A 144,179-nucleotide genomic window follows, 5' to 3' on the forward strand; every position below is an offset into this window, starting at 1 on the left:
ATATGCATGTGAAGTGTTAAACTTAGAGAGATACTATAATTGGTACTTGAGTATTTTGTGGCATGTACAATGAATAGGTGGTTGCTTGCTACATTTGCAGAGTGGAATAATTGAAAAATTTAACGGATGTGCAGAGTGCAATGTATTGGGACATGCAACCATAGATGAGGGTCATCATTGCATGTGTATATACACTTAAAACTTCCTCCATGTATAGTGTTTCTCCACCATTGTTTGTGGGCAATTGCCATGCACATATGGCAGTTAGTTTAAGAGAATATTGTATGGACATTGAACAATGATGTGGATGATTGTGGGGCTCTAGGCAGATACCACATTATTGTTTTTTGGTGTTTATTGTATGTAAAATATGTGCTTTTTGGTTTAGTATTTTGTGCCATTAAAAAAGGCTCTAGATTAAATTTCAAAAAGCTCACAAAAATTGTTTTAATTGCAAAAGCTCAAAAATCAAACGCTCACTAAAAAAACACACTGTGCATGTACTATCAGCGGTGTACACGAACCACAAACACTATTTGTTGTGCATCATATAATGACCACTACTACTGCAAATAGATCAAAATGTGGTGATAATTTATGGTATGTGGATTTGGGTGCATTGAACAACATGACAAGCCATGGTGAATGGTTTAAAGACGTGCAAATTTGGACAATCTTGGTTACCTTGAGACCTTGGGGTTGATACAATGCATCCTATTGTGTATACATAGAATGTGTTGTTGTCTTTGAAAGATGTCAAGCTAATGTACTTGGTTTGGATGTATTGCATTTTTATGTATTACATATCACCAACATTACAAAGGACTTAGTGTCTGCTGGGAAAATAATTGAGCAAGGTTTGCAGATCAGGTTAATTTTTATGGTCTATATATAGAAGAATACAAGAAGAATGGAAGGCTCGTTGTTCAAGGTACATGTTCACTCTTAATGTAGATGTAAAAAAAGATGGTATGTTTGCACAAGCATCAAGATCTGTTGTAGACATTATGAATATTTGACATAATATTATTGGACATACTAATGTGAAAAGACTAAAAATTATGAAAAGTTAAGAGCTCGTGATTGATAGGTTTTGCAATGTTTGATATGGATGAAATGAATACATTTTGTGAGGTTTGTCAGTTTGCAACTTTGCAAGGCATCATTTCCTCGTGACAAGCATGCATGAAAAAATGTGTTGGAGATAGTGAATTCCTACGTCTGGGGTCCGACAAAGAAGACAACATCTATGGGTTGATGTTGATTTTATGTTATCTTCATTGATAACCATACAGGGAGGGTGTGTGTATATTTTATGAAGGAGAAATGTGAAATGTTAACTCACTTATAGAATTTCAAGGTATGGCTAAATAATAGACCTGATACTTTGTACAATACTCGAGGTCCGATATAGGGGGAGAGTACTTATCTAATGAGTATAGCAATTTTTTTATGAAGCATGGAATTTAGAGGTGATTTTTACACAGATACACTATACGAAAAAATGATTTACATTGCAAAAGTTGCAAGGGCAATGATGAATGAGAAAAATATGTCATTGTTATTGGGCTAAGGTAGTTTATACAACTGCATACATTATGAACAAGAAACCTAGTATTATTGTACAGAACATGACACTTGAGGAGAAGTTTACTGTTAGGAACTTGATGGCATACCTCAAAGTGTTTGGAAGCATTGGTTATGCGTATGTGTTGGATGATTTGAAACTAGGCCCAAATACTAAAAAACGTGTCTTCATAAGTTATTACTTTGAGAAGAAAGAGTATAAAGTGAGGGTGAGTAGGGATGTTTTTTTGAAAGAGTTGAGGAGCTTGTATGTTGATGTAAAACATCATTTTGGAGCTGATGTAAATGAGAACGCGATTGCAAAAAATACATGTGCGTAGTTGCATGAGAGAGTAAGTCTTGAAAATTTCCTTGGTACACTATACAAGCTTGGTCCATGATGCTAGATTGAAGGTTAAAGTGGACGGACTACCTTGCCAAGGTAATTGTCAAAATTTGTGCCGATAAATATTTTCTATGTAATTTTTATAATGTGGCACTTTGTAAAGTCAAAAGGATCTTTAGGAGTTTCATTTTATAGCTGCATTGCCAAGTTATGAGTCTAGATAATTTATTTGTAATTAAATATAGATCTAGAATCCTTGGGCACCCATGCATTTCTGTAATGCCTATGGTGGATATACCAACAAGGCATTCATTATAGTGAGAGTTTCATAACAATTAAATGCAAATAGATTAGGGAGAATGTACTCAATAAAAATAGAAATGCTTGATTGATTATAATGATAGAGAAAATTACATGCTCAAACTGAAAGGTGGCATTTAATGCTAGAAAGTGATGTTCATCACATATGAGAAAAGGGTCAAAAACCATGTTGCTATTGTGAATAGCATGTGACTGTAAAGCAACATATGATTAGGGAAATCTTTGTAGTGGAATGCATACATGCATATATGGTGCATAGTTGGTATGTTTGGCTTTAGGGACAGGTCTCATATAGAGTGTAAGCTAAATGGATTACCCCAACAAACGCCCCCATAAGTTGAAGCTTACATGAAGGAGCATGGATTTTGATCACGGAGTCTAACATGGGTTACATCGGCATGTAATTACATGGGGCTCATAAATATGGAATCTGATGCAAGATAGGGTAGGTCTTACTTCCAAACTTTGGGTTTGGGGCAGTGTCTAAAACCCATTACAATACATCTCATAGTGTTGACATCCTCTTCTTCTTCTTCTTCTTCTTTTTCTTCTTGTTCCACAATGTGTACTCTACCTTTGTAATCTCTAGGTTTCTTAGTTCCTAGCATTATATTCTAAGAAACACGGGTGGGTGCATGCCCCTTCTTTTTTCAATGAGGGCACACCTCTGTGAACATAGTGCTTGTATACATGCAAGCATAGATGCAATAGATTCATACAAACTGAAAAATACTTGTGCAAATGCATGGAGTTGGTGTTACAAGGGCCTTTGCTAATCTTGGGATTAAATAGCTCATATCTATCAAAGCGTTTTTTTGTGCAAATGAATCCTCAATGGAATTTACAAAATTTTGACCGCATGTGAAGTCACTCTTCACAATGGTTGAATATCTTGAAGCTCAAGCCATAGTGGGATGTATACTTGCCCATAATGGTACATGGTTGGTATGATTGGATTTAGGGGTTGGTCACGTAGCGAGTGCAAGCTAAACAGCTTACCCCAACAATTGCCAAATCAAACCTTAAGTGCAAAGGGTCGCTTGAAAATGTGAACGTCACTTTTGGAGCTAATAGAGAAGAGAGGGCTTGGCTAAGGAGTTCTCCTCATTCCTCTTCTTATTTTTCACTAAATATTTTCATGAATATTGGTATGATTGTGTGTGTGTTTTGTGTAGCCAAAGCATAAGCATGCATGCTTGCTTGTCTCTGCATCTTGGGGACTCACTTCCAACCATGTTACATGTGTAGAGTAGAGTAGAGAAAATGCATTGTTCCCTAAGCATTTCCTGAACCTCTTTCTTTATTTGATGTGTGTGTTCTTGTAGAAGTAAACGATGTGTATAGGAGCAGTAGCAAATAGCACACATATTTCCATTTATGCATATTGAGCTACCTTTGTTGTGGCTCTATTATTTTGTATGTCCACAATCGTGTCTGCAAGCATAATCTTAAACATACCTTGATTGCAAGATTTGTATAATCTCAAAATAGAAGGTAGGATTGAAGACATGACATGATATTCTTTCACTCTTTATCTCAACATGCATAAATGGAGATATGTGTGCTCTTCGCTATTGCTCCTATACACATCCCCTAGCTTGTATCCCCTACTACATGCCATTAGCTACAACCTACTGCCCCACAAAGGATTCCTATAGAGAGGAATCGTAGACGGGATGAGGCTGCCCATAAGAAGTCAAAGTGCGGTGATGGGAATCACTTTTATGGTCTGCTTGCAAGTGCATATCAACCATATCAACCTAGCATGAAGAAAGCATCTTTGTGATAAGATTCTACTTAATCAATCCCCAAGGATTCATACTAATCTACCTAGACAATATAGCACACTGCTTTGGGAGATCTTCCATATCCACAAAAAAATGATGTTGTCATAGATCCAAAGAAGCTTGCCTTCATACACTATCCAAGCACACTATCGTGATAGTTACACAAAGTGGTGATAATTAAGCACACTATCGTGATAGTTACACAAAGTGGTGATAATTAAGCATAGTAATCATATGAATGAAGTATCTTTGCATGCTTTAATAATGGAGTGCTGAGAGTAGCACTGGATATGCCAGAATGCTTGGACTACCTTTGTTGTGGCTCTATTATTTTGTGTGTCCACAATATGTCTACAAGCATAAGCTTAAACATACCTTGATCACAAGATTTGTATAATCTCAAAATAGAAGGTAGAAGTGAAGACATGGCATGGTATTCCTTCACTCTTGATCTCAACCTATGACTCTCAACATGTATAAATGGAAATATGTGTGCTATTTGCTACTGCTCCTATACACATGCCCTAGCTTGTATCCCCTAATACATGCCATCAGCTACAACCCACTGCCCCACAAAGGATTCCTATAGAGAGGAATCGTATACGGGATGAGGCTGCCCATAAGAAGTCAAAGCACGGTGATGGGAATCAGTTCTATGGTCTGCATGCAAGTGCATATCAACCATATCAACCTAGCATGAAGAAAGTATCTTTGTGATAAAATTCTACTTAATCAATCCCCAAGGATTCATACTAATCTACCTAGGCAATAGAGCAAACTGCTTTGGGAGATCTTCCATATCCACAAAAAAATGCTGTTGTCATAGACCCAAAGAAGCTTGCCTTCATACACTATCCAAAAACATTATCGTGATAGTTACACACAGTGGTGATAGTTAAGCATAGAAATAATTAATGAAGTGTCTTTGCATGCTTTAATAATGGAGTGTTGAGAGTAGCACCGGAGATCTCTAGAATGCTTGGACTACCTTTGTTTTCTCTCTATGATTTTTTGTGTTGACAATCGTGTCTGCAAGAATAATCTTAAACATACCTTGATTGCAAGGTCTTCCTTCACTCTTCATCTCAACCTATCACTCTCAACATGCATAAATTGAAATATGTGTGCTATTTGCTAATACTCCTATACACATCCCCTAGCTTGTATCCCCTACTACATGCCATCAGCTACAACCTACTGCCCCACAAAGGATTCCTAAAGAGAGGAATTGTAGACGGGATGAGGCTTCTCATAAGAAGTCAAAGCATAGTGATGGGAATCACTTCTATGGCCTGCATGCAAGTGCAAATCGACCGTATCAACCTAGCATGAAGAAAGTATCTTTGTTGATAACATTCTACTTAATCAATCCCCAAGGATTCATACTAATCTACCTAGACAATATAGCACACTGCTTTGGGAGATCTTCCATATCCACAAAAAAATTATGTTGTCATAGACCCAAAGAAGCTTGCCTTCATACACTATCCAAGCACACTATCGTGATAGTTAAGCATATAGTAATAATCAATGAAGTGTCTTTGCATGCTTTAATAATAAAGTGTTGAGAGTGGCACTAGAGATCGCTAGAATTCTTGGACTACCTTTGTTGTGGCTCTATTATTTTGTGTGTCCACAACCGTGTCATCAAGCATAAGCCTAAACATTCCTTGATCGCAAGATTTTTATAATCTTAAAATAAAAGGTAGAAGTGAAGACATGGCATGGTCTTCCTTCACTCTTCATCTCAACCTATCACTCTCAACATGCATAAATGGAAATATGTGTGCTATTTGCTATTGATCCTATACACATCGCCTAGCTTGTATCCCCTACTACATGCCATCAACTACAACCTATTGCCGCACAAAGGATTCCTATAGAGAGGAATCGTAGACGCGATGAGGTTGCCCATAAGAAGTCAAAATGTAGTGATGGAAATCACTTCTATGGCCTGCATGCAAGTGCATATCGACTTTATCAACCTAGCATGAAGAAAGTATCTTTGTGATAAGATTCTACTTAATCAATCCTGAAGGATTCATACTAATCTACCTAGACAATAGAGGACACTGCTTTGGGAGATCTTTCATAGCCACAAAAAAATGATGTTGTCATAGACCCAAAGAAGCTTGCCTTCATACACTATCCAAGCACACTATCGTGATATCTACACACAGTGGTGATAGTTAAGCATAGTAATAATGAATGAAGTGTCTTTGCATGCTTAAATAATGAAGTGTTGAGAGTAGCACTGGAGATTGCTAAAATGCTTGGACTACCTCTGTTATGGCTCTATTATTTTGTGTGTCCACAATCATGTCTGCAAGCATAATCTTGAACATACCTTGATGGAAAGATTTGTATAATCTCAAAATAGAAGGTAGAAGTGAAGACATGGCATGGTATTCCTTCACTCTTCATCTCAGCCTATGACTCCAACATGCATAAATGTAAATATGTGTGCTATTTGCTACTGCTCCTATACACATCCCCTAGCTTGTATCCCCTACTACATGCCATCAGCTACAACCTATTGCTCTACAAGGATTCCTATAGAGAGGAATCGTAGACGGGATGAGGTTGCCCATAAGAAGTCAAAGCCTAGTGATGGGAATCACTTCTATGGCCTGCATGCAACTACATATTGACTGTATCAACCTAGCATGAAAAAAGTATCTTTGTGATAAGATTCTACTTAATCAATCCCCAAGGATTTATACTAATCAACCAAGACAATATAGCACACTGCTTTGGGAGATCTTCCATATCCACAAAAAATGATGTCTTAGACCCTTAGTCATCACAGAGTATGGTAGTTAGCACTGCTAAATAGCATGCCTGGTGTGCTAGTTAGAATACCCACCTAGTACTCTAATTAGCATACCTAGTATGCTAATCGATACATAACAGCCCATTTTGGTCACAAAAGAATCTTATAGCACAAAAGTTGGTTCTTAACATCTCAAATGAAAGAACAATTAGCATTCTAGCGATCTCCAATGCTACTCTCAACACTCCATTATTAAAGCATGCAAAGACACTTCATTCATTATTACTATGCTTAACTATCACCGCTATGTGTAACTATCACGATAGTGTGCTTGGAGAGTATGAAGGCAAGCTTCTTTGGGTCTATGAAAACATAATTTTTTTGTGGATATGGAAGATCTTCCAAAGCAGTGTGCTATATTGTCCTGGTAGATTAATATAAATCCTTGGGGATTGATTAAGTAGAATCTTATCATAAAGATACTTTCTTCATGCTAGGTTGATACGGTCAATATGGACTTGCATGCAAGCCATAGAAGTGATTCCCACCACCGCGCTTTGACGTCTTATGGGTAACCTCATCCCGTCTACGATTCCTCTCTATAGAAATCCTTTGTGGGGCAGTAGGTTGCAGCTGATGGCATGTAGTAGGGGATACAAGTTAGGGGATGTGTATAGGAGAAGTAGAAAATAGCACACATATTTTCATTTATGCATGTTGAGAGTCATAGGTTGAGATGAAGAGTGAAGGAAGACCATTCCATGTCTTTACTTCTACCTTCTATTTTGAGATTATACAAATCTTGCAATCAAGGTATGTTTAAGCTTATGCTTTATGATGGGATCCCAATATCAATGTCCAAAATTGTTCTTTCATTTGAGATGTTAAGAACCAACTTTTGTGCTATAAGATTCTTTTGTGACCAAAATGGGTTGTTATGTACCGATTAGCATACTGGGTATGCTAATTAGAGTACTAGGTGGGTATGCTAACTAGCACACCAGGCATGTTATTTAGCAGTGCTAACTACCATACTCTGTGATGACTAAGGGTCTAAGATAGTTAGCATACACTTCTGTAAGCTAGCCAACATAAAAGTATGCTAGTAAGCATACCCAGTATTCTTTTCAACATACCTCGTATGCTAGTTAGCATACAATATGCTAGTTTGAAAACCTTATATTTTGTGCTTTCTTAGGGTCTGAGTAAGCTAGTTAGCATACTACGTATGCTAGATAGCATACATAATATGCTTATTTGCGCACAACTATGGCATACACTTGAGTAAGCTAGCCAACATAAAAAGAGTGCTAGTTAGCATACCCTGTATTCTTATTAGCACACCTGGTATGCTAGTTAGCATACAGTATGCTAGTTTGAAAACATTAGATTTTGTGCTAGTAAGAATACCGAGTACGCTAGTTATCATACCCAATATTCTTATTATCATACCTGGCATGCTAGTTGGCATATAATATGCTAGTTTTCAAACCTTATATTATGTGTTTTCTTGGGGTCTGAGGAAGTCACAACAAGTAGGCTATTTAGCATACCTATTGTTTAGCATACCCAATATAGCATACCTAGTATTCTTATTAGCATACCTGGTATGCTAGTTTCCAAACCTTATATTCTGTGCTTGCTTAGGGTCTGAGGAAGCTAACTAGCACAGTAGGTATGCTATTAGCATACCTGCTATTTAGCATACCCAATATAGCATACCTGGTATTCTTATTAGCATACCTAGTATGCTAGTTAGCATATAGTATGCTAGTTTGAAAACCTTATATTTTATTCTATAAGAATATTGAGTATGCTAGTTAGCATGCCCAATATTCTCATTAGCATACATGGTATGCTAGTTTGCAAGCCTTATATTATGCTCGCTTAGGGTCTGAGGAAGCTAACTAGCATAGCAGGAATGCTATTTAGCATACCCAATATGCTAATTATATGCTAATTAGCATACATGGTATGGTAGTTAGAATATATTATGATATTATGCCAACATAAAAAGTATGCTAGTTAGAATACCCAGTATTCTAATTAGCATAATTGGTATTCTAGTTAGCATACAATATGATAGTTTGCAAACCTTAAATTTTGTGATGGCTTACGGTCTGAGTAAGCTAGTTGGCATACCCAATATGCTAATTAGCACAACTTGAGAATACACTTGAGTAAGGCTGGTTTACTAAATGTAACTGTGAAGATAGTTTTGACAAGCTATTTAGCATACCCAATATGCTAATTATATGCTAATTACCATACCATGTATGGTAATTAGCATACCTAGTATGGTAGTTAGCATACAACTTGTATTATTCCAACATAAATAGTATGCTAGTTAGCATACCTAGTATATCTAATTAGCATACCCGGTATGCTAGTTTGGAAATCTTATATTTTGTACTAGCTTAGGGTATGAGTAAGCTAGTTGACATACCCAATATGCTAATTAGCACAACTAGAGCATACACTTGAGTAAGGCTTGTTTTCTAAACATAACTATGAAGATAGTTGTGGCAAGCGTGCAAGGAAGTTATCATGATTGGTAACGACAAACACCATAGCCATATACGCACACAAGAGACACAGATGTGAGATAATTTCAATTCCTACAACAAAAAGTTCATTGAAAATCCTTATGTTACAACTTAAAAACTAAAGGGCGTGCTATTATAGATTGCTTCATGGCTTTCTAGGGTGATTGTGTACAATTGCTTTCTCTTTGGGATGTGTTGCATAGGTATTTTGATACATCATACTAGATGTGAAAGTAGGTGGATGATGGGATGATGGTGGTCTAGCTTGAATGTCTATGCATCCAGTTGCTTGTAATACAATCCTTGCACAACGTACGAGCCTCTGTCAATTACATTTCTCCATTCATCGATGTACCCCTTCTCCACCTTCTTGCTTGCTGCAACACACTGTGTCATTACTAAAGTTTTGTAGCTCCTTGCATGCAATTGTATGCATTATTTGATGCCCAATATGTGAGCAATGGTTGCTTGTGCACAACTCTATGTATGTTTTTCCAACTTAATTGGATGCAGCCAATGGTTCAAATGCTATCCCCCATCACACATAAATGAGAAAGAAAGATTATATAATGAACAAGGGAGACTTGTAATAGAACCCTCGATCATCCGCATGCACCACATGGATGATCAAGGGGCTCCGAGTCCCCTTTTTTCATCATCTTGTGAGAGATATACGCCTGCAATGACTTGATTACTACCTCAAGTTCCAAGGTGAGAGATGTATATACACCTGCAATAACTTAATGACTGCCTCAAGTTATTTGTTTTTGGGTGAAAGCATATACACACGTGTCTGAAAATGATGTTTGGGACATTGCTAGGTAGTAGTGCTTGTTTAGCGCATGTTAAAAACCCAAGACATTGTCCATTTTCAAATTAGAATGTCCATAAACAATTATTATCCATTGAAATGAGGCCTTTTTTTCGATTACTAGAGTCGTGGGGTCGTGGAGGGTCTCTCTCTCTCTCTCTCTCTCTCTCTCTCTCTCTCTCTCTCTCTCTCTCTCTCTCTCTCTCTCTCTCTCTCTCTCTCTCATACACACACATCTTCATAGAACTTTCTGCCCTCCTATCTTTTTTTTTCCCTTCTCCTCCCATCTTCATAGAACTATGGAGAACCAAACAAAAATATTTTTTACTAGCCCCAATGTTGGATATGCAAACAACGTATTATTCAATGATGGTAAGTAAATTTCCAAATACTTACGATACAAGCATTTATGACATTTAAGTGATTTCAAGTAATTAATGTTTGATGTATGTTTGCAGTCTCAAGAGAAACTTGAAAAAGGAGCCATTACAGGTGATGAATCACAACTCCCAAGATTCATCTCTTTCTATGATCAGGAAATATGAGGAGAAAGAAACAAAAAACAGAGGGAGCAAAAATATTTGCAAGGTGAGCGAGACATCATGCCCTCCATGATGAGGAGAAAAAAAAAATCTCCTCCGAGATTGTGATATCTTTCAAGAGAGGACTGAAGTTTTGGTAGAGAATGAAAGGGGAAATCTGGAATCTAGTTGTTGAACATCCTGTTGTTCAAGAAACCCATGATCATTCTTCAATGGAGAAGGTTGTTGTACATAGCTCAATCGTCTCTAATGTCTGTAACACATTAGCTACCATCAAGCAACCAGGTTCTAATGAGGATTTGTTTTTGAAGATTGCAGCATTGTAGATGATGTTGAATTCACAGGATAACATGCCTATTGAAAAAATCTCAAGGGTCTTTAAAGTCGGTCGTCGCCCCTTGTACAAGGCAAAATCACGGATGAAGCCTGATATCAATGGTGGATTGTTCTTGTTGGATGCATGTCTCAAGCAACACCGTCATAGCACTATCACAGACAAACTTAAGGAATTGGTGTACACAATTTTTGAGAGAGGAGACTCACGTTTCCCCCAACAAGAAGGATGTTTGTCGGAAGAGAATGGGGAGGAAAGCTACATAAAACACCATGTGAATCTTTTGATGATCCTTAGGTGATCAAGCCAATTGAATTTTGGTCTATGCTAGTTAGTATTCCTAGTATGCCCATTATCATATTAGGTATGCAAGCTAACACACTTTTATGGTAGTGATCAATGAAAAGATGCTCACTAGCATATTGAGTATGCTTGTTAACATCCCTGGTATGCTATAGCATTTTGGGTATGCTGGTCAAACAATCTACACTAGTTAGCATAATAGGTATGCTAGTGAGCATATTGGGTATGCAAGCTAACACGCTTTGTATGGTAATGATCATTCAAAGATGCTCACTAGCATATTGGGTGTGCTAGTTAGCATTCTGTGTATGCTGATTGAAACACTGTCTATGCTAGCGAGCATATTTGGTTATTCTAGTTAGCATACCCAATACAATCCCAATATGCTAACTAGCATACCATGTATGCTAGTTAGCATATTGGGTATGCAAGCTAACACACTTTGTATACCAGTGATCATTCAAAGATTCTCACTAGCATACTGGGTATGCTAGTTAGCATACCCAACATGCTCATAAGTACATTGGGTAAGCAAGATAACACACTTAGTATGCTAGTGATAATTCAAAGATTCTCACTAGAATATTGAGTATGCTTGTTAACATACCTAATATGCTAGTTAGGATTCTAAGTTTGCTGGTGAGAACATTTTCTATGCTACTTCGCATACCCGGTATGCTAGTTAGCATATTGGGTATGAAACCTAACACACTTTGTAATCATTCAAAGATGCTAACTAGCATACTTGGGTATGCTTGTTAACATACCTAGTATCTAGTTAGCATTCTGGGTATGCTGATCGGAACACTGTCTATGCTAATTAGCATACTTAGTATGCTAATTAGAACACCTAGTATGCTAGTTAGCATATTGAGTATGCAAGCTAACAGACTTTGTGTTGGGTATGCTTGTTAACATACCTGGTATGATAGTTAGCATTCTGTATGCTAATCGGAACAATGTCTATGCTAGTTAACATATGGATATGTTAGTTAGCATACCAATACATACCCTTTATGCTAACTATCATACCTTGCATGCTAGTTAGCATATTGGGTATGCAAGCTAACACACTTTGTATGCTAGTGATCATTCAAAAATGCTAGTTAGCATACTGGGTTACTTATTAACATATCCTGTATGCTAGCTAGCATTTTGGGTATGGTGGTCATCACATTGTCTATGCTAGTTAGCATATTGGGTATGCAGGCTAACACATCTTGTATATTGGAGCTAGCATTCTGGAGCATAAGTGACCATTTATAGATATTGTAGGTTGAGTTGTTTTACAGGTTCAAAGAGAAGAATTTAGATTACAAGATTGCATGAAAATATATTAGATGTTGAAGCCATTCTTTGTAGGCGATTGAAGGATAGATACACATGTTGTTGCAAATACCATGTGCAAATTTCCTTATTAAAGGATGCATTGAACCACATGCGCTCTCGTGCTTTTGGGCTGCATGAAGCAAGTTGCAATTGTGTATGCAATTCTTGTGAAACCGGTGACAACAGTGGCATGGGCAAGGCGTCACATCTCACGTTCAAAGGTGTCACACAATTGTGGGAGTCAATTCTCTGTCCAAAGCAACCAGATGCAAGTTTCCATAGAAGGGAATGTCTGATGGGAGATTGTAAGATATGTGGAGTGAAGAGATGAAATTATGCTGCTTGGAGATAGCAAAGCCAGAGAGTAGTACTATGAAAGTATTTGCATATATAGAAGCAAAAACAAGCATGGAAACAATAAAAAAAGAAAAGATCTTTTGTGTAAAAGAAATGCAGTGATGGGAGTTCCTTCAACTCTTGAAGACCAAGTTGAAGATATTTATCACTCATATATAGCTTGATGGCAAGCACAACAATTCAAGGATTGTCTACTTAGGTTTTCGGATGACATGGTTGTTTCAGTTGTTGATTTTGTAGAGAATATGCCTTCAAGGAGAAAAAGTAGATTCAGTCAATGCATTGGCACTCTATAGGTAACCATTTTTGTACACATAACGTACTACCGCATGGAAGGGGAGGTAGTCAAAACAATCCACTTCTTCATATCAGATGACAAGGTGCATGAAACATTGTTTGTGCAACATTGCTTTATGCTACACCGTGATTGGTTACAACAAGAGGATGTGACTCCCAAACAACACCGGGTGTGGTCTGATGGTGCGGCCTCGCAGTTCAAGGGAGCCAGGCCTTCTATTTTTTTTGCAAGATATGGTGGATTGACAGGGATTGGGATGAGTTGGTTCTTCTTTGGATCAAGGCATGGCAAGGGAGATCATGATGATGAAGCCTAATGGAGCTATTCTAAAGTGTGCAACAGATATGGTTTCTTATTGCCAAGCAAACTTGTCAAAGGGAGCACCACCTGCATCATATCGTGCAAAAGATAGAGAATGTTCCCATGTGTTCTGGGAGGTCAAATTAGGAAAATGAATGAGGAAGTCAAGTGAAATTGTGCCACTTCTAAAGAAACTCGCTCTTTGCATGTCTTTCATGGTCATAACTTGCAGGATTCAAACTGCCCTTGCAACCATACCATTGGCATGGTTTTGTGATTCATGCATGCACTCAAGTTTAGAATCGCTGCATAAACATACCTCATGTGAAACCTTGGGAGTATCACCTTTGATGCCATTACCTGATGAGGTTGAGGCTGTTGAGCTGCAATATGTGACAATAAAAAACGCGATAGATTTGTATGTTTTATGTACACGGTGGACACATGTCTTGGACGTGGAATTATGGTGGTTGTGACTTGATTATGCGATTTGGTATGTGGTATGATATGCATATCATATTGCTACTTAGAATCTAGTTTGGTTTTGGGTTTCTTGAGTTCATTTGCTAAGTTACTTTGAGGCTATGGTAGTATTTGTTTGGTATTCTTCAAAATATGATGTTCAATCCAATTAATTAGAAATTGTGTTTTTTTTCAAAGTTATATTTCAAACTAATAAGAGATGTGCATGAGCATACATTCCCACAAGTATACATGCTACATTTATAGTTTGGTGATTGAAGAAATGCATAATCTAATATAGATTTTTCTCATGCCACACTAATATTTGAAGATATTGTAATACGAGCGTTAAAAAGCTAAAAAATAATGCTTCAATGCAAAGCTCGCAAACGAAAGCTTGCAAATATAAAATCCCCGTACATGCATATTTTTTTTGCTTCCTCATGGGCATTCATTCTCTCTCTCTCTCTCTCTCTCTCTCTCTCTCTCTCTCTCTCTCTCTCTCTCTCTCTCTCTCTCTCTCTCTCCTCCACTTTCTCACAGTTTTCCACTCTTGTTTTGGTCATTGTACGATTTCTCATTAAGTCAAGGAAGGCTCTACCTTCCCGTCAGTAGAAGGAACCTTGAGCACACACTGATCACTCATCCTGAGCATACATCATCATTCTCTTCCATTGCACATTACATTTGAAGCCAAATCATTGGTGGGATATGTACTAGTCAATGCCACGGCCCACTACCACATTGAAACAGTTAAAAAGAGGATTTTTGCAATTAGCGTCTTTTGCACTCTAGATTAGATTGATTAATTTTCTATTAAATCCCATTTAATTATACCTCAAAATCGAAAACCCGTTCCGGTTATGTGTTGTGTACTCAAAGCCATTTGTAGACATCAAAATGAAATGGTGAAGATCTAGGTTTTACACTTCCATAAATCCTTTACTTCCTTTCCTTGCATTAGTGATTCCTTTCAACTTGAATGATGGTTCCTTTTATGTTTCCATGAATGAAGAGGGGGAATGAGAGAGTGCACTAGAGATGTGTAGAACATCCCCTACCATTTTCTATAAATCCTTTCAACGAAATTTTCCTCATCCTCTTTGACTCCCCTACCTTGAAAATTTCCTCCACCACATGTATTTTGCCTTTGATTTTCAAACATTTTCTAATTGCTATGATTCTAGTTTCCACAACCATGGCCATCTCTTTGACCTACATCACATCCTCTACCTCTACCTCTATATCTATTATTTTAGAAGTTTTAACCACACATTGTGAATTTTACGAGTTCTCTTCTCTCTCACAATCAGCAAGGACACAAGGTCTATAAATCTCGTAATGTTTCCAAGTATGACTAGAAGTCTAGAATAGCTAGTATATCATCAATTACGATACCATTATATGCAAGGGACTCACATTCTTAATCATCAAAACATAGTCTTTCATTTGGTAGACCCATTTTTTTCACAATGTTGAGCTATATCTTCAACTCCAGCTTCATTGCCTTATTGTTGGTCACATCGTTTGAGAATAAATTCTTCCATTGTCTTCATAAGGGAATTCACATCCTGTATTTCCTAATCATGGTATTCCCATTTTGATAAATAATGAATACATAGCCTTCAATGCTCTCTGCTTCCAATCTTTAAAAGATTTCATATGTTAAGTAGAATTCTCCTTAGGCAATGCTGGTGTATCTTTGCATTCACCTTCAATGTACTTCCAATAACCTTTACCCATTAAGAAATTGTCCATTCTAAACTTCAAAGCATGGAAGTTGGTCTTGTCTAGCTTCTCACCGATAATAGTGTTGATCCATCATTGTTAAAAATGCTTGCAAGAAAGGAAAAGCTACATAAAACTTGCAACTAACCAAAAATAGCATGTATTTGTCACAACATGTGACCACATTTGCATAAATATGCCCGATAACTATTTCACATTACTATGCAGTACCAAGCAACGACATTAGAAAATCCCATGAGCTTCACAAAAGAGTATTTTATAGATTGGATGGTATGGAAATATGATCCTATGAGGTTCTATACTACCCAGGAGTTATCGAATCGTTTTGGTCTTTTGATCGTGACATCTTTCTCAAATCCCTAATGGACATATTTCCAAGGGTTGAAGTTGAAAAACTAGTTGCTTAGCTCATTTGTCCCTATATAATCTACAATGGTCTAAGATCCCTATGCTTTTGAAAATGCCCAAGTTAGTCAAACCTCTCACACAATCAATTCACACCAATTGAATGGTAAATGGGATGTGCTTTATCATTGTCTGTAGAAAAGAATATAGTAAACCACACCACCCCCCCCCCCAACACACACACACACACACACACACACACACACACACACACACACACACACACACACACAAAAACACAAAATACCACCCAAAAATGGTTCCTTTTGGTTGATTCTTCATAAAGCATTTGGCAACAACCAAGTCGTGACTATGGAGATAGGAAGATATAGGCAATGGCAAGTGCTCTTGGTGCCACTCCGTCATGACTATGGAGATAGGCAGATATATGCAATGGCAAATGCTCTCGGTGCCACTCCTCTTATGAAGATATTACATTTTCTTGTTATGCGATGATAAGCTTGAAATTTTACACAAACATTGACTTTGCCATGTGGCCCTATTCAACAAGCTTAATCCAACAATTCACAATTGCTCCCAACAAGCTTGATCCAATGGTCTACAATTGCACCCAAACAGTCTATTGAGGCCCACTTGTCAATGGACATAGCAAGGAAAAGCTTGGTGTCTCGTTATGTATGATTCCTATGTGATGGTCTCATAATAAAATCCCATGAACTTCACAAAAGAGAATTTTATAGATGGATGGATGTATAGAATTACGATCCTATGAGGTTCTATACTTCCCAAGAGTTATCGATTGTTTGGGCCTATCTAATTGTGACATCTTTCTCAAAACCCTACTAGACATATTTCCAAAGGGTGAAGTTGAAAAACTAGTTGTTTAGGTCATTTGCCCCTACATAATCTACAATGGTCTAAGGTATGCTTCTGAAAACGCCCAAGTTAGTCAAACCTCTCTCACAAAAGGAACCAAAAAATGTTCCTTGTGGTTGATTCTTCATAAAGCATTTGGATTACAGCTAAGGCCTTGACTGTGGAGATAGGCAAATACAAGCAATGACGAGTGCTCTCACTGCCACTCCTCTCATGAAGATAGTTGTTTCTGTTATGAATGAAAAGCTTGAAATTTCATCCAAGCATTGACTTTGCCATGTAGCCTTATTCAAAAAACTTAATTCAATTGTCCACAATTGCTCCCAACAAGCTTGATCCAATGGTCTACAGTCTACTAAGGCCTTGCACAATCAACTATTGATGTTGCACGCTCTGCTTGTTATCAAATGAGCTTTGTGTGTTATATGACTATAGTAGAGATGACCAAGCTCCCTTCTTGTGTTGCACTATAATCCACTAGTTTTACAGCTTGCAAAGCAGCCCAAAATCGTAGTGATAAAATACGCAATTGAAGTGCTGCTATTTATTTATTTTTTTCGAGAAAAAGATCCTTCTATTGATTCTACCAAATATGGAAACATGCTGAGGTCTCATACTTGCAAAGCCTCAAAAAATGCACACAACTCTTGAGCTTGAAGAACTGGTGCACCAAAATTCAAATAAAGGGTTCAAATGGCCTTCAATTGCCAGCCGAACACAAGTTTAATGTAGGCTCCAATATTTTTTAATTTGTGCAAAAAAACACAGCTAAATGCTAAGCAAAAGTCCTGTGAAAATAAGAACTTTTCTCTCGATTGATAATAGAGGCCGAGAAGGTTAACAGTTCCGATTTTGAACAATGCATCACTCCGTTGCAAGAATTTGTACACACATACAACTCATGGTAAGTAATGGCTAAGAGGAGAGCTTGCAATTTTGGGTGCAATGGTAGATGAATAATAAAATAATTGAATGAGAATATAATCAACTTGAGCAGCAGCTATTATGACCCTGTCATGAGACCCCTTGTAAAACAATGGGCATAAAAAGTTCGGATCCTCCACAGCTCTGGTCTTGATAACGCGTGCCTTATTTGCAAAAACCCGATTTGCATTGGCATAGCAATACAGATGTTAAGAAAGGACTCATTGAAGAGCAACTTTAGTTCTGGTGGTCAAAAATCTTCCTATTTGCACGACCTTCCTTTACAAACAATTGAGTTTTGGTTGAAATGCAAAGAATGTACAGGCCAGTGCATGTCAAATAAACCTGGTCTACAATTTTGCATGCTACACCTGTACATACAAGGGGCTTAAATTGAGCCTTCGTTCGCTTTAAATTGAGTTTTTCTGTTGACAGCCAGATCTACAAACATTCATTCGCTTTGGAATGTGTATATTTGCTCTCTTCAAAAGTTCAGTGGAGGCTTTGCTTGCAGCATTTAGGACTTCTGCCTACAGAGGAAGTCAAAGAAGAAAATAAGAAATCATGCAACAACAGTAAAGCTGAAGGATAGCTATATTGAAGATAGCAATAACCTCATCGACCGTTAATATTTTCTGCGAGCGCATGATCCATCGGCCATCACACATGACAGAATCGATATTTTCGGTCCTCATACAATAGACTAAACTTGCAATCCTGTAAAATTCCAAATCCAGGGATAAAAATGTGAGTGCACGAGAGAGAGAGAGAGAGAGAGAGAGAGAGAGAGAGAGAGAGAGAGAGAGAGAGAGAGAGAGAGAGAGAGATGAAATGAAATGTTATATTGACGTCTTCAAAAGGCCAAAGTGACCTATGAGACCAGAAAGTTACAATGTGGTGGATCTGATACAAAGTCAGAGTAACAAGATGACAAAATGAGAGAGAGAGAGAGAGAGAGAGAGAGAGAGAGAGAAGAGAGAGAGATGAAATGAGAAATGAAATGTTATATTAACGTCTTCAAAAGCAAGAATGACCTATGAGACCAAACTGATACAAAAGTGGTGAATCTGTTACAATGTCTGGGTACCTTAGTACTAAATTACTAAGTGAAAATAAATGTGAAAAATAAATACAAAGTATTAAATAAACTTCTTATGAGCATTCTAGGTGTCTGGCTAGAATGCTTCTAATCCTTTGTTGTAGTCTCCTCCGGTGAAGTGTGCTTCTGCATCTTGGTCGTGGTCGTCTTGATTTCCTAAGCTCAATCGCTCTGTCATTTATTAGGGTGCCTTTGGTATGAATGTGGGTACTCCTTTGTGCTGGCTGCTGGCCTCTTGCTTCTCCTCCACTCCTGCTTCTCTCGATCCGAAGAAATCTGTGATCTTCCTATGAGGCTGTAGTGCTTTTGTCTTCTCATTAGATTATCCTGTGCCGATGTAGTTCCAGTAGGTACAAGCCTAAGCATCTTTGATCTTGGTATTGCATGATTCTATCTAGAGGTCCAAAGCCTTCTTTAAATAGGCAATGGAAACGCCCACGTATCTCATAGTATACTGTGCAGTGGCAAATGTAGTGCAATTCAGATAGCTGTAGGAAGTTTCCTTTGTAGTCAACCATCTTCGTGCCCAATTCTTGTGTAGGGTCTACCCATGTCCTCTTAGTATCCAACTGTATAAAGATCCTGTCGGATGATTTTATTAATCTCCGTTCGTGTAATTGCCATGATGAGCCTCAAGAGAGTATTGGAAGTGGGGTAATCTTCCATACTGAACCCGTGTCTCTGAAACCACCCACGAGGACAGTTTGCGCATACCAACATGATGTATCCCCTTTCATTGCTAATTGTCGAGAGGATTCGAGGGCCAATCTAGTATATCGGCAATTATTTGTATCCCACAAACCATGTATAAAGGACACTAATTTGGGAAGAGCTTCAATTTCTATCGGAGGGGCACCTAGTTCCGCTCGGGAAATCGCGTGTGGTACGGAGGCCTTGGCTGTAATCATTCGGGAAATCATAGATACCAAAGGTCTCTCCATTGACTTCCAATTATCCTGATCCACAGATGGTCCCCAAATCTGGACCCCATAAAGCATAGCCGAAGCCACCACAGTATCAAAGAGCCATAGTTTTGTTCGTGGTTCCTGAAACTGCACTTGTGAACACATCCTCTCCAACCCTCCCAAGGCCGCAGAAGCTCTGGATAATCTCGCATCCGTTGCTTTCTTAAGAGTAAACTTCGGTCCTGCAAATACCACACCAAGGTATGTGTATGCGTCTGTGTACTCTACTACTGTATCTTGGCCATATGCAAATGTAGATGCCGATCTCCTAACCCACTGCGGTGTGGTGTTAAACACCATAACTTTGGTTTTACCCAAGTTTACCGACAGTCCACTGTCCTTCGCGAATTTATGTAATGCATCTAGCTGCCTCTGCATTCCATCTGGTGATTCTGCTACCAATACAATATCATCTGCATACAATAAAAAAGGGATCCATGACCCTGCAAGTTGAGCACCTCTGTCACCCTCTCTATCGATGTAATCTGATACCTCATCTATGTACATACCAAATAAAGTAGGGGACAGTGGGCATCCCTGCTTTACTTCAACGGTGGAATGAACAATGTCGGAATCCCCTTCTGGAGTACGTACATAACCAGTTACTGACCCTATAAGGCCATGATCCCCCAAATAATCTCTTTGGGACCCCTAACTCTTGCATCCTGCGCATCAATCTGGCCCTTGGTACTGTATCAAAAGCTTTCCGAAAATCCATAAAGCAACAATACATCCTTCTCCCGTTTGCTCTTCCTTCCTCAATAATGGCTCTGAGCGTAAGAATATGATCTAAAGTGGAATAACCCCTTCTGAATCCAGCTTGTCCTGTTGCCCTTATGCCCTCATTCTCTGCCCATCTACTCAAGTTCTGTTCAAGAATGGATGCGTACAGTCGGGTCAATGTGTGACCCACCATAATGGTACGGTAGTTCCCGGGTATCATAGGATCCCCTGACTTGAAAATAGGTACGATAGTAGATAATTTCCAAGATTCAGGTAATCCTTCACACATAACCCGATTAAACAACGAGCAAGGACTTTTGAAAGTAGATCCCTGGCATGGATCAGATGTTCTGCTACTAAACCCTCATGATCATATTCTCTTCTTGTCTTCATCTTATCAATGTCTTTTTCCACCATTTCGACAGTAAAGAAAGTACTAGTAGCAGGCGTGGCTCTAGCGGATCTGGTAATGGAGGCTGTCTAGATACCGTATAGAATGATGTTACATATTGGTCCCAAATCTCAGGAGAAGTAATTGTCGAAGGTGATGAGTGCTCGTGAAATAAACGCCAGGCCTCATGTGAGTCCTGACTCAAGAAGAGCTGATATAAATCCTTCTCCATTTTGGCTAAAAATGCCCTTTTCTTGCGACGTACTATACGTCGAAGAGCAATCCGAGACTGCTTATATGTGATGATCCCAAGTGTAAGCTCTTTCTGGACCTGGGTTCTCGTCTCTCTGCATTCCTCATCATACCAACTGTTTTGAGGCATGTTCCCAGATCCCCTCTTCTGATCAGGTTGAGTATGTGGGTATGCCTCTTGTGCTGCTCCATGTAGTATCTGTGTTAACTGAGAAGTAATCTCCTCTACAGTATATACTGGCTCGACTGCCCACATCCTATTATAGATCTTTTCCACGTAGACTGAATCAGTTTCTGGCGTGAAAGTATATCTTGTGTGTGTCTTCTTCCTTTGTACTTGAGAGGCATTGTATTGGAAGGAGATTGATAAGGTCAAGAGAGCATGATCCATTGCAATCCCAACCGGTCTGGGTCCCACCTTAAAGTCCTCGATACTAGAAATAAAGCTTGGTGAAGTCATGACATAATCCACTGTACTGGCCCCATGCCTGTGCGGGAAGCATGTAAAATCCCCCAGATAACGGAAAATTCTCTAGACCATTAAGTATGGCCAAACCATGTATAGTTGCCATCTCCATGAGATGTCTCCCATATTCAGTGTGTTCTTTATCCTGTGAGTTTCTAGTAAGCCCCCTCTGTGATAAATCCACTTCTCTGAGCATTTCCTCAGAAGTATCATAGAATACTGCTTGAGAGTTGGCCGTTCTGGCATTAAAGTCTCCTAAGAGAACGATGTCTCCATCTCTAGAGAACTCCCATATGTCATTATTCAATATGGAGAAAGGGGACTGTCCTTTAGGTGAGGAGTAGACTAAGGTACTTGGAGGGAAGTAGCATATAGCGATATATAGAAATCTACCTGTCTCGGCTCTCACTCTCACCCACATATACCTTGCTTGCTCATCTTTCCTGATAATCTGTAGTAGTGGTTTCAGCCTCCTCTTTAAATAAGACTGCTACTCCTCCTGAACCCCGGCTACCCCATAGAGATCTCTTGTCTGGTTGACCAGCTGTTTCCCATAAATAACCATTCACATGTGGCATACGCTGTCCCGGTATCTGGTGTGTCTCTGAGTAGAAAACTATGTCTCTGTCCCTAAAGTTGTCTTCAAAGGCACCTACATCTAGCCTATATGATCGATTACAATTCCACGCCGCTATCCGGAGCGTCGCCCCATAGGTCTCGCCCCAGAGAGAGAGAGAGAGAGAGAGAGAGAGAGAGAGAGAGAGAGAGAGAGAGAGAGAGAGAGAGAAATGAAATGAAATGTTATATTAACGTCTTCAAAAGGCCAGAGTGACCTATGAGACCAAACTGATACAAAAGTGGTGAGTCTGTTACAATGTTTGAAAAGTGTGAAAATGTGAAAATAAATGCGAAAAAACTAAATAGAAAGTATTAGATAAACTTCTTAGGAGCATTCTGGGTGTCTGGCTAGAATCCTTTGTTGTAGTCTCCTCCGGTGAAGTGTGCTTCTGCATCTCGGTCGCGGTCGTCTCGATTTCCTAAGCTCAATCGCCCTGTCAATGAGGGTGCCTTTGGTATGAATGTGGGTACTCCTTTGTGCTCGCTGCTGGCCTCTCGCTTCTCCTTCCATTCATGCTTCTCTCGATCCGAAGAAATCTGTGATCTGGCTCTGAGGCTGTAGTGCTCTTTGTCTTCTCATTAGATTATCCCTGTGCCGATGTAGTTCCAGTAGGTATAGGCCTAAGCACCTTTGATCTTGGTATTGCATGACTCTATCTAGAGGTCCACAGCCTTCTTTAAACAGGCAATGGAAACGCCCACGTATCTCATAGTATACGGTGCAGTGCCATATGTAGTGTAATTCTGTCTCCGGCTCCATTCCGCATAACTTGCAAATTCTGCTCTCAGGTGGGATTCCCCTAAATCTGCCAAATTCAATTTCCAACTGGTGTGAGGATGTACGAATCTGACCAATAGCACATCTCAAACCATGAGACAGGTGGGTATCCATGTAGCTCGGGCGAATCACAAAGCCATCTTCAGATAGCTGTACGAAGTTTTCTTTGTAGTCGGCCATCTTCGTGCCCAATTCTTGTGTAGGGTCTACCCATGTCCTCTTAGTGTCCAACTGTATAAGATCCTGACGGATGATTTTATTAATCTCCGTTCGTGTGATTGCGAGTGATGGAGCCTCAAGAGAGTATTGGAAGGGGGGTAATCTTTCCATACTGAACCCGTGTCTCTGAAAACCACGAGGACAGTTGCGCATACCAGCATGATGTATCTCCTTTCATTGCTAATTGTCGAGAGGATTCGAGGGCCAATCTAGTATATCGGCAATTATTTGTATCCCATAAACCATGTATAAAGGACACTGATCTGGTAAGAGCTTCAATTTCTATTGGAGGGGCAGCTAGTTCCGCTCGGCTAATCGCGTGTGGTACGGAGGCCTTGGCTCTAATCATTCGGGAAATCATAGATACCAAAGGTCTCTCCATTGACTTCCAATTATCTTGATCCACAGATGGTCCCCAAATCTGGACCCCATATAGCATAGCCGAAGCCACCACAGTATCAAAGAGCCATAGTTTTGTTCGTGGTTCATGAAACTGCACTTGTGAACACATCCTCTCCAACCCTCCCAAGGCCGCAGAGGCTCTGGACAATCTAGCATCCACTGCTTTCTTAAGAGTAAACTTTGGTTCTGTAAATACCACACCAAGGTATGTGTATGCATCTGTGTACTCTAATGTATCCTGGCCATATGCAAATGTAGGTGCTGATCTCCTAACCCACTGCGGTGTGGTGTTAAACACCATAACTTTGGTTTTACCCAAATTTACCGACAGTCCGCTGTCCTCCGCGAATTTATGTAATGCATCTAACTGCCTCTGCATTCCATCTGGTGATTCTGCTATCAATACAATATCATCTGCATACAACAACAAAGGGATCCATGACCCTGCAAGTTGAGCACCTCTGTCACCCTCTCTATCGATGTAATCTGATACCTCATCTATATAGATACCAAATAAAGTAGGGGATAGTGGGCATCCCTGCTTTACTCCAACGGTGGAATGAACAATGTCGGAATCCCCTTGTGGAGTACGTACATAACCAGTTACCGACCCGTATAAGGCCATGATCCCCCAGATAATCTCTTTGGGGACCCCTAACTCTTGCATTCTGAGCAGCAATCTGGCCCTTGGTACTGTATCAAAAGCTTTCCAAAAATCCACAAAGCAACAATACATCCTTCTCCCGCTTGCTCTTCCTTCCTCAATAATGGCTCTGAGCGTAAGAATGTGATCTAAAGTGGAATAACTCCTCCTAAATCCAGCTTGTCCTGTTGCCCTTATGCCCTCATTCTCTTCCCAACTACTCAATTTTTGTTCCAGAATGGATGCGTACAATCGGGTCAATGTGTGACCCACCATAATGGTACGGTAGTTCCCGGGTATCATAGGATCCCCTGACTTGAAAATAGGTACGATAGTAGATAATTTCCAAGATTCCTTCACACATGACCCAATTAAACAGACGAGCAAGGACTTCTGAAAGTAGATCCCTTGCATGGATCAGATGTTCTGCTACTAAACCCTCATGATCATATTCTCTTCTTGTCTTCATCTTATCAATGTCTTTTTCCACCATTTCGACAGTAAAGAAAGTAGTAGTAGCAGGGCGTGGCTCTAGCGGATCTGGTAATGGAGGCTGTCTAGATACCGTATAGAATGATGTTACATATTGGCCCCAAATCTCAGGAGAAGTAATTGTCGAAGGGGATGAGTGCTCGTGAAATAAACGCCAGGCCTCATGTGAGTCCTGACTCAAGAAGAGCCGATATAAATCCTTCTCCATTTTGGCTAAAAATGCCCTTTTCTTGCGACGTACTATACGTCGAAGAGCAATCCGAGACTGCTTATATGTGATGATCCCAAGTGTAAGCTCTTTCTGGACCTGGGTTCTCGTCTCTCTGCATTCCTCGTCGTACCAACTGTTTTGAGGCATGTTCCCAGATCCTCTCTTTTGATTAGGCTGAGTATGTGGGTATGCCTCTTGTGCTGCTCCATGTAGTATCTCTGTTAGCTGAGAGGTAATCTCCTCTACAGTATATATTGGCTCGGCTGCCCACATCCTATTATAGATTTGTTCCACATAGACTGAATCAGTCTCTGGCGTGAAAGTATATCTTGTGTGTGTCTTCTTCCTTTGGACTTGAGAGGCATTGTATTGGAAGGAGATTGATAAGGTCAAGAGAGCATGATCCACTGCAATCCCAAGCAGTCTGGGTCCCACCTTAAAGTCCTCGATACTAGAAATAAAGCTTGGTGAAGTCATGACATAATCCATTGTACTGGCCCCATGCCTGTGCGGGAAGCATGTGAATCCCCCAGATAAAGGGAAATTCTCTAGACCATTAAGTATGGCCAAACCATGTGTAGTTGCCATCTCCATGAGATGTCTCCCATATTCAGTGTGTTCTTTATCCTGTGAATTTCTAGTAAGCCCCTCCTGTGATAAATCCACTTCTCTGAGCATTTCCTCAGAAGTATCATAGAATACTGCTTGAGAGTTGGCCGTTCTGGCATTAAAGTCTCCTAAGAGAACGATGTCTCCATCTCTAGAGAACTCCCATATGTCATTATTCAATATGGAGAAAGGGGACTGTCCTTTAGGTGAGGAGTAGACTGATGTACTTGGAGGGAAGTAGCATATAGCGATATATAGAAATCTACCTGTCTCGGCTCTCATTCTCACCCACATATACCTTGCTTGTTCATCTTTCCTGATAATCTGTAGTAGTGGTCTCAGCTCCTCTTTAAATAAGACTGCTACTCCTGAACCCCGGCTACCTCGTAGAGATCTCTTGTCTGGTCGACCAGCTGTTTCCCATAAATACCCCTTCACATGTGGCATAAGTTGTCCCGGTATCTAGTGTTTCTCTGAGTAGAAAACTATGTCTCTGTCCCTAAAGTTGTCTTCAAAGGCACCTACATCTAGCCTATATGATCCATTACAATTCCACGCCGCTATCCGGAGCGTCGCCCCATAGGTGTCGCACCGTCATGATGAGCGCTTTTCCAGAACCACTACTTTCCCTCCTCTATAAAAGGCGATTTTCCCCTTTTCTCTTGCTGCCCTGATCTCTGGCATCAACTCTTGCATGTGTGCCACTTGTGCCAATGTAAGGTCATCTCCCAGGAAAATACCGGTTTTCTTAAGAGTTGGCCTCTTCTTTAGAAATTCTTTCCTTATTTCTATAGAGAGAGAGAGAGAGAGAGATGAAATGAAATACTATATTAAACGTCTTCAGAAGGCCAAAATGACCTATGAGACCAAACTGATACAATCCTTGTGGATCTAATCCAATGTCTGGGTACAAAAATAAAATCAAGTAAAGTGAAAGACTAAAACTAGAAGACTCAAATCATCAGCCTGAAAATCATCATCATCATCATCCATGCTCGAGGATGCCCGGTATTGGGCGTTGTCTGAGAAAGTATTGCATCAGTTGCTGAAGAGCTTCGTCAATGTCCACCTCTGTAAATAATCGTATTGGGCGTCTCCCATGTCGTACTAGAATAGTCATGATTCTTTGGTGGAGCCTTCGTCAATGTCATGGTCGCCCCTGTAAACGTGGGCGTCTAGCTCTCCCTAGCTCAGTGGCTTTGTACCTCTGGTAGAAGTGGGATCTGAAGTCTGCTGCGAAGCATGCTCATCTGGCTGCCGAGTCCCTGCTCTAAAGAAGTCAGTGATCTCCCTCTATGAATGTCTCCCACTACCTGGTCTCCTCAAGAGACTTTCCCTGTGTCTGCGCAGCTCTAGCAAAAACAACCCGAGGCATCTCTGATTCTGATATCTCATGACTCTAGCCAGCGGTCCAAAGCCCTCTCTGAATAGACAGTGAAAGCGGCCTCGTATCTCGTAGTATACCGGACAATGACAAATGTGACGTAACTCTGTCTCTGGCTCCATATGACATAACTGGCATATCTTGGCTTATGCTAGTACTCTCCTAAATTTGCCAGTCTCAATCTCTAGCTGATGCGATGATGTGCACACCTGACCAATAGCACATCGTATCCCATAGGATAAATGAGTGTCCATAGGCCGGTCTGATCACACATCCATCTCCTGTTAGTTGGAGGAGATGCTCTCTATAGAAAGCCATCTTCGTGCCCAACTCTTGTACCGGCTATATCCATGTGTTTCTGGTATCTAGTTGAATCAAATCCTCACGTATAAGTCTAGTGGTCACCATCTGTGTGAGAGATAGGGAGGGTGCATCCAAGGAGTACTGGAATGGAGGCAGCCTATCCATGCTGAAGCTGTGTGACTGAAACCATGATGTCATCTGCCCATACCAACATGCTGTACAATAGCACGTGGTACTAAAGCCTTGGCTCTAATGAGCCGCGAGATCATAGAGACCAGAGGCTTCTCCATGTCCCCCATCCATCACTGCGGCCTGTCCTCCCGTGATGATCCAGTGAAGGTCCCCAAATCTCAGCTCCATAAAGCAATGCAGAAGCCACCAGAGTGTCAAAGAGCCAGAGCTTCGTCCGAGGCTCCTGAAACTAAACCTGTGAACACATCCTTTCCAATCTACCCAATGCTGCATGGGCTCTGGTCAATCTAGTCTTTGCTGCCCTCCCCAATGAAAATGTTGGCCCACTAAAAACCACCCCAAGGTAAGTGTAAGCATCTGTATACTCCACCTTCTCCTGGCCGTATGTGAAGGCGGGTGCTGACCTCCTAATCCACTGTGGGGTGGTATTAAATACCATGACCTTGGTTTTACCAAGGTTGACGGACAAACCACTTTCTTGGGCAAACCTATGCAAAGCATCCAAGTGACGTTGCATCCCCTCCGGAGTCGGAGATCAACACAATATCATCAACACATAACAATAGTGGAATCGATGTCCCTGCCAGCTGTGCACCTCTATCACCATCTCTCTCAATGTAGTCAGAAACCTCATCTACATACATACCAAATAGAGTATGAGAGAGCGGGCAGCCTTGCTTCACCCCAATAGTGGAGTAAACCGGTGTGGATAGACCCTCTGGGGTGCATACAAGCCCCACTACTGACTTGTATAATGCCATGACCCCCCAAATGAGCTCTTTGGGTACTCCCATCTGCTGTAATCTGCGCGTCAATCTAGCTCTGTGCACTGTGTCAAATGCTTTGCGGAAATCCACAAAGCTACAATAGATCCGTCTCCCACGCGCTCTGCCCTCTTCAATGATGGCTCTGAGTGTCAAGATATGGTCAAGAGTAGAAAAACCCCTCCTGAAACCTGCCTGCCCGGTTGCGCGTATCCCCTCCCTCTCTGCCCATCTACTCAGCAAGAATAGATGCGTACAACCGTGCCAATGTGTGTCCAATCATGATAGTGCGATAGTTCCTAGGCTCCATAGGGTCTCCCGACTTGAAGATAGATACAATAGTAGATAGGCTCCAAGTATCACGCAAGCCCTCACACATGGCACGGTTAAACATAACTGCTAGAAGCTCTGCTAGTAAATCTCTGGCATGTGTGAAATGCTCAACCACTAAGCCATCATGATCATATGCTCTCCCAGTCCTCATCCTGTCAATGGCCTTCCTCACCATCTCAGTGGTGAAAAAAGCACATGTGTGTGGGCATGGATCGGGGGGGGTTTGGGAAGGGGAGGCTGCTCAGGAACTGTGTACAAAGATGATGCATACTGGCCCCAAGCCTCTATAGAAGTGATGGTAGCGGGGGGGGTGCTCATGAAAGAGCCTCCATGCCTCATGTGAGTCCTGACTCAAGAATAGCTCGTATAGATCCTGCTCTAAGCGAGCCAAAAAAGCCCTCTTCTTCCGCCGCACTAGGCGTCGGAAGTCAATCTGTGACTGCCTGTGAGTGATCTCCCCCAAAAGCACCTCCTTCTAAAGTCTAGCTCTAGTGTCCCGGCATTCCTCATCATACCAGCTATTCTGGGGCATGCTTCTCGAACGGCATCTCTGCTCAGGCTGGGTATGTGGGTATGCCTCTTCTGCTGCATCATGTAGTGTCTGTGTCAGTATAGTAGTAAGCTCCTCTAGAGGTCGCCCTGGCTCCTTGTGCACAGGCGTGTGTAGATCCCATCTATGTATACAGAGTCCGTCTCCCGCGTAAAGGTGTAACGAGTAGGGGCTGCTGCCCGTCGCCTGTGTGTTACACTAAACTGAAGAGAAATGGTCAGCGACACAAGAGCATGATCCACTGCCACACCAACAGGTCTGGGTCCAACCGTGAGGTCCTGGATACTAGAGATGAGGCTCGTCGGCTGTGCCATGACATAATCCACTGTGCTGGCTCCATGTCTCTGTGGAAAGCATGTAAAACCCTCGGCAGCGAGAAATCTCTGTAGGCCATTCAAGATGGCCAATCCATGTGCAGTCCCCATGTCTATCAAGTGTCGTCCATACTCAGTATGTTCTCCATCCTGTGATAGTTTGGATAGGCCCGTCTCTGCAACATCCAACTCTCTCAGCATCTCCTCTAAAGTATCATAAAATACTGTCTGATGATGGGCAATCCTAGCATTGAAATCCCCTAGAATGATGATGTCACCATCTCTAGAGAACTCCCATATGTCATCATCCAGAATAGAGAAGGGGGACTGTCCTCTGGGTGGTGCATAAACTGACGTACTCGGGGGAAAGTAACAAATAGCAATGTAAAGATATCTGCCTGTCTCTGCTCTCAATCTCACCCACATGTACCTAGCTTGCTCATCCCTGGGGACTATATGTATCAATGGCTGCAACTCCTCCCTGAATAACACTGCCACTCCTCCTGAGCCCCACCCTCTGTGCTCTGATCGTGTCTCCTGTCTACAGGCTGTCTCCCATCTATATCCACTAATGTGAGGCATAGATTGCCCCGGTGCCTGATGTGTCTCAGAGTAGAAGAGGATGTCTCTTCCCGTAAAACTATCCTCAAAGTCACCCACATCAAGGCGCATAGATCCATTACAATTCTAGGTGGCAACTTTCAGTGTGGTCCCATAGGTCTCGCACCGTCGTGTGGAGCGCCACTCTATAATCACCACCCGGCCATCTCTGTAGAAGGCCGTCTTTCCCTTCTCCCTTGCCGCTTGAATCTCTAGCATTACCTCTCTCATATGCGCAAGCTGTGTGAGAGTAAGGTCATCTCCAAGGAATATGCCCGTTTTCTTTAGTGTAGGGCCCTTCTTGAAGAAGTCCTTTGCCTCCATGGATGGGAAACGGATGATTAAAGATCTCCCTTTTGAAGTCTCCCCATTGCCTTGTGTCTTCTTCCCTACCCTCCATGCCTTTGTATGAGTAGCCTCACTACCCATCATGCGGAGAAGTTCTTCAACTTCCCCTTCCATATCATCTCGGTCTTTTAGACCGGTTACTCTTATATGCAAGGCTCTAGTTTTCCTTCGCTGCTCTTCTTCTAGAGTCATGTTGATGATTGTAGGAGTGGGGACGGATGTGGTTTCTTTCCCTTTCCCTTTCTTAGTGACTTCTATCCATTTCTCGGCCTCAACCGCCTTCTTCTGTGTCTTCGTGATCACATCCATCCACAAAGACGTCTTTACCACCTTCTGTTTCTCCTCCTCTGTGATCATCCGTACCTGCTCCTTGATGACCTTGATCTCGTCTATCACCAAGGCCTGAAATTCCCCTTCTTCCAGTCCACTGCTTACTCTATCCGCAAGCTCTCGCTTGAGGGCTGTGACCTCTTCTCTAAGTGCTTGTGAATCCGCCTTAAATGCTTGTAGCTCTGCGTGCAAGTCCTCTTTCTCCTTCTTCCATTGCGCGCCTTCATTGAGAAACATTTGAAGAAGGTTGGCCTTCTCTTTCTACCATCCCTCCGTCTCTGCTTTCCATTCTTTCATCTCCCTCTCCATTTGTGTTATCTGCTTGTTTGTAAGCGCAAAAGTTGCCTTCGTATGGGGCTTACATACTGGCGAAATGATCATGGCCTCCACTGGCGAAGCGCTCATGGCCTCCACTGGCGAAGCGCTCATGGCCTCCATTGGCGATGCGGATATAGCTCGATGCTCTGGCTCGGGTGAGTCCATGCGGATAGGGCACACTAGAAACCAATCCAAAAACAAGGATAGGTGAGCGAGGGTATATCCTCCTCAGCTCGGCGAGCCCACCACGGCTTACAATACAAAATGGTGAGGGATTGGAGCACGCTGGCTCACCCAACTACTACATACAAAGATGTGGGTTCGTGGCCCACTCGAAGAATCAGCATAACCTCCAAAACAGCTCGACGCTCTGGCTCGGCAAAGTTTAGACGGAAAAAACAAAATACCACAAAACAAACCCGATGCGGGTGTGTACATCAACTAAGCCCACTGCGGGCGTTAGCTACCAAGGCAGCTCAAATGAAGGCCTTGCGCACCCCGCTGTTCTGTGATGATCCGTGTGACCTTCCAAACATTATAAAAACATAAACCTGTGCAGTGGCAGAGAAATGCACGCGCCCCCCCCTCGAAACCCTAACACACAGGCAAAATTGCCCTGCGTGCTACCTCTTGCTGCCCTGCGCGCCTTGCACTTGCTGCGTTACCTGCAGAGAGAGAGAATCTCCCTACGCGCTGCCTCTTGATGCCCGAAACCCTAACACACAGGTAGAATTGCCCTGTGTGCTACCTCTTGCTGAGAGAGAGAGAGAGAGAGAGAGAGAGAGAGAGAGAGAGAGAGAGAGAGAGAAATGAAATGAAATGTTATATTAACGTCTTCAAAAGGCCAAAGTGACCTATGAGACCAGAAAGTTACAATGCCGTGTATCTGATACAAAGTCAGATTAACAAAATAAATTAAACTAGGATAACAAAATATAAATACTGCGGAATCCTAAACTAAGCTGATACGTGTGAAAGGTGAAAGGCGTGAAATGTGTGAACTAAGCAGGACAATGTGTAGACAATATGGGAGGGAATTAGAGATCCATCTTCATAGAGATTCATCTTCATCTGCACTCTGGACGACGAAAAAGTATGGCTCGAATCCTTTGTTGTAGCCTTCGAAACTATGGAGCTCCTCTTCTCCATCGGGGTCGTCTAGATCTCCCTAGCTCCAATGCTCGGTCTATGAGAATTCCAGTAGTGCGGGCAGACCTCTCCACGGTTGGCTGCTCCTCTGTTTGTTCTTCTGGATGTACAATATCTAGTGTAAAGAAATCTGTGATCTGTCTCTGGGGTTGTCTCTCTTCAGCTCTCCTCAGTAAAATTTCTCTATGCCTGTGTAACTCAAGTAGATATAGCCCAAGACATCTCTGATCCTCATAACTCATGACCCTAGATAGAGGCCCAAAACCTTCTCTGAATAGACAATGAAAACGGCCTCGTATCTCATAGTACACTGTGCAATGACATATGTAATGTACCTCTGTCTTTGGCTCTAGATGGCATAAGCGGCATATCCTGCTATCTGCTGGTGTCCCTCTGAATTTGTCAGTCTCAATCTCGAGCTGATGTGAGGACGTGCGTATCTGGCCAATGGCACAACGCAAACCATGAGAAAGATGTGTGTCCATATAGCTAGGTCGAATCACAAACCCATCCCCCGTGAGGTGGAGAAGATGCTCTCTATAGAAAGCCATCTTTGTGCCTAACTCCTGTATCGGCTCTATCCATGTCCTCCTCGTGTTCAGTTGGATCAGATCCTGACGAATGAGTATTAATTTCTACCCGCGTCAGAGACTTGAAGGGTGCCTGTAGAGAGTATTGAAAAGGAGGCAACCTGTCCATGGTGAAACCATGTGTCTGAAACCATGATGCCATCTGTGCATACCAGCATGATGTATCCCCATTAAGAGCTAATTGTCTGGAGGACTCTAGAGCCACCCTGGCATATCTGTCTCTGGTAGTATCCCACAGACTGTGTACAAAGGAGACTGATCTGGTAAGCGCCTCAATCTCCATAGGGGGGGGCAGCTAATTCCGCTCCAATGATATCATGCGGTACGGAAGCCTTGGCTCTAATCAGCCGAGAGATCATAGATACCAGGGGCTTCTCCATACGCCTCCAACCATCCTGGCCTACAGAAGGTCCCCAAACCTGCACCCCATATAACATAGTAGAGGCAACCAAAGTATCAAAGAGCCATAACTTTGTCCTAGGTTCCTGGAACTGAACCTGCGAACACATCCTCTCCATTCCTCCCAGAGCCGCACCAGCTCTAGTTAGTCTAGTCTCTGCGCCCCAGTAAAGACTACCCCCAGGTAAGTGTATGCATCTGTATACTCCACAGTCTCCTGACCATATTTGAAAGTAGGTATTGATCTCTTGACCCATTGCGGTGTGGTGTTAAACACCATAACCTTGGTTTTACCTAGGTTTACACACAATCCACTAACCTCTGCAAAACTCTGTAGTGCATCCAAATGTCGTTGCATACCTACTGGTGAGTCAGATATCAGCACAATATCATCAGCATATAGCAACAATGGGATCCACGTCCCCGCCAGCTGGGCACCCCTGTCACCCTTTCTGTCAATGTAATCAGACACCTCATCAACATACATACCAAATAGAGTAGGAGATAGTGGGCAGCCTTGTTTCACTCCAATAGTAGAGTGAACTAAATCAGATACCCCTTCCGGAGTGCGTACATGTCCCATCACTGATCTGTACAAAGCCATAATCCCCCAAATCACCTCTATGGGCACCCCCATCTCCTTTAGTCTGCGCATCAATCAAGCTCTTGGTACCATATCAAATGCTTTGCGAAAATCCACAAAGCTACAATAGATCCGTCGCCCATGTGCTCTGCCCTCCTCAATGATGGCCCTGAGTGTTAGAATATGATCAAGAGTGGAGAAACCCCTCCTGAAGCCGGCCTGACCCTTTGCTCGTACACCCTCGCCCTCTGCCCAATTACTCAAGTGTTGCTCCAGAATAGATGCATACAACCGTGCCAATGTGTGTCCAACCATAATAGTGCGGTAGTTTCCAAGCTCTGTAGGGTCACCAACCTTGAAGATGGGCACATATTAGACAACCTCCAAGTCTCAGGTAATCCCTCACACATGGCACGATTGAACAACACTGCGAGAACCTCCATCAGCATATCCCTGGCATGTATAAAGTGCTCCGCTACTAGACCGTCATGATCATATGCCTTCCCGCTCCTCATCCTATTGATGGCCCTTTGTACCATGATCCATCTTAGATGTAAAGAAAGTGCTCGTGGCTGGGCAAGGCTTGGTAGGGTCTCGAAGGGGCTCCTGTCCAGGGACTGTATATAATGATGTCGCATATTGGCCCCACACATCATGTGAAGTAATCACTGGGGGAGGGGAGTGCTCATGGAAGAGTCGCCATGCCTCTCTTGAGTCCCTACTCAAGAACATATGATATAAGTCTCGCTCCATCTGAGCTAGGTAAGCTTGCTTCTTCTGTCGCACAAGGCTTCGGAAAGCAATCCGAGACTGTCTGTAAGTGATGACTCCTAACAGAAGATCCCTCTGAAGCTGGGCTCTCATCTCTCTGCACTCCTCATCATACCAACTATTCTGGGGCATGCTCCCAGAATGTCGTCTCTTGCCCGGCTGAGTGTGTGGGTATGCCACTGATGCAGCCCCATGCAGTGTCTCAGTCAGTAGAGTGGTGCACTCCTCCACTGAGAGGCCTGTACCATTTGTGCCAGTTGTGCCTTCCAATAGACGGTCCCAGAGAGAGAGAGAGAGAGAGAGAGAGAGAGAGAGAGAGAGAGAGAGAGAGAGATGAAATGAAATGTTATATTAACGTCTTCAAAAGGCCAAAGTGACCTATGAGACCAGAAAGTTACAATGTGGTGGATCTGAACAAAGTCAGAGTAACAAAATGACAAAATGAAGAGAGAGAGAGAGAGAGAGAGAGAGAGAGAGAGAGATGAAATGAAATGAAATGATATATTAACGTCTACAAAAGGCCAAAATGACCTATGAGACCAACTGATTACAATGATGTGAGAGAGAGAGAGAGAGAGAGAGAGAGAGAGAGAGAGAGAGAGAGAGAGAGCTAACTCTGCAGCTGAAAACCAAGATGAATGGCTACCCACCCTAGGCACATATATAGTAAAGTAGGTGTAGGTAGAACCAAAAATACAGATGTTGGCGAAAAACGTTAAAACTCCATGAAAATGGGTAAAACAGGGATAACCCAAATCTCAACCCAAAATGACCGGCTGGACCAAACTGAAGTGTTTGGCCATACATCCTATATGCAATGTAGTGGGTGGTTAGCCCAAGAAAACCATAAGCCATACAACAATGCCAGGAACCATGAAGCAACGAGGGATGAAACCCTAGCAAAAAGACGCTGAATAATTCCCACACTGCTAAGAAAATGATTGCATGCAACTAACACTTACGGGTCATGTATAGGCATCATGGTCCATGTGTTCGGATTTACGACCACCAAATCTGCCTGCAGCATCAAAATGAGCATTTAAAACAAGACCCTCATTTATCCTTAAAACAAGTCGAGGAGACATCACTTTTAAACCAAAAGCATGACATAAAGTCTAGCTACAGAAACTACATGAGCTTTAGTGGAACAGGCTCCACGTGTACCTTCTTTCCTACTTCCAAGGAGCCTATATTTTTCTCTTGAAGAACAGCTTTAGCTCCATAAGTAGTGGCCATTTTCAAGACACATTCAGCCGGTAAAGCACTTGGATCTGTGGCCCCCTTGGTAAATGCTACTTTGCCTTTGTGAATAAGGGAGGCAAGATACATCTCATCCACTGCAAACAATGAGATTATGAGCACAAAAAATGAACACCAAGAGTAAAAAGAACTCTCAGTAACTAAAGAATCAATCAAAAGCATTTAAATGTGCTTAGCATAAAACCTTGTGTGTAACGGTCACTTTTTTGCAGCCGTTTGTTTATAAGGTTTTCATCAGGAAGTGGATTTTACCCGGGCCAAGCTTACCAAGTCCCCCATGTGTAATGTCCAACAAATAAAATTATGCATGTCCACACTGCACCAAGCCTGATGGGAGAAATGGTTCTAAAAGTTGGCATTGATGGGATTTTCATGCTTAACACATGGTGCTAGATGTTTTGTATGCTAGTCCTCTTGGAAGCAATAGGAGAACATATCTGTTTTTCTCCTTTTTTATAAAAACCAAACTGATGCTAGTTGGCAAGACTACAGATATTTCTTTTCATGCTCATTTCTCCGGAATCACTCAATCATATGAGGCATAAGTTTATCCACTCTCTTGTTCCAAATACATAAGTGGTAAATGAATTCGTTTTTGGCTATAATTAATGACTACACAATCCAAATTTCATGTCACGGCCACGTCAAGAGTCTCTAGAAGTTTTTTTATCTATACCCATGTTGATTTTTATTTTTATTTTTTAAGTTGCACATCTCAGATCTACATTGTTTTCATATGTGCCTCATCTTCACATTAGACTAGATTCCGTGCCACCCATAGCGCTCCGACTATCTCAATGCAAAACTGGAACCTCTCTTGTGATGCAGAAGTCTCCCAATAGACCAGCAAGCCAAATGGTTTCTTTGCTAACCTCTGACATTGCAACATACTCAGCTACTATGATGGCCATAGATGTGTATAAAGAACCATAGTGTTCTGAGGAAGAAGATGATGATGATTGTAGTTGAGCATAGAAGTAGGGTTGGGCAGTAAGTTGTGAAGAAAAGTGACAACCCCTCTTGAGAGCCTCGAAGTGTGTTAATTCGCTTTCAGTGTGTGGCTCTCTGTCCGACATCTTCCTCACCATGGTCTTAACTCTGTTCACAAACTCCTTAAATATCCCACTTCTTGTTACAAGTTTGGAAACTGCCACCTGGCAAACATGCTTTGGTCAACTCTTCATAATGAATATTGTTTGACTGGATTGACCAAAAATCCTGGCCTTTTCTGCCCTAGCAGTGTTATCATCCAATTACCTCCAACACCAACCACTGAACTGGCATAATAGTCTTGCCTCTAGGTGAATTTCCATGCAACATTCACCATCTAGATCAATTCTTATTTTTCTAATCTGAATATCATCATAATCATTAACATTAATTATATGTGTCCTTCTTTTGATATGATAATATTGAGTATAAAAGATGTAACTTAAATACTCCAGAGCAATAAACTAGTAAGATTTTTCCGTCGTAAAAATTCCGTTGGTAATCTACTCCATATGCTGTTGTCCACACTAGACGTCTTTTGTCCCAGCTTTGACTGATATAGTAACAGCAGATCTCCTTTCTAGAATTTCCTCTCTTGATTTTCTGACCATGTTTCCTCCATAGTGCTCAGCAATCTGTTGCTCCAGACTGACTTCTTGCTTATTTATTCTGGTGTTGATTAAGCTTCTAGTCTCTTTCTGAGATTACCAATCAAGTCCAAATCATACTCTACTACTATTGTGAGACTAGGGATCCTAATGGTATAAGAGCTATTGTCCCATATGCCATCTAGAATGGAGTGACCCTAGTGTTGACTTGTATGTTGTTTGCAGCCTACGAAGCTGTCTGTACATTCAGATCCCAAGAATGTGGCTCCTTCCAAATGTCAAAATAGTTTTCAATATTTTGTTACTAATTTCTACCTTAACTAATAAACGGTTCACTCATAGCAGCTAAAATACGCGTATTTTATTTAGATTACGGGATGTCCCGTTTCAAGACGTACAAGACATTCTCTATTCTAGCGTTTTTTTTATGCTCAAAATGTATTCTATTCTAACGTCTTTTGCTAGTTGATCAAGTGTATTTTAGAGCTTCATGGTGCTTGTTTATGTATGCTATGGTTAAATATTGAAGAGTCATTGAGGAGGTGCATGAACGCACTTCATTTGTCCTTATAAAAGTACCATATCTTTTAAAAAATTGACATATTTTATTTTTATAGGTATAATACGCGTATTGTACTTTGATATTAAACGTCCCGTCCCATAAATCACTTCCTATGCTAAAATTAGTGCCTTAATCAAAAACTATTTCCTATGGCCAGCCAAATCTGCAAATGATATTTTCATGTATTAATCAGGCAGCAGATTTTGTTGCGTTAATTGGGCAAAGCTCGAGCTTTAACCCACTTACTCACATAACATGTTGCCACAACTCAGACAGGTTTTGTCAAGGAGCGCAGTATCCTTGACAACATCTTTACTTTTTGGGAGGCTTTTGCCCTAGCGCGGCTCCGAGGTGAGGATTTGGTGATTCTCCTTCTCGATTTTGAGAAGGCCTACGACAGAGTTGATTGGGACTTTCTGGAGGGCACTCTACGCAGGATGGGCTTCTCAGATGCTTGGATCAAAGGGGTGTCAGCTTTATACAGACGGGCACACAGTCATGTACTTTTGTCAGGAGGTAGAGGTGATCGTTTCATGCTCACACGTTCGGTCAGACAGGGCTGCTCTCTTGCCCGATTCCTCTTTTTGTTCTATGCTGAGGCGATGAGCAAGTTTTTGGTGTCGCAACAGGTTGGTCTACGGGGCCTAGCACTCCCTATTCGAGAGATGAGCTACTGGACACTGAGTTTGTTGACGACTCAGCCTTGTACTTGAATGGCCAGTGAGGCCAACCTTCACAACTGTGAGCAAGCTCTTGCGACCTTCTGTTGTGCATTTGGCGCACTGATCAACTGGAGAAAGACAGTGTCTTTCTCGGTTGGTAGTGCTCCTGTACCCGATTGGATGCCAGGTGAGGGTTTCACATGGATTCCCCTAGGGACTACAGTTCGGTACTTGGGTTGTCAGGTTGGTTTGGACTTGTCTCCCGAGCAGCAGATTGCTCCCCTCCTCCTGTCTATCAGGAGGAAGCTGTTACATTGGAGTTCCGCACGACTTTCTTTGGCTGGCAGAGTTGTAGTGGCCAACCAGGTGTTATTGGCTACTATGTGGTACATCACTTCTTGCTGGATCTTCTCGATTTCTTGTATCAGCCACGTAGAGAGGCTGATCAAGAACTTCCTTTGGTCAGGGCGTGACACTCAGACAGCCCGGACCAAAGTGGCTTGGCAGGTCATCACTCTTCCTTGTTCACAGGGAGGGCTTGGGATCATAACCCAGCACAGTAGAGCAGAGCCCAGGGAAGTTCATCGTCCGAGGACTTCTTCCAGGTGAGGAGTCCTGGAAGGAGTTCTTGCTACAGTGGCTTCGTGCTAGGGTGCCTCAGGCAAGAGGCCCCTGGCAACCTTCGACCAGATGGATCTTCACAGAGATACGCAGAGTTGGTTTGAGCAGGGGACTGGAGGACCGCTTCGCTGTGGGTTTGCTTCGATCTTGTGAGCACTTGCTGCAAGGCTTGGAGCAGCGGCAGGCTACTTGCACGGAGGAGTGCCTACGACAGCCCCTTGTTTGGAATCCCATGGTTAGCACTCAAAGAGGCTACTTGGTTGGTAGTCGGCCTCATGTTTCCTGGGGTCCCATGGCAGCGGGTCCAGCACGCTCCTTAGGTGACTGGTTACAGTTTTCAGGCTTGTCAGAGGAGCTGCAGGGCTTTCAGTTACAGGGCATGAGAGGGGTGCAGAGCATGTGCCAGGACATCTCAGAGGCAGTACCAGCTGAGTGGCTCACACCTCTCGAGTCAGCAGCGCCCAGATGGATGGGAGCCTTCACGCGACAGGAGGTTCTCATCTCAGTTCAGGCTTGCTCAGAGATTGTTCCCTCCCTGTTTTCGAGTTACAGGGTGAGGGACGCTTACAGCGAGTTGCAGTAGAGGCCCCGCAGATGGCAGAGTGCTGTTTTCAGAGGATCGGAGTGGTGGGCATCTGTGGGAGGACTTGTGTCACCGATCCTGACCCAGCTGCACTTGAGACTGCACTTGAGACTGGACATTGGAGACTGTGGGCTTGGGAGTGCTCTCCACTGGCACGAGTACAGTGGGATCCTGGAGAGTGTCTTTGGAGGGACCCTTTCTCTTCTGCAGACCACCCAGGTGTCCCTTTCTTTCAGTACACTGTTCGACTAGGACGTCACATACTGGCAGCACAAAGAGAGGCTCGTCCTGCTGCAGCACCTCATTGGCAGGAGGAGGGTCTCACAGCTGAGTTCTTGGCAGCTTTTTGGGAGAGGTTGTGGGACTCCAGACAGCCGAGGCGAGTCACTTTGTTTCAGTGGCTGGTCGCACACAGAGCTACAACAGTTGGGAGCTGGTTTGTGCATAGTGGTCTCTCGGTTGCATACGTAGCTTGTGACCATCTAGTGGAGAGTCAGCATCACTGTCTTTGGGACTGCCCATTGGCACAGCAGGTGTGGCTTCGTGGTCTTCGGTTGATGCCTGCTCTCTCCACGGCTCAACAGTACACTTGGAGGGCAGCTGCTTGGTCCACACTCACGCGCCCGGCACTTCAGTTTGAGCTATCTTCCACCAGCAGGATGATAGTGATGCAAGGGGGACGACCTACACTCCAGCCTGCCATAGAGCTTGCTCCATAGGAGTGGTGCAGTGAGACAGAAGAGTGTTGGGAGCTCATCAGTGGCCTGACACTCTAGTTCATCTAGCGGGCCCGTTCCTTCCGCATCTTTGAGGCTCGCCCTATACCACCAGCAGAGACTGTTTGCGATCTTTGGTTAGAGCTGATCCACACTCTCAGAGGACAGCTTGAGAGACTTCAGGGCAGCTCCGACTGCATGAGGGAGCGCAGAGAGGCCTTCCTTCGACTTTCACGGCCTGGGCCTTTTTTCACCATGGTCCAGGGTGTACTCAGATGGCACTACTGTCCACCCGTGTGGCTTTTCCCCCCTCCCATTTCTTGATTTAGCCTCATTGTACATATGCTGTTTTTTCATTGGGAGAGTCTCCCCATCATGGTTGTTGTAGCCCTCTCTCGAAGAGGTGGTTGTAGCCCTATGGGCAGTTTCATTAACTAATAGAAGGATCTTTTTCTCGGGAAAAAAAAACATGTTGCCACAACAATATACTTTTCTTTCTAGGAGTTAATCTTTTTAAGGGATCCCATGATCCCATGAAGTCCAGCCCTCATTTCATAAACACCTTCAGAGGCCGAATAGTGGTTAAAGGGGTCATTTCTGAAGCAGTAGGATGTCCCATACACTAACAATTTCATACTCATATGGTAAATTTATCAAAATTTCATACTTGTATGATATTGAGCATATGATACGTATATGATATGATCAAACATACTTACCAGCAAGCTGCCCAAAACACTATCAATGTCTAATGTTGAACAATAGCCAAAGTGGTGTGCAAGTTTTTGAAGTAAGGAGTATCAAGTTTTCGAGCTGCAAAAACCAGAAAATTGTCACATGTTGCATGTTCTTTTTGGTCCGGTAAGTTATGGCACGCATGGAATTCTTGGGGATCTGATCCTTAATTTTTCGACACTTCCATAACTGCATGTGTTTGTCATATGGCTGGCGCACGACAAAACTATGAAATATATTGCAACGTTTGCAAATCATTGGACATTGCCCATCATTTGTTGCCACCAAACTCCTACTTGCAGATTTAATTACTACTTAAAAATGTCCTCCAGCCTCATCAGCATGAGCTTCTCTGATTAAATGAATCTCACATTGGCTGGTAGACTCACAAAGGATGATGTGGCACTCCTGAATAGACGGCTAAGGGCTGACATGGAGATCTATACGACAGATTGCAGACGTAGCAGTATAGTAAACTGTACTACAGACAGGCTGCAGACCTTACAACACTGTATGGATAACGCTGATGTGGCAAATATTTTTACATTGATACTTTATGGAAAACATTCCAATCTCCACATGGGTTTCTTTATCCACAAGCCGTCCGTCTTTACTGAAAAGATGTTTTTCATGATAGCTTTTAAGTTCTTGCTTTTAGCAACAAGACCTATAAAAGTGAGGCCACTGCCAATTTGCCAGATGTATCCAGATTTTGAAATCGCTATCTTCAAAGTTCAAACAGAGAGGGCAGTTTTACTGTCTTTATTCTTTCTCAATATAATGAAGAAATACTGCACTGTTAGTGGCCAATGCATCTCGGGGATGGACTCCACCTCCCTTCTCTCTGCAAGTGTTCTTTTGTGTGGGTTGCGTTTCAAGTACGTGCTGTCATCTACCACCTATTTTTGAGGTGCCAAGTCTTAATAGTAACAAAGTACGTGCTGGGTTGCATTTCAAGTACGTGCTGTCATCCACCGCCAGCCAGTCTCGATGGTAACAAAGCCCAATCGATTCTTCTTCTGTGGATAATCCAATCCAGAACCTACAACAGATTTGCAATACGGAGACAATTAATGAACCCAATCAGGAAGAGTACAATCAAGAAGTCACTCTAGGAGAGGAAGTGAAAGAAGCAGGTGAAGAGCACAAAGGTAGGACACACTTCTAATGACCCCGATAGTGACAATGAAAGGAAAGCTGAAGTTGACAGTCTTTTGGATCACTTTCTCAAGTATTCAAAGGATCCGAAGAAGAAAATCATGAAGATAGACGAAACACCCCTTCAATCATCCTAGAATAGGCATTTCTAGTGTGTCATTCTGTCACGAATTGGATAATGTAACAAACTGTTGACGTGGCAAAACCCTAAAGAATGGAGCCAACTTACATATGCCGGCTGAGGGGCCTAAACCCTAAGAAGAACAAGTAGCAGAAGAAGAAGAAGTCCTATTAACTTCTGGGGACCCTGTCCGATGGGGCTCCAAGTGACATAAAGGATTAAAATAAAGCAGGATCCGGACACACGCCAGAACTGATGACGTGGCAGTTTTTCGAAAATTCCGCTGACATGATGACGTGGCAGGCTGTACGGATTTCCGTAAATTGTGCTGGCAGCTTTTGGCATTGCTTTTTGGACTAGAAGCTTTTGAGTTTTGAAGGCTTTTCACTGTAATTGCTTTTCAGGCCAAGGGCCTTTAAATATGAGGCTAGGGCTCATTCTCTGGCATGCTTCTTGGCGAAGGTGCAGAGTCTAGAGTACCGGCTTGTACTGTGTTGATGCAATATAAAGAAATACCGAAAGGGGCGCCAAGGTTTGGGGCCAATACTCTCTGGGGTGGAATTCCGCCACTCCGTGTCGTGTGTCGTCTCTCTCTTTCAGTTCAGTTGTTATTGAAGTGTTAAAAGTATGTTCAGTCTGTTCTTTTCTATTGGCACGTGGTGACCATCTTGTGACAGATAACGTGGCATAATGGCCAGAGCACCAATGAGCAGACACGCAAACAAAAGTGATGATGTGGCAATTCTATATGGACCGATCCCGGGATGCTGATGTGGCAAGCACTTCATTAAACTATGCCCCACTTCACCACACCCAAAGCAATTTCCCTCCTTGTAGTATTCCGCCTTTTGCTCGACAAACATCTAAAGGGTTGTGGCTTTCTTTTTCTGAACAAGCTTCTTGGCTTTCTTCTTCCCTTTTGAAGAGTCTTTCTCTATAGCCTTGGACATTGGCCCGTCGGTAGCATAAGCCAAGGATCCTAACAACATTGAGAAACTATTCAGAGCATGATCCATAAGCTGCTGAATATTGAAAGATTTTTATATCGTTGAATTTTCTTTAGGTAGACCACAACAGTATCTTTCCATTTGTTCCTTTGAAGACACCTTCCAGAAAGAAGCTACCGGTAGGAAACTATCCCAAAATCTCTTGTTATAAGTGGTCAGAGTGTCTTGCTCTTTCATCTGAAGGTGGTTCCATGCCATCAAGACATCAGTTTCATACTCAACAGTCAACCAAATAGATGAGGACCACCTTTTGAACTTGACCCAATTACAATGCGCTTTTCGTGTAGTAGTGAAAGCATCAACCAACACGTTTGTGCATTTCCTTTGAGGTGGGAGCCACTTCACAAACCTTGGAAGCTTCTGTAAAGTCGACTATTGAAAAGGCAATGTCAAACTGTTGGATAAAGGATAAAGCTCGATGGTTGTGGCCGTAAAAGGTATGAAACTTGATGTTTTGGCCACCAATCGTCAGAACTATCCAAGGATTTGTCATCTTGATTCGAGCAATCATGAGAACTATCCGAGGATCTGTCATTTGAACTCGAGCTGGAACTAGAACTAGAGTCATCCTCAAAGTGAACAGGGCGACGATGTTTTTGTTTAGATCCATACTCTGCAAACACTGTGAAAGTGGGTTGTCAACCCAAATATCCCACTGAAGACTTGGGCTTCCGTCCTTTTTGTCAATGTTTTCGACGTCGTTACAGGCTTGGACACTCCAAGCAAGAAATCAAAGGCAACACATGAACAAAATCTGCAAATAATTGAACTTGGCTAGAGAGAGGGAGAAATGAAATGAAATGAAATGTTATATTAAACGTCTTCAAAAGGCCAAAATGACCTATGAGACCAAACTGATACAGTCCTTGTGGATCTAATCCAATGTCTGCGTACAAAAATATAATGAAGTAAGTGAGACTAAAACTAAAAGACTCAAATCGTCAGCCTGAAAATCATCATCATCATCATCCATGCCCGAGGATGCCCGGCATCGGGCGTTGTCGGAGAAAGTATTGCATCGGTCGTTGAAGAGCTTCGTCAATGTCCGCCTCTGTAAATAATCGTATTAGGCATCTCCCATGTCGTGCTAGAATAGTCCTGATTCTCTCGTGGAGCCTCCCTCGATGTCGTGGTCGCCCCCATAAACGTGGGCGTCTAGCTCTCCTGAGCTCAATGGCTTTGTCCACTAATATACCTCTGGTAGAAGTGGGCTCTGAAGTCTGCTGCGAAGCACGCTCATCCGGCTGCTGAGTCCCTGCTCTAAAGAAGTCAATGATCTCCCTCTCTGAATGTCTCCCACTACCTAGTCTCCTCAAGAGACTCTCCCTGTGTCTGTGTAGCTCTAGCAAAAACAATCCGAGTCATCTCTGATCCTGATATCTCATGACTCTAGCCAATGGTCCAAAGCCCTCTCTGAATAAACGGTGAAAGCAGCCTCATATCTCGTAGTATACCGGACAATGACAAATGTGATGTAACTCTATCTCTTGCTCTATATGACATAACTGTCATATCTTGGCTTCTGCTAGTACTCTCCTAAATCTGTAAGTCTCAATCTCTAGGTGATGCGATGATGTGCACATCTGACCAATAGCACATCGTATCCCATAAAATAAATGAGTGTCGATATAGGCCGGTCTGATCACATATCCATCCTCTGTTAGTTGGAGGAGATGCTCTCTATAGAAAGCCATCCTCATGCCCAACTATTGTACCGAAGAGAAAAAGGAGAGTCAACTCAGCACGGCGGAGTTCCGAGCCAAGATGCACTGGCCTCAAAGACTGGCACCCCTTTCAGTATTTATTTATTATTGCTTTGCAAAGGTAAACTCCCGAGGACGCAACTCCCTCAGAGGCTTTCCTTCCATATGCTCTCTAAGGAGTGGCCCTCTAGGCACTCTTAAACTTACAAGGGATCCCCAAAAGCATCAGTTCTAAAAGCAGGCAGTCCCACAGACAATGTCGTTGACTCTTCATAGATGGGCACAGGCTACACATGCTGCCGAAAAGTCGTTGTGTACCAACCAACTCCCAACTGCTATAGTCCTGTGCGCTACTAGCCCCTAGAACATAGTAACTCTCCTCGGTTGTCTGTTGTCCCACAACTGCTCCCAAAAACTAGTCAAGAACTCAGTTGTGAGACCCTTCTCCTACCATTAAAGTGTTGCAGCTCTGCGAGCCTCTCTATGTGCTGTCAGAATGTGTCGTCTTAAACGCCTTGTGTACTGGAAGAAAGGAACCCATGGGTGATCGGTTGAAGTGAAGGGATCCCGCCAGAACCACTCTCCTGGGTCCCTCTGTACTCGTACCAGAGACAGCTCTCCCAAGCCCAAAGCCGCTAGTGTCTTGACTCAAGATCTGCTGGGTTAGGATCAATGACACAAGTCCTCCCACATATGCCCACAACTCTAATCCTCTGCAAACAGCATTCTGCAACTTGTGGTGCCCCATCCAGAACTCTTGATGCACCTAGATCACTGAGCAATCATCTCATCCTTCAAGAACTCTTAATGCTCTCACAAAAGTATCCAGTCATCTCATCCAGATAAAAATCTTGATACACTAGAATCACATTCAGATCTCATTCACTTAGCCATCACTTCCATATCTCGTTGATCTCTAACAGATATCTAGATGCACTAAGTTCAAGTCATTCATCAGACAAAATGCTGCAAACATTTCATCTTTCTCTACATGTCTCTAACAATACACACATGAAAGAGCACATGTCATCAGTTCAATCAAGTAAATTTTCAATTTAATGTAAATATTTTCATAAAGTCATTCTGCAAAATATTGTCAGCATGTCAGTATCCCTAAAATCTCAAAGAGAAATTAGTGACTTTATTCAATCTCGGTAATTTGTGACGAAGGCGTAGAGTGGCTCCCCTTTTGTGCAGTCCGCATTGCATCAGATTCAACCTGTTGATGCGTAGGTAACTTTTGGCATAGACACTACTAATAATCCAAAAACTTCAAGACACAACTCAAAACTGAAGAGAATTTGCGATGTTCTCCTCCCCCATCCACTTTGCATCGAGAGCCAAAAAGTGACCTTGACCAAATTATCCGGTAGACTTAGCTTACCTTTTTTTTCTTTCCTTGTGCCCTGTGACCTCTTGGAGCCCCGCTGGCCTCCCCTCTCCACCGGCACCTCAACCTGAATCGTCGAATTTCTTTGATGAACCATTAGCTCATTCCCTTGCTTCTTCGGAATTTCTGATAAACTAACATCCGGTTTCCTTGGTTCTTTCTATTCCTTGGAAGACTCTTGCTCCGTTAAGGCGGACACTGGGTTGTTCTTAGGATAGCTCAATGAGATGGCATGCATACCAAAACCTTGCTTGGCATGTCACAGGAGTCTCTGAATGGAGTCAGACTTATTTGCAAACAATACCGTCAATTCTCTTTTGGTAAACCACAGCAAACCGCTCAATCTGGTCCTTCAAAGTGATCCTCCCAAAGAAGGACACTTGCAAATAGATATCCCAAAAGCTCTGGCAATAGTCATCCAAAGTGTCTTCCTTATTCATTCCAGATGATGCCAAGCCGTGATGACATCTTCTTCATATTCTTTTGTTATCCAGGCAGAAGTGAAAACTTTGTTGAATTTAACCCACTTCTTAGGTGATTCTTTGTGCAACAACAAAGTAGACCACCATGTCTGTGCATTTTCTTTTAAGTAAGATGTCGCCCTTCGACCTTGGAGCGTTCCGAGAAACGACCTTTCGAGAAGGCGATATCAAAGTGCTGTATGAATTCAAGGGCTTGATGGGTGTCCTGGTAGCCTGAAAATGTGTCAAACTTGACTGATTGACCTGTAACAGACTTGGACACCCCAAGTCTAACTTCTGTCACGACACGGGAGAGATTAACTTAACACACTTCACAATTTAATTGATTTGACACAGCCTGGCGTAATTCCATGCCAAGAGAGATTGGCCCCAAAGCCTTTCGGTATTTCTTTTTGTATTAATCTTTGAGCAAAGTACAACTCCCGTAGGGGACGTTTGCTCTCAGACTCTGCGTCCAAATGCTCTAAGAAGTGAGGACCCTAAGAGTCCTTTTATTCTTAGAAGGGATGCCAAAAGCAGTTAAAATCAAAAGCAAAGTATTCCCAAAAGCAACTTGGTCCAAAAACTACAAAAAGCAATCAGCGCAGTCGTAACTGTCAGCACAAAAAGCGGAATTCCGTACTGTTTTGCCACGTCAGTAGTCAAAGCGAATTCCGTACAGTCTGCCACATCAGCAGTCAACGCGTACCACAGGGGTCCGTACTGTTCTACCACGTCATCATCTACCCGTGTGTGTGTGTCCGAATAGAACTGCCACATCATCAATTTGTGACATACCCCTCCTCTTGAAAGAATTGTAATCGCCATTCATTACGCCTGCGAAACAGACAGAGGCCATAAACCATTTCAGCAAATACTGACTCTAAGTACCGACGCACTAGAGACGACACGTCTAGTACTCGTACAAAGACGACAGTCACATCATTGCACATAACATCACAAGACATCACATGACAAATCAATCACAGAAAATTCATTCCATATCTCAAACCATGACTGCCAGCAACGTATTTAGTAACCGCATCTAGATCCATCCCAGACCTCATTGATGTCGGATTGACTAATCCTTATTGCAATCAATATAGGGATTTTTAAGACCGAAATGTTGCAGTCATTTCGTCTTTCAGTTCCTACACTCAAGCAAGTCACATGAGAGAGTACAAATCATTCATGTTCAATTTCGAAAATTCCATTGCAATACTTTTCCAGGGGCGGATGGTAATGGGTAAAGGCTGTAGTAATCCTTGTGCCTTATGCCTATCGAACTTGACCTTTTGGCATACTAAACAACTACGAACAAAGTCGTCCACATCCTTCTTGAGTCTCGGCAAAAAAAAAAAACCCTTGCAAGGTGGTATCGATGCCGCTGTGACCTGTAAACGGTGGACAGTGGCACTCTGTCAAGACCTTTTTCCTCAAATGCTGTGTGACACACAACAACATTTTCTTCATTAAGTAGCCATCCCGTATGGAATACCTTGGAACTATCTCCATCAAGATACATTTGAAACACTAAAAGAAGAGAGATTGAAAATTATATTTTGAATATTTTAGAATTAGAAAAACCCTCTTTGGTTATATGTGATGTAAACAAATGAGATGTGTTTTATATGAGATGGGAAGAGTTGTGATGTATGAATATTGAAAGTTGAGAATGCCCCATTCTGTATCCGAGTAAAAACATTGGTAAAGTCCGGATCTGTGGCGTACTGGTCAACCATATTCTTGAAGCTTCTGCGTCGAATCGCAAAAATAGCCAAGACGAGGGGCCATAAGCAATCACATGGCCTTCTTGCATCAAGACCGCTCCCAGACTACAACCACAAGCGTCACAAAAAACTTCGAATGGCTTTTGCAAGTCTGGCAAAGCCAACACTGGTCCGGTAGTCAATTTTTCCTGAAGTGTCGGAAAAGCAATCACCTCTGTTGGTCCCCACAAGAAAGGGACTCCTTTCTGAGTCAATAAGTGCAAAGGCGAAGCTATATCTGCAAACTTCCGAATGAACCGCCGGTAGTAAGAGCACAAGCCCAAAAACTTAAATGCTTCGAAATTCATGAACATTCTTCAAGTCAGGCCCATCGCGGATAGTCTCAATTTTGGCGGGGTCCAGCTGTACTCCCGCTGCTGAGATGATGTGTCCCAAGAAATGTATCTCCGGCAAGAAAAACTCGCTCTTTTTGGCATTAATAACTAATCTATGATCGCACAATGCCTGAAAGACCTGTAGCAGATGGTGTCGGTGCTCTGCTTCATTCTTGGAGAAAACTATAATGTTATCAAAGAAAGTGCCGACAAAAGATCGATGCTCTCGGAAAATCCTATCCATCATTTGGTTGAAAGTTGCTGGAACATTTGTAAGTCAAAAGGGCATCACCAAAAAGCCATCTAAACCAAAGCTTGTCCGAAAGGCTGCCTTGTAGACATCTCTCGGAGCGATTCTGATATGATGATATCCGCTTTTCAAATCAATCCTGCTGAAACAAGAGGATCCCTGAAGTTTATCAAGAACATCATCGATCCTTGGAATCGGGAATATGTCCTTGATGGTGATTTTATTGAGAGATCTATAGTCAATGCAAATTCTCCAAGATCCCTCTTTCTTTAGTACTAGTAAAACCGGAGAACAGTAAGGTGAAGTACTAGGCTAGATGAGACCCTTTTCAAGAAGGTCTTTCACTTGGTTCATGATTTCTTCATTCTGGGCTCGGCTAACACGGTAAGGTGGCTGACTCGGTGGTGTAGTTCCAGGGATCACATCAATAGTGTGGTCCTCAGGACGAGATGGAGATTGTTGTTAGTCAACATGTGTGTGTAGAAATTCTTGTCGTTCTTTGTCCAATTCAGACATGTTCTTTCATTGTTCATCATTCAATTCTTTCAAATAGATCGAGTAAACAAAAAGACTGGATTTCATTAATTTTGAAATGGCCGAAGCTGACAATAGGGACGGACTCGCCCTTCAATTTTACATCAAGTGCAATTTTCCTGCCCTTCTCATTGGTCAAAGTCGCTTTTTAGGCCCGATAATCAACCACGAGTTGTTCTTATGGTACCAAGGGATTCCTAGGAGGACGTCACACCCTTCCAAAGGCATGATGTAAAAGTCCTCATGACCTAAATATCCTTGGCAATGCAAACAAAGTTTGCCAATGACAAGTGTAATGGCTACATCCCGTCCGAGTGCTATTATGCCCATAGTTACCCGGAACGCGGAACGGGAACGGCGACGGGATTCCCACGGAACGGGGAACGGCTAGGGGTCCGGAACGGGAGGTATAAAAAACACCCAAATATTGCATTTTTTAGCTCCTTGTGTTTAAATACAAGGAGTATTAGAGTGCTTTGACTCTAATACTCACAAAAAACTTGTTTTGAAGACCATTCAACCTTGCTATGACTAGATGATGAGAGAGAGAGAGAGAGAGAGAGAGAGAGAGAGATTTGAGAGAGTGGGAGGGAGAGGAAGAGAGCTTGAAGGCTTGGAGCCTTGAGCCTTGAGAGAGTGAGCCTTGAGAGGGAGACATCTTGAGAGTGTGAGAGGGAGAGAGCTTGAGCCTTGAGGATTAGCTTGTGGAGAGAAAGGGGGAGGAGGCTGCATTTTATGAGTCCTTGAGGCCTTGCACACTCCAAAAAGAAGCCCAAACATTTACTTTAATTTTTTCAATTTTTGCCAGATTTGTTTGTAACTGTTGGCCGTTCCAGGGGCGTTCCGGAACGTTCCGGAACGGCCGTTCCGGTTTGCACTGGCCACCCGGAACGTCTGACGTTCCGGGACGTTTCGGAACGTTTGGGAAAGGAACTGCCCCCTGGAATGCCGGAACGGGGGCTAGGGGGTGTTCCCCGATAACTCTGATTATGCCTCCGCCAATGGCTCCATCCTGTCGGGCGTAATCTTGAGTCGAGCCGCCAATTCACGTAAAATCAAGTTGGCCTTGGCTCCTCCATCAAAGAAAATGAGGGCTTCCTGATCTTTTACTTTGCCCCATGCACGACAAAGTTCCGTACTTTCATCCATCTGACTTGGGTCGCTTCCAATGCAATCCAGTACCAGTCCTGCTTTCATCTTGCCTTTTCTGCCACGTTCTTCCGCTGCTCTAGAATTCTCAAGCCTTTCTCAGTTTGTCCTCGTTGTGCCTTTTTGGGGCACTTTGCGGAGATGTGCCCTTGTTCCCCGCAACCAAAACACTTCCCCTCTTTGAGATAGTCGGCTCTTTGTTCCGCAGTCAAACGGGATCGTGCATCCTTCTTTTTCTGGGAGTTCTACTTCTTTCTATTGTCGTCTGTTGAGGTCTGTCCGGTCCTTTGAGTCAAAACTTCATCAGTGGGAATGTATCGAGAATCCCCGCTTAGCATATCCCATCAGTTGTTGTATGGACTCGAACTTTTGCGCCAAGGCAATAATCTCGGATCTCTGTAGAAAGTCCGCAGCAAAACCGCTCAATCTGTTATTTGAAAGTGACCTTCTTAAACAAAGAGGTCGGTAGAAAAGAATCCAAAACCTTTCATCACAATATGCGTCCAAAGTGTCACCCTTGGTCATCCGAAGATAGTTCCAAGCGGTTCTCACATCTCGTTCATACTCCTAGGTCAACCAAGAAGAAATAAAGAGCCGTTTGAACTTCAACCACTTGGTTGGGGCTTCTTTCCTCAGAAGTAGAGTGGACCACCATGTTCGTGCATTTCCCTTCAAAAATGATGCTGCCCTCTTGATCTTGGAGTGCTCTAAATAGACGAAATCATATTGGTTGGCTCTATAAAAGTGTTCTTTTTTGCATAAAACATGTGATTGTCGGAGTTGGAACTGTCGGAGGATGAATCCTCCGTAGAACTATCAGAAACTGGTCGGAATCTGATCTTCTTTGCCCTTTTCTTGTTCTTTCCAAAATTTTGTTTCTTGCTTCACTTCTTGCCCTTTCTGTCCTCCTCGCTCGAGTCGGAAGAGGAAGAGCCAGAAGAACTGTCAGAAGAAGAGGAAGAAGAACTGGGTATTTCTACGAGACGCACACACTTCTTCTGTTTTCGTGTAGTTGCAAAAGAAGATTGACGGCCCAAGTAACCGGGGTAGTCAATCCCCTTGTTGCGCTTCTTCAATTGCTTCTTTGATGGCTTCTTCGTGTCTAGAAGCTGATTGATTCTGGTCCGAACAACATCATGGAGTTCTTCTTCAGTGAACATCCTCGGACTGGGAGGTTTCTTGATTGCCGGTTTGATTGGTGTCTCAATGGCTTTTTGCCAATGAGTATGCAATTTATCCATCGGGTGCCGGGTCAAAAATTTTGCATACTGGGGATCCTTGGCAAACTGAAGCATTTGCTTTGCGCACTCGTCAACCTGTTGTTGACGTGCGAGGGCCGAGGTAGCCCATACTCATTCTGCGTTGATCAGCTTGAATTTCCCGTACTGCCTCCCGCTTCAGAGGTGGCAGACGGAATCGTCTGATTCTTTTTGGAATCCATAGGTGCCGCGAGAAGAAGGATCGGATTTCCCGGTAGAAGAGAAATCGGCCGTGCTCTGATACCACTGTAACAGACTTGGACACCCTAAGTCTAAATTCTGTCGCGACACGAGAGAGATTCACTTAACACATTTCACAATTTAATTGATTTGACACGGCCCGACGTAGTTCCGTGCCAAGAGAGATTGGCCCCAAAGAATGGCGCCCTTTCGGTATTTCTTTTTGTATTAATCTTTGAGCAAAGTACAACTCCCGTAGGGGACATCCGCTTTTAGACTCTGTGTTTAGATGCTCTGAGAAGTGAGGCCCCTAAGGGTCCTTTTATTCTTACAAGGGATGCTAGAAGCAGAACCCAAAAGCAATTAAGATCAAAAGCAAAGTATTCCCAAAAGCAGCTTGGTCCAGAAACTGCAAAAAGCAGTCAACACAGTTTACGACAATTCTGTACAGCTATCAACGCAAAAAGCGGAATTCCATACTGGTCTGCCACATCAACAATCAGCACGTCCGTACAGTCTACCATGTCAGCAGTCAGCGCGTCCGTACAGTTCTGCCACGTCAGCAGTCAACGCGAATCACGAGGGTCCGTACTGTTCTACCACGTCATCATTTATCTGTGTGTGTCCAGGTAAAACTGCCACCTCAACAATTTGTGACATGACCTCACAGCTTGGACTGTTTGGTCTTCTTGTTCCTTTTCTCATTGCTTGAACTATCAGAAGAGGACAAGATCTCCTCCTTTGAACTGCTAAATGGCTCCTTGTGCCTTCTAGACTTTTGTAAAAGTCTATTTTTCTTGCTTTTTCTTAGCTTCTTCTGTCACAGGCTGGACACTCCAAGCGAGAAATCAACCACACAAACAAAAACTGCAAATAATTGAATTGAACTTGAGTAGCGAGAGAGAAGAGTTGACACGACACCACAGAGTTCCACGCCAAGACGCACCAGCCCCAAAGGCTCGCGCTCCTTTCGGTATTTCTTTATTATTGCTCTTCGCAAAGTATAGCTCCTGAGGATCCAACTCTCTCCAAAACTCTGCGTCCAGATGCTCTATAGAAGAGTGGCCTTGGCACTTATAAACGTACAAGGGATGCCCAAAAGCAAAGCCCCAAAAGCATCAAATCCAAGAGCCCTTATACCCAAAAGCATCTACTCCAAAGGCAAAACTGGCAAAATATGCCAGCGCATTTTTTGGAAATCCGTACAGCCCTGCCACGTCAACATTTAGCTGCCACGTCAACACTATCAACACGTTTTATGAAAATCAGTCCCCAATGTCAAGCTCTTGATAGTTTTGGGTTAGGCCCCTCGATCGGTGCTCATAGGTTCTTTAAGTTGGTAGGGGTTAGGATTTTTAATCCCTAACCCCCCTTAGGACCCTCGGCCAATCTTCTGGGTTCAATTCCTCTTGTCCACTAGGCCATGGCAAGCCACATCATCACTGTGTGACATTTCCCCCTCTTGAAAGAATTGTTATCGCCCTTGATTATGCCTACAAAGCAGCCAAAGGACAGTGACTTTCTTTAGTAGACACTGAATGTATGTACCCATGCACTAAACTCCACCAAAACCAACACATCAGTCATTGATCAATCACATTTCTCTCAAGGGTCTCGGATACAAATCTTGATCATTGTAACCATTTAGCAATCACATCCGTTGATCTTTTCACAGATGTCTTGATCTACTAAATCTTGTTACTATCAGATTCGTATCCTTGCTTTCACATTTCAATCAAGCAAACCATACACATAACCATTCTTACAAGACAGTACATGCACATAGCATGCAGTTCACAAAATCACACACTTGGTTCACACTGAACACCGTGTTTCAATCATTCAATCTAGCCATCTCATCCCGTCCAAACTCTTGATGCATTTAGATCACTATGCAACCATCTCATCCTTCCGGAACTCTTGATGCACTCACAACAGTATGCAATCATCTCATCCAAATAGAAATCTTGATGCACTAGAATCTCATTCAGTTCTCATTCACTTAGTCATCACATCCAGATCTAGCTGATCTCTAACAGATGTCTAGGTGCACTAAGTTCAAACCATTCATCAAACAAAATGTTGCAAATATTTTATCTCTCTACATGTCTCTAACAATACACACATGAAAGAGCATATGTCTTCAGTTCAATCAAGGAAATTTCCAATACAATGCACATATTTTCATGAAGTCATTCCGCAAAATACTGTCAGCCTATCAGTATCCCTCAAATCTCAAAAAGAAATTAGTGACATTATTCAATCTAGACAATCTGTGACAAAGTAGTGGAGTGGCTGCTCTCTTGTGCATACCAAATTCAACCTGTTTGATAACTTTTGGCATATACATTGCTAATTGCTTCAAGGTATAGCTCACACTGAAGAGAATTTGTGATGTTCTCCTCCTCTATCCACTTTGCATCGAGGGCCAAAAAGTACCCTTGACCAAATTATCCTGTGAACCTAGCTTACCCTTATGTTCTTTTCTTGTGCCCTGTGACCTGTTGGTAGCCCAGCTCGCCTCCCTTGTCCACTCGCACCTCAATCTGAATCATTGGAATTTTTTTATGAACCATCAGATGATTCCTTTGCTTCGTCGGAACCCTCGGATGCACTATTATCTGATTCCCTTACTTCTCCGGAATCCTCTGATGAATTTTCATCCCGTTTCCTTGATTCTTTCTCTTCATTGGAAGACTCTTTCCCTGTTGAGGTAGTAGATGAGGGCTCCATATTCATAAGTAGTTAATACTACGCGTGCAATGAGCCTTCCAAGCATCAATTGGCGTTGTGTATAGACATGGTGGTCTACTCTGTTGTTACACAGAGAAGCACCTGAGAAGTGGGTAAAATTCAAGAGAATTTTCACTTCTGCGTGGATAACGGAAGAATAAGAAGAAGATGTCATCATGGCTTCGCATCATTTGAGAATGATTAAGAAAGACACTTTGGATGACTACTGCCAAAGATTTTGGGATACCTATTTGCCAGTGTCCTTGTTTGGAGGGTCACTTTGTAGGACTAGATTGAGCGGTTTTGTTGTGGTTTGCCAAAAGAGATTCGGCGATATTGTCTGCAACAGAAGTCGGACTCCATTCAGAGACTTATGGGACATGTCAAGCAAGGTTTTGGTATGCTTGCCGGCTCATTGGCGTATCTTACGGACAAGCGAGTGTCCATTGACAATCTAGTGCAATTTTGTTGGACCTACTCCATACTTTGTGGCTGTTGGACTGCATCTCCTGACTTTGCCAGGGCAGCTTGGCAGCACAACATTCAATTTCTAAGGTCATGTGGACAAACATCTATAATCAATATTAGTACAAGGCACTGCTCACCTCCAGGATGGTTCATAATGAACTCTTATCAGCTGCCTTGAAGAGGGGATGCATCGTGTGTTGTATAAATCTCAGATTTGTACTATCTTGTAGTCCAGGCCATTCAAGCAACCAATGGAAATGGGATTCACTAATAAAAGAATCCACTTTTGTGGCCCAAACAAGAGAAAAGCCTTGCATGCACAAGAAGATATCACTAAATGTGTTTCCCTGCATTTGCACATAAAAATTTAAGATAGAACATACCCAAACTCATTCTGTTGTTTGAAGGGGCACCATCAGTCCCTATCGAAACACACACACCTGCAGTCAGCATTTCCTGAATAGGAGCAAAGCCAAGCATCCTCAAATTTGATGCTGGACAATGCGACACCTTTACAGAAGCTTTGGCCATGAGATCAACCTGTGGCATACAATGTTGCAGAAAACAAGATAAGTATAGACTGCATGTACCTACCACAAACAAAGAGCAAAAGCCACCCAGGTAACAGCAGCGGGAAGAGGGGTACCTCATTAGGGTTTACCCATACAGAATGCGCTGCAAGTAGGTTGCTATCTAAGAGCCCAATTTTGCTTAGATATGTTACCGTTCCATGCTCAATATTTCTAGTCTCTGATACATGCTTATTCTCAAAAGCGATTTCCGCCACATGCTGCAGGACAAGGCATGCATTGTTCAGTCAGGAAAGTCTAAAAGAGTCCTACCATATGTTAAAAAATAATCTCTATTTTCATTTAAATGACAACACACTGCACATACTATCTGTCTAATCCTGTTTTAGCACATACGTGCAATGAGCTTTGAGAACTTGCAGGTTTTGCATCTATGACTGACAGTAAAATAATTTTTTTCTTATATGGTACACGGGTTTCATCTTGATTTCTTCTCAAAATAATTAAAATTGCCTTCAATCAGATTTAGAAATGAAGTGTGCAAAGTTGGGTGTGTACATTTTGTCCTGTAGAGAAGGATAGGCTTGGGCAAAGGTAATGGCTTTAATGTAAAGCGCAGTTCTTTTGCATAAACGAGACAAAGAAGTAGCACTTTAGACACAATTACGACAATGGTTACCATTTAGAAACAAGCTGCAGCCTACCATATGAATTCCTGTGCCACACTTGTCCGCTAGTTCCTTTGTCTTTAACAATAAATCATCTGTTGCATTGAGTATCTGTCTCAAGCCAAACCACACATGTATGCGGCCTCCAGCTGAACCATGAAATTTACTGAATAACTCCTCTTGAACCTGCAGCAGGCAATAGCTCGAATACTTACAAAGGAGAGTTCTAGATGGATAAAATGCTTGTAAGTGGGCAACTCTATCAAGATGCTCATTACTCTTTGCCTGAGCATGCACAAGCAATCGTTGTTCTTTTGTAAAAACCCACCCATCGGGCTACATCAATCACAGACAGACTCTCCCAAGATAGAACCAGAATACACAATGTCTACGTGCAAAAATGGGAGGAGGAGTGGGCCAAAGTGGCCTATACTGCTAGCGGAGGCCATGCTCCATGGAAAAGAAGGCCCCTGGCCACTAGAGGCTAACAAAGGCCTGGTGCCATCTCCCAGGCCACAGCCCGATGCAAGCACATCAACTTCGTGAAACACCCATTAGCGCATACAAGGGATGTTGAGAGTATTAACATTTTTCTCCTGTGATTATTTGTGACTGATACATGCAAAATGTAGAACACACCTTTAAACAAGAATCTGTTGTCTCAGAGTCCCAGGATACAGGCAAACCTTCGCCAGTGTCCATGGTAGAACGAGCAAGGCAAGCACGTATCCCTAAGCGTTCAACGGCAGAAACCATTCCTTCTACATGTTGACCACCAGCTTCTGCAAAGCAAGTTACCTGACAAAGGTATGAACAATCAACTATGAAGGTTGACAAGAACACACCATGCATTTAAGCCCATTGCACGTACGCAAGGGTTTGCACATACACCCAAACTGTACAAGCATGCAAGTAAGATGCATTAAAAGTCAGTATTATTTCTTTTTCCCAAGGCTACGCTCACCAAACAAATCAACATGTAACATTTTTTTCTACAGATGGCCCCAAGGACAAAAAGGTGAGTTGAGGTTGTTCAAGCTTACATGCAACATAAACCTTAATCTAAAGCTGTAAGGCAGGGACCATACAGTACGCGGAATCCAAAGATAATTTAACACCACCAATGTGAGTTTCATTTAAAAACAAAAGATATAAGCCTTTATTGACAACAAAATTACAATCAAAGAATAGGATATTACCCCCGAATGTATAAGTTCGATTCCACATAGAAGAGTTGATAAATACGAGTCCTCCACACTCATGTGGGACTCAAAAGGCCATATACGTTCATGTAGCCATGTTAACAAGTCAACATCATCTGCAATCCCTCTTGCCAGCTGTTGTGAAGTATGCACATGTGTATTGATTAGCCCTGATAGACAAAGATTTCTCTCTCTCTCTCTCTCTCTCTCTCTCTCTCTCTCTCTCTCTCTCTCTCTCTCTCTCTCTCTCTCTCTCAACTCAAGCTCCCTCATCTGCTCGTCTGCTTGCTGCCCTGCCTACCTGCGCGCTCGTCTGCCCGTACGCTGGTCTGCTCTCTGCCAAGCCTGACGATAAGGCGACGTCTTACTTGGTGGACACCCTCAACGTCATCGCCAACCGGCTACACAAGCTGGAGAAAGAGGTCTAAGGGTTGACCAAGGAGAAGGAAGCATGGAAGAAGGAGAAGGAGAAGTGGGAGGAGAAGAGAGAGAAGGAGAAAGAGGAATGGAATCAAGAAAAGGAAGAGCTAAAGGAGCAAATCAAACTCCTTCGTGCTTCTATCGCATCCCTCACCCCCGAAGGAGAGATTAAAGCAGAAGCCAAGGAAGCCCTCAAGGAGGAGATCACCAAAGCTCTCACGGCGAGCATAGAAGACAAATTGCAGGTCACAAAGGAAGGATGGGTCGTAGTCAAGAAGAATATCAAAAAAGAGGCTAGAGCAGAAGCATAAATAGATGAGGTGCTCATCATACACACAACCATTGAGGAAGAGACGATGTGACAAGCCCGCCGCCTCAATGTACGAGTGACGGGCATCAAAGAAGAGGAGGGGTCCACACCCGAGAGCAATGGGAAAGCAAGCTCGGTACAAGGAAGATGAGGAGCTACCCTTCTCCAAAGCTTGGAGAGCCGGCAAAGACCTACAGAAAAGAGCCTTTATAGTGCAAATAGTGTGTCGTGCTCTCTACAATGGGTGCTCCTCTGTGCAATGTGCGTGACAATCTCACTCAAAACAGATTGAAACAGGAAACAATAGACAACAAGACAACAACTGAGCTCACAGTGACACCACAACAGCAAACCACAACCAATGACTCGACTATCTCAAAGAACTATTACAGACTCTGGCGTGGCAGCACACTCAGCTCCAGCCCAAGACTCTCAGGTACAATGGGGTGTCGAGGCTCAAATGTGCAGGGATGGTGAAGACGTGCTGTGTGTACAGACTCTATGCTCTCGACCACGACGCTGGACCAGATGTAAAAAGAAGATCCTCAATGACCAAAACGCTACTACTCATATGTACAACCATAAAGAGCCACCAACGGCTCATAAATGTCAGCCATCTAAGTCTATCCCGAAACTGAGTGGTGGTGACCTGGCCACGATATCCACTAAACCACCGTCCGTATCCTGCCACGTGTCACTGTCCAGCCCAGAGAGTCCGTCCAGTGTGAACCAGACCAGACCACCTATACTGACTGTATGTCCTGTGAAAGTGATACTATAGCCCTGCTACAGGTTGCCCGCCACGAAACCACTCACCGTCTCGGTGAGAGAACCGCTGAAACTGCTAAAAGACTGAACTGCAATAAGAAATGACTACTGTGCTGTCATGGTGAAAAGACTGTCAATCATCACCCAGAGAAAGAGTAGTCGCTATAACTGCACTCGAAGGATCGGTCTCCGGAGGTGGAGCCATCAAATCAATGGTGGAACTTCGTTGTAGGGAAAATGCTGAGCTGGTAGAGGCTGCTGGGCTCTATTGTCCATAACCTGGCCACCTGTGAAAGGAGCCGCCAGCTGCTGCACGACAGAGGGTAACACCTGTCCGGAAGTGAACTGAGGACGACGAGTGACACAGCCATGGCGGTGTGCACCAACACCGTCGCAGCAAGGAACGCTATGCATGTGGGACGATGAAGACTAAAACCCAAGATGGTACTGTGGACTGTAGTATTGAACTGGAGGCTGAGGCTGTGTGTATAGTCCCATAAACTGCTGAGAAGGACCTGCAGTTTGCAATGGTAAACCCTCCGCCTGAGCCTGAGCCGCGTGAGCCTGAGCCTGAGCCTGAGCCTGAGCCTGAGCCTGCCTATCTCCATGTAGAAGCATTTCCCAATACATTTGTACCTGTGCCCGAAGGTCTTCAATGATGTCTGACTTTATCTTCAAAGCTTGTTGTAGCGCGCAAATCGTAGCATCCCGATCCCAGATGGCAATTTCAGCCACCTTCAGAGATCCCGCCATAGTTGCGTATATGGCAGATGGCGATGGTGCTTGGCAGCTAACTGTTCGGCTCCAAGCTCTATGGTGGCGATAGCATTCCTGGAGTCTTGTAATACTTTCTCCGAAAGGTGTAACAGAGAAGTAGAGTCGGCCACCCCTAATGATGATACTGGAGGAGTCCCAAGTGGCACAGGTGGCTCGCTATGAGGAGGTACTACTGGTCGAGTAGGAGCTGAAGTAGGAGCTGAGATGGGATCTGAGATGGTAGTTGCACGTGGAGTCAAATGCGTATGGGTGAATATTGGGGAAGAAGGTAGAGGAATCTCCAAGGGAGAAGCCGCCGATTTGTCATGAAACTCGGGAGTCGACACTAGTGGCGTACAGAGAGGGGTGGAAGACAGAGACCGCCGCGGAAGATGTGTTACTTTAGTCTGTTGGCTCTCCTGTCACAAAGTGATGACGTGGCGGACATCAAAAACCCTAATTTCTTCCAAAAACCCTAAAATTCCTGCAAACCCTAAATTTTGCCAAAAATCCTAATTTCTGGAAATCGCGGAGGCTGAAATTTTTATTTTTATTTTTTTTGGAAAATGATGAGCGACGCAAATTTCGCTTTTTCTCTACTTAAATGAGAAAGAGAGAGAGAATGCTTTTGCTTTCATGTTTTGACTCTCTGTGAGAGAGAGAGAGCAATTGCTTTTGATTTTGAAGCTTTTGGGGCTCTGCTTTTGGGCATCCCTTGTAACCTTTAAATTAGTGGTGAGGGCCTCACTTCTCAGAGCATCTGGACGCAGAGTCCTGAGAGTGAAACCCTAACCGCTCTCTTGTACTTTGATAATTGATTAATATAAAAAGAAATACCGAAAGAGGCGCCGGTCTTTGGGGCCAATATCTCTAGGCACGGAACTCCGCCGGGCCAGTGCAAATCTATTGTGATCTGTGAATTGTTTTGAAGTGGTTATTTGGTGCTGTCGCGGTTGATTCTTGACTTGGAGTGTCCAAGTCTGTTACAGTGGTATCAGAGCACAGCCGATTTCTCCTCTACGGGAAATCCGATCCCCGAATTTTTTTCCGCGGCACCTATGGCCTCAGGCAATGATCAGTCGACTCCCTCTGCATCTGGAGATGCGGGCTGGGATCACAACGAAGATTCAGGCAGAGAGTATGGCCCGCCTTGGCCTACTTAGGCGAAGCGGCGAGAGATAGAGCGTCGCCAGTTGATCGGCGATGCAATAAAGATGATACTCAATTTTGCCAAGGATCCGAAGATGGCAAAATATATGAACCAGACCTCTTTGGAAGAGGTACAGACGGAGTGGCAGAGAACCACAACACCACTCCCGAAACCCGCTCTCAAGAAACCTTCTGCCTCCAAGAAATATACGGAGAAGGAACTGGAGAACGTGGTTGATGCACGGATTGCTCAGCTTTTTGACATGCAAAAGAAAGCCAAAAAGCACGGCAAAAAGCAGAAGAAAGGCACTGACTTCCCCGGATATTTGGGTCGTCGGTTGACATTTGACAAGGCAAAGAAACGGAAGAAGCGTGTTCGATTTGAAGGAGTACCCAGTTCTTCTTCTTCTTCTTCTGACAGTTCTTCTAGCTCCTCGGATTAGAGCGAAGAAGACAGAAAAGGTAAAAAGCGAAGCAAGAAGCAAAGCTTCGGAACGGGCAAGAAAAAGGCAAAGAAGGCTACATTCGCCCAGAGACTGACAGTTCTACTGAGGACTCGTCTACAGACAGCTCAGATTCCGATGACGGAAAGTTTTATGCGAACAAGAAGAATTTTTTACAAAGCCAACCAGTATGACTTTCTCGAAGATAAAAGCAAGAAAGTCCGAGAGTTTAAGGAAGGTGGCCACTCGATCAAGTTTGATACTTTTCAGGATACTCAGATGCTTCGAAGGCTTTGTCTTTTATACAGCAGTTTGACATCGCTTTCGCGGGAGGACGCTATTCAGAGCACTCCAAGATTCGGAGAGCTGCCTCTTACTTTAAGGGGAATGCTCGTACTTGGTGGTCCACGCTTTTATTAAGCAAGACTGTGCCAGTTACATGGCTGAAATTCAAGAGGCTTTTTATTTCTTCTTGGTTGACTCAAGAGTTTGAGCGAGATATACGAGCTGCTTGGAACCATCTCCGGATGACCAAGAGCGATACAGTGAATTCTTATTGTGAAAGATTCTGGAGCTCTTTTCTACCCGCCTCTTCATTCAAGAAGATCTCGTTCAGAGAACAGATTGAGCGGTTTACCTTGGGTCTACCTATAGAGATCCGAAATCACTGCTTGGAACAGAAGTCAGCTTCTATTCAGGAGTTGATGAGTCATGCGAAGCGGGGCTTTGCCATTCACTCTTGCAGTCTGACCTACCCCACAGATGAGGCCATGACACAACGAGCCGAACAGACTTCTGGGAATGAAAGTAGAATGAAAAAGAGCAACCCAGAGAAAAAAAGGATGCACTACCCAAGCTTACTCCTGAGGAGAGAGCTCGCTTCATCAGAGAGGGGAAGTGCTTTGGATGCGGGGAACATGGACATATTTCCGCAAAGTGCCTTGATAAGGCACAGAAAGAACAGAATGATAAAGACGACGACAGGTCTGAGAGTTCGAGAGCAGCTGAGGAATGTGGCAGAAAAGGCAGATAGAAAAGCAGAACTGGTACCACATGGCGTGGGACCTGCACCGAATCTAATGAATGAAAGTACAAACTTTGGCGCTTTCGGGGCAAAGTGAAGGATCAGGAAGCTCTTTTGAAGGAGCCAAGGCCAACTTCTTTTCACTTGGAATTGGCGGCTCGATTTGAAACTACGCCCGACAGACTGACGCCACAGGCGGAGGTAGTTCGACTGGCACCCGGATGGGATGTTGCCATTACACCGAGCATTGGCAAACTTTGTTTGCAATGACAGGGGTGTTCAGGGCACGCGAGTGACGTTCTACTCGGGATCCCTTGGTACCACAAGAACTACGCCGTGGTTGACTACCGGGCCGAGAAAGCGACTTTGATAAATGAAGGGCTTAGAGATTGTACTTGAAGAACTTCAGTTTTCTTACTCATTCTTTTGGGAGAACTGAACAATGGATAAAAGTTGAATATGTTTTGACCTGAAGAAAAGAACGCCAAGATTTTTTTCTCCACGCTCATGCCGATTGCTTTTGAGAGGGCCTGAAGATCATACCATTGATCTGATATCTGGAAGCACGCCACCGAATCGGCCACCTTATCGTGTGAGCCGAGTACAGAATGAAAAGATTATGAACTCAGTGAAAGACCTCTTGGAAAAGGGTCTTGTCCAGCCTAGTACTTCACCGTATTGCTCTCCAGTGTTGTTGGTTTTGAAGAAAGACGGATCTTGGAGAATGTGCATCGATTATAGCACTCTCAACGAAATCACCATCAAGAACAGATTTCCGATTCGTAGGATTGATGATATACTCGACAAGTTACAGGGATCCTCGTGCTTTAGCAGGATTGACTTGAAGAGTGGATATCATCAGATCAGGATCGCGCCAGGAGATGTCTACAAGACAGCTTTTCGGACGACTTTTGGGTTATTTGAGTTTTTGGTGATGCCTTTTGGCTTAACCATTGCTCCTGCGACATTTAACCGGATGATGGATAGGACTTTTCAAGAGTACAGGCTATTTGTTGGCACTTTCTTTGACGACATCATTGTTTTCTCCAAGAATGAGGCAGAACACAGAGATCATCTGCTTCAAGTCTTTCAGGCATGACGAGATCACACATTAGTGATTAATGCTAAGAAAAGTGAATTTTTTCTACCATGGATACACTTTTTGGGACACATTGTGTCAGCAGCACAGCAGGAGTGCAACTGGACCCGGCCAAGATAGAGACTATCCGTCATTGGCCCGATTTGAGGAATGTCCATGAAGTTAGAAGCTTCTTGGGACTGTGTTCGTACTACAGGCGGTTCATACGAAAGTTTGCAGAGGTTGCTTCCCCTTTGCATACCTTGACACAGAAAGGAGTACCTTTTTCGTGGGGACCCACAGAGGTGACTGCCTTTCGGACATTGAAAGAGAAATTGACTACGGGACCAGATTTGACTTTGCCGGACTTGCAGAAGTCATTTGAAGTATTTTGTGATGCTTGTGGTCGTAGTCTGGGTGCGGTCTTGATGCAAGAAGGCCATGTCATAGCTTACGAGAGTCGTTTGTTCTCTAGGCCAGAGATGACAGCACAGATTTATGAGAAAGAGCTTTTGGCGGTTATCCATGCTCTTACTCAGTGGCGGCATTACCTACTCGAAGCGGATTTTACTGTCTTTACAGACCATCAGAGTTTGCGCTACTTCTTGTCACAGAAGCAGCTTTCGGAAAAGCAGATGCGGTGGGTGAACATCTTGTCACAGTTCCACTTCGAGATTGTCCATGTGCAGGGACAGAAGAATGTGGTGGCAGATGCTTTGTCTCGGAAACCGTTGGTTCTGGCTATTTCTGCGATACATCATAGGAGCTTCGAGGATATGTTCGATCAATGTGTCACAGATACAGATTTTGCAGATATTTTCACACGGATACGGGATGGGGAGACAGTAGCTGGATACTCCCTTCGGGAAAGCTACTTGATGAAAAAGACTATGTTGTGCGTTACACAGCCGTTGAGGGAAAAGGTTATGACTGATTGCCACTGTCCACCTTTTACGGGTCACCGTGGCATTGCTACCACCATGAAAGGGGTAGAGAGAGATTTCTTTTGGCGGAGACTGAAGAAGGATGTGGAAGAGGTTGTGCGCAGTTGCTTGGTATGCCAGAAGGTCAAGTTTGACAGGCATAAGGCACAGGGATTGTTACAGCCTTTACCCATACCCACCCGCCCCTGGGAAAATATTGAAATGGATTTCATTTTTTTTTCTCTCCAGAGAATACAAAATGATCACGATGATTTTCCGATTACATGGCACGCCTGAGACGATTGTCTCCGACAGAGACCCCAGATTTATGAGTTTGTTTTGGAAGGCAATTTGGGAGAACATTGGCACGCGGTTGCAGTTCTCGTCATCGTTCCACTTGCAGACTGACGGGCAATCTGAGATTGCCAATTCAGTGATTTTAGATTTATTGAAGTCTTGTATCTCGCATCAGAAGATTCAATGGGAAAAGAACTTACCTTTGGTGGAATTTGCCTACAATAACACGATACACTCTTCGACGGGGAAGACGCCACGTGAGATTGTTGAAACTGCTGCGAAGGTTCCATCCTTCCTGAGCACGAAAGATTAGATATTGGAAGCGGATGAATATTCGTGAGACTTGGATACGGCTTTTGTCAAGGTTCGCGAGACTTTGCAGAAGTCTCAAGAACGACAGAAAAAGGCAACGGATCGCCATCGTCGCGACTGGAAACTGAAGGAGGATGATTGGGTGCTCTTACTTTTGAGAAGGCACGCCTAAGAAAGAAAAAGGGAAAGGAGAGGCTTTTTCCAAAGCTTAGTATGTGATACTACGGACCTTTCCAGATTACTGACAAGATAAATGATGTCTCCTTCCAATTGAAACTGCCAGATACTTGGAGGATTCACAATGCATTGCATGTGAGTCTCTTGAAACTTGTTAAGGGTGATGTGCCTGATGATGGGGAGCCTGATGAGCAACCCAAAGTGGAAGAAAACGAGGAGATCCTTGTTCCTGAACAGATTTTGGCACATAATGATACAAAGAAAGGTAAAGTCCGAAGGCGGTTCTTGGTTTAGTTCAAGAACTTTCCTGCATTTGATGCGAAGTGGATGGAGGAGGAGGACCTAGCAGATACTCCTCAGATTGTGAAACTTTACCTCGATGTTTTGGTTTAGCATAGTCTACTCCAAACGGAACCCAGAATTCAGCTTGGCCGGAGATCTGGTGCAGTGGGATGCACAAGAGGGGAGTCACTCCACTCCTTTGTCAACAGATGCCTCGATTTTGATACTAAAGTCACTGATGTCTCTTTGAGCTTCAGGGATACTGAGAGCTCACAATATTCTGCTGGATGACTTTATGAAATGGAATTCCTGATAATGATACTGATTTGTTCTTGACTTCTTGTGAGTGCAGGAACTGATGCCGAAATGACTGCAGCATTTTGGTCTGATTGATCTCGAATAGACATGGTTGCAATAGGGGTTAGTCAATCGGACATCGTTGAGGTCCCGATTGGACCTAGATGTGATTGCTAGCTACATTGCCGATAAATCATGGTCTAAGATCCGAATGAATGTTGAATGTCATGTGATGTCCTGTGATGTCTGGTGATGTCCTGTGATGTCGTGTGATGTGACTGTCGATTTTGTACATGTGCTAGATGTGTGTTCCTAGTACGTAGGTACTAACAATCAGTGTCTGCTAAGACGGTTTATGGCTTTTGTCGGTTTTGCAGGCGTAATCACGGTCGATTACAATGCTTTCAAGAGGGGGGTATGTCACAAAGTGATGACGTGGCGGACATCAGAAACCCTAATTTCTTCCAGAAACCCTAAAATTCCTACAAACCCTAAATTTTGCCAGAAACCCTAATTTTCGAAAATAGCGGAGGCTGATTTTATTTTTATTTTTTTGGAAAATGATGAGCGACGCAAATTTCGCTTTTTCTCTACTTAAATGAGAAAGAGAGAGAGAATGCTTTTGCTTTCATGTTTTGACTCTCTGTGAGAGAGAGAGAGCAATTGCTTTTGATTTTGAAGCTTTTGGGGCTCTGCTTTTGGGCATCCCTTGTAACCTTTAAATTAGTGGTGAGGGCCTCACTTCTCAGAGCATCTGGACGCAGAGTCCTGAGAGTGAAACCCTAACCGCTCTCTTGTACTTTGATAATTGATTAATATAAAAAGAAATACCGAAAGGGGCGCCAGTCTTTGGGGCCAATATCTCTAGGCACGGAACTCCGCCGGGCCAGTGCAAATCTATTGTGATCTATGAATTGTTTTGAAGTGGTTATTTGGTGCTGTCGCGGTTGATTCTTGACTTGGAGTGTCCAAGTCTGTTACATCTCCGATATTGGCAAAGAGATTAGAGACTCTGCAGTATCTTTGCCACCTTTGCTTTTATCTTCTTTTTCTTGTGGATTGTAGGATCAGCATGAATGTTTAGTGATTTCCTTTTCCCATGCACACTTCGTGTATCATCATCTACTTCGTTTGGTGTAACATGTATACTTACAACCCACGCCAAGAGAGGGGCTACAAAGCATTTGAAGCTGAGTTGCACAGATCTCACCTGGGTCCGATACCTTTTGGCCAGAGACTGTAAAGATGAAAAAAGGATCTGGTGAAATCCCCAGGGTTGGGCATGGAGCAAACAGTAAAGACCGTCCCAATGAGATAAGGTAGTGGGCAGTTCACATTTCCCTTTATCTTCTTTGGCATCTCTAGCTAGAAAGTAGTATCTAATCTTTCATAATTCAGGTGATTTGTACTGAGCATTTCCTCGCATGACTGAATTGTGGCCTCCTTAGAAATCAGAGAGAAGGTTCGAGTGGCAGGCTTCAAAGCTGGAAAGGTTGTCATACCCATGGCATGGCCTAACCTTGTAGCAATGAGTTTATGACCCCTGACCTTGGGAAAGTTCTTCAGAAGATCATGAATCATCTCTATAGGAACAGTGGTTGGGAGATCTTCGGCCAATGCTGTGAGACCCATAGTCTTTAGTTGGTCCTTGGAGAGGATTTGGCTGAAAGACGGTCGAGGCGGTTGTAGATAAACAGCCAAGGAGAATGGTGTGCGACTTTTAGATGTAGCCGGCCTACTGATTTCCTGATGGATGATTTCCTGATTGCGTTTCTTTTTACCTGCTGTTTTCAAGTTTGTTTCTTTTGATGCATTCGATTCAGAGACAGCTTCGGAATCCAACTCCGAAGTTGGGGATGCTTTGTAACTTTCATCGCTGGCATCACTGGAAGTGAAGTCATCCACATCTTGGCTTCTTTTTACCTGCTGTTTTCAAGTTTGTTTCTTCTGATGCATTCGATTCAGAGACAGCTTCGGAATCTAACTCCGAAGTTGGGGATGCTTTGTAACTTTCATCGCTGGCATCACTGGAAGTGAAGTCATCCACATCTTGGCTGTTAGTTTCCGTACTGTATCCTCCTCTTCAGCAGAACTCAGTTGTAACTTTCATCGCTGGCAACACTGGAAGTGAAGTCATCCACATCTTGGCTGTTAGTTTCCGTACCGTATCCTCCTCTTCAGTAGAACTCAGTTGCGGAGGTGGTGGCTTCTTGACTGCTTCTTTGGAGGGTTTGCTGGTACCTGCCATGATAATTGCAAATCTTCTTGACACTAAATGATGTTGTGCACACCCTGTCCAGAGAGAATGTGCTAATTCTGTGATAACTCTTCACTTACTGAATATTGTTATCGCGATTACTGTATACTGTTTTTTATTAAAATTTGAATTGTTGAAAGAAGGTGAAGAGGGAGGCCAAGCTGTCGAATTGGATAGCGCGGCGACAGATTCTCGCTATCACGGCTGCTTGGAAGCAAAGCTTACCCTCTTTAAAAACTTCGAGTAGATTTTTGACGAACCCAAGACGGCGCGGCGACCTGGTGAGGAAACCCGGGTACGAATTGGAAACTGCTGAATTGGGAAGGTGTAGGCGAATTTGGAAAGAGGGGAAAGCAGGCCGAATAGGGATTGGGGAGAATTTGCAGAAGGCAGGGCGAATAGGAAGGGAGGGACGAATTTGAAAGGGAGGGGGGAATTGGGAGGGAGGGCAAATATGAGAGGAATTTGCAACAGACAAGGCGAATAGGGAGGGAGAGGCGAATTTGAGAGGATGGGCGAATTGGGAGGGAGGGGGGAATTGGGAGGGAGGTCGAATTTAAATTGGGAGGGGGGCGAGTTGGGAAAAGAGGGGAGGGACGAATTGGAGAGGGGAGGGGGCAAATTTGGGAGGGGAAAGGGGGCGATTATGGAAAGGGGGGAGGGGCGAGTTGGGGCGAGAAGGGGGGGGGATTGGGGAGAGAGGGGACGAATTGGGAGAGGAGAGGGGGGGTGAATTTGGTAGAGAGGGGATGGACCGAATTGGGAGAGGGAGAGGGGGGCGAATTTGGGGTTAGAGGGGAGGGGGACGAATTGGGAGGGGAGGGTTGGGACGAATTGGGAGAGGAGAGAGGGGTCCGAATAGGGAGAGGGAGAGGGGGACGAATTGGAAGAGGGGGAAAGGGGGCGAATTGGGGAGGGAGTTAGGGGGACGAATTGGGAGAGGGGATATTGGGATGAATTGGGAGAAGGGAATAGGGACGAACTGGGAGAGGGGAGGAGGGGGACGAATCGGATGAGGACGAATGGGGACGGAGGGGGCGAGTTGGGATAAAGGGGAGAAAGCTGGGCGAATTGGGAAGAGGGGGGCTGGCCATAAAACATTTGCTGGCCCATTCCTGGAGCTCCAGGATGATACATGGGAGGTGGGCTTGCAGTCACAGGAGGACTTTGAACTTTGAACTGCCTTTGCAGCATCATCTACGCTCTCAAAATTCACAAAACCGAAGCACTTTGATTTGCCATCAGCATCCCTCATAATAACCGCACTGCTAATGGGACCAAAGGTTTCAAAGACGCTTCTAAATGCTTCATCTGGCATAGACTCTGCAATATTCTTCACATAGACATTATTGAATTTTGAGCCTGAGCTCGCCAAGTCTCTTTCCTATTTTCTAAGAAAAGGGCCCACATAAACTGGTTTGTCATTGATTAACATTCCATTCACTTTCTCAATCGCCATCTGGGCGGATTCCACTTGTTCAAACTGAACAAAACTACGACCCTTGGAGACTCCAGCCTCATCCAAAGCCACTCGACAAGATAAGATTGGACCAAAAATGGAGAAAGTGTCATGCAAAGCCTTGTTGTCAATGTCCTTATCTAGATTCTTAATGAATATATTAGCGGCTCCACTGTTGCAAATGCTTGGATCGCGATGTGAATTCAAGGTAGCATCTTCTTGCTCAAACTACTAGCTGTAACCACGAATGCGATGGCCATAATTGTGAGAGTTTAAAGCAGCCTGTTGATGGGCATGACAATTGATATTTTGCTGGACATCTAGAGTAGAGGTAGTCTAGGTGATACACTTGCAGGTGTGGTTCTTCTTCTGGAGGATAAGAGTCTGTTAGTTGGAGGGGAGGGGGACGAATTGGAATGAGACTGCAACTATAGCTCCGTGAAGTAAGTAGAGGTGAAGTTTGTCTTAAAGACAGCCGAGGATGTGCTTGGAAAGCACCAATGCCAAGGCACCCGATTTGGGCTTTAGAGAGTAGAGATGGGAAGGGTTTACAATAGAGACAAACAACTCCCAATAGAGACAGACAACTCCATGCTACAGAGAGAAGCGTGCAAACTTAAAGAAAATATAGAGAAAGAGTGATTGGAGTGTAAGAAGGTCAAGACAATACACAATTACCGAGATTGAGTGGAGAAAGGATACCTTGGGAGGAAAGGTGGAAACTTCTACAGACATAGCAGAGACTGAGAGTATTGCAGAGACTGAGACAGTAACAAGAACCCCCGTTCTGGTGGAAAGGTATGGGGAGGAGAGAGATGGGATATAGAACCTACAGATGGCGGAATAGTTGCAACCTGTTTACTGAGAGGAGTAATAGCACTTGATTCTGGAGCCATTTACCAGAGGCAATGGAACACTGTCCAAAGTTACTAACTGGATTGCTCCTTGTGGCAAAATTTCCTGTACCCTGAATGGCCCTTGCCAGGCTGGAACCAGCTTTTTAGCTTTTTTCAGATACTTAGCTTGATAAAGTAGCACTAGTGCTCCTTGCGTTATTTGCGGCTTTCGGAGATGGCGATCATGCCATGCTTTGCGACGAAGCTGCTCTGCTTCCAGAGGTAGAGAAGCCAAACTTCGGCTTTCATCCAAAAGGTAAAGACGAGAGACAGATGCCGACCCCAAATCTCCATTGGCACGCAGACTACCCACTCGCAGAGATCTTGAGTTGAATTCAAAGCGTGCTATCGCTTCCAAACTGAAAGCTAATTGAAATGGGGTGTGATTGGTTGTGGCTTTGAAAGAAGTTCGGTATGCCCAAAGGGTGCCGTGGATAGCTTGAGCCCAAGTCGCAGGATGGAGATGCCATGCTTTTCACAGAAGTGCTATTAGAACCTTATTAGTGCTCTCTGCCTACCCATTTGCGCTAGGGTAATAGGAACAAGATTTTCAGTGAAAAATCTTGTAGTTGGCAAGCAAGGTTGAAATCGTTTCATTCACAAAGTGACTACCCCTATCACTGGTGATTTCCAGGGGACACCCAAACCTGCACAAAATATTTTCGTAGAGAAACTTGGCTACAGTAGTGCCAGTGCAATCCGTTGTTGCTAGTACCTCTGCCCACTTTGTTGCATAATCTGTAGCCACTAGTAGATGCTTCCGATTGCCTGGTTGGGCGGAGGGAGTAATTGGACCCACAAAATCAATGCCCCTCTCTCAAAGGGTTGCCATGCCATAGAGACCTGCAAAGAACGGTTTGACTGCTTACTTGGTTTAGGGCCACAGCGCTGACACACATCACATACTTTTACATAGGCGATTGCATCCCGAAAAATATAGGGCCACCATCAGCCACACTGGAGAATCTTCTGGGCAGTAATATGACCAGGGTAATGGCCACCAGTGGGACCACTGTGGGCATCCTCCAAAATATACTCCACTTCATGAGGGGAGACACACCGCCTCAGAACACCATCCTGTCCTGACTTGTATAGCTGGGCCCCAATCAGAGTGAATGGCCTAGACTTCAACAACAGTCGTCTCTTTTGTAGTGGAGAAGCGTTCGCTAGGTACACACCAGTAGAGAGCAGATGCAAAACATCGCCGTACCATTCCGGAGTGGTATCCACCTTAAAGAGACTGCTATCTAGAAAGTCGTCTGCAACCCCCGTTGCTTCTTCACCCCTGTGAATGCGAGAGAGGTGGTCGGCAAGGACATAATGTTTTCCGGGCCTGAGTACCTCTTCGAAATCAAATTCTTGAAATAAGAGTAGCCATCGCCATACTCGACTTGCAACTTGCGGCTTGTTGAGCAGATAGCGTAGGGCATGGTGATCAGTAATAACTGTGAAGTGGACCCCTAATAAATAATGCCGAAATTTTTGCAGAGCATACACAATAGCTAAACCTTCCCTTTCTGTGGTGCTATAGTTGCGTTCTGCCTTGGTGAGTAGGCGACTTGCATAGTGAACAGGGCGATCCAGGTTGTACTCCTTACTAGGCTGAGTCAGCACAACACCCACTGCCAGTTGACTGGCATCAGTATGCACATGAAAAGGGAGAGACCAATCGGGAGCTACTAGGATAGGCGCTGCAATGAGGCGTTTTTTGAGGTATGCAAAAGCTTCAGCCTCTGCATTTAACCATTGAAAGGGAACACTAGCACTGGTTAGGCGGGTTAGGGGTTGAGCCACCTGTGCATACATGTGTATAAACCTGCGATGATAGCTTGTGTGGCCTACAAAGCTCTACACCCCTTTTGGGTTGATGGGAGGTGGTAACTTTAAAATTGCCACGATCTTCTCAGGGTCAAGCACTAAACCTTTAGCAGACACCACATGGCCTAGAAGTGTGCCCTCAGTGACCAAAAAATGACATTTGTTAGGATTTAGCTTTAGGCGTGCCTCTCTGCACTTGAGGAAGACAGCAGAGAGCTAAGCGAGGTGTTCCTCTAGATTTTCCACTGGGGTTGAACATTGAGCACCTGAGAAGGTCGAAAAATCGTCCATGAAGATGCGAAGATGATCCGTAAGTAGAGGACAAAAGATGAGATATACCGCCCGATTGAAAGAAGGTGGAGCGTTTTTCAGTGTAGATAAAATACACCAGGGAGTCACAAAGGCCGTTTTAAGCTGATCACCTGGATGGATGCCCAACTAATTGTATCCACTGAACCCATCCATGAAACTGTACAATACATGCCCTGCTACATCTTCGAGCACACGTTCAGTGAAAGGTGTGGGAAAACCATCTGGGATAGTTACCTTGTTCAGAGCGCGGTAATCTACGCACACCCGGATTTTATTGGACTGCTTCTTAGGCGCTATCACCATGGGTGATAACCACTCAGAGTGCTCCACAGGTACAATGATCCCTGCCTCTTGTATTTTTTCGAGCTCTAACTTGACAGCCTCTGCATACTTGGGGTTGAGCTTGTAAGTTCGGCCTCTGACAGGCTTAGCCCCTTCAACCAGAGGAATAGTGTGGAGACCCAATTCTAGTGGGATCCCTTCCAAATCCTTGTAGGACCAAGCAAAAACATCCTTAAAAGAGTGTATAAAAGAAACTACCTGATCAAGTAATGCGGGATGCTCCCATAACCAAGCTGCTAAGAGGACGTGCTGAGGGTTGTCAGGGTCGCCGAGGTTGACTTTTTTGACGGGGTCAGGAGGTGTAACTATGGAGGGTACTTCAGAAGTTGAGAAGTGAGCTGCCTCTTGGAGCTTCGAGACATCATGTGCTGGTGTTTGATTGATTGGAAACTGCGCATACTCTTCTTGTAACCATCCTGGTGGAAGCTCCTCGAAGGGCTTCAGACACAGACATAACAGAGTGCTTTTGAGGGGGCGGGGCGTCCGACCTAGGAGATGTTAGAGGAAGGGGGAAATCATTGGTGAATTCATGCAGAGGAGATTTCTTCCCCCTTCGGTGATGTGTAATAGGTTCCCCGAGGCCGACGGATTCCATCAGAGGAACATTTGAATCATGAGAATGAGGAACTAATGCACTTACTTCTTCGACTAGTACACTGTCTGTTGTAGGACTACTGTCTGCTATATGACTTGGGACATTGGTGTCCGCCTGAGGAGCTGGGAGAGAGAGTGTTACCGGTACAGGTGAGTTTTGAATAGAGACCACATAGCATGGCATCGAGGTGGTAGCTTCCAACCACTGCAGCAGGTCTTCGTCAAACCTGTCATGTGGGATGGGCTGCTCAGGGTCGGGGTTGGACTGTACTGACAATGAGCTGCGATGAACCATTGGATCCATCCCTCCTTCAAGCCGAATTGGTTGCATGGGGGAGCCAGGAGTATGTATCCACATGGCGTCGTTTCCCCAATCATGAAGTGCCTTAGTATGCCGCAACCATGGTCTACCAATAAGCAAAGGAAATCCTCCCTCCACCTGAGGAAGACTCACCACCACAAAATCCAAGCTAAATGTGAAGTCTTGTACCGTCAGAGGCACCTTCTCTACTATGCCCACAGGGTAGACAGTCCTCTGGTCCGCCAATGTAACAGTGAATGGAGCAAGGCGGGTACGCTGCAGACCTAAGACCAACATGGTAAATTTGGGCATCAGATTGATCCCAGATCCACCATCCACGATTACGCCTGAGAATTTATGCTTAAGAGTAGACACAGTGAGACGAGGAATTTTGTAGTCGGTGAGGAGAGCAGCTGGATAAGAAATCATGTAGGACTCCAAGGGCTGCACAGGTAGGTGCCTGCCACTAGGCCCTACACCAGGGTACAGAGATTGGATGATGGACAGGGTGTCACTTCTAAAATTTGTATCAAGTCGAAGCATGTCGTACAGTGATACTTGCTGAAAGGTGTTTTTCAAGATAGACTCTGCTGTAGGCTTCTCTCTTTTGATTAAATCTTGCTCCGGTATCTTAATCTTTTGCAAGTCTTGTACTGCTTCCATGAAAGCAACATCAATATCTAATAGAAGAGAGGTAGGTTGGCTCTCGGCACTACCTACTGGTTTGTCAGCTACTAAGGGAGTTTGACTCATTTGTGGGATTGGAGATGAAAAAATTGGACCGCCAGGGAGGTTGAGACCAAGAGCAGCTCTTTGTGCCCATGTGAGCACACCAGCCGGCTCTTCCACTTGCTTCCTTTCATCTCGAGAGGCAACTACAAGAGTGGAAGGCGGGGCCTGTGGAATGGTGCTTACTGTGATGAGGTTAAGCTTTGGGAATGTAAACTCTTGCTGGTTCTGGCTTGTGCTTGCAGATGTGGATGCTCCTTGTTTTGGGCAGTCCTTACTATAGTGATCCTTAGCTTTAGGGCAATGTCGGCAAGGAGGGGACCCTTCTGGTAACGGACATTTGCTCTGATAGTGTGTCCATACTCCCCGCACCTGTAGCACAAAATTGGCCTATTTGAGGGGCAAGGTGGTCTCGGCCCTTGCTGCATGGGCCGGATGCTGACGTGTAGAAGCTTTGGGGAACTAAAGGAGTACTAGCATGATAAAAGCTGGGGCATGCAAAGTTGTTGTGCATACCTTGCATAGGAGGTGTTGTCAGCAGAGATGGCATCGGGTTCTGATGGCTATAGGGTGACACTATGTTTGATGCAAGTGCTAGCCCTTGTTGGAGAGGACCTAGACTTTGTTGTATCTGCCATAATCCCTTGATATAGTAGCAATCCTTGTCTTCATGCCCAAACTTCTCACAGAAGTGGCAAGAAGCCCGAAGGGGACAATCCTGTGGAGGATGTCCTGGAGAGCGATACGAGCTGCACCATACCATAGCCTTAGCCTCCTGTTGAGACCGAAGCTCTTCTAGCTCTCTCTTGATTTGATCCAAAGCCTCAAGATGCGGGGGTTTCTCCTGGCGAAGAGAGATTGATTTCTCCTCTTGAAGAGCGCGTTGTAGTTTTAGGGCTTCAAGTTCTCTACATAAAGAATTCAATGGATCAACAGGACTTTCCGAAAACACAGAGGGGGTCTCTATGTGAGGGGAGTTGTTGAACAGCTTCCTAGCCCCCTCTATCCTAGTAGCAGCTACGATGAATTCCTCTAGAGTGGCGTCGGGTCGGAGACTCTCTCTGAGTTTTTGCTGAGAAGTTTTGGGAAGCGCCTTCTCCACTCACTTCTTAACCATGAATTCACCAGGTTGCTCGGGAAGCTTGGCAACCAGAGACTTGGTTTTAGTCATAAGCTCTACAAAAGTCTCCTCTGGCTGGAGCACCATGTTGGCCAACTCATCCAACACCTTCTCCTGGTAGTCACCTGGCCTGAAAGCTGCACAGAACTGTTGTCTTAAGGCTGCCCAGGTTGCAAAATGGTTCTCTGCAAACTGGCTGTACCATTTGTCTGCTAAGCCATCCAAGGTGGATGGAAAGAGTACCAAATAAGCATCTTCCCTGTTAAGACCTCGACCCCTACAGAGAGATACACACGTCCTTGCATGGTCGTCAACATCTTCTGAAGAGAGTCCTTTGAAGGTAGGGAACTTGATGTTTACCTTGGCCAAAACACTAGCCAACGCCTCCATGGCCCCTTGCTGAGTCTGTTGATCAATAGCCTGCTGTAGCAGAATAGGAGAGAGCTTTACTGGAGAAGGTGATCTGGAAGGTGTGGAACCGGATTGACGAATGGGTGATGTTGTTGATGGACTTCTACTAGGTACCAAGGGTCGTCTTCTGTTGAAGTACTTCAGAGGGCTCAGTAGTGCGCTTTGACGCTCGACTGACTGCCTTGTATGTGTCATGCAGTGACCACCAATCCAACCAAGCTTTGGGCAAGAAAACTTGTAACTGGTTGAAGACAGGTCTAGACTCTACTAGACCTAGGCTGGACCAGGGACGAGGAGGGACTAGACCAGGGACGAGGACTGATTGGCCAGGCTAGAGAGACCTGACCAATTGGACCAGGGCGAGAGAGGACTAGACCAATTGGACCAGGGGGAGAGAGGACCAGACCAACAGGCTACGCAATGCAAGGCAAAGTAGGCGAAGCTAGATAAACCCAACTAGCTTCAAAATTCGTACCTCACAGAGAGTGAGACTTCAGTTGAGCTCCCACCGTGCCAAAACGAGAGCACCTGTAGCGCAGAGTGTGTCGTGCTCTCTACAGTGGGTGCTCCTCTGTGCAATGTGCGTGACAATCTCACTCAAAACAAACTGAAACAGGAAACAATAGACAACAAGACAACAACTGAGCTCACAGTGACACCACAACAGCAGACCACAACAAATGACTCGACTATCTCAAAGAACTGACATAGACTCTGGCGTGGCAGCACACTCAGCTCCAGCCCAGGACTCTCAGGTACAATGGGGTGTCGAGGCTCAAATGTGTAGGGATGGTGAAGACGTGCTGTGTACAGACACAATGCTCTCGACCATGACGTTGGACCAGATGTAAAAAGAAGATCCTCAATGACCAAAACGCTACTACTCATATGTGCAACCATAAAGAGCCGCCAACGGCTCATAAATGTCAGCCATCTAAGTCTATCCCAAAACTGAGTGGTGGTGACCTGGCCACGATGTCCACTAGACCACCGTCCGTATCCTGCCATGTGTCACTGTCCAACCCAAAGAGTTCGTCCAGTGTGAACCAGACCAGATCAACTGTACTAACTGTATGTCCTGTGAAAATGACACTGTAGCCCAGCTACAGCCTTCATCCCCAATTCCCCTCCAAGGAGTTCCGAACCTCATTCATCAGAAAGAGGGCCATCTTGAGAGGGCTAGAAGGCCCACCTATCTACCTTGACGACGACCTCACAAAGATGCAACAAGACTACCGCCATGCATGCATGCCTAGAGTCAAAAAAGCTCGCAAACAAGGGAAGAAGGCGGGATACCAAGATGGTAGGGTCATCATCGATGGCAAGACCAGGACTCGCGGCCTATGAGACACATGAGGAGATCCACATTGCGGTTTGAAACTACAACGGGGATCTATGGACACACTTAGAGAGACTTGAGGAGGTGATGAGAGGACAGGACCTCATTCTCCTAGTGGAGACACATGGAGCCCAAAGCGGAGTCTACCGAGGATCCATGGCTTTCAGTGGGAGTCCTCACATCAAGGGAGTACTCACTAGCACACTACACGAGGGTCGGGTGGGGAAGCTATATCTTCAGACAAGGACTCCAGAGCAGGATATGGATTGTTGCACGGGACCCGCCGGCCCACTACCTTTGCATTCTCTTTGAACTATCATGGGAGAGGATCATTTACATTGCCCCCCGTCATGCTCCAGATTTGCTACTACAAAAACGGAGAGGCATGGGGAGGACAAACCATCCCCATACGCATGCCGATCAGAAGAGATCATAAAGTTCTCTACATTGGGGGAAGTTTTCCTTATGGGAGACTTCAATGCCAGGACATGTGATCAGTGTGAGACATACGACATAGAGGAGCCGGTGGCATTGCGCGCCACACAGGAGGAGACTACCATGAGAGATTCAACAGACACGACCCGCATCACAGAGTACAGCCACCATTTGCTCAGATAAGGCTCTCAGCACCGTCTCGTTATTTATAACGGGATGGCCCAATGGCCCACTTAAGAAGGGCTGGCATGTATACCACATGGAGTTACATGGGGAGTATTGTGGATTGCATCAACCTACTTAGCTCTTTCACCATCCCGCCCATCACTATCCGAGCCGATCACACCTACCTTGCACTCTCCCTCACTGGAAACACCACACCCACGACACGCCCCTCACACCCCACGATTCATTTCACACATGAGCAGAGGTTGGTTTGTGTGGATTAGAGCTCCCTATTAGAGGAGTTGCTGGACGCTGAGTTTGCTGACGACTCACACATGTACTTGAAGGGCCTGGAGCCCAATCTGCACAAGTGTAAGCAGGCTCTTGAGGTGTTTTGTTGTGCATCGGAACACTGATTAACTGGAGGAAGACAGTGGCTTTCTGGGTGGGCAATGCTCCTACGCCCAATTGGTCGCCTAGAAGAAGAAGAAGAAGAAGAAGAGAGTTTTAACGTCGTAGGAAACTATCCCAAGGGACCTTGAAGATCTAGCCGATGAGGAGAGTTGAACTCAAGACCTGTTATTCAAGAGGGAAATTGTCACAAACTGGTGATGTGGGTGGCATGCTCGAACACGTAGGCAACAGGGTACAGTCCCGGAAAAAGCAGAGACAGTGACACATGGCAGTTGTACGGCAGGTCCGCTTTTTGCGCTACCTGCTGACGTGGCAAAGCGTACGGAAACTTTCTTTAATGCTGGCTGATTTTTACTGGCTAAATTGAGAAGCTTTTGGGGCTCTGCTTTTGGGCATCCCTTGTAACTTATAAATAAGTGGGTAGAGCCCTCACAACTCAGAGCATCCGAACGCAGAGTCTGAGAGTGAGAACACTCCCGCTCTCTTGCACTTTGAGCACAGATTAATACAAAAAGAAATACCGAAAGGGGGGCCAGTCTTTGGGGCCAATATCTCTAAGCACGGAACTCCGCCGGGCCATGTCCAATCAAGTATGAATTGTGAACTGTTTCATTAGATACGCATAGCCCCTGAGGATGTGCATAAAATTGCCTTTCGCACAACCTCTGGACTTTATGAATTTTTGATAATGCCTTTCGGCTTGACCAATGCTCCTGCCACATTCAATCAAATGATGGATCGAATTTTCAGCCCACACTGAGCTTTTACAGGAATGTTCTTTGATGACATACTGGTCTTTTCGAAGATTGAGGAGGAACATTGGAAGCACTTGGACATAGTGTTTCAAGAATTGCAAAAGCATGAGTTGCATGTGAATGCAAAGAAAAGTGAGTTCTTTCTCACTGAGATATACTATCTTGGCCATATAGTCTCACACAACCACGAGAGTATGGATCTTTGCGGGAGGTCTACAAGATTGGCCAACTCCCACTACGGTACATGATGTACGTAGCGTTTTGGGATTATGTTCCAATTATCGGAGGTTTATCTGAGGCTTTGCTCGAGTAGCAGGACCACTCCATGACCTAACAAGGAAGAAGATCCCTTTCAAATGGGGATCGAGACAAGTGCCTTTGAACAGTTAAAGTATCTATTAATCCATGGACCTATTTTGATAGTGCCAGACTTGAGGAAACCATTCAAGGTTCACTGTGATGCTTCAAGTGATTGCATCAGCGCAGTGCTTAACCAAGAAGGCCATGCAGTGGCTTTTAAAAGTAGACGGCTTCAGGATGCAGGATTGCATGCCTCGATCTACGAGAAGGAACTTATGGCTGTGATTCACGCCTTGTCTACCTGGAAACATTATCTTCTAGAAGCGGATTTTGTGATCAAAACCAATCACCATAGTTTGCGGTATTTCCTTACGCAACGGAAATTATCTGAAAAGCAGATGAGATGGGCTAATTTTTTGTCCATGTTCAATTCCAGATCCTTCATATGGTTTGGAGTAAGAATGTGGCTGCAGACGCATTGTCTAGACGGCCTAGGGTGAATGCAGTTACTTCTGTATATCAACAAGAACTGGAATTTCCAGATTTGACCCCGACTTCTCCTCCATTTGAAGCAAGTTACAGAACGGAGAGAATGAAGATCCCTATTCCATTCGGGATGGTTACCTCTATCACCACCAAGCAATTAGCGTGGCGGTGCCATTGAGGAAGAAAATCATGGAAGAAGCACATGCTTTGCCCTATGCAGGTCATCAGGGAATTCTCGCTACGACTTTAGCATTGGAAAGGTATTTCTTTGGCCACGCCTTAGAGCAGACATTGATCAGTATGTCAGGGAATGTTTGGTTTGCCAAAAGGTAAAGTACGATCAGCATAAGATGTTTGGGTTACTCCAACCTTTGGCTACACCTGATCAACCTTGGAAGAGTACTGCCATCGATTTTTTTATGGATCTCCCAAAGACTCAGACTAGAAATGATGAGATCTGGACCATTGTGAACAAATTTAGCAAGCAAGCTCACTTTATTCCAATCAAGAAAACGATCAAAGCAGATCATATGGCTAGGATTTTTCTAGCACAGATCTTTAAGCATCATGGGATGCCCAAGTCTATTGTGAGTGATCGAGATTCTCACATGACAAGAAACTTTTGGCGTGCCTTGTTTGATAACCTTGGCATAAAGTTAAATTTTTCTTCTGCATATCATCCTCAAACGGATGGCAAAGTGAGTTCGCTAATTCCACAGTATTGGATATGTTGAACTCTTATGTGTCAAAAAGACAGTCTGACTGGGAGTAGTATTTACCCCTTGTCGAGTACGCATATAACAATACCGTACATTCATCTACTGGGAAAGCACCTTTTGAGATTCGTTATGGTAAGCCTTTGCTTCCACCGATCCTTGTCACTAAGGATAAGATTTTTGCAGCAGATGAGTTTGTCCGAGATTTGGACACGGCCTACGAGTAAGTTAAGAGAGCAATTTTACGCTCTCAGGAATACATAAGGCAGCTGGAGACAAGCACAGAAGGAATCTGGACTTATCAATCAGTCAATTAGTCTTACTCAAGTTTAAAAAGGCAAAACTAAAGAAACAAGCGACTCATAAAGGGAAAGTGGTAAAACTTTCTAATCGTTATTATTGGCCGGCTAAGATAATTGACCAAGTGAACGATGTGACGTTCCAATTAGACTGACCATCTAATTGGAAGATCCACAATGCTTTCCATGTTAGTTTACTCCGGCCATATGTGGGACCGCCTCCAAGTCAGCCTATTGCTGAGGAACCTCCTGAGGTTGAGGAAACGGAAGAAATACTCCAACCAGAGCAGATCATTCATTATCATGAGTGGCCACTCAAGTCCAGGAAGATTACACAGAAGTATTTGGTAAAGTTCAAGAAGTATTCTACTCTGGACGCTCAGTGAATGACCGAGCAAGGAATTAGCATCTAATCCCAAAATTCTAGAAGGATATGTACAAGCACTACAGTTGAGGACAACTGTTTAGTAGCCAGAGGGATGTTGCTAAATGGACTTTTTTTTTTTATAGTAATTTCTTTTTATTGAAATTAGGATAATTAAATGTGTGCACTTGACTGTAAGGTTAGGAACTGTAGATCTACTGGAATTATTAAAAGCCATCAGGAAGGGACAACCCTGATGTGTCATATGATAGGTGACATTAAACATCGGAAAGGGGTTGTACCGTTAGTTCGGTAGGAGAGACCGGGAAACGGATATTCCAGATGCGTCACGTGATTGGTGATGGGAGCATCGGAAAGGGAATATTCCTTTGGTATGGTAGGAAACCCGAAAGGGAAAAAGGAATACGCTTAAAGACGCAAGCACAAGAATAAAGATGGGTTCTGAGAAGCTTTTTCTAAAAAAGCGGAATAGTTTTAAATATTTTCTATGAAGAGCAAATGCTTTCCCATGAGGAATCTGTGTTTGCATTGCATCTGTGCCTGAGAACTGGGGACACCTGGAATGTGATTGTATAGCATCAATTTTCAGCTCACTCAGTTTTATTGAGTTTTGTCTAGGTTCACATTTTTAAAAAAAAGAAGTGATCGGCCGCCCACTCAATAAGTGAGCAGCCCTCTTAAATTAAAGCAAGGCTTAATAAATAAAAAGAACTAGCGCTGGCTGGCTGGCTGAAAATAAGGCAGCGATCTCCCTCTCTCTGCCCTCGCTAATTCACCCGCCAACCCTCCCCTATCTCTAGTGCTTCCACCTGCCCCTATTCCAGAAGGCTCCGCATCGGCTGGCTACTCCTGCCGGGTGCGGGAGCCTATAAAATCAGCCCACACTCTCACAAAATGATGACGTGGCAACCCTGTCTGGACACACACACACACCGTAACCCTGCGGCAAAAATTCCACGTGACAGCAGTACACACCCCCGCAAACGCGCTGGCAGGCTAACGTGGCAAACTATACAGAATCCCGCTTTTTGCGCTGGCTGATGACATGGCAGCCTGTACGGATTTTTGCGATTTGCGCTGGTGCTTTTTTTGGCAGTTTGTGAGGGCTAGTTGCTTTTGGGGCACTTTGTTTTGAGTTTATGGCTTTTGGGGCTCTGCTTCCGGCATCCCTTCTAAGAATAAAAAGGGCCAAGGGCCTCACTCTAAGAGTATCTGGACGCAGAGTCCGAGAGCAGAGGACCCCTCGGGAGTTGTCTTGCTCAATTGTTAATATAATAAGAAATACCAAAAGGGGCGCCAGTTTTTGGGGCCAGTACCTTTGGGCACGGGACTACGCCGGGCAATGTCGACTCTTTATTTAAAGTGTGATAAAGTTGTGAAGTATTTTAAGTGATTCTTTGCTCTGTCGTGCAAAATTTCCGACTTGGGGTGTCCAAGTCTGTGACACACACCCTCTCTCAATCTACCAGAAAGCACCAACGCTAGCAGGAGGAGGCACTTCCGGCGGGAGTCTACAAGTGATCGAGAGGCGCGGATACTTGGAGTTCACCTTCTTGCACTCAGAGTAAGAGGTACCGATTGTGAATACGTGATACGAGTTGTTGTTTCGTGTTTGTGCTTTTGCAGGTACTCCATCACGAAGGAGGAGCAAAGAAGGCCTCTACAAATGCTCAGAGATTCCAAGAACAGAATAGGGAACGGTCTGTAGAGCTTCACGCTCTAGGAACAAACGGAAACATAATTGAGAGCTCCAAGATTGAGTGTTGTAGCGCGGATAGTGTGCCATGCTCTTCTCACTCAAAACAAAATGAAAACAAAGGAAACAATAGATAACAGCTGATCAACACAGAGACATAGCAACAGCAACAGACCAGAACATATGAACTCGGCTATCTCAAAGAACCGATACAGACTCAGTCTCTGGCGTGGCAGCACACTCAGCTCCAGCCCAAAACTCACAAGTACAATGGAGGTGTCGAGGCTAAGATGTGCAGGGATAGTGCAGACGTGCTGTGTGTAAATACTCGCTCCACTAGACGACGACGCTGGACCATATATGAAGAAGATGATCACTATAACCCAATAGCTACTACTCAAGTCCCACCATAAAGAGCCACCAACGGCTCATAAATGTAATCCATCTAAGTCTATCTCCAAACTGAGTGGTGGTGGTGACCTGGCCACAATGCCCACTAGAACCACCGTCGTATTGCTGCGACGTGCTTCCCAGCCTAGAGAGTCCGTCCAGTGTCAAACAGACCAGACCAACTGTACTAACTGTGTCCTGTGAAAGTGACATTGTAGCCTGCTATAGGTTGCCCGCCACAAGACCGCTCACCGTCTCGGTGAGAGGAAATACTGAAAAAAATGTGAAAGAAAACCACTAGGTACCGCATCTGTACGTCTTTCTTGAAGCAGGTGCTAGGCCCAACCATGACCTTACATGCCTCAAAAGTGGAGTTAAAAACACTGCGCTGCTTGCAAACGCCTTAAGCCTTTGAGTAGGCAGGAACCCAGTATAATTGCATGGTCCAAGAATCCCAAATTGAAAACAGAAGGAGGCTCCACATCAAAGAGATATGCTCGGTTTGGATCCGGCGCATCTTTATCCTCCATAACCATAGTGAGAGGAAAATGACCTGGTCCATGCTTGCAGATGAAGTTGCTCGAAAAGAGGGATGACTAGAGGCTCGAGTAATACCGCAAATAAGGTTAAGCTCCATCGAGATGACAGAACGAAAAGCATTTACAGCAACGGGATGGCAACCAGGTGAATGCTTGAAAGCCACAAGGAAACAACCAAAATGCTCCTGAAGTGCAGGGGAGTCGATTGAGGAATAGGAGGGGATTGGTATGATGATGCAGCTTGCTAAGGGGCTGATCAGCGGGGTGGGGAAAGAACTAGCTGAGGCTGAGGCTGAGGCTGGGAGGGGTGGGGAGGGCTGGATAGGGGTGAGGGGGCTAGATAGGGGCGAGGGGGAGAGACTGGGTGGGTAGGGGCGAGGGGAGGCTAGATAGGGGCGAGGGTGGAAGGGGGTGGGTAGGGGCGAGGGGGTGGATAGGGAAGAGGGGGAAGTGGGTAGGGGCGAGGCGTGAGTAGGGAGACTAGGGGCGAGGGCAAGGGAGGGGGTGGGTGGCGAGGGGTGGAAGGGGGTGGGTAGGGGCGAGGGAAGGGAGGGGGTGGGTAGGGGCGAGGGGTGAGTAGGGAGACTAGGGGGGAGGGGGGAAAGGGTAGGGGTGAGGGGTGGGTAGGGGGGCGAGGGGGTGTGAGGGGGGCGAGGAGGAGGGACTAGGGGCGAGGGTGAGTGGGCATGGGCAAGGGGGTGTAGGGGGGGGGCGAGTGAGTGTGAGGGGGAGGGTAGGGTGTAGGGGATAGGGGGTAGATGGAGGTGAGAGGGTGTGAGGGGGTGGCAGATAGCAAATATCTATTCATCTCCAATGCAAGGTATAGCCGGAAGAATTCGTGTTCCATTGTATATGAATTCCATGGTCCACTGGTTGAAAGAGGAGATGCTACAGAGCGCAGCAATTGATGGAGAGCATGAGGAGGTACCATGAGCAAGGAATTCATCAAGCAGGATGGGCTTTATGAAGGAAGATTACTAGACACAGAGGAGAGCTTTGTTCTGGTCAGAGAAGCAGACACCACTGGGGCTAATGTCGGGGGGGGGGGGGGGGGGTGTGAACTCTTGTAGAGGTGATTTCTTCCCGCTTTTATGATTCTTCATAGGCTCACCAAATTCAAAGGCTTCCACTAAGGGCGCATCAGGAGTAGCTTCTGTGACCTTCAACCTTTGAGCTGGCTCAGGTGGCTCATTAGGTTTAGTTATTGTGGAAACATTGGAAGAGGGTGTACCTTCAGGCAAAGAGTGAATCGAGACTCCAAAACAGGGCATAGATTTGGTAGCATCCAACCACTCTAACAGATCATCATCTGACCAGTCAGGTAGAGTAGGCTGTTCCAATTCAAGGCTGGTTGCTAGGGACAAAGAACTATGTTGCACTACGGGATCCATGCCTCCTCCTAGGCGAATTGGTTGCATCGGGGAGCCAGGAGTATGTATCCACATGGCATCGTTTCCCCAATCATGAAGTGCTTTAGTGTGTCGCAGCCATGGTCTACCGATGAGCAAGGGAAATCCGCCCTCAACCTATGGAAGACGAATCACAATAAAATCCAAACTAAAAGTAAAATCTTGTACTTGCAGAGGCACCTTTTCCACTATGCCCACAGCGTATACTGTCCTCTGGTCGGCCAATGTTACTGTGAAGGGGGCAGGTTGAGTAGGCTGCAGGCCTAAAGCCATCATAGTGAACTCAAGCATCATATTGATGCCCGATCCACCATCCACAATTACTCCTGAAAATTGTTGCCCCAGGACAGACACTGTCAGGCGAGGGCTTCTATAATCAGTGAGGGGAGCAGCGGGATTGGATATTATATAGGACTCTGATGGTCACACTGGGAGGTGCCCGCCACTAGGACTTGCTCCGGGATAAAGTGACTGAATAACGGCAAGGGTGTCACTTCTAAAACTCGCATCTAGTCGCAGCATGTCATAGAGGGACACTTGTTGGAAGGTGTTCTTCAAGACTGTCTCTATTGTAAGCTTTTCCTGTTCTACAGGTGGTTTCTCTGGTACCTTGATCTTCTGTGGATTGGAAACTGCTTCCAAGAAAGCTTCATCAAGATCGGAGAGCAAAGATTTTGCTTCTTGCTTGCCACTGGGTGATGGCTAGTGTCACCAGCGTGTGACTACTATCTATCCTTTTTGTTGATTTCTTTCTTATTATCTATTTACTTTCACTTTTTGGAAACACCCCTCGGGAAATCTAACTGCCCTGCATTGCATAGCTAGTGTGGAACTGTCCAGAGGGAGTCCAGGCCTGAGGGCAAGAGAGCACTAAGGTTGGACAAGGACTATGGTTAGCCAAGTGGGGTCATTGACTAGCCAAAGTGGAATCCTTTGCTACAGAGGCTACATTTCAGTTTTGGATGTGGCCACAGTGTACAAAGAGGGTCGGATGACCTAGAAAGATATAATGGCAGCATCTCCTAAAATTTAGGGAACTGCTATTTTGGGACCTGAAAATGTCTTCGCGTCATTACGTGCAGTTTGACATGGGGATCATTTTGTTACTCTGTGGCCAAGTCAACAGAGGCTGCAGGTGAGATATTTTTAGACCCGAGGGTCTAAAGCGGGAAAATGCACAAATGAGTGACACTTGGCACTCTGAGGCCAGTTTACTACTTATAGAGAAGGCAAAAACGTGATTTATAGCTGGGAGGCTCATTTTGCAAGTGTCTGTCACAGGTTAAGAGCTATGGAGTGCTTGCTTTCCCTCTTATGCACAGTGCGGTGCCAGGAGTGATGCCCTGCACGCTACGCACTGCCCTCTCTCTCCCCTTTGGCAGTATGTTATGCCCCTCTAGTGGGCTCTTCATTTGACCAATGTACAGTTGTGTGGGTTCATGCGCGATTGCCGAGGCAAGAGCCTCTTGCACAGGTACTGGATTAGCTAGCGGCTAATCCCCCCGCAGGTACAGGTGAATTCGGAGAGGTTTCACGCCAGAAATCTCGTCCGATTCAAAGGGCAAGTAGCCCTACAGGTGCGGGAGCTCGAGGACTTGCTAGGGATGCGACCGGCACGCGAAACGGAGCCCGAAACAGTGAATTACAGCCTGCTGTGTATTTTTGCAGGTTTAGGGTTTTGGCCCTAAACGGACCCTAATACCCCCAGGAGGTTCGGGGACGCAAGGGGACCGCTGTACAGGCGATCTGGCGCATTTTCAGGGCTGAAAACAGAGAATTCAGCGTGCTGCAGATTCTCGCCAAATTTTGCAAAGTGCCCGTATGCGTCGGGAAAGTCAGTCAATGCGTGGGAATACTGACCGTGAAAGGTTCTAGTACAGTTATGCTGCCGAAATCGGGCTGGAACAGTGGAAATTCAGCCGAGTTTGTGCGGGGCAGCTTGTAGGAACCACAGCGTTTATTCCCTCTTTTGAACAATAAAGAAATACCGAAAGGGGCGCCTAAGTTAGGGGCCAATCTGGTGTCTGTCCACTCATACAGGTGCAATCTAGCAGCCTGTATCCCTCTCCCCTTTGTTGTGTCTTGAAAGTACAGGTAAAATAGACGACTAATAATGGGTGAAAGCTAAATCAAGGTTTAAAGTAAAGTCTACCGCCCTTTTTGGATTGAACAGGCCGGTTTCATGGTTCCATCGACGGGATAAAATCACTTTTTCCCATAGAAGTGAGCCTTGGTCAGTTTTGGACTTGAACACACAGGGGATCATAGACCAGACACAGGGAATTGCAATTATGGCTGACAGACCAGATGATGTGACTGAAGAGGTTTCCTCTTCACAGGGTCAACAGACACATGAAGTGGGTGAGTCGTCAAGACCACCACAGACTGATGATGATATATTCAGGACCCAGTTGGCTACTGCTATGGCTATGTTCACACAAGTAATGCAGAACCCAAGGTTTTTAGCCTTTCTGCAACCTCCTGTTCCGTCTCAGCAAGTTGGGTCACTGGATCATATTCAAAAGCCTGTTAAGGCTCGAGCACAGGTGATTCATACCGCACAGTCAATGGAAACACCTGTACACTTGACGGAGAACATGCAGTCTCCACAACCTGTGCCTAAGGTGCAAGAATAGGTGGCTGAGATGCCAGTTTTTCAAGCTGTACCAGTTCAGCCCGCCACCTTTCAGCAGCCTATAGCTGGTTCTAATGGACAGGGAAGCAACCTACAGGCTATGCAACAGGTCTTCCCACCACCTTCAGTACACCCTGGCTATTTTGGAGGTGGATCCGTATTCCAAAGCATGGCTGGTCATGCACCTGGAAATCAGTTTTATACGCCAGGAACAGTGTTTGCGGGTGCTCAAACGATGATGCCTAACCCCATGTACAGTGTCATGGGTATGCAACCAGGGTTTCAAAGCACTCAGGGACAATTTGGGATGCCACAAGCAAATTTTGGTATGGCTGGAATTACAAATCAGCAGCCAAATATGGCATTTCCAGGTCAAGTTAATAGCGGCCAAGGAACACAGATGAACCCTAATAGTGTTCCCATGTTTCAGTCACTTCCATATGACAATTTAACGCCGCTGGAGAGGCCAACTCCGTACAAAGAAGGTGGCAAAGGTGTGTCATTCACGACCTTTACAGGGTTTGATGACAGGAAGAAGGCTCTTTCATTCCTCCAGCAGTTTGATAAGGCCTATGCAGGGGGAAACTTTACAGAGGCTTCAAAGGTCCGCAAGGCAGCCACTTTCTTGACAGGGAATGCGGGACAATGGTGGACAACTTTATTGCTTCAAGGGCAAGCTCCGTCCACATGGATTTACTTCAAGCAGATTTTTGCAGCAGCATGGTTATCTGATGATTTCGAAGCAGATGTCATGACAGAATGGCACCAGCTAAATGCTGCCACTTGCAGAAATCTGGATGATTACAATCGGAAGTTTTGGAAAGCTCTACTTCCAGTAACTTCCTATAGGTTTGTGCCATTGACAGAACAGATTGAAAAATACTGTTGTGGCCTACCTAAAGGATTGAGAAAGTACTGTACGAAGACAAAAGTCACTACTTTGACGCAGCTCATCGAGGTAGCAAACACTGGCAATGGTTTGCTCAAGGGAGAAGATTGTGAATTTAACACTGGCGTCAAGGCAGGATCAGGCAAGAAAAATTCAGCCAAGAAGCACGTTCCCAATGAGGCTCCTAAAGGGACTCAGGAGTCAGCCAACGCAGGGAAAGACAAAGCTACGGCTGAATCAGAAAAAGGACCAGCAAAGAAATGGAAAAGACGTTTTCCTCGCAAGTCAGAAGAGCAAAAGAAGGTCCTGAGGACAGAGAACAAATGCTTTATATGTGAGCAGCCTGGCCACATTGCTTACAACTGTCCTACAAAGAAAAGGCCAGCTGATTCTGAAGACAAGGAGGACAGGAAGGGAAAGAAGCCCATGGCTGGTCTAGTGCCAGATATGGTGGGCGACAAGCCAAATTCAGATGCAAGTGAGCTTTGCAGAGCATGGGGAAAGGTTAGGGATCAAACAGTGCTTATCTTCTTTGATCCAGGTGCCAAAGCCAACTTTATTTCCCCAGAATTGGCTTCAAAGTTGGGAATCAGACCTGAAGAGATGGGGTATACAGCAGAGGCAGGTTTGGCATGTCCTGGCCATACAGAGGCTGTGACACCCATCATTGGAAAGTTGCGTCTACATATCCAGTCCTATGTAGATGCTGAAGAATTTTACATCATGCCACTGGACGGATGTGATGTGTTGTTAGGTATTCCTTGGTTGTTTCGTGTACAGGGAATCATGGATGCCTACAACAAAAAGATCACTGTACAGAGCAGGGGAAAGACTCACATTCTGGATGTAAAGCTTAAAGGGGAGTCTATTCCTACTGTATCAGCTTCTGCTATTACTTCTGTAATGAAAAAGCATCTTTCTGCGTACTTGGTTTTTGCACGTGAAGTGTCAGATTGTGATGAATCAAATTTATCTGTGCTAGATAAAGAAAGGTCAATGTTTTTACAACAGTATAGTGACTGTTTTTCCGATTCATTACCGTCTCAATTACCGCCAGAGAGACCCGAGGACCATGCGATAGATTTGGTGCCAGGCTGTAGCCCACCAAATAAGCCTCCGTACAGGGTTAGTGCGGCTCAGCAGAAAGAGATAATGGGCCAAGTACAGGAGCTGTTAGAAAAAGGGCTGATTCAGCCCAGTTCATCTCCATTCTGTTCTCCAGTATTGTTGGTGCAGAAAAAAGATGGCTCATGGCGTATGTGCATCGACTACCGTGCACTGAACAAGAATACCATCAAGAATAGGTTCCCTATACCTAGAATTGATGATATTATGGACAAATTAGAAGGAGCAGCTATGTTTAGCAGGATAGATCTAAAGAGTGGGTATCATCAGATCCGCATTAGATCAGAGGATGTGCACAAGACTGCTTTTAGAACAACGTTTGGCCTTTACGAATTTTTAGTGATGCCCTTTGGTCTCACAAATGCTCCTGCTACGTTTAATAGGATGATGGACAGAATTTTCCGTCCACACCAGCAGTTTGTTGGTACGTTCTTTGATGACATGATAGTCTATTCAAAGAATGAAGAGGAGCATAGGCATCACTTGGCCATTGTGTTCAAAGAGCTACGCAGTCATAGGTTGCTCATCAATGCAAAGAAAAGTGAGTTTTTTCTGGAAGAGATTCACTTTCTGGGACACATTGTCTCAAAGGACGGTGTCAGAATGGATCCTGCAAAAGTCGAAGCGATCAAGTCATGGCCAAATTTGAAGACGGTGCATGATGTCCGAAGCTTTTTGGGACTATGCTCCTATTACAGACGGTTTATCCGAAATTTCGCTGAGATTGCTTCACCTTTACATGCTCTTCAAAAGAAGGCAGTCACCTTTAGATGGACACAGAAAGAGATTTCAGCTTTTAATCTCTTAAAGGAAAAGATGACTTCAGATCCAGTCATTGTGTTGCCAGATCTTAGGAAGTCATTTGTTGTCCAGTGTGATGCCTGCGGTAGTAGCATTGGTGCTGTGCTAATGCAAGATGGCAGGGTAGTAGCCTATGAGAGCAGAATTTTGCAAGGGCCAGAGATGACCATGCAGGTCTATGAGAAAGAGTTACTGGCTGTGATTCATGCGCTCTTAAGTTGGAAACACTACCTGCTAGGTGCAGACTTTGTTGTCCAAACGGACCATCAGACCTTGCGATACTTCTTGACACAGACAAAGTTATCTGAGAAGCATATGCGATGGGCAAATATCTTGTCCATGTTCCATTTTCAGATTGTGCATGTGGAAGGCAAGAAGAACGTTGTGGCTGATGCCTTGTCAAGAAAGCCACAAATTTCAGCTGTGTCGATTCCTTATCATCATGAACTTGATGATATGAGAGAACAGTATGCAAATGATGAAGATTTTGCAAGGGTCTTCGAGCAACTAATGGATGGACAACATCATGAACACTATCTTCTTAAAGATGGGTTCATGATGATGCATGGCAGATTGTGTGTCACAAAGCCATTGCGACGCAAAGTTATGGAAGAGAGTCATGTCCCACCGTATGCAGGGCATCGTGGTATCGATGCTACAGTGAAAGCGGTTGAGACATTCTTCTATTGGCCTACATTGAGAAGGGATGTGGATGCCTTTGTGCGAGAATGCCTAATATGCCAAAAGGTCAAGTTTGACAGGCAAAAGGCACCAGGGTTATTGCAACCACTACCTATTCCAGATAAACCATGGGAAAGTATTGCTATGGATTTTATCTTTGATCTTCCAAGAACGCAGACAGGAAATGATGGTATTTGGACCATTATTTGCAGATTCAGCAAACAGGCTCATTTTATTCCTGTCAGGAAGAAGATAAAGCCAGATCAGATGGCACGCTTGTTTATGAGCAATATTTTCAAGTATCATGGCATGCCACAGTCGATTATTAGCGACCGTGATCCACGCATGACTAGTTTGTTCTGGAGAGGCTTGTTTGAGAATATGGGCACCACGCTCAAATTCTCTTCGTCATTTCATCCTCAAACAGATGGGCAGTCAGAAGAGGCAAATTCTACTGTCCTAGATCTGCTGAAGTGCTATGTGTCAGAGCATAAAGGAAAATGGGAGCAATATTTGCCATTGGTGGAGTATGCATACAATAATACAGTGCATTCATCAACTGGCAAGGCACCTTTTGAGATAGTTGAAGGTGGCAAGAAAGTTCCTCCCATACTGCATACAAAGGACAAGATATTTGAAGCAGATAAGTATGTTCAGGACATGGATGAAATGTACAAGAAGGTCAAAGTGGCCTTAGAAAGGACTCAGGCAAAGCAAAAGAAAGCAGCTGATCGTCACCGTCGTGAAGTGGTATATTCACTTGGTGATTGGGTGCTTTTACGTTTTGAAAAGGCAAGGTTAAAGAAGATGAAGGGCAAGGAAAGACTGTTTCCAAAGCTCAGCATGCGTTACTATGGGCCTTTTCAGGTATGCGACATAATCAGTGATGTTGCATATAGGCTGAAATTGCCTGACAGTTGGAAGATTCACAATGCGTTTCATGTGAGTCTTCTCAGACCCTATGTGGGTGATGTGCCAGAAGATATGCCAGCTGAAGATCAGCCGGAAGTCGAGGAACTTGACGAGATCTTGGTCCCTGAACAGATTTTGGCACACAAAGAAAGGAAAGTGAAAGGCAAGGTTGCCAGGCGTTACTTGGTAAAGTTCAGAAACTATCCACCAATGGATGCTAAGTGGATGGAAGAAGGTGAACTTGCAGAGTCACCAACTGTGTTATCACTTTACCTGGAAGCCTTCGATTTGCAACCTACCTTGACCCCTTGAGTTTCAAAGCTACATGGATTGTCAGTGTGACAATGGCTTCTGAAACAAATGATGTACATGGTATTTAAAGTGAGCTCAAATGAAATACCTGTTACATGAATGTTAGAGCTGTACAGATTGTCAGTTTGGCAATTGCTCTTATGGAATGTCCAAAAGTTTGGTTAGTGCTATAGAAGTGAGTATTTCTTGTCAGTCTGTCAAGGATACAGTGATTGCTTCTATTAAAGAGTACATGTGTAACTGCATTCTTAAACTGTCGGTTTGGGTATGCTCGAAAGTGTTACGGGATCCAACGTGTACTATAAGACAGTGGCAAAATGTGCAGCTACCATTTTGTCATTGGAAAGTTAGTGACTCAACGCAATGGCAGAGTGCGAAGCTACCACTATGTCATTGGGACAGGGTTCACACGCAGGCAATACATGAGTCGACGAGGTGTTGAATACACCAGGGTTGACAATGAGCATGTATGTGTCGTATATGTGTCGACATGTGTTGAATACATCAGTGTTGACAGTAAGCATGGACGACATAGATGCAAACGAGGACGTTTGAGATTTCAAGAGGGGGGTATGTCACCAGCGTGTGACTACTATCTATCCTTTTTGTTGATTTCTTTCTTATTATCTATTTACTTTCACTTTTTGGAAACACCCCTCGGGAAATCTAACTGCCCTGCATTGCATAGCTAGTGTGGAACTGTCCAGAGGGAGTCCAGGCCTGAGGGCAAGAGAGCACTAAGGTTGGACAAGGACTATGGTTAGCCAAGTGGGGTCATTGACTAGCCAAAGTGGAATCCTTTGCTACAGAGGCTACATTTCAGTTTTGGATGTGGCCACAGTGTACAAAGAGGGTCGGATGACCTAGAAAGATATAATGGCAGCATCTCCTAAAATTTAGGGAACTGCTATTTTGGGACCTGAAAATGTCTTCGCGTCATTACGTGCAGTTTGACATGGGGATCATTTTGTTACTCTGTGGCCAAGTCAACAGAGGCTGCAGGTGAGATATTTTTAGACCCGAGGGTCTAAAGCGGGAAAATGCACAAATGAGTGACACTTGGCACTCTGAGGCCAGTTTACTACTTATAGAGAAGGCAAAAACGTGATTTATAGCTGGGAGGCTCATTTTGCAAGTGTCTGTCACAGGTTAAGAGCTATGGAGTGCTTGCTTTCCCTCTTATGCACAGTGCGGTGCCAGGAGTGATGCCCTGCACGCTACGCACTGCCCTCTCTCTCCCCTTTGGCAGTATGTTATGCCCCTCTAGTGGGCTCTTCATTTGACCAATGTACAGTTGTGTGGGTTCATGCGCGATTGCCGAGGCAAGAGCCTCTTGCACAGGTACTGGATTAGCTAGCGGCTAATCCCCCCGCAGGTACAGGTGAATTCGGAGAGGTTTCACGCCAGAAATCTCGTCCGATTCAAAGGGCAAGTAGCCCTACAGGTGCGGGAGCTCGAGGACTTGCTAGGGATGCGACCGGCACGCGAAACGGAGCCCGAAACAGTGAATTACAGCCTGCTGTGTATTTTTGCAGGTTTAGGGTTTTGGCCCTAAACGGACCCTAATACCCCCAGGAGGTTCGGGGACGCAAGGGGACCGCTGTACAGGCGATCTGGCGCATTTTCAGGGCTGAAAACAGAGAATTCAGCGTGCTGCAGATTCTCGCCAGGTTTTGCAAAGTGCCCGTATGCGTCGGGAAAGTCAGTCAATGCGTGGGAATACTGACCGTGAAAGGTTCTAGTACAGTTATGCTGCCGAAATCGGGCTGGAACAGTGGAAATTCAGCCGAGTTTGTGCGGGGCAGCTTGTAGGAACCACAGCGTTTATTCCCTCTTTTGAACAATAAAGAAATACCGAAAGGGGCGCCTAAGTTAGGGGCCAATCTGGTGTCTGTCCACTCATACAGGTGCAATCTAGCAGCCTGTATCCCTCTCCCCTTTGTTGTGTCTTGAAAGTACAGGTAAAATAGACGACTAATAATGGGTGAAAGCTAAATCAAGGTTTAAAGTAAAGTCTACCGCCCTTTTTGGATTGAACAGGCCGGTTTCAGCTAGTCAGCAACTGAAGACAAGGTATCCACTGTTGGAAGAATGTGTGGGGGAGTTAACGTGTTGGAATACTAAGACCAAGAACAGCTCTCTGGGCCCGAGTGAGGACACCCGATGGCTCCTCTACCAACTGCAGCTTATTCTGAGGGGTAGCCACGTGGGTAGAAGGGGGCGGCTGAGGAACGGTGCTAACTGTTATCAGATTGAGCTTGAGAAAGGTGAACTCATTTTGGCTTTGACTTGGGTACACAGCCGTGGATGCACGAAGTTTAGGACAATCTTTACTGTAGTGATCCTTCGTTTCAGGGCAATGACGGCAGGGAGGGGACCCTTCTGGCAGAGAGCATTTGCTTTGGTAATGACCATATTCCCCGCATCTGTAGCACAAAATGGACCGATTCAATGGGCGATTCGAAAGGCGAGGTGGTCCTTGCTCCTGGTGCATGGAGTTGGAGGTGGAGGCGTAGAAGTTTTGAGATGATGAGGGAGCATGGGTATGATAAAAGCTCTGAGATACTTTGCATACCTTGCATAGGAGGGGCTGTCAACAAAGGTGGCATATGGTGTGGATGGCCACAAGGAGAAACCATGTTGGATGCATGTGCTCGCCCTTGCTGAAGAGTAGGACCAAGACTTTATTGTATTTGTCGCAATCCCTTGAGGTAGTAGCAATCCTTGTCTTCATGCCCAGATTTTTCGCCGAAATGGTAATAAGCACGAAGGGGACAGTCCTGTGGAGGGTTACCTGGAGAGCGACACAAACTGCACCATAACATAGCCTTAGTCTCCTGCTGAGACCTAAGCTCTTCTAGCTCTCTCTTGATTTGATCCAAAGCGTCGTGATGTGGGGGCTTCTCCTGTCTGAGAGAGATTGATTTCTCCTCTTGAAGAGCTCGCTGTAAATTTAGGGCTTCCACTTCCGTGCGTAAAGAAGTTAACGGATCAAAAGGACTTTCCGAAAACACTGGGGGGGGGTCTCTACCTGAGGGGAGTTGGTGAATAGCTTCCTAGCTCCCTCTATCCTAGTAGCAGCCGCGACAAACTCCTCGAGAGTGGCGTCAGGGCGGAGACTCTTTGAGTTTTTGCTGGGAAGTTTTGGGAAGAGCCTTCTCCACCCACTTCTTAACCATAAATTCCCCTGGTTGCTGAGGAAGCTTGGCAACCAGAGACTTGGTTTTAGTCATGAGTTCTGCAAAAGTCTCCTCTGGCTGGAGCACCATGTTGGCCAACTCATCCAAAACCTTTCTTGATAGTCACTTTGCCTGAATGCTGCACAATATTGTTGTCGTAAAGCTGCCCAAGTTGCAAAATGGTTCTCTGCAAACTGATTGTACCACTTGTCTGGTAAGCCATCCAATGTTGATGGAAACAGCACCAAATAAGCATCTTCTCTATTAAGACCACGCCTCTACAGAGAGATACAAACCTACGTGCATGGTCGCCTGCATCTTCTGAGGAGAGTCTCTTGAAAGTAGGAAACTTGATGTTTACCTTGGCCAAAACACTGGTCAACGCCTCCATGGCCTCTTGCTCAAGAGCCGGTTGCTCAATAGCCTGCTGTAACAAAATAGGAGAGAGCTTTACTGGGGAAGGTGACCTGGAAGATGTGGAGCCGGATGGAGGAATGGGTGATTCCGTATATGGAGGTATGGGTGATGAGGTTGGTGGACTTCTACTAGGTACCAAGGGTCGTCTTCTGTTGTAGTACTTCAGAGGACTCAGTAGCGCGCTTTGACGCTCTAATGACCGCCTTGTATGTGTCATGCAGCGATCACAAACCCAACCAAGCTTTGGGCAAGAAGACCTTACACTGGCTGAACACAGTCTAGATTCTACTAGACCAGGGCAAATGACTAGACCACCAGGCTGGACCAGGGACGAGGAAGGACTAGACCAAGGACGAGGAAGGCCTAGACCAGGACGAGAGCTGGTTGGACCAGGGCGAGAGAGAACCAGACCAGCACCTGCACAGTGCAAGGCAAATTAGGCGAAGCTAGGTGAAAACCAGCTAGCTTCCTCGATTTGCACCTCAACAGAGAGTGAGACTTCAGTTGAGGTCCCACCGGGCATGCCAAAAATGAGAGCATATATAGCATAGATAGTGTGTTGTGCCCTCTACAGTGGGTGCTCCTCAGTGCAATGTGCGTGATATCTCACTCAAAACAGAATGAAAACAAAGGAAACAATAGATAACAGTTGATCAACACAGAGACACAGCAATAGCAACAGACCAAAATATATGAACTCGACTATCTCAAAGAACCGATACAGACTCAGACTCTGGTGTGGCAGGCCGCCGCAGCACACTCAGCTCCAGCCCAGAACTCACAGGTACAATGGAGGTGTTGAGGCTCAGATGTGCAAGGATAGTGCAGACATGTTGTGTAAATACTCACTCCTCTAGACGACGACATTGGACCATATATGAAGAAGATGATCTCTATAACCCAACAGCTACTACTCATGTCCCACCATAAAGAGCCACCAACGGCTCATAAATGTCAGCCATCTAAGTCTATCTCCAAACTGAGTGGTGGTGGTGACCTGGCCATGATTTCCACTAGAACCACCGTCGTATCGCTGCGACGTGTCGCTGCCCAGCCCAGAGAGTCCGTCCAATGTGAACCAGACCAGACCAACTGTACTAACTGTGTGTCCTGTGAAAGTGACATTGTAGCCTGCTACAAGTGCAACCCAAATTCCGAGGGTGGTGACCCAATGGGATTGCCCGCCAATAAGGCAGCATACAAGATTCTCGAACCTAAAAGACTCAACACCGAGACGACCCCTGATTGAAACCATAAACTTTCCCTGCTACTCAAGAAATACAGACCCTTGCAATGGCTATTCTATCAAAGAAATAGCAGCCCAAGAGAATTTTTGCACCTAAAAGGCTCAACACCGAGACGACCCCCGATTGAAACCGTTGCGGCTACAAAACTTTCCCTGCTACTCAAGAAATACAGACCCTTGCAATGACTATTCTATCAAAAAAATAGCAGCCCAAGAGAATTTTTGCACCTGCATATGAAATGGAGACCAAGGATATCTTCTCTAAAGCACAACCTAAATAACAACAAACAAAATGGAACATTTCAAAATCACAATGCCAATTAATTTTCCCCAATACAAGGAGGGGTCTGAGCTTCCCTGAACCCATTCTCGAAAGAATTGGATAGAGTCCTGGCATTTTATCTCTCTTGCATCCCTTGCCTTATGGCCTCTCCATCACCCCCACGATCTGATCCCTCTCCTGGCCTTTTAGGCAGCCCTCACGCTCCCTTTGCCACCCATCACCCGGCTAATGGAGGTGCCCTTGCTTCTCATCATCATCCATCCCATTTCAGCACCATCTTCCAGCTGCAATTTCTGGTCTTTGCAGCACAGATCACAGCAAGTTCTGGATCTACATCGTTGCTGCTCATACCTGCAAATCCTCAGCATAGGCGCCCCATCTACCCCATTTGTCCCTACGTTTTTGCAGCCAACAATTAGCTATCATTCTTTCTCATATCGAGTGTGTGAATCAGCCCGAGATCTACCCTTAAGTGGCCATTGGCAGGCCACATCAAGTTGGATGTAAGAAATGTAGAACAAAATAGGATCTTGTAGCAAGGAGAGTAGAGGGAGAGACGACGCAAAGTAGATAAGTGGATCAAAATTTAGATTGGCATTATTGCAAAGTGATGGCATCATCACCCATGTGCTCTCAAGGTAGAACTTAGATGGTGATATGAACAATTTGAGTTATTAGGCAGGAATACAAGGGCTGGTTATCCTTCAATATGGATGCCATGGTTCATGGAGATGGCCTCCTTATATAGATGTAAAGGAGCCTCCATGGGCTGCTCTCTCGTGAGAGACAGCTGTCCATGTGCCCATGTGTAGCCGTCCATGTGTAGACAAGTCCACTTAGAAATCGGCCACCAGCCCTTGAATACCACTCACCGGCCATTGATTATCGGCCGCCAACCGGCCATTTTCCAATCACTTCCCGGCCGCTATCCAGCCAAGTTATTCCGGCGAAAAGGAGTATTCCAACCGGTTTTCACTTTTCCGCGGCGAATGCTTTTTCTCACGCATGATGGCTTTTGAATTTGTTGTGTATCATCCACAATCACAAATAAAGACCTCCTCAGCGTGTAAGCTAGAATCCACCAAATGTATGTGCATATTGGCTTCTCCTCACCACCTTGGTAACATTTCCATTGAGAAAAGATAAGCATTTAGTAGATTATCATCTATCCCTTTTGGTGCTTCACCGAATGTAACCGGAGAAAGGTGATCGGTTCTAATATGTGTGGTACCATTCTTTGCCACTATAGTGAAGTCAAATTCCAACAACATTATAAACCATCTCACTATTCTTTCAGTATTACATGGTTTGTTTACTAAATAGAACAGGTCATGGTGGTCTACAAAGAATGTAAACTTGTTGGCCAATAGATAATGCCAAAATTTTTGAAGAGCATGTATCATTCCCAACCCGCTCAGTGGTAGTGTAATTTTTCTCTCCAATATTCAGCTATCTACTATCATAACAGATTGGGAAATCCATAGTTCCTCAACATATTGAGCTAAAACACAACCAATGGCAAAGTTAGTCGCATCTACATGCACGTGAAAAATCTTATTCCAATCTAGTGTCTTAGTATCAGTGTTGATACCATGAAGTATCATCTGTTGTACACTCTATCTATGTAATGGAGAGCAAATACCATTCCAAAATTGGAATGTGGGACCCAATATATGCTCCATTCACACGCGCACGGGCACACACAAGTATGCATCAATACCAGTTTTGCAAGCTGAGTTTCAATCATGGCCCTAGAGAAGGCAAACTCAGCCAAACTAGAGCCTGCCCCTCTGCCTTCTTCAACCAATGATACACTTACGAAAAAAGGTTGAAAGTTCTGGAAAAGGAATAAGAGCTAGAACCTTGATAGAGCATTAGCATTTGCAACCATAACACAAAAAAGATGCTTATTATCAAAAGTGCATCACAATCTTGATTAAAAAGAAAGCAGGTAGAAGGGCCATGTACTTGTGGCTATGCAAATATGATCATAAAGTGTCATCATGAGTCACGGCAAGCATAAAAAATGTCTTTCTTCGACTAATTAGTGAGCATAGAAACCTAAAGGAACAAAGACAACGACAACTTATAGGGCAGCTTATGGACATACAATAACTGAAGCATATCACCCAGCTTACCGAAGGGGCTACCAAGAATTCTGGTTAGGAGCTCAGTTTCATTATTACATATACAAAACAGTCAGAAGCTTCAAATTTGAAGCACAAAGACAAGCTGCACCTCCCCTTTCCTTACAAAGAAAAAACATTAAAAGGGCCAGGTCCCCTGTCCCTAGACGGCAGGGAAGAGTCAATCAAGAAATTGTCTCCGACACTACTGAGTGGCCTTTCCAGCTCTTCCTCATGTACTGCAGTTTACAGAAAATCATAAATCCATCCAGCGCACCGTAATAGCAACATTTAAAGATCACCTATTAGAAGAACCAGTTGATCATGCTTTTCTCAATTATAACACAGACAAATAGTTGGCAAAATCAAATCATAAAATTGAGATGAACAGCAAAATATGCACAGCATAGTTTACAGCAAATGCAAACTTCATTCATTATTATAAATTATAATTTACAATTTGTTAGTGAGGAGTCGAAAGCCAATTATTAGTGAAGATATGAAGTCTATATCCATTTGCCCAAATGACCACTCTAAAGATCTATGGTAGATGGTACCAATTCAGACTCCAATTAGAAGCTCGTGAAATAAGCAACGGACCTGCATCATTAGCTGGCATAGGATGAAGTACAAGGTAATACAGCGTGAAATGTCAGGCAACATTAATCTAATTACAAGCCAATAGGATCATGAATAGGAAGCGAAAGACGGGCCCCATTTTCCGGCAAAAGATCGATCATTCATCAACATTAAGGAATTGATCTTATTGAGCAAATGTGTGACCAACAGCTATCAAATAGCCAATGGACGAGCAGGGTGTAAAATTAAAGCAAGAGAGACCATCAACGTGGACCGGACCGCAGACATGCAGGGAAAAACAATGTATTGCAGCAGGGCTATGACTCTAACCTTCCTTTTTTTTTCAAAATACTGTATTTAAATGAGCATTCACGAAAGGCACAGCAGAGAGGAATACCTGGGATGATCCAATGGCCAGAGAGGTCAAGGATCTCATGAGCTTGCTTGGAGAAGGAGGGCAGGATGAGGCTCGAAGGGCCCAAAGCCTTGATTCGGTCGTCCTCTACGTAGATAGCTCCATCGCTGTAGACGTGCAAATCTGGGTCCATGGTTACTACCCAGGCGCCATGCAACAGCTTGCTCGTCCCCATTGGAGTATACACTTCTCTTGTCTTCTCTTCCCCTTCTTCTCTCCGGCATTCCTCCCGTCCTCCACGCTTATTTAGCTCGCCAAGCTCTGCATGCTTAGACGTCACCTTGAGTATTTTTTTAATCACAGGACTATGCAGTAGACAGTTGTACACTAAAATGCATATATCGTCGGGGTTCAAGCTTGCTTTTGATTGTACTAATACGGATAGTGAAGAGTCTATTCATATGGACAGTGAAGAGTCTGCACATGCAAGCAGTGCCAGCAGTGTCAGAAAAAACCCGGGGTCTAGTGTATTTTAGCAGGCTGAAATTATAAAATCCTGGTTAGATTTTGAGCTTGCCTTTAAGAAAATCGGCAAATTTACACAAGTTTTAGTGTAATCACCGACAAAAGCTTCAAATTTTGACATGAAAACCGGGAGAATTTCAAGTTTCCCCTTATTTTGATCGGTTAGGAAAAGTGTATTTTAAGCACTACCTTTGACTTGGTGTGTAGAGAGAGAGAGAGAGAGAGAGAGAGAGAGGAGAGGAGAGAAGCTTTTACGTCGTAGGAACACTTCCAACAAACCTATAAGACCTATCCAACGGAGCTTGAGTACTCAAGACCTTCTACTCAAGAGGGAGCTAGGATAACCAATCTACCACACTTGAGTGATAGAAAGTCCCCTCTCCCCCCCTTGCCCCCCAGTTGCGTGCGCGCGCGCACACACACACATAAGTCTCAAAGACTATACCTTAACAAATCTCAAGGGTACTCCATTTTACACCAGTTGAAACTCCCTCAATATACACCCTCCCTTTTTGTCGAAAGGCAATTCCAATAAGCTAAGAGTAGGGTCACACCAAGGGCGAGGGGCGCTATTAGGAGAGAGCTTTGTCTAATAGGAGAAACACTATGCATAGATACTGGTTTTGGCACTTACTCTTGCTAAGTCCCTTCAATCAAGCATGAGCTTAAACTACCCTAAGGAGAACCATACTTTAGAGGAGCCTCAACATAAGTGCATAAGAGCTCAGCTTTGCAATTTGACAATATATGTTTTCATTTATGGAATCACTTAAGAGGATTTCCTTCTCTAAAAGCAATTGAAAGGTAAATTTTCCAATTATGCACTGGACCAATACATGAAGACCCACATGCATGCCCAAAAAAAGGCCCAACCTTACCTTGGATTTGGCTTCATTATGCTTGAAATAGAATTTGTCAACTTACTTTGATTGAACAGTAGCATAAGTTTTGTTCAAAAAATGTGCTAATTGACTAGTAAATAAGAAGCTTTTCATCTCCCATTGAAAATCTCCAAAGAATCATGTAAGGTCTAAAAAGTGTAGATCTTGTGAAAATGGTATCTTGGTTTTTTGGAAGTATCTTGAGAAAGCAGGTACTTCCTTTAAAGTCACTTTGAAAAATGTGCCCACCTATCTTTGGTTTTGCATGTGGCTTCTTTAGATGACTTTTATTGATAACCAAAAAGCCCCCCCCCCCCCCCCCCCCCCCCCTTGTGGCAAGCCACCCACAAAAACACCCAATAGTGAAATGTGCATGCATAACTTAAGGTAGGTGTGTATAGGGCCAATTGATGGCCCAAAAGTCTTTTATAGTTTCCACTCAATGTGAAAAGGGATTAGAAGTAGCAACAAAACCACCTCAACAAGCATTGAACACCACTACTTAATTTGAAATACAATAGCCTAGATCTCTACAATCCACCTTAATTTGAATAATAATACTTAGAATCTCTGCAAACCAATCAAATTAATGTCAAAGCTCCATGTTTGTGCACATTCTTTAAACGCCATGGCCGCAAATTCCCCATTTCAAGCACCAGATTGGAAACCAGTGTTCGGGAGAAAATATCTCAGCTTAATATCATGTCGCTTTTAGTTTCAAAAAAGCCAGTTGAGGGCAAGGGGAAAGGTAGAAATTCCGCCCCAAAATAGAGAAAAATAGTGTAAAAACCCGTAAAATAACCTAATTTTCTAAAAGTTTGTCTTGGAAAATTCAAGGAAAGGAATTTTGTATGTCTGGAAAAATGACTTTTCCGCGAACACTGATGGAAACAAGCCCTTCTTTTTTACTTGGTCCAAGTTAGGGTTTTCTTGGAATGAGGGAATGAAAGACAATCATTGACTTAACTTGAAAACATGGAAACATTATAAGGAGATGGGTTCCACTTGTACTACCTAATTGTCACTTTGTGGGGAAAAGATAAAAGCTTAGTGGATTTGGAATCTGAAATCTTGGAATCCTTGCAAGATTTCCAACATAGATTAGATTAAAGTGTAGGGATCCATACTTGTGATTCCTAAGGTACTTACGTAACGTCATCAAAGAAAAATCGATGTAGTGAATAGTGATTGAAAACTTCAAGGCATGAAAAATTATCCTTTTAATGTGACAATGGTAGTTAACTTTTGCTCATTGATTTCATGTAATCAAATTGACATTTTGCAATAAGTGCCGGAAAAAATCATTTTTCCAAACATACAAAATTCCTTTCCTTGATTTTGTCAAGAGGAAATTTTAGAAAACTAGGTCATTTTTTCAGGTTTTTACACTAATTTTCTCTACGTTGGTGCGGAATTTTTCCTTTTCCCTTGCCCTCAACTGAAGACGGCATGTTAAGCTGAGACACATTTTTCCCAAACACTGTTTGCAATGTTGTGGACATGACATTTTATCATCAAATGAAGTTGCCTTGCCCTACAAAGGAAGGCCTAGTCTAGGGAAGTACTCTTGGGTACTTCATTCTTCGGACACATTTGTGCATCAAAAGTAAACATAGACGCATGTACATCATGCGATTGCGTGCGAGAAGGCCTAATTGTTGGTGTTTAATAGGAAAAAAATTGAACTATTAAGATTTCATTTGGTGGTATAGAAAGGGTTTTAACTCATTGCTTGTGCAATATTTTAGGGATCCATGTGAGTTTCTAATGTTATAGAAGGCCAGTGAACGTTGATCTATATTAACTAGCTCACATTTCTCTTTTGCATAGAAATTTATTGTGATATAGAATTTAACATTTAACAAACTCTTTACTTTAAAATAATAAAATCGTTTCTTTTAACTTTTCCCCTTTTTGTTCAGGTTTTTGGCCTACATAAGGCCTTAGTAAAGGATGGAACTTTTTGGGATCGATTGTGGACAAATGGATAAAGCTTTTCAATAAGTGCTAGATGGCTTCTTTCTTCTATTTTCTTTTGTAAGAGAGCATCAATGATCCACACCAATCTATCTCACTCCCTTGTAGAAGGCCACACTAAGAGAGTTGAAATTTTTTGGCCTACTATTAAAAAAAAAAAAAAGGCTTAATTGAAGAATAGAGCATTAGGGAGTGCATTTACAAAAGTATTGACCCATTGAAATCTTCCTTAATACTTTAGTTTGTGAAAGAGTCCTTTAATTTAAGGACCTCATAGAAGTTCATTACATCAAATTGTTTTATTTTATTGTTTAATATGTTTATTAAACCTAACTTTTTTTACGAATGTATTTTTTTTGGCTTGCTAAAGGTCTTAGTATCCATATGGGTGAAGATCGTTCAATTTTAGTTGTTAAACAAGTATCCTCAAGAAGCTTTAAAAGTCTTGAAGAAAAAACGTCATGTCCTTTTCAATGCTATTTCTCAATTCTTTTGCTGAAAAAAGCTTTAGAGGAGAAAAGAATAAAGAGTGTATTCATAAAAGTTTGAACCATAATATGAAGTATTGATTCAATATTTTTTAAATATTTTAATTTATAGAGAATTCTTTTTTTTTAGATTTCACAAAGATTCATTTCATTAAATTATCTTTTTTTTTCAAAACTCATTATTATGAGTAGTTTATATTATTATAACCAAACAATTTACAACTTCCTGCCATGCTCATGCCAACTTCAAGTGGCCCTAGTACATCGGTTTATTGGGGACCCACCCCATGACAAGAGATGAGCCCACACCTTTATCCAAACAAATAGTCATTTCATTAAATTGTCTTATTATTTTCTATGGTTATTGAATCTATCTTTTTTTGCCCAAGAAGGCCATAGTAGAGTGGTAGAGAAAACGTGCAATTCTTCTTTTCACCTCTCACCATCCAATGGTTACCATCACGAGAAAACGTGCAATTCTTCATTTCCCCTTTCACCATCCAATGGTTAGCATCACATTACCTTTGAGTGTTGACATTTCAAGACATTTTAAAAACAAGTTGAAGTCTTCATGAGGGCCTTCCAAAGGCAAAAAAGTGACTATTGAGGGGTCATGAGAATTAAAAATCTATTTTAAAATGGTAAAAACTTAGCCTCTCACTTGCAATTGAAAGCAAAGCACTGATAATGTGTACTTAAACTATCAGATTCTGCTATTTTCAGCACCTGTGAAAAGCGAGGAACCATTGGATTTTTAAGAATGACACCATGGCAGCTAGCTTCAAGGACATTATCCACGAAATCAGTGAACTAATTACTGCCATGGGAAAAAAGAATAACTCGGACGAGTGGAGCCAAGCATCTCTAGCGGTCATGACCCCTTGCAACGTGTAGGGGTGCGTGGGTAATGATTCGTCGTTACTTGGCGTTGTGTAAGCCTACTGATGTCTCAAATGGCCCCTCAAGGCTCGATCTGAGCTTGAGGCTATTGTAATTATAATACAATACATCTACTCACAATTGTGAGTTTGGCAAAAAAAAAGGAGATACTCTATAATTTTTTGTTAGTCTTTTTAATAATCGAAAAAATATATTTTGATGTTTTTTAGTAAAAAATGTAGATTTGATAAGCATAGAAAATAATAAAAAAATTTAATAAAATAATTTTTTTTGAAATCCTTAAATAAAAGGATCCTTTATCAATATCCCATATCATGGGATCGAACTCCTATGTTTATTCATTTGTTCTCTAAAAGCCTTTGTCAAGCATGCTAAAAAATGAATGCACCTTTGGACTTTTGGTAATAGCATTTAAAAAGGTAGGATCTGTTTTTATTCATTCACAAGACTTTTAAACTCCATAGGGACAGCTGTCAAACAAGCAAATTTAAACAACCTTGGCCCCTTGGGTACTTCAACCTTTAGAGGCCAAAAATTCACACCATATAATTTTAAAAGTTGATTGATTGTTGACATTTCAAGTCATTTTTAAAAGAAACTAGTGTGTGACTCGCGTGTTGCTACGATAAAAAAAGCATGGCCATTGGGTCACACACATACACATATCTCTAGGTGTGTGTGCGTGTGTGTGCAAAAGTGAGCAAGATGTACTTTTAGTCCCTATAATCACTCCAAGAAGATAGTAATTCCCTCTCTCTTGTATGTTATTGTTTCTTGGTAATCCAATACAAGTATGCTTTTACTCCTAGTAGAGTAAATTCGAATTTCTCTTTGCCCCGCATATGGAAGGAGCATGGGAAGTAAGGAAGATATAGCCTATTGAGGTATGGAAGATAACCATCCTTTTACGTGAGTGGTTCTTTTTCTTCCATTTGTAAGGCTATTATCATATCCCTAATGCCTGGGTTAGAAGCATATTTAACTATCATAAAACATAGCTCATTGTAAGTTGCTATTGATATCCTATCTACCCTTGGCCATTGGGAAAGTGCATCGGCTACATGATTGTGCTTGCCAGCAATGTGAGCAAATTAGAATTTAAATTGCAAAAAGAAATTTTCCTACCTCATTTGATTGTCCGAGAGCTTGGTTTGCATCATGAATGGAGTCCGCAAGAAGTACTTCCATGTGTCTAGAGCATTTAAAATAGCTCATAGGTCCTTTTGTATATGACCAACATTCACTCATTGGAGTTGAGTCTTTGAATCTTGTATGCTATGGTATTCCCTTCTTGAAGCAAAGTTTTGCTCAAAGGCAATCATCCAGGCATTACATTGGACCTCAAATAGCTTTGAGAGATCCCATAAGTTGAGAAATAAGTTTCTCTTTAAACTTTTTAGAAATATTTTTCTCTCTTTGCGGTCCATGTATACTTAACGTTCTTTTTTGTTAAGTCATGTATTGGACCTGCTATAAGCATGGATTTTTCTTATGAAGCATCTCTAGTATGCACTCATACCCTTAGAGCTTTGCAACTCATGTAGATTCCTTGGATTAGGCCATCTTTTATTACCTCTACTTTTTGTGGATCCATAGAAATACCACCTTTAGAGATAATGTGACCTAATTATTGAATCTCTCTCGAAACTTACTAGTCCATGTTATTGCCTTTTCAAACTCCTCTTGTGGATCTTGTAAAGCTCAATAAGGAGGCTTATTAGGCAGTGAGCTTCATGGTAAAAGCTCCATTGTATGGCCATTGTTCCCTCATTGTGGAGATAGCTCACGGGTATATCATCAATAAAAACATTTTGGAATCCATTTAGGAATTTAGATAATTCTAATTCCTCTTGATTCTCGTTTTTTTTTTTAATTTAATAATATTGTTATTGGTTGAAACATTAAATTCATTTACAGACTTTCTAACAGAAATCATGTATATGAAAATATAAATTTTCATTAACTTGTGAAAGCATGCATATTTACAAGGAATAGGATACTACCCGACTCATAAACATGTATGTACATATCTCCTAGCATAGGAAAAAAAAAAGCCTTTTTCTATAAGCATCCTCTTTTGGAGTTTCCAACATAGAAACTCAAGGTGGCTTGTTGCGTGCATTTCTTTGGGGACAAGCACGATAGACATGCCTTTGTTGTCCACACTTGTAGCATTTGTTATCCTTACGATAACACTCTAGCTCTATTGCAGAGAGTTTATTCTTACCTTTATAGACTCCTTTCTCCTTAGCTTTGTTATCGGTGTTGCTAGAGTTGCCTTTGGAGGAAATTTGAGCATTATTCCTCCCTCTAGGCTCATTTTGATCCTTCACGTCCATGGATTTAGAGTTTCTCTTAACCCCTTATTGGGAATCGATTTGAGAGGCGACCATAGTATGGTGTATGACCGCCGATATGGTATTAGGCCTTTGTGAGTTAATATACTCGGCCTTCTCTTCAGAAATACCCGCACATAATTGTTGCTCTTGCTCCCCAATGTCTATCTTTTTGTAGATAGTGGAGTTGAGAAATAAATCCCAAAACTTATCTACATACTTTTGGATAGACTCGTAGGGAGAGAGTTTCAAGTTTTGCCATTCTGTGAGGACATTTTCTTGAGCGTTGCTTGCCAGAAACTGTTTTATGATGGAGGCTCTTAAAGCCTTCCATGTCTTTGGAGCTTTTCTTTGGGCTTGTAGGCTATCCCACCATTGTCGAGCGGAACTTTGGTAATGCATAGATACTTGACGCAGTTTAGAGGACTCTGTGAAGCCCTCATCACCAAAGGCCGCATCAAGTTGTTGGATGAAGGCCAAGACCTTGTCCATAGCACCAAAGGTGCCAGCATAGGCAAGGAAAGTGGTGTTCTTCCCTCCCTCTTTGAACTTCTTTAGCTTCTTGGACCTTCTCCATACCGGATAGAACTTGCGATGGCCTTTCCTCTGGGGCTCTTTGAGAGAAGAGCCGCTACCTTCATTGGAATATGAGGAAGTTGATGAAGATGGAGAAGAGGGTGACCTCTTTCTCTCCTTTTTCTTTATTTGGTACCTCTCTTCCCTTTTGTGATAACGAGGAGGAGGGCTTTGCAGTGATCTTTCCCCCTTGGGGGAAGTTGAAGATCGTTGAGGCTGCCGTCTTCTTGGAGCCATATCTTTGGAAGTATTGGAAGACTCACTTCCTTCTCCTCCTGTTGGTGAAGGCTCTAAAGTAGAGACTTTGTCTTTCTTCTTGGATGGAGGTAAGCCCGCTAGTAAACATTTAAGCGCTTCGTATGGGTTCTCCTCTTCTCTCACCGTAGAGAGCCCTCTCTTGGAAATCTCATGAAGAGACTTCTCAGGTGCTCTCTCTTTTGGGGGAGTTTGGAGAATCCCATAACTATGAAGTTGTAGGAAAACTTCGCCTTGTAGGAATGGGTTTGCCATAGCTTGTTGCAGCTTAGAAACAAGACATTTGATAAGCATGGGAGCATCATCATTAGCACTTTCATGTGCAAAATCAAAGCTATCAATGTTCATTCTACTCTCTTGATTATTGTCAGCCATGTTAACAAAATTTATGTTTATACTTAGTGTATGCTTTGGCAATACAAAACCTTGGTTGCCACTCCTCTTAGCCTTTGAAAATCGGCTCTTAAGTATCTACACCCACGGCTCAAAGTGGTTAATTATAGAGAGTAGAGGAGTAGGTCTAACATAGCAGAGTTGCCAAGGGCTAGCTCCTTTCGGACTTCTTATGGCTCAATAATGGTAAAGCCGTAGGCAAGTCTAAAAAGACTCCATTATTAAGTCCAAAGCTCCCGAGGTGTGCACCATCCCCCACATAGTGGGCTTAACAAAACCGATATTAGATCCGAGTTCCACTAACCCTATTATAATTAACAACATCAACCATTTATAGGCTACTTAAGGACCCCTCTTCTTAAGCAAGAAAAGAGAAACCAAATGCTCTGATACCAATGTAATGGGAATGGCCTATGAACTTAGAGAATAGCGGAATTAAGAGAATTAGAGTGAGCAATTTTGAGAGCATAGAGGGTGAACTTAATTGGTAGTAGCAACTCTATCATAACACTTAATTAACTAGGCATGAACAATACTTTTACAAGAGAGAGAGTGTAGAGAATATGACAACAGTTGAGGACTGGATTTATGTGGAGCCGGTCCCCCCTCCAAAAGGCATTTGTATTATAGATTCTCTCATTAAGAGAGACTTGGTACAATACAATCTTTGTGTTCCTTGAGACCTCCTTGGCAATATGAAGATGAAAGGTTCACACACCAAGCTTTTGCATAATTTCAACAATCAATCTTAGCTTGGAAACAATCAAGAATTTGTGAACATCATTAATCTTTGTGTTCCCTAAATCATTTGAGTGCATGAAGATGTATACTTTTTATGCATCAACTTGTGCTTAAAGCAATAATTAATCTACCTTGCAATACAATTAATCTACTTGCATTAAGTAATTAATCCGCTTGCAATAAACCATTAGCCTTCTTGCAATAAGCATAACATGCACTTGTAGAAAGCATTAACTATCCCAAGCCTCAATCCCAAGACCTCAAACACCTTCGAAGGTGGAGAGAGCTAGCAGGGAATGAGGGTAGGGAAAAGGAAGAAGAAACATTTCATAGGAGAAAGAAGTAGTTCCTCACTTATCATACTCTTGTTGCTAGCATACATAATAGCATAGTAATGAAGAAGGAGGAGATGGCAAGCTTAAGCATTGAAGCATAGCTCTTGGTTGGATTTGCATTCCATAGCCAAGAGAATTGGTGTAGGCTCTCAACTTCTCAAGGAGCTTGGAGAAGGAGATGGAGCTCTTGCACTTTGCATAGCACACAATGAGAGTGTTTGTGAGTGTGTGTGGGTGAGTATACCCCCTAAGCACCCCCCTAGCTTGCTTGGGTCGACCCCCCCTTGTAGCTCATGCTTGAAGCTCATTGGACCCCTCCAGGCCTAGCCAATCACAAGTAGGAGCCATTACAAGCAACATGGGTAGCCTTAAGACAAGTGTCCCCCTTTCCCCTTTGAGAGAGAGGACTTGATAAATGCAAAATCAATTAATTAAATATCCTAAATTATCATTGGACCCCTTGGGTGGCCAACCAATAGGCTTCATGCACACCATGAGGGCAACATGGGGAGGAACTTGACAAGTGTCCTTGCTGCCTCTTCAAGCTGGGGCTTCCCTTGTGTGTGTGTGTGTGTGTGTGTGTGTGTGTGTTCTCTCTCATCCCCCCCCTCGTAGGCTCGCCCCCCTCCTTGTAGGGATCTTTTTGACTTTGGATGAGCAAGCCCCTTAGTCATCAAGCATGACAAAGCACTTGAACTAGGGGGTGTTCCCACAAGCATCTCAAGGCACCTCAAGCACCTTAATCATGTAGCAAGTCAAGCACCTCAAGCATGGAGCCAGTCAAGCACCGCAAGCATCTTAATCAAGCACCTCAAGCATTTCAAGCACCTCAATCACGACAAGCACCTTAAGCAGGACAAGCACCTCGAGCTTAGGCCGGGTTCCCACCTCAAGCTCATCCCTAGCTTGCCTAAGGTCAAAGGACTTTTACACACATTATTGGAGGTCTTCAATGAAGCTAACCCTAAGGTCTTATGCTCCATTGGTTAGCCTTGCTCTTTGATAGACCATCTCTCATTTGGGCCCCTTAACCATTGGCCCCGTGTTGAGATAGATCTATAAGCACATGTCTATATCTTAACCCTTGTTCCCGTGTATTCTCCCACATTAAGTGATTAGTTTAATATGAGAAAATCATTTGGGTTGGGTAGATATTAATTTTTATGACACTGTTTGGAAAACATTTTGGGCCCTAGGGACCATGTGTTGTGATGTTTGTTCAAGGGGTGGGACCGGCATCAATGCAAGCACTTGAGGTGTGTCTGTACATGCTAAGGTTGGTCTATTGGCCATCGCGTGCTTAAATACTATGCAATCCTTAGCTTGATGACCGTACCTCCCACAGGCATTGCAATTCCCATTAGATTTTACTCTAAAAGTAGGGCATTCACCGGTACTATGTGGACCATAGCATATTGAGCACCATTGTTGCTCCCTTCTTGGATACATATGATTGTTTTGCAGAGCACGATTGTCTCTAAGACTCTCTTGAATGGTCTCGGTGAGATCTGCTAAAGTCATCTCAGATATCTTTGGCTCCTTAGCAATACGCTTTAGGGTCATTGGTTGATGCCTCGATGCTTGCGAGCTAATAGATTTAGGCTCAACACACACTCTTTCTCCTTGAATCATTAAATTATCCTCCAATTGGATGGCATTGGTGGTGACTGCTTCCCAAGTGGTGATACCTCTAATGACTAGGCCATTGTAGATATCCTCATGTCGTAATCCTCTAATGAATCTATCAAGCAATTGATTATTATTGAAACACTCAATTGGATTACAACGAGAATTCAAATGCTTCAAGAGACTAATAAAGTCTCTCATCGACTCTCCTTTCTCTCATTGGGCTTTCTGGAGTTGAGGGGCTACACCCCAAAGTACTTCCTCTGGTATGTATTCTTTCAAGGATAGTCTCCTAAGAGTAGGGTAAATCTTCTTTTCTTCCACCCTTAGGGTTCTATACCAATCCCCAACCTTTCCACTTAAGGTTACGCTTAAAGAATTACTCTTATGCAGGTCATTGTGTTCTCCTAGAAAATCAGATATTTGCTCAAACACTTCGATATGCTTTCTCACATCCTGTCTCCACTAGATTTTTGTGTGAGCTTTTCTATTTGTACTGCCTTACTTCTAGGTTCCCTATCAGGCGTGTTACGTATATTCTCAGCAATAGATCGGCTGATAGCTTGAGAAAATGTTGCCAAGTCACCTAAGTGAGTAGGCATTGTGGGTGATGTCGCTCCAGAAACTACATGTGGAGTAGGTATTGGCATTGGGCTTGGCGCATAGGAAGCCCTTGGGTTCCACGTTTGGTACGGTGTTGTGCCATGGGGTGGCCCAAAGTTCATATATGTGGCCCTATGCATAGCAGACGTCGGATGTGACATGCTAATGCTAGCTTGTATGGTCCCATGGAAATAAGAGCTTGGGTGTTGTGGTTGTGGAGCATAGGTTGTTGAAACAATGGGAGGGGTAGGGGCTACATGAGTACGAGGACCTATAGGTGTATACGATTGGTACACACTTGTAGGTACTATTACAGGCATTGAGATACCATGTAGCAGTGCTTGTGGAGCATAGGTTGTTGAAACAATGGGAGGGGTAGGGGCTACATGAGTACGAGGACCTATAGGTGTATACGATTGGTACACACTTGTAGGTACTATTACAAGCATTGAGATACCATGTAGCAGTGCTTTACTAACAAATGAGGTCCATGGCGTGTTTCTTAGCATGCCCATCATGGGGGTAGGCATGGTAGCCATGGTGTCATCAAGGGAAAGATGAGCTAGACTTGGAAAGGTAAAGCTATCACTTGTGGGCTCATATTGCACTGAGACCCCTGGCGAAACAACATATGGAGGATCCATCGGACTTACCAGGGAGTCTCCATTTGCAAGAAGGTTGGTTTTTTAGCCTTCCCTATATCCAAGAATCTCATGAGACCCGTTGAAGGCATGTGGATCCATTTCTTTTGACTTTCTAGCTCAATAACCCTATCGATAACATCACAAATTCTTTGTTGTTGATCCTCTACACTAGTAGCACCCGTTGTGGATTGTATGACATCTAACCAGCCCACATGATAGGTGTGACCTGTGTATAGGTTGGTTAGAGTCTCTGTTTGTAGTTCATACTCCCAATTCTCATTTAGAAACGCTCCATCTAGGATGCAACGTGACTCTCTATGGGTTGGCCCTTAGTGGTTGCTAAGTCAGGAGCACTCGATTTCTCGACTAGCATGGTTGGTGACATAAGGACCTTTTCCTTTAGTTCTCTCCATTGCTCTACCTTGCGTAAGCTCTCGATTTCTTTTTTCCTCACTGCAAGGATCTACCACTCAACCTCTTGCACTTTGGCAAGGCTTCTACCATCATGTAATATAACCTCAAAGGGGAATAACTCTAAAGAGTCAGGGGGTGTAGTGAACGGAGTATTCACTTGCACACTCTCCAGGATCATGGGATTTACATTGGTAAAATATGGTGAATTTACCTCCCCACCCGCCTCATTTACATCGCTAGCTCCATCTTCGGAGCGAGTGGCTCTACTAAAGGTTATCGTGGGCCCATGGCATGCATGTCTTGGCTTGAGATATCAAGATTAGGCATTAGGTAACCCTCCATGATGTCGTAGTCAGAGGAAGAGTCACTAGCTGCTGTGTTTGGGTCTTGGGTTGTACTACCTTGGGTCTCCGCGAGGGCCTGGAACCTAAGGTAGGTGGATATTGAGAACCCGTGTACGTCAAAGTGCTCGCTAGTTGCTCGATCTCTAGCACACAACCAGAGTGCAGATGGATGTACCTTTGGCACCTTACAAGCATCGACAAATACCCTCGAAGGTTAATCACTTGATTTTTTAGGCGTTTTGCACCCCGTTTTCACTCATTTTTTGATGTTTCTTAAAAGTCTTTTTACGATCGGTTTTTGGATTAGAGTGTGTGATAGCTCAAAACGAGAATATCGCCAGGGGGTCATGGTGTGCTTTACAGCACAACATTTGGTTACTCAAAGCTCCATTGGTCCTCAAAAGGGTCGACTTTACTTAGACGTGAGGCTAAAATAAGTAATTCTAAAGGATGACTGAGGCCTAACCCTGAGCTTGAGCCTGAGCGTGGGCTTGGGCTTGGGCATGGGGAATATTCCTAATCTCAGTCCTATCGTTACAATTTTTAAATTTCTTTTGGATAAGGTCGCTACATGCAGGTACACACACACCTAAGCTACCTACTTGCAACTAACAGAGCTACTATTACACACTAACACAGTACTACAACAACTGATTAACTAACAAATCTACTTACTGTTCCTTACAAATCTAACATTATAGATCTAATACCTTAAAGCTAACACCTTATCAACAGAAAACAGTATCTTACAACAAAAAAGCTAACACCTTGTTAACAGAAAACAGTACACTGTAGCAAAAACAAAAGTCACAAATCCTTCTCAACAAGCCACACACCTTCGTTCTCTACCTTTCCTACATTTCATAATGCACCACAAAGCAACATAGAGTGCTATTCGAGCTTAGTGCGGGGAATTTTCCCGGCAACGTCACAAAAAATGTGCACATCTGTCGTACGTGTCAAAGCAAGGGACTTGCTGTACACTGTGTGCGAGCCACAAATGGCTGCAAGCACACAACCAGACTAATCTAGCAGTCTCAAGAGAGCAAGGGTGTGTCACTCACCGCCATATGCTTGCCTTCGTGGAGGATTCCTCGCCGCGAAGAAGAGGGAGCTACCGCCGTACCGTGCTCAGCCGCCTCGCCGCCACCGTGTCGTTGCAATGCTCAATTACTCTCTCTCTCTCTCTCTCTCTCTCTCTCTCTCACACACACACACACACACACACATACACACACACACACACACACACACACAAGGAGATGAAGAAGAAGATGGAGATGGAGCAAGATCACTCTTCAATTGCACAAAAGATAGAATGAGTGATTTTTAGGTTTAGGTGACTTTTATATGAGCTCGCCCATTCACACTTGGGTGCCCATGCTTAGCCAACTAACCCTTGAATGTTCCAATTAGAGTGTGTCTCTCATCGGCGATCAATCTTACCCTTTTTCTATTGGACCGACAAGCTCGGCCCATGACTACTAGAAGTGGATGCCGATGGTTAACATCATTTAATATGGGGAAGTACCGGGGGAGTAAAAGCTAGAATATTGGTAAGGCTTCCAGACCGGTCTTTGCAGTGATCCAAAGAGGGAAAATAGGGATCCAAATGGGAACAGTCTGCAAAAGAGCAATGTGCTTCAATGGGGCTTCAAAGACCTAAGGTTCAGCTCCATTAAGACTTCCATAGGCTAAGGATCCTAATTTTTAATTCAATTGTCTAAAGGCCAATGTAGGGGAAAATTGGATGGTCATGGGAAGACGAAAAAGTCTTCCCACTTCCCTATCAAGGAGGGGGCAAGCCATGAGAGTAGGGGATGAGAGAGAAACACACACACACACACACACACACACACACACTCCAAATCTCCCCCTTTACACAAAGGGAATACTGGACACACACACACACACACACACACACACACACACACACACACACACACACACTCCAAAGCTCCCCTTTACACAAAGGGAATATTGGACACATGTCAGGCTCCTAGGCCAGTTGCCCCCAAGCTTTCTTCAAATCCTATTGAATGGCCATAGAGGTGGACCAATGAGAATTAGGTTAGAGTAAATTTAGTTTGATCAATTAAAAAATGTTTGATGAAAGAACCAATAGAAATTAAGCTACTATTGGACAATCTACCAAGGGGTCCGATGAGCATCTAGCAGCCCAATGGCTTGCCTGATTCCTATTGGCTAGAAGACAAAAAGGTCCAATGAGACTTTAGATGAATTATTTAATTACCTAAATCTCTCACAAAAGGGCAAAGGGGGACAAATGTCACAAGGCTATCGACTATGCTTCTAATTTGTGATTGGCTAAGCTTTACAGGGGCCAATGGGAGGCCAACATGAACAGTTAGCAAGAGGGTTGACCAAGATGAGAGAGAAGGCTGCACTTTACTCTAACTCATTTCCACACACACACACAATTGATGTGTGGAAGAAGAACTCCATATCCTTCTCCAAGCATTGAGAAGTAGAGGCCTACACCAACAAATCTTGGCTATGGAATGCAAATCCAATCAAGATCCAAGCTTCAATGGCATGCTCATCTCCTCTACCATGCTAATTACTAATCTAAGCTATGTTATTAGAGTGACTATGTGAGGAGAATACTTGCTTCTTGTAAGATACACCTTCTTCCCCTCAATCTATCCTCATTTTCTGCTAGCTCTCACCATTTTTGAAGGTGTGTGAGGTCTTGAGACCGAGGCTCCATGTAAATCCGGTCCTCAAATGTGTCAATCATTCTCTTTCTCTCTCTTTTCATTATTGTCAATGCCAAATTAGCTAGGTGTAAATTGCTATGTTGCTATGATCATCCAATAGCCCAATGGCTTGCCTGATTCCTATTGGCCAAAAGACAAAAAGGTCCAATGAGGGTTTAGATGAATTATTTAATTACCTAAATCTATCAAAAAAGGGGAGTGGGGGACACATGTCACAAGGCTATCAACTATGCTTCTAGTTTGTGATTGGCTATGCTTTACAGGGACCAATGGGAGGCTAGCATGAGCAAATAGTAAGAGGGGTCGACCAAGATGAGAGAGAAGACTGCATTTTACTCTAACTCATTGCCACAAACACACACAGCTGATGTGTGCAAGAAGAACTCCATCTCCTTCTCAAAGCATTGAGAAGTAGAGGCCTACACCAACAACTCTTGGCTATGGAATGCAAATCTAACCAATAGCCAAGCTTCAATGGCATGCTCATCCCCTCTACCATGGTAATTACTAAGCTAAGCTATGCTATTAGAGTGAGTATGTGAGGAGAATACTTATTTCTTGTAAGATACACCTTCTTCCTCTCAATGAATCCTCATTTCTTGCTAGCTCTCACCATTTTTGAAGGTGTGTGAGGTCTTGGGACTGAGGCTAGGGGCATTAGGTGTGCTTTTCAAGAATAATTTGGTGCATGAAGCTTCCATCTTCATTGGACCAATGAGTTTTGTCAAGGAACACAAGAATTGTGTTGTACAAAAGTCTCCTTTGATGGGAGAAGCTATAATACAAAGCCTTTATGGAGGGGGGACCGGCTCCATGTAAATCTGATCCTCAATTGTTTTGTCAATTGTTCTATTTCTCTCTCTTTTCAAGTATTGTCAATGCCAAATTAGCTAGGTGTAAATTGCTATGTTGCTTACTCAAACTAAGTACTCTCTCTATGCTCATTTTAAAAACTTATTCTTAATGAAATGCTCACTATGTTATCAATTTCCGCTACACACAAGTTACTAGTGCATGAAATGTTACACTGGGAAGCCTTTGACTCACTATCCGTCAACAATTGTACAAGTAATAAACAAAGCCATGGCTGACTTCTACTAAGTGACAATTTTTAAAGTGCCTTAGGCATTTGTCTAGACAAGCACTACATTGGAGGGACACCTTTCTAGAGAATGACTCAATCTTCTTGTTTTAGACTTCTCAGGGGCAAGATCGATTAGTTGCACATATTGCATGCCATCAACTATCAGGGATTTTCAAAAATGACTGCTTCATACTATTGCAATGCATTTGTAGATACTCAATTGAGAAATCAACTATCCTCTAGATAGAAAATTCTACATTAAACATTCCTGATAGCTCTGGTGCATAGTGATGAGCATGGGAGTTATATAAGAACATGTAGTTTTTCTTCACATGTTTCCTCCCCTTCATCATCTAACTCCAGGACTATGTTCTTCGTGTCTAAAAGAAACAGCAAGCCAAAATACTCTTATATATTGAATGGTAATGGGTGTCATAACCAAGCAAATAGGGAGTATGGAGCATTCCCCAAGGTCCATATTCACTTGATTTGAATCCCATGTCTTGTCAACTTTCTATAGAGAGAGAAAAATTTCCAACTTTGCAAGCTTTTCTTGTATGAAGATATGCCTACTTGCTTCTCTCTTGGCTTGTCATGGCTTCTTCCCGTATCTTTCCATAGTCGTTGTCCTTTATAGAGAAAGAGAGGAGACCATGCTCTGATTCCTCTATCACAATGGGAGTGCATAACAATATCAAATATACTATGAGAATTTATCACTTAATAAGCCAATTGATATAGTGAGAAAGAGAGAGTGAGAAGATTGACATAGTACTGGGAACCAGAACATGGGCTGGTCCCCTCCCCGTAAGAGTATCTTCATTATTCGGGAGAAGCATGTGTTGAGGTCATTATAGGTCACGTGAAGGGGGTCAAAACTGGGCAAATAGGGGGCCTTGAGAATCCCCCAAGGGATTTGTTCGCTTGGTTTTGACCCATGTATTAATGTCATTACAAGTCACTTTGCACCCATGCCTTTGTGGCACGGAGGGTGGACACCAAGAGAAAAGAGAGCCTGGATAATCCCCCAAGGTCCCTATTTGCCTTGTTTTTATGATCCATGGGCACCAAGAATTTTATATAAGTTTCCCTTTACTTAGATTATGGTTATGCAAGGCTTAGTTATCAATAATAGATCACTAAGCCCACTATGCCCAAACATACCATTAAATGAATAACCATACCCTTGCATGGTCACGCAAGAAGGAATTATTCATTGAACTTCCCAACTATGCCTTGAACCTCACAACTATGCCTAGAGAATCTTCTTATTTGTCTTATATGCAACCATGCAAGGCCATTTGTAATTGTGCCAATTTTGGCATAGTAGCATCCGTAACATCTTACTGATTACTATGCGTTGTGTGACCACAACATTACCCTAATACTCGAGCCTCAAACATTCTAACCCGAACGACTACTTTCCTTTGAAGTATTGTTCCCCTTGTGCCCTAACCCCATGACACAAAGGCTTCAGAGCGCACAGAGGTGAAACACATAGGCAAGAGAGAGAGAGAGAGAGAGAGAGAGAGAGAGAGAGAGAGAGAGAGAGAGAGAGAGAGAGAGAGAGAGAGAGAACGTGTCAAGGCAATATCCAATGACACCAAGGTGGATGGCAACGTGGCAGGTAATAGGATCAAAGCTTTGAAGGTTACTAAGAGTAAGATTGCAAGAGGTGGCTGAGAGCAAGATTGCAAAAGGTGAAGGCAAGGGAAATTGTTTTTTGCTATTTGGAGATGGAGATGGCAACTGCAACGGCAATCAATTTTTTATATTTCTCTCTTCCTTATGAGTCTGAGTGGACATACCAAATGGCAACTCAAAAAAGGCATGTGGGTTGTCCTCACAAGGACACAGCCAATGTAATACACAATAAATGGATTCACATTCTCATGCAATATGATCGATCAACCACCATCAAGTTAGAAATGTGGCTCATAAGAGGCACATGCTCCAAAGTTTAGTCTCTTTTATGCCGTGAGCCTTTGAATGCAACTAATCTTGCCTACAGCTCTTGTGCTCCCAACCCTCTTTTTGCATCCTCTTTTACCTCTCTAGTGCCATCCCTCTTTCTGCGTCCTCTTGTGCCTCGCACTGTTGATGAAGAACTACACACAATGCAGAGGTATGCTTTTATACTTTTGTGTGGTGCTGATTTGTGAGTTCAATACCAAGTGCAAAAGGGCATGAGAACTATGTTTGGAGCTCTTCTTTGCTTGGTACTGACCATCGTGCTTGTAGTTGTCATGTTTGTTGCTTGGAGCCCCCTTTTGTGATATGAACATTCACTCATAGAGTGTCGTGTGGTTTTTATATTGTTTGTAGAGATGGCTCATGAAAAGGCCAAGCCTAGAAGAGTGAAATGTGAGTCCTTGCATGATCAAGCAAGTAGGCATCAATACGAGGGGCACAAATGTGTCCTACAGGAGTTTCAAAGGATCAAATGACACATGCAACCAGCCATTCCATGGCTTCCATTTTAACGGGTAGTGAGGGAGATATGCGAGCATTGGAGAGTGGGCATCCAATGGGCTAGCACTGCTCTTCTTTGCATGCACAAGATTATAGAAGACAATCTCATTGATTCCTTCAACAATGGCTACATCATGGCTGCCCATGCCCATCACGTTACAATTATGCCTAGGGATTTTGATACCCTTCGGAGTAGGCTGAGATTCCGCTACAATGGGCTGCTTCATAGGGTAGGAGGCATAGTTGATTCTCAACCCAGTCGGATGGGTAGGCAATTCTCGAGCCTGAGGGAGTCCCCGAGCCAAGTACAAGACCCCCTCAGGAGCTTGAGCCAACCAAAGAATTATGAGAATGAGCTGTGATATTTTATCTCAATGCCAAACTCAGCTTAATCAAAGCAACGTTTGCTTGGCAAGTCGGCATTGTAGAAAAGACTGTAAAAATAAGAAGTTCAAAATTTGAAACTTAAATTCAAGATACTTACCAAATATCTAAAACTACCACCCTTGATATCAAAATTCAAAGCATTCTTTAGCATGATTGTGCTTTCAATATACATTGTGTACTTATTTTGCATGCACTTTAGCAAGCTGTAATTGCTTTGGAGTGATTATGCGTCAAATACATATGCATAGATATGGAGCCTTGCCCCGAATTGAAGCCTTGCTTCCCCCCTCCTCTTGATATTATGAAGAGGATATATCAAAAAGATACTTGTTAATCAAAATCTATGACCAAGTAAGGGGATGCATGATGGAATGCAAGCGCCATATGGTGCATGGAAAACTTTGGAATTAGCGGTGTTAGCACATTAGTGGGAGGTTAGTTGAGGGAAACATCAAGGCAATGCAGTTGCCAGTGACGTTAGTCACTAGCATCGAGAGTGGCCCGGGGTAGCATGGCATCAATGCACTCAATCCTCATGTGGTCATGTTGCCTTGTGGGGTGATAATGAGTGCTTATGTGCATGGGGTGGTCATGATTAGTAACCCAACCATGGTGTGGGTGGAGATTTGTGGTGGTGGTGATGTTGTCAATGCTAGGATGCCCATGCTAGCAATAAGCACGACACCATGAATTCCCAAGCTTGTGAGGTGCATTATGTGCTTAGTGGTGCATGGACTGTAAAGTGCATGGAGCCTAGGTGGTACCTCCCTCTAGTGTGCTATCTCCCTTTGTGCTTAGTGGTGGCTTCTTTATATAGGCCCAAGAGGTGGTCCTTACCTAATGGTCCTTGCAAATATCCACTGGTCACTGGAGAGAGTCCAGATGCCTCTCTAGTAAGAGACATAGAAAGGGAGAGAAGGTATAGATAGAGAGAAGGGAGGAAAGAGTGGGGTGGGGAGTTTTTTCTTACAATCAACTAACCGTTGGCTAGGTTATTAGAGAAGAGTGGTGATTGGGGTATTTACAATGGGTGTTGTTGATGGTTCAAGTGGCCGGTGTGAGGTTACTGTTGCCGTTCCTGATGTTTTGCTGCTGTCGAGATGCTGCACGTCACTTTTGGGGCCGGCCGGGGCATGCCTTTGGCGTTCATCTTCAATTTGTTATTGTTTTCGCATGCTTTTGGTCGTTTTTTTCTCCTTTTGGCGTGGCGCTTGTTTCCTTCTTCCTTTGCTTTGCGTGTTTGTGCATATGTGCTTATGCATGTGTTTATGTACGTGTTGTGTGTGTGCAAAGCGTGTGTGGGTGTGTGTTTATAATATATGGGTGTTCGGAAACGCGAGGGAGTGTACGTGGGTGCGTGAGAGGCCGAGGGAGTGTATGTGGGTGAGTGAGTATGGGCTTGTGTGTGTGTGTGCGTGTGTGTGTGTGTGTGTGTGTGTGTGTGTGTGTGTGTGTGTGTGTGTGTGAGAGAGAGAGAGAGAGAGAGAGAGAGAGAGAGAGAGAGAGAGAGAGAGGATGGATGCGTCGGCAAGTGTGTGTGTGGGAACGAGAGGGAGAGAGTGTGTGTGTGGGAACGAGAGGGAGAGAGATTTTTTTATTTTTATTTTTCATGCTTAGTGGCTTGGTTACACAGAGAAGAGAGAGGGAGAGAGAAAGTGAGTGAGAGGTGGAGTGTGTAAGTGTGTGTATGTATGTGAGAGAGAGTGAGAGATTCTTTTGCACTGCGCTGCTTGGCGGGCTGCCAACACCCACATGCGAACAAGAGAGAGCGAGAGAGCGGGACAGTGAGCGAAGGGGAAAAAAGAGAGGAAGAGGGAGGGAGAGTGTGTGAGTGAGTGAGTGTGTGTGTGTGTGTGTGTGTGTAGGTGTGTGTGGTGGGGGTTAAGAGAGATAGATAGATAGATAGTTCTATTATCGTCCTCGAAGGTCAAATATGACCTATGGGACCAAATGAACATGTCACGTGGTGTGAGTGGAGGTCATAAGTGACTCTTGATGCTAAAAAATGGCTGAAATGAGCGTTGCAATAGAGAGTCCACATCGTGGTTGGGAGAGGAAGGTATGTAGGGAGAGCTCATGGCTCAATATATGGGGAAAAGAGGACCTAATGTGGTCAAAAGTTGAGCACTCAATTAGTGCATGGTACTCATTCTCTCGCACTTGACGACTGCGTAGGTGCAAAGTCGATGAGACTCCTCGCCAGTGCCCCAACGTCCTGTCTTGCACCATAGAGAATAGGAGCTAAGACGAATGGAGGTAATGGTGTGCAGATTGCACTCAATGGGATGGGCTCAAGGATGTAGGGACGGGTTCAGTTACCACGTTTGGAGAAGAAGAGAGATTTGTAGTTTGGGGCAATGTGTGTGGTGTAATGGCTGAAGCGAGAACCTCCGAATTTCTCCCAAGCCGTGATACATTGGCATTGTAAGAAGGCCTCATTAACTTGGGAGTCGATCGATGCATCCTTGACCGAGTGACATGCATCCCATCTTCCAAACCATTTCTTGATGTCAAGCATCCACCCCGAACTTAGTATTTTGCTCTTGTATGTCTTTTGGACCTTTTGACTTGCTTCATATGTGATTCTAGGAAGTCGATACAAAGGGCTACGTTGTGTCTTAAGCATGTACTCCACAACCCTTTGCATGCCCAAGACCTCAATGGGAAGTGATCCAAACTCAAGAAGTAAGAGCATGTAGGGTGTTTGTCTCTTGACTTGGAGAAAGTTGGTGAGAAAACGCTTTTGGACATTCCTAAACTCTTTCCAAGTAGACTTCCTGATGCTACCACCCCACACCTCCACTCCATAAAGAAGCACCGGTGTCACGAATGTGTCAAAGAGGTACTTTCTGAGAGCCCAACACTTGATCTCTCCAGCATTGCACATGTTCTCAAATGCATAATAAGCCCTCTTTCTGTCTTCCAAGCGACGCATTGCGCAATCCTTCCATCTATGATTGGATGGAACCTCAAGGCCAAGGTACTTGAAGATATCTAGCACTTCAAGTTGCTCATTGTTGTATAGAATGCATGGATTTCATCATTGAGGGTAGCATGAGAGAGAGAGAGAGAGAGAGAGAGAGAGAGAGAGAGAGAGAGAGACTTTCTGTGCCCGCGTGGGCTGAACGACACCGAGTGAGAGAGAGGGAGCGTGAGTAGGTCAATAGGAGGGAAAGAGAGAGGAGGTGAGTGGGTAAGGGAGAGGCTGAGGTGGCTGGGGAGTATGTGGCTGTGAGTGGAGAGAGAGAGAGAGAGACTTTCTGTGCCCGCGTGGGCTGAACGACACCGAGTGAGAGAGAGGGAGCGTGAGTAGGTCAATAGGAGGGAAAGAGAGAGGAGGTGAGTGGGTAAGGGAGAGGCTGAGGTGGCTGGGGAGTGTGTGGCTGTGAGTGGAGAGAGAGAGAGAGAGAGAGAGAGAGAGAGAGAGAGAGAGAGAGAGAGAGAGAGACTCCTTATGCATGGAGGCCCCTCTGGGGCTTTACAAACGAGAGAGAGAGTGTGTTTTATTTTTTTGTAAATGCCCTATGGGCTGGCCTATATAGAAAACGAGAGAGAGAGAGAGAGAGAGAGAGAGAGAGAGAGAGAGAGAGAGAGAGAGAGAGAGAGAGAGAGAGAGAGAGAGAGAGAGAGAGAGAGAAGGGGGTGGTTGAATAATAGATGAGAGGGAGAGTAGGGTAGGAGTGTGGCTGAGTGAGTGGGAAACAATAATGGAGGGGAGAGAGGGGATTATGGAGGAGAGGGAGGCATGGACAGGCCACCCACTGTGGGCGCGCGGGGTGGTTGGTGGCCTTTTTTTTAAATTTATGTTATGGGGTTGGTTCTTGCGGCCTCGTCCTCAAAGGCCGGCCATGATCAGAGGCAATGCAACTAACTCGATGTCATTAGCCCTCCCCATAAGGTTAGGGGCATTTATGCCTCTTAACTCATTCATTTGGTTGTTGTCATCAGAGGTGGAGGTTGATGTGTATCCTCATTAGGAATGTCAATAGGTGGAGTTTGAGCAAACCTTAGAAAATAAGGTTTGAGACGCCATCCATTGACCCTCCTCTTATGAAGCTTACCATCAGCTTCCATGAGCTGGTAACTCCCATTTGCATATTTCTTCCTAATGATGAAAGGGCCTTCCCATCAAAGTAGGAGCTTCTTATCTTTGCGTGTGACGAAGAGATTGTCATAGCGGAGCACCAAAATGCCCTTCTTTAAATCGTTGCGTCAAAGATGTTGATTGAAACTAAGCCTTCTGTGTTTTGCCTATGCCGCATAATGATTGATTGCTTTTTCTCTGTCCAGTTGTAGTCATTCCAAGTCAAGGATGTGATCTCTCAAATGCATGTTGGGTCATTGAAACTGGTTTGCCATCACTCTGAGACTTGCTAGTTGCACCTCAATAGGTAAGATTTCCTCCTTACCAAATACCAAATGATATGGGGTGAAGCCCAAAGATGTTCGAAATGAGGTTCGGTAGGCCCACAAAGCTGGGAGTAGTCTCCCAATTCCCAGGATGATTGTTAACCTACTTAGTGATAATTTTACAAACCATTCCATTCACTTTTTCAACCAAGTCTGCTATGAAACCTGGCCCTCTATCAGAGATGATTTCTAATGGTGTGCCAAACTTGCAATGTATGTGCTCATAGATATACTTAGCTACCTCCACCGTTGTGATCCTAGTTATGACTATAGCTTCTACTCACCTAGTCATATATAGTTGACTCCCATGATGATATAGAACTTCCCTGAGTTGTCCCTAGGCAATGTTCCTATAGCATCTATACCCCATTTTTCAAATGGCCCATATGAAAGGATATGTGTCTGTGGTTCAGGCATGAGTGACCTAGTGCCAGCCCATTGACACAAGTTACAGGTCTTACACTAGTGGTGTACATCACAATTGAGACTAGGCCATACAAAACCAGTTTGCAAGATTTTCCTACTTGTTATATCTAGGGCAAAGTGACCGCCACAAACACCATCATGACAACTGGCAATTACCCCTGTAATTTCATTAGAGAGAGGGACCTTTCAGAGTACTTGGTCCTTACCCTTACAATACAAATCGTCATTGATAAGCCGATACCTGGTGGCCTTCCGGGTAAGCCATTGCTTCTGCCCTTTTGTTAGGTGCGGTGGACATTCCCCTATTTCGAAGAAATGCAATATGTTGGGTAAGGCATCACTACCTTGAAATAGAGGGAGCTTTAATTTTATAGCCCCAACCACCACTTCCTGCAGTCTTTCGCTTGCTAAGGCATTAGCTTCATGGTTTTGAGCACTTGGGATGCGGTGTAGTTGACTGCTTCAAGATTTTACACAGCTTAAGTGAGTCCTCAAGCTAGGATTCTTACATGTCCATACTCCATTTACTTGCCTTATCAAAAGTAGAGCATCCCCAAATACATTAAGGCAATTTACCCCTTGTGAGATGCACCATTGTAACCCCTTGGTTAGTGCTGCATACTCACCTTCATTGTTAGAATGTGATTCTAACAAATGGCTAAGCGAAAATACCTTGATACCTTTGTCATCAAAACCACTATGCTTGCAGTTGCTTTGTCACATGCTCGCTTGTAGGCTCCATCAAAGTAGAGAGAGTGTGCTCTTTCTACTATCGGTGGCTCTGGAAGTGGTTGAATTCCTTCCCCTTTAGGTTGCTTTACCTTCTTCTCAAAGTTCTGGTAGGTCATGAGTCCCCCCAAGCTTGCCCTTGTCGTGCTTTGCACATGCACCGTGTAGTCAAATTCTTGCAGACGAACTAGCCACTTAGTAATCCTAGCAGAAACATCCATGTGTTGTACCACATAGGGAAACATTTCATCCATGGTTAAGACTACAAATTGCCTAAGCAACAAATATGACCAAAACTTTGTAGTTGCAAATCTAAGAGCTAGGACTAGGTGTTCCACATGGATGAAACCTTTCTCTGCCGTTGTCATAATTTGAATGGAGAAGTAGATTGGCCTCATGAAAGATGTTGCATCCTTGTGGAGTAGCACAGCCCCCAAGGAGTCATCACTCACGCTTGAGGTGACATAGAACTTTTCGTCCCATTTTCGGCGGTGAGATAGTTGGTAGGGTGGCTAAGACCTCTTTTACCTTGTTGTAGTGATGTTCGTTGTCGTCCCATGTGAAAATTGATCTTTGTGTGAGCTATTGTAGTGGTAGAATAGGTTGTGATAGTAGATGTATGAATCTACTCAAGTACCTCACCTTTTGTAGAAAAGAGACTAGTGACGTGCAGTTGTTGGTGAAGGTAGCGCAATGAGTCCAGACAGCTTACTTGGACCGGCATTGATACCCTTAGCTGAAATTTCATGGCCTTAAAGAATGACTCTACTTTCCCCAATGTGGAGATGCTCTACATTTAATTGCCCTCCTAGGCTTTGCAGCTCTGCTAAACCCTCAATCACCTTTTCTAAGTGTGAGATACGAGGGATATAGATACAAAAGTCGTCAATGAACACTCTTACGGATGTTCCAAAGAACGGTTGAAAGACATATGTGACATATCTCTCGAATGTGGCAGGTGCATTTGTGAGACCAGATGGCATAACTCTATATGTAAAGCAACCCCATGGTGTAATGAAAGTGGTTTTTAGTTGATCTTCAAAGGCTATGCGTATTTGAAAATAGCCGGAATAGCCGTCACACGTTCTTAGGTGTCACTACTATTGGGTGACACCCATTTTGAGTTTTCCACATGATAAATGAACCCTGTTCCCAGTAGCTTCCTTATCTCGGCAAGGAGTGCCTTTTCTTGTATGACCTCCAGCCGTCGTAGTTTTTGCACAACTAGTTTTACCCCTTCCTTCAGCTTAATATGATGCTCCACCGTTGTGATACCTGTGATTCTTTCATAGCTGTCAATGAAAAGGTCAGGGAATCCCATCAACATTTGCAAAAATTTATCCTTCTCTTCATTTGTTAATTCCATAGATAACATACTCTTCAACCTACCCTTTCCTAGGCTAGGTGATTTATTTTCCCCTTCGTTGTTTAGAAGTGGAAGACTCACTAGTGGTTTCATATGCTGATGTCTCTAAGTCCATTTGTTTCTGCTTGCCAGTCCTCATGTCGTAGTAGATTGTTTCACCCTTCTTACCAGTCATGCATAGAAGACCAGTGTGCCAGTCTTGTTTTGCCATCATGGACATCAACCATGGCCTTCCCAAGATCAATGGATAGCCCTCCCCCTTAGTTGGCATCACAAAAGTATGTACTTCTATCTCCGTGTTGAAGGCTTTTTTACGGCACTTACCACACCCGCACATTTTACTTTTGTGTTGTTTGCCATCTTTGCCTTGCATGGATAAGGCCGGTCAACCTCAAGCCCTAGCCGAAGCATTATAGCTTTACTCATCACACAAATTTGTGCACCACCATCAATGTAGGTGTTTCCAACCCTCTTACTCTTTATGTTGACGGCGATGATTGGGAGGATGTCATCCATGTTGCAACCCAAATTTGCTCCGGATACCTTTGATTTGAAGTGCCTTGTACTTACCATTTTGGACCATTGCCACCTTACCTTTGGTGCAAGATGTAGCAGTTGTTGCCATGTAATCTTTAGTCCTTGTTCTGCCACATCCAATGTTAGATAATAGGGCCTAGAATTCTCCCCTAACTGAAAGTCGGTGATGCCTAATTTCCATCGTGGCCTTGACGGCCTCTTGCTAGTCTCTCCCTTCATGCTTCTCTCATCATCAGCTTGTGCATTTTTCTCCCTCCTAGCTCTTTTTACAGCCATGGTTTCAAGTGGTTCTACAGGTTACCTTATCCTTACTCTTATCTTTCTCCTTCGCTCTGGTGGGTCCACTACTACAACATTTCCCTTCTCCTCTAAGCTCATGATGCTTACAGTGCGATCGGGTGGTGGTGCCGGTGGAACAGATGGAATGGGTGCTTGTGGTGGTGCCTGGGGTGGACGTAGAATTTGTGTTGGTGGGGTTGGTGCTCGGGGTGGAGGTGCTCTTTCTCTAGGGGGTGACAGTTGGTTTCTCCTACCTCCTCTATTATAGGGTTGTTGCGGTTGAGGGCAGTAGTACATACCATGACCATGTTCTCCACAATTGTAGCATTGATACTCCCTATTTTGTCATCGTGCTCTCCCCAGGTCTTGTTCTCTCCTGATTCCTTCCTTGTTGTATCAAGTGGACATACAAATTCTGTAGTTGATCAGTAATGTGGGTCAACATATCTTGTTGGTCATTTCTTACCCCCCAAGAGTCGATGGTGGTGGTTGTCATAGTTGTCGGTTGATGCAATGTTCCTGCTTCTGTTGACTCAGTTTCTTTGGCTTTCATCCGCAGCTTCTTGTCCTTAGGGCGAGCAATCTCCACGGCTAGCTCATATGTAGCCAGGAATCTACCCTTCACCTTTTCCTTGAGCAGCGGCCACAAGCCATGCGTGAACTGGTCTTTTTTAAGAAACCAAGTGGAGCTTCCCCTCTTGCCAGTGACTCAACCCACCGTTCGCACAAATCCACAAACTTGGACTCATAGGTGGCATACTCTAAAAGACCCTCCTGCTTCAAGTCTCTCAACTTGTCCCATAGCTTTTCTGAAGTGGTACCTCCCCCAAAGCGCCTCTTAAAAGCATTTTTTAGGAGCTCCCAGTTATCCTTAGTTGCTTGTGGGAGTGCGTTGTACCACGACCTAGCCTCTAGCTTCATGAGATGCTTAAAGATTCTAACCCGGGTCATCCGTGTCTCTGTTGCTTACTACACATGCTACTTCAAAGTCATCTAAGAAATCTGTTACCAAATCCTCCCCTTCTTTCCTTTAAATGTTGGAAATGCTACACTTGCCATGATTACTCTGAGAGAGAGAGCTAGAAAGATACATTGCTTAGCTTGCAACCAAGAGGTTTTTTTTTTTTAAAAACTTTTTTTTTATTTTTTATTTTACAAGAAGGCGTGTATACCCTTTCTATACTAGAACATAGATTAGAATCTCAAATGGTACATTGCCTTGTACCAAAGGTAGGACAAATGGCTGATCGGATGCCATAACCTCAAAGAAGCACTCCCCTTTGAGCATGGTGTCGATGATGTGCTGGTAGTGAGCCTTCCAGTCCAATATTACCTTGATTGAACGTACTCGTATCGAAATGTGTGATCTGCCTTGAGGTAGGTTGTACTGACTCATGTGAAGCTTGGACGTATTTAGTTGTTGTCCAAACTTGTGAGAGAGGGTGGTGTCCTTTCCTGAAACAGGCTTAGTAGATCCCTAGTCTCTCTGGTGAGAGCGTGAGCATGTGCTTCCGTTATTTGTGCTACAACATCAGGTGTAACTTGGAAACTGACTGTCATAATTACCTGAGTGACTTGAGTTACCTGATTCTCAAAGTAGAATAGTGTAGACTCTCTATTGTGCAGATCTCCCTCCATCTTGTTGTTGCGGGTTGGTCGTAGGTTGCGAACATGTTCTTGACCTCCTCCTTCTTCTCCTTGGCACATGGGCTATGTATATCAACTATAAGGGGCACCACCTAGCATAGGTGCGGCTAGGACGCAGACATAGATGACCTAGTTTGGCAGGAATGAGATGCCATTTAGGTCATCAACATAAAATGATGATATAGCAAACGTTCGGATATATATAAAAAATTTCCTAGTCAACAATCACCAGTATGTGTACGAGAGAGGTATGTGACCAGGTTAGAATGGAGATGACTGACTGGTGATGGCGCACGTGATGAAGCACAAGCAAAATGATATACAAGGGGAGGATCATTCCACTGATATGGGGAGAACAAAGCTAAAGAGAGGAGAGAATGGACTCAAAGATCATGACAGAATTGCACACTTTTATTGATGATAATGATACTTACAAAACGATGGTCTTGGCTGTTATCAACCTTGCTCCTGGCATTGGGGATGCATGATGGAATGCGAGCACCATATGGTGCATGGCAAACTTTGGAATTAGTAATGTTAGCACATTAGAGGGAGGTTAGTTGAGGGAAACATCAAGATGATGCAGCCACCAGTGACGTCGATCACTAGCATCGAGAATGGCCCGAGGTAGCATGGCATGCACTCAATCCTCACGTGATCATGTTGCCTTGTGGGGTGATAATGAGTGCTTATGTGCATGGGGTGGTCATGATGAGTAACCCAACCATGGTGTGGGTGGAGATTGGTGGTGGTGATGACATTGTCAATGCTAGGATGCCCATGCTGGCAATAAGCACGACACCATGAATTCCCAAGCTTGTCAGGTGCATTATGTGCTTAGTGGTGCATGGAATGTAGAGTGCATGGAGCCTGGGTGGTGCCTCCCTCTAGTGTGTTATCTCCCTTTGTGCTTAGTGGAGGAGGCCTCTTTATATAGGTCCGAGAGGTGGTCCTTACCTAATGGTCCTTGCAAATATCCATTGGTCACTATAGCGAGTCTAGATGCCTCTCTAGTAAGAGAGATAGAAAGGGAGAGAAGGTAGAGATAGAGAGAAGGGAGGAAAGAGTGGGGTGGGGAGTTTCTTTTTACAATCCACTAGTCATTGGCTAGGTTATTAGAGAAGAGTGGTGATCGGGGAATTTACAATGGGTGTTGTTGATGGTTCGGGTGGCCGGTGTGAGGTTAATGTTGCCGTTCTTGATGTTTTGCTGATGTGAAGATGCTACGCGTCACTTTCGGGGCCGGCCGGGACATGCCTTTGGCGTCCGCCTTTGATTTGTTATTGTTTTCATGTCCTTTTGGTCGTTTTTTCTCCTTTTGGCGTGGTGCTTGTTCCTTCTTCCTTCGCTTTACGTGTTTGTGCATATGTGCTTATGCGTGCGTGTACGTACGTGTTGTGTGTGCAAAGCGTGTGTGGGTGTGTGTTTATGATATATGGGTGTTGGAAAGGCGAGGGAGTGTACGTGGGTGCGTGAGAGGCCCAAAGAGTGTATGTGGGTGAGTGAGTATGGGTTGTGTGTGTGTGAGAGTGGATGGATGCGCCGGCAAGTGTGTGAGTGGATGGATGCGGTGGCAAGTGTGTGTGTGAGTGGATGGATGCGCCGGAAAGTGTGTGTGTGGGAACGAGAGTGAAAGAGATTTTTTTAATTTTTATTTTTCATGCTTACTAGCTCGGTTACACAAAGAAGAGAGAGGGAGAGAGAAAGTGAGTGAGAGGTGGAGTGTGTGTGTGTGTGTGTGTGTGTGTGTGTGTGTGTGTGTGTGTGTGTAAGTGTGTGTATGTATATGAGAGAGAGTGAGAGAGTCTTTTGCATTGCGCTGCCTTGACGGGCTGTCGACACCCACATGAGAACAAGAGAGAGCATGAGCGGGACAGTGAGTGAGGGTGGAAAAAGAGAGGGAGAGGGAGGGAGAGTGTGTGTGTGTGTGTGTGTAGGTGTGTGTGGTGGGGGTTAAAAGAGAGAGAGAGAGAGAGAGAGAGAGAGAGAGAGAGAGAGAGAGAGACTTTTTGCACCCGCGTGGGCTGGACGACACCGAGTGAGAGAGAGGGAGCGTGAGCGGGTCAACAGGAGGGAAAGAGAGAGGAGGTGAGTGGGTAAGGGAGAGGCTAAAGTGGCAGGGGAGTGTGTGGGTGTGAGTGGAGAGAGAGAGAGAGAGAGAGAGAGAGAGAGAGAGAGAGAGAGAGAGAGAGAGAGAGAGGAGAGAGAGAGAGAGAGAGAGAGAGTGAGGGATATAGAAGGAGGTGGTTGAATAATAGATGAGAGGGAGAGAAGGGTAGGAGTGTGGCTAAGGGAGTTGAAAACAATAATGGAGGGGAGAGAGGGGATAATGGAGGAGAGGGAGGCGCAGGCAGGCGGCCCACTGTCCGCGTGCGGGTGGTTGGCGACAGTAAAAGAAAAGGAAAAACATTTGTTTTTTGTTATCTTATCTTATGCTCCTTGAAACGGGGTTAGTTCCTGCGGCCTCAGCCTAAAAGGCCGGCCCTCAACAGCTATTCCCGAGTGAGTTAAAGGGCGGTGCGGCTAACCCAGTGTCAACACCAGTAACTTGATTGGACAAGAGTAATTCTTGCATCAAGAATTAACTTGTGCAAATCTCTTGAAGAGCTCCTGCATTGTAAAATTATACAGACAGCAAGGAAAATCCCAAAAAATGTGAAATTGGAAACTTGTTAAGCAGTCCTAGTCATTGGTGCATGATATTCTCGATAGGCCTTGCCCTTCACTTGCTAAGTCAATTCCAAATCACTATCCATTGCAACCGTATTATAGAACCTTGTTTGTCCAAGAGGCCTTAATTACCTTGAAAGTTATGCCATCAAAATAATTTCCTCAGTGTCCTTGCTGCCTTCTGCAAACTCCAAAGTGATACCCTGCTGTCCGCAGATACCTTGTTGCCCGCATGCCTTGCATGTGAGTTCATGCAACCTTGCTTGAATCCTTACATGCGCTACGCTGCATGGGGTTAGCCCCTTAGGGTGACCCTTAGGCACCCAAGTTGTATTCAATAGAAAAAAACATGAAACCTGTGAAGCAATGGCGGCAGGGCATCGTTAGAGAAAGAAATCGTGCAAGCCTCGTGGTACTCTGTAGAGGGCATGAGAGCCAACCATGAAGAAACAATCCTTGATCCTCTTCCCTGTGCTCTCCCGACAAGCCTGACAGGCCACAATTGGGTGCAGGTGGCTCCACTCCTCTCTCCTCCTCTAAGAAACCATGCGTGCACACTTGCTGACAGACCGTCCTCTGTCTTCTTGTCTATTCCCACACCGCGGTCTTACAGTCCGCAGCCATCTTGGCTTCAATCTTGATTTGCACGAGAACCTTCATAATGCCCTAGTAGCCGGATGTTCTTCAACTTCCAAGGTCTCTCCATGGCACGCACGCACGAGAGAGAGAGAGAGAGAGAGAGAGAGAGAGAGAGAGAGAGAGAGAGAGAGAGAGAGAGAGAGAGAGAGAGAGAGAGAGAGAGAGAGAGAGAGAGAGAGAGAGAGAGAGAGAGAGAGAGATCATGCATAGCCATGCAAGGGTAGGCCACCTTTCCCCTCCTCCGTAGCTTCCCCCTCCCTTGAGCTCTGATATTGAATGTTTGATGCTTTGAATGTGGACAATTGGGACATTATTGGTACCCTTGTCCACGTCTGACTAATGGAGCAATAGTAGTAAAATATAATATCTAACTAACCCAAATGATTTTATCATATTGAACTAATCATTTAATGTGGGAAAATAAATGGGAACAAGAGTTAGAATTTAGACATGAGCTTTTAGATCTATCTCAGCACGGGACCAAAGGGAAAGAAGGTAATGGGTCCAAAAGGGAAATGGTCTATCAAGGGGAAATAGCCAGATAATGGAGCTTAGAAGACCTCAGGGTTATCTTCATTAAAGACCTCCAAAGGTTAGTGATAAAAGTCCTTAGACCTAGGACCTTAGGCAAGATGGGGCTGGTGGGAACTCTACCCAATCTTGAGGTGCCTGTTGTGCTTGCTGACTAAGGTGCTTGAGGTGCTTGTCATGCTTAAGGGTTAAGGTGCTTGAGAAGCTTCAAGTCAACCAAGAAGCCTAAAAGGAGGGGGCGAGCCCTAGAAGTAGGAAATGAGAGAGAACATTCACAATACGACACATGTCAAGCCCCTCCCCATGTTGCCCTCATGATGTGCTTAATCCTGTTGGATAGGCCTTAAAGAGGTCCAATGAGAATTTAGTTTAATTAAAAAATTATCCAAGCAATATTCAAGCCCTCTCTTCCAAAGGGGAAAGGAGGACACTTGTCCAAATTCTACCCTTGTTGCTTGATATGCACAAAGCATGTGATTGGCTAGGCTTGAGGAGGTCCAATCAAATCCAACCAAGAGCTAGGAAGAGGGGTCGACCATAGTAAGAAGGGGGGTTGCTTTTGCATATACACACACTCTCTCTCTCTCTCTCTCTCTCTCTCTCTCTCTCTCTCTCTCTCTCTCACACACACACACACACACACACACACACACACATTCATTCTCATTGTGTGAAGTGCAAGAACTTCATCTCGTTCCCCAAACTTAAGAAGTTGAGAGCCTACACCAACACCTCTTGGCTATGAATGCAAATCCAACCAAGAGCCATGCTTCAAAGCTATGCTTTCCATCTTCTTCATCTCCATTACTATGCTATACTATGCTATGCTCTATGAGTAATGGTATGGGAGGACACTACTTATTTCTTGTATGTTACTTCTTTTCCCTCTTCCCTACCCTCACTCCCTGCTAGCTCTCTCCACCTTAGAAGGTGTTTTGAGGTCTTGGGTTGAGGCCGAGGACAAGTTAATGCTTTTGTTAAGTTAATTAGGGGCATAATTGTGGTGCATGAAGCTTACCATCTTCACTGCACCAACGAGGTCTCCAGGAACACAAGTTTGTATTGTACCAAGTCTCTCTTTATGAGAGAATCTTTAATACAAAAGCCTTATATTGGGGGGACCGGATCCACAAAAAATCCACTCCTCAACTGTTGTCAATTTCTCTAATTCTCTCTCTTGCAAAATATTGTTCATGCCAAGCTAATTAAGTATAGTGGTTATGTTGCTATCTCTAATCATGTCTTCTCTTTATTCTCTTGAAGAATTACCATTAAAATGCTCACTACAGTTATCCTTATTCCGCTATTCTCAATGTTCATAGTCCAATTCCGTTACATTGGTATCAAAGCTATTGGTTTCTCTTTTCTTGCTTGAGAAGAGAGGTCCTTAATTTTTCCATGAAAGGTTCGACCTGTTCATTGCAAGAGGGTAAGTGGGACAGGGATTTATTATCTTGGTTGAAAAGGACTAAGTTTGAGGTACATTGTTGGGAACTATACACTTAATAATGGAGTCTTTCGGGGCTTTCCTTTGTCTTAGAGCTACTAGCAAGCTCAACATGAACCATAATCAACTGAAAAATTTTAGACCCTCTCCACTACTCTTTGCAATCAATAGTCTCTAAACCACGGGTGTCGCTTCTTAAGAGCTCATTTTCAAAAGTAAAGAAGAGTAGCAACTAAGGTTTTTGAGGGTACCAAAGCAGAAAGTAGCATATACATAAGTTTAATTATCATGGCTGACAATAATAAAGAGAGTAGAATGAATATTGACGACTTTGATTTTGCACATGAAGGTGCTACTAATGATGCCCCCATGTTTGTGAACTATCTTGTTGCTACGTTGCAACAAGCTATGGGCAACCCTACTTTTCAAGCCAAAGTTACCCAACAACTTTGTGCTTATGGGATTTTCCTACCTCTCCAAGAGGAGAGAGAGATTAGGAAGCCTCTTGTAGAGACTTTCAAAAGAAGACTCTCTCATGTGAGAGAAGAAGAGGAATACAATGAACGAGAAAGAAGTAAATCTGCAAATTCCTTTGAAGATGTGGCTACATGAAGACGGCGGTCTTGACAATCTCCAATTCCTCCCAAGAGGACCTATAGTCCTTCTCCTCATCACTCCAAAAGGGAAGAGAGGAATCAAAGGAAGAGAAAGGCGAGAAAGATGTCACCCTCTTCTCCATCTTCATCATCTTCCTCGTCTTCTGATGAAAGCGGCGGTTTTTCTCCTAGAGAATACAAGAGGGGAGGACCCGCAAAACCTATGCTGCTTGGAAAAGGTCCTACAAGCTTAAAAAGTTCAAAAAGGGAGGAAAGAGCATCTCTTTTCTCACCTATGATGGCACCTTTGGTGCTACGGACAAAGTCTTGGCCTTTATCCAGCAATTCGATGCGCCCTTCAAAGATGAGGGATTCACGTAGTCCTTTAAGCTACGTCATGTAGCTATGCACTTCCAAAAATCTACTCGACAATGGTGGACTAGCCTCCGTGGCAATGGTGAAGCTCCGAAGACATGGAAAACTCTATGAGTTTCGATCATGAAGCAATTTCTTGCAAGCAATACCAAAGATAAAGGGCGCATTAAATGGAAAATCTTGAAGCTACTACCCTACGAGTCTATCCACAAGCATGTGGACAAGTTTTAGGATTTACATCTCAAAGGTATAGTCTTCCAAAAGATAGACTGGCCGAGTATGCCAACTCTCAAAGGCCTAGGATGTTAGGAAATAGGACATAGCTAAGTAAATAATTGAGTAGTTTACTTAATGGATAGAGATAATTTTCACACATGAGAGATTAGAGAGAGAGAGAGAGAGAGAGAGAGAGAGAGAGCACATGATATATGTGGTTCACCCAATGTGGGCTATGTCCATGGAAAAGCATCCACTCAATGACTTTAGTACTTCAAAACAAGAATTAGATTACAAAGAGATTATACCCTTTTGGAGCTCCCACCTTGCTTCACTCTCACCACCTCACATCAACTTCACAATGCACCAAAATGCTTCACAATCTGTTTTTGTGTGTAGTAGAGGCCTCCTTTTATAGGCCAAAAGGGTTTCCCTCTCTCATGAGAGGCAGCCGTGTGAAGCGGCTGTTGTGTTGACAAGTCCGACTTGGAACTCCAATGTGTCCATGTGTGGCCGCCCTTAAGAAGATAAGTACATCTTGAAATCGGCCACCGGCCATTGAATTCGGTTCACCCAGCTTGGGCTACGTCCACGGGAAAGCATCCACTCAATGTCTTTAGTATGTCAAAACAAGAAGTAGATTACAAAGGGTTATACCCTTTTGGAGCTCCCACCTTGCTTCACTCTCACCACCTCACATCAACTTCACCACAATGCTTCACGATCTGTTTTTGTGTGTAGAAGAGGCCTCCTTTTATAGGCCAAAAGGGTTCCCTCTCTCATGAGAGGCAGCCGTGTGAAGCCACCCTTGTGTTGACAAGTCCAACTTGGACTCTCCAATGTGCCCATGTGTGGCCGCTCTTGAGAAGATAAGTCCATCTTATTGAAATCGGCCACCGGCCATTGAATTCGGCCACTGCCCACGGCCATTGACTTCCCCTCACCGGCCATCAACCATTGACTACTGGCCACCGGCCAACCGATCGACCATTTTTCGACCACTTAATGGCTATCGTTTGGCCATAATATTTTGGCAAAAAAGGAATATTCTGCTCGAGATTGTCCGTGAAAATTTTGGTTTCCAACGAGTGATTTTTCTTCACTCATGATGGCTTCTCCTCATAACGGGAGCCTTACATATGTGTGTTTTTAATACAAAAAATTACAAGCGGTAAATCAAGCTTTATACTTAACATAGGACCATCACCAAAGTCATCCACCACACTATGGTTGCTTCACTCATCAATTTTCAACAAGGAGCTACAAGGAATGCTAAGCCCATGGAAACAAAGAACGAAATGAATCAAGAGGGAAGAACAATTCTCAAAACTCTTCCCAAGGTAACTCCAACAACAACAACAAGACCAAGGAGGAAGGATTTTACAAGGGGAAAAGTAAACTCTCTCCTGAAGAGCTAGAGGATTTTTGCAAGAACCATAAATGTTTCAAGTGTGTGGAGCAAGGACATGGTTGTTGTTCTTGCGCCAAAAGAAATGCACGCAATGAGACTCCTAGAGCTTCCACAGTTGAAGCTCCAAAAGAGGATACTCATTGCAAAAGGATCATCTCTTTCCTATGCTTGGTGGAAAGGTGAGGGAACATGATTCCTTTATTGTTTTTGACCCTGGCTCTACTCACAACTTCCTATTAAAGGAGTTGGCCACTAAATTGGGCATACAAGCTTTCGAGATGGGAGATACCATGACTATTGAGATGGATATTTCAAGGGACAACAAACCTCTGTTATTCCCTTGATTGGGAAATTGAGGATTTATGTCCAAATCTATGTCGACAAAGAAGACTTTTTCATCTCCCCTCTCCAACATAAGGATGTTATCCTAGGGGCACCATGGTTCAACCGCATGGCTACCAACATGAATTTTTCTACCTACAGGGAAAAGAGCATGTATATAGATGCTAAAGAGCATGTATATAGATGCTAAAGAGTCCGGTCGTACTATACCTCTTGTAAATTCACCTACTTTTGATAAGTCAATGAAAAGCTTCGTTTCGCACATATTTGATTTTGGTCAAAGATTCCACAAATGATCCTAATGTTTCACCAAATCAAAGTGGTAAGAAGCAAGAAGAATTAGAGTTGTCTAATTTTCTAAATAGATTCCAACATGCTTTTATTGATGAAAATCCTGTGGAGTTACCTCCAAAATGAGGGGATGATGACCATACCAAAGAGCTCACCGCTTAATAAGCCTCCTTATAGAGTTTTACAAGCTCAACAGCAGGAGATTATGAGGCAAGTACATGAACTGGTAGACAAAGGGATGGTGAGGCCTAGTTCATCTCCCTTTTGTTCAGCAATCCTTTTAGTTCCTCTCCCTTTTTGTTCACCAATCCTTTTAGTGTAAAAGAAAGATGGCACATGCCGCATGTGTGTGGACTATAGAGCACTAAACCATATCACTATCAAAAATAAATTTCCCATACCGTGGGTAGAAGATTTGTTTGATAAGCTACAAGGCTCTACCTACTTCAGTAGGATTGACCCTAAAAGTGGCTATCATCAAATAAGGATAATGAATGAAGATATTATAAATACCGCTTTTTGCACAACCTTTGGTCTTTATGAATATCTTGTCATGCCTTTTGGTTTGACAAATGCTCCGCCACATTCAACCGCTTAATGGAGAAAAATTTTAGACCCCACCGCAAGTTTACTGGAGTGTTTTTTGACGACATTATCATCTACTCCAAATCTTTTGAGGAGCATAAAAAACACCTCTAGGTAATCTTTCAACTTGAATGTTAGTTCCAGTAAGGTGAATGTATAGCTTATGGGGGTTTCCAAGAATTTCACAGATCAACATATTACTGATGCAGATGTACATGATGTACTTGATGTGGAAACGGATAAGAATGATGAGGCTAAGGGTATGCCTAAATGGCAGTGCATACTTTGCGTGACAGTAAATTGGATGCACCTATGTCTAGGCGTTCTTGTTCAAGTTCTCGCCATGCATTGTATGTATCTGATTTTTATTCTTTGGCTATTTCTAGTTTATGTGATGAAGAGGAACCTCTTTCTTTTGAGGCACACAATTCAAAAAATTGGATAGCTTCAATGCAAATAGAACATGATGCACTTATAGAAAATAAAATGTGGACTTTATATGAGTTGCCTCATGGAAAAAAGATCATTGGTTTGAAGTGCATTACAAGTTAAAATATTATCCAGATGGTGAGATTGATTGCTACAAGGTGAAACTTGTTTCAAAAGGTTATGCACATTGACTGTGAAGAGACTTTTGCTCCCACTTGTTGTATGACTACAGTTTGTTTTCTATGTGCATTGGTAGCTAATTTTGAATGGAATGTAGATCAATCAAACATTTTTAGTTCTTTTTTCAATGCTAATATATTTGATGAAGTATATGTAATGCAACATCACTGTTTTATCTAGAAAGGATAAGAAAAGTAAGTGTACAAATGCAAGAAATCTTTATGTGGGTTGAAGCAGTCTCCTCATGCTTTGTATGAGAAAGTTGGCATTTATTTGGTTAAAGAAGACTTTTATAACAATCCAATTGAAATCACTTTGTATGTCAAATGTGAGGGTGATATATATCTCATCATCATTTTGTATGTAGATGATTTGTTGATTACATGTCCGAATGAGACACACATTGCTGAATTGAATGCTGCTTTCAAGATGAAATACTTGGGGACTTTGCATCATTACTTGGGCATACATTTTAAGGAGTGCCATGGAGGTATTTCTTTGTGTCAAGCATGACATAGAGATATTTCTATGTAAGTTTGGACTTGAGGACTGCAAACATATTGCTAATCTAATGAAAACAGGTCTGAAATTGATCTGCATGATGGCAGAGCTCTTGCAGAGGTCACTCTTATCATACTATTGTTTTGTGTCAAGCAAGATAGATAGCTTGACGTTACTATGCAAGTTTGGACTTGAGGGTTGTGAACCTATTGCTTCTCCAATGGAAACAAGCTTGAAAAATGAGTCTTCATGATGATGGAGCTGTTGCAGATGTCACTCTTTATTACACTATTGTTGGATGTCTTATTTGTGTATGCAATACTAGGCCACATATTCAGTTTGTAGTCTCACAACTCAATATATTTATGTACATCCCAAGGTCTGAACATTGGCACGTTGTCAAAAGGATCTTTCACTACTTGAGTGGCACTTTACATCTTGGGTTGTTTTATTCCAAGGAAGGATCATTTCCACTAGATTTGCATGCTTTTTCGAACTCAAATGAGGCTGGTTGTTATGACGCATGAGTGTCCACAAGTGTTTTTTGTTTCATGCTTGGTAGTTCATATATATCGTGGTTGAATAAGAAGCAACTTATTGTGGCCACTTCTAGCTGTGATGCTAAGTACAAGGCATTCTTCATAGCTACAATTGAGTGTGTATGGCTTAGATGCCTTATAGGTGATGTGGGTGTTGGACAAGACACTGTCAACATCATATACACTGACAATTAGACTACATTGGCAGTTGTGAGGAGCCGAGTTTTTAATGCTCACACAAAGCACATTGAGGTGCATTATCACTATGTTAGGGAAAGACTAGGAGAGATTAGCTTGGCTTATGTGCCAACATAGGACAGCCTTGCAGATTTGTTCTCAAAGGCATTGCCTCGTGAGAAGTTTGAAGTTGTCTTCAAATATTTGGGCTTGCTTCCCTTTGTGGATTGATCATGTCCTTAGGGCATGGTACTTCCCTATATACTATGTGCCACCTCCCATTCACCGCACCACTTCTAGATGGGATTTGCTACCATATATGTGGTAATGATGTGTGCAAACACACTTAGGATTGCCACTGCACGTTTTCCCTCACTAGGAGTTCTTTTGCCAACGTGCATTGTATATATGCCCATGACTCTAGGTCTATCTTATCTTTCTATTTGTGCACTAAGTAGTATACTCTTTGTTGTGTGTCTTAAGCTTCTTCATCTTCTCCAAACTATGTGTGCATCCCGGCAACACTATTTCTAACAAATATTGTTCAGCCCTAATAAATTCAGCTTAATGTGTAGATATTATAAATGCTCTACTACACATAGATAAATTTTGAGTGCAAATGTTTTTGAGCTAACAAAAATTCATGTCAATATGCTATGAGATTACATACTTGTAAAGAATGAGAAAAGCATTTATCACTATGGCTGAGGACATTAAAATCTCATTTCATCCACGGTGAGAGGGCATTCAATAATTTTACACGTCAAGTAGATGATATTTATTTTAATGTACTACATTCTGACTATTGTAATCATTGGCACCCCATTTAGCTCTCTCCCTCGAGTCCAGTGTTCGGGAAAAATATTTTTCCAAACATATAAAATTCCTTTCCTTGAATTTGCCAAGAGGAATTTTAAAAAAATTAGGCTACTTTTTCAGGTTTTTACACTATTTTTCTCTATTTTGGGGTGGAATTTCTCCTTTTCCCCTTGCGCTCAACCGGCATTTTGGAAATTGAAAACGACATGATATTAAGCTGAGACACATTTTTCCGGAACACTGCTCGAGTTCCAAAAAGGTTTAAAGAGAACACTTTAAAAAGGGCATAATTAAGGATCTTACAAGGTCCGTATTCTTCTTCTTCTTCTTTTTGGCCAGACTCACATCCACTAGCGAGGTCCATATTATTCCTTCCATTTTTTTTGGCAAAACTCTCAATGGTGAGTGTATTTTATTAGCTTAACTAAAAATTTACAAATTCCACTTTTGAGAAGGACCTCTACTTGAGCAAGGACCCAAATAACTATCCCCACATTGTGCCATCATTTGCCCTATTCCACTCATAAGAGTTCATTCGTTTCCTATGGCGATAAACTCTTCCCGGCTTCCTTGTAAATCTATACTCTTTATAATGCAGCGTAAATTTTTCAAAGAAGGAGAGACCCTCCATGTGTCACTCACTGCTTCACTAAAATGCAAAAGGGAGAGTAAGATTGTAAAAAGCTTTGAGCTTTTGTCAGAATGTAAAATCAAAAGAATTTCTTTTTCTTTAGTAGTAGAAAGTGCTTCAGTCATAGAAAGTCAAATACTTTCTCCTCTACAAAGAATAAATGTATCGGTTAAAATGCACATAACAAATAGGAGATAAATTTAGTGGAGGTTTTATTATTTAATGAGAATTTAATTTTTGAAGATATATTTGGTTTTTTCTTTTCAAGAGGTTTTTTTCAAGACCAATATTGACATATATATTTTTTAAAAGTTTTTATTTCTTTAAAGAGATTTTAAAAAAAAGAGAAAACAACTGTGTGGTGTCGACTTGGGGTAGTTTCACTTTGACAAAATACATGCAATTGCATGAAGGAGTAGTTATCCATGTCTTGACCATGAGAGAGAGAGAGAGAGAGAGAGAGAGAGAGAGAGTCACATTTCGAGCTCATAGGACTCCGTCTCACCAAGGACACCCTTCAAGCCCTTCAAATTTCTCGGGGTCGCGGGAGGGGGGAAGGGTCACTTAATATTTATGCGACTATCACGTGAGTACATCAGAAGAGGATATAATTATTTTTCTCACATTTTCACATGCAAAAAGATACCATAAAATGTAATTGAGCTTTTTTTAATATAGACTGAATTGTTTGTCAAAAATTCAGGGATAAGGAGTTTAAAATTATCCTTGAATGCACGTGATATACAAAATTTATATTTAGTGATACACCAAGTCAAATTTCCAAGATACTATGATTTTCTTAAGAGTAATAGTGTATTTCAAAAGGGTAGCTAACATTTTTCACCCATAGAAAATAAATAAAATGCCCAACAAAAATCAACCCCTCTCACACACACACACA

General features: G+C 43.6%; 1 protein-coding gene across 2 annotated transcripts; it reads right to left on the minus strand.

Moving 5' to 3' along the window:
* Positions 1-18,385: 18,385 nt before the first annotated feature.
* Positions 18,386-102,297, minus strand: LOC147441179 (uncharacterized). 2 transcript variants are annotated; one of them, XM_086482866.1, is made up of 10 exons: positions 101,826-102,297; positions 58,438-58,610; positions 57,878-58,036; positions 57,275-57,424; positions 56,687-56,830; positions 56,424-56,580; positions 35,951-36,123; positions 35,749-35,804; positions 18,605-18,707; positions 18,386-18,520 (listed from the first exon to the last, which is right to left on the minus strand). In XM_086482866.1, exons 1-10 carry the CDS (start codon positions 102,016-102,018, stop codon positions 18,401-18,403), a joined length of 1,428 nt encoding a protein of 475 aa, XP_086338992.1. In that variant the 5' UTR covers positions 102,019-102,297; the 3' UTR covers positions 18,386-18,400. The 2 variants fall into 2 exon arrangements, with proteins under 2 accessions (XP_086338992.1, XP_086338993.1); XM_086482867.1 differs by having other exon boundaries at positions 18,492-18,516; positions 101,826-102,291.
* Positions 102,298-144,179: the final 41,882 nt, after the last annotated feature.

Source organism: Adiantum capillus-veneris, chromosome 15 (assembly GCF_014529385.1).
Source record: "Adiantum capillus-veneris isolate H3 chromosome 15, ASM1452938v2, whole genome shotgun sequence".
NCBI classification, from domain to species: domain Eukaryota; kingdom Viridiplantae; phylum Streptophyta; class Polypodiopsida; order Polypodiales; family Pteridaceae; genus Adiantum; species Adiantum capillus-veneris.

Bases quoted from the DNA above. Each gene is read 5' to 3' on its own strand.
- LOC147441179 (XM_086482866.1), bottom strand. From the start codon at position 102,018: ATGGGGACGAGCAAGCTGTTGCATGGCGCCTGGGTAGTAACCATGGAC. The intron at 56,831-57,274 runs GTAGGCTGCAGC...CTTGTCCTGCAG, and splicing joins GTGGCACAGGAATTCATATG to CATGTGGCGGAAATCGCTTT. The intron at 18,521-18,604 runs GTTATTGCTATC...CTTCCTCTGTAG, and splicing joins AAATATTAACGGTCGATGAG to GCAGAAGTCCTAAATGCTGC.